This window comes from Miscanthus floridulus, chromosome 8, assembly GCF_019320115.1.
Source record: "Miscanthus floridulus cultivar M001 chromosome 8, ASM1932011v1, whole genome shotgun sequence".
NCBI classification, from domain to species: Eukaryota; Viridiplantae; Streptophyta; class Magnoliopsida; order Poales; family Poaceae; genus Miscanthus; species Miscanthus floridulus.
Window position 1 is genome coordinate 750,777 of NC_089587.1, and position 144,179 is coordinate 894,955.

The 144,179-nt window shown below is 45.7% G+C and overlaps 3 protein-coding genes, 1 long non-coding RNA gene, 1 other non-coding gene and 4 pseudogenes across 17 annotated transcripts; 7 read left to right on the forward strand and 2 right to left on the reverse strand.

Annotated features, from left to right (window-relative positions):
* The first annotated feature begins 35,850 nt into the window (after positions 1–35,850).
* On the forward strand, positions 35,851–35,924 carry TRNAV-AAC (transfer RNA valine (anticodon AAC)). Its single transcript has one exon. It is a non-coding gene; the product is annotated as a tRNA-Val (tRNA).
* Positions 35,925–36,771: 847 nt separating this feature from the next.
* LOC136470824 (dehydrogenase/reductase SDR family member FEY-like) lies at positions 36,772–40,666 on the forward strand (annotated as a pseudogene).
* A 507-nt stretch (positions 40,667–41,173) lies between these two features.
* LOC136470825 (transcription factor ILR3-like) lies at positions 41,174–43,860 on the reverse strand (annotated as a pseudogene).
* A 17,886-nt stretch (positions 43,861–61,746) lies between these two features.
* On the forward strand, positions 61,747–65,401 carry LOC136475471 (phytosulfokine receptor 1-like). The gene is made up of 2 exons (XM_066472945.1): positions 61,747–61,983; positions 62,099–65,401. Exon 2 carries the CDS (start codon positions 62,108–62,110, stop codon positions 65,351–65,353), a length of 3,246 nt encoding a protein of 1,081 aa, XP_066329042.1. The 5' UTR covers positions 61,747–61,983; positions 62,099–62,107; the 3' UTR covers positions 65,354–65,401.
* Positions 65,402–70,724: 5,323 nt separating this feature from the next.
* LOC136476469 (HIPL2 protein-like) lies at positions 70,725–73,973 on the reverse strand. The gene is made up of 6 exons (XM_066474324.1): positions 73,827–73,973; positions 72,278–72,826; positions 71,968–72,139; positions 71,766–71,848; positions 71,496–71,662; positions 70,725–71,321 (listed from the first exon to the last, which is right to left on the reverse strand). Exons 1-6 carry the CDS (start codon positions 73,971–73,973, stop codon positions 70,847–70,849), a joined length of 1,593 nt encoding a protein of 530 aa, XP_066330421.1. The 3' UTR covers positions 70,725–70,846.
* Positions 73,974–77,999: 4,026 nt separating this feature from the next.
* On the forward strand, positions 78,000–83,192 carry LOC136475469 (uncharacterized). Of its 13 annotated transcripts, XR_010763184.1 has the most exons (8): positions 78,000–78,775; positions 78,884–79,339; positions 80,104–80,159; positions 80,241–80,392; positions 80,945–81,033; positions 81,311–81,712; positions 81,795–82,157; positions 82,695–83,192. It is a non-coding gene; the product is annotated as an uncharacterized lncRNA (long non-coding RNA). The 13 variants fall into 13 exon arrangements; XR_010763179.1 differs by adding an exon at positions 80,478–80,518 and having other exon boundaries at positions 78,884–80,392; XR_010763182.1 differs by having other exon boundaries at positions 78,884–80,159.
* Positions 83,193–93,715: 10,523 nt separating this feature from the next.
* LOC136476496 (probable carboxylesterase 2) lies at positions 93,716–101,872 on the forward strand (annotated as a pseudogene).
* Positions 101,873–106,114: 4,242 nt separating this feature from the next.
* LOC136476548 (uncharacterized) lies at positions 106,115–111,947 on the forward strand (annotated as a pseudogene).
* Positions 111,948–134,924: 22,977 nt separating this feature from the next.
* On the forward strand, positions 134,925–135,536 carry LOC136476551 (uncharacterized). Its single transcript, XM_066474430.1, has one exon. It carries the CDS (start codon positions 134,925–134,927, stop codon positions 135,534–135,536), a length of 612 nt encoding a protein of 203 aa, XP_066330527.1.
* Positions 135,537–144,179: the final 8,643 nt, after the last annotated feature.

The following is a 144,179-nucleotide window of genomic DNA, read 5'->3' on the forward strand; positions in this document are numbered from 1 at the left end:
CAATTCTGATAGATGCATCCACTAGTGATGGCATGCTCTCAAGCACTGGAGTCTTAGACCAATTGTCATCTAGCAGCAGCGAAACCAGAGAGAAAGCATGAATACGTGTGCGGAAGCTTCCGCTGAATGCACAATTAGTGAGACTTAGGCGTTTGAGGGATTCAGATGAGATCTTGTTGACAACAGTCAAATCACAGTTCTCAATCTCTAGTTGTTCCAGTGCTGGACAGTCAGATAAGATAAGGAAATTTTCCTCAAATGCTACACCAGAAAGCTCTAGCTGCATTAAGTGCCTGGAGACGAGATGCATGTAATTTAGATCAAACCAATTTCCAGATGGCATTACCAACCGGAGGACTCGAGCCTGGCACCGTACAGCATGCCGAAACCAGAGGTTCACACGAACTCCCGGAGCTTCTCCATGTCGTCCTCGTATCCATTGCTAGTGATGCGCAGGCCCGTCGCGAACATCCAGAGCTCCAGCCAGCGCCGGGCGAGCACGCACGACCGCACGGCGTCTCGCGCGGGAAGGAAACCGAGGATGTGTTGAAGGACACCGTCTGGCAAGGACTCTATGCTGTTGTCACTGCTCTCAATTGGCGCTTTCCTGCCCCTTTTCCCTCTTCTCCAAGGAGACATTCTATCGAACAGGCGGCGGGCGTCGTCGCTGTGGGACGAGATATAAAATTAAGGTGGATGGATGGGTATGTCGCCCACATCAAATTAGTCCAAACCTTGTTGACGCCAAAAGCCATCAGGTTGCCGCCCAGCAGGTAGTGGCACATGAGAAACAAAAGTTTCAGGGGCATTCAAGTCATTTGCCACCCACATTTCACACCGTTAGTGACGGAATGGCGTGAGAGAGAAAAGTTTTTCGAGCTTACACTGACGATAGATCGAACTTTTTAAGGACATAGACGATTAGACCGTCTTTTTTAATGGCATACAAGTAAAAGACTCAATAAAGAGCTTGCTGCCTTGATCTTCTCTAGCAAGACGTCAGGCAAGCTTGAGTTGCAGCCTGTCCGTTTGTTCGTTTCAGTCGGGGCTTATTAGTCATGATACAATATTTTTCTTTCACGACAAATCAGCCGTACAAACCAGCACAAGTGGCTTATAGACTAGCCGAACAGGCTATTGGTCTTTTTGTCTCCTTGTTTTAATGAGTCGGAAGCTAGAACCAAAATAATGAATGGTTAAGAGTATATCTAATGTAGAGATAGGAACAGAATAATAGTATTAATTTTCTAGGAAAATATGTATCACGTTAAGGCAAGCGGTAGTCTGAACATTATATAGGTTAAGGGTCTGTTTGTTAGAGCTCCAGCCTATGGAGCAGATTCATTCGGAAAGCGGAAATACTTTTTTTTTTGACTGTTTGGTAAAATAGTTTGGGGCTTAAGCGTTTTTACCTCTATTTTGAGGTGAAATGGTGATTTTGCCCTCATTTTCTTTTAACTTTGTTATTTTACCCCTACGATTCAAAAGAAAGGGGGCTTTATCCCTAGTCTGTGAAGTCCCTCTAAGGATGTTAACTTTTAGACAAAATGATAACTTTAACCATGCGTTTTTACCCCTGTTTTATTTTGATATTTGTGTTTTTACCCCTATTTAGGAAAAAATATCGACAGCATTTTAACTAGCATTCATATAAACAGAATTTAATATCATAAAACAAATTAATATCACACAAAACTAATCTTTAGCTCTCTGAACAAGTCTAGGGCCATGTCTGATAACTCATTATGCACAAGTGCTGCAATTTCATATGGAAGCATCTCTGACTAGACTACACTAGAGCATCATCGATCACTGACTAACCGTGGTTTTTGAACTAGCTCGTTGTGTTTGAATTTGAATCCTCTTCTACACAGTGTTCACCACAACCACTGTCAGTGCAACACTGGACGTACTGGAGTTCAGAAGAGGGGGAATCCACCCTGGCCTGACCGATGCACAGGTTGATCAACCATGCCTCACCTCGTCCGGCTCCTCAGCTCGATCAAGATTCAAACACCAGCCGAACCTCATGAATTTATCATCCCGCACATGGTTTGGCGTACATGCATGTGATCGATCGAATCACCGAGGCAAAGCACAAGAGCAAGCTCAAGCGAGCTCGCCATGGCCAGCCCGCCGTGCGCGTGAGCCATGGCTTGCAGGCTGGAGTGCCACTCCGCCAACGCCCAGGCCAACAGCCCAACACCCAACAGGATCGGAGGCGGGCGAGGGAGACCTTGCTTGGGGCACGGAATGGGGGTGGCGGCGGCGCGCCATTCTAGCTAGGACCAACGGGGTCGGAGGCGGGCGCCCTATTTTCTCGCGGTTTGTTTCAGTTCAGACTTCAGACATGCACATGGAGTCGGGCGCGGAACCCGTGTAGTATTTGCTGAAAATTAATCGCGGCAAAAACAAGCGAAATCGATCGATCGGACTCCACGCACGAAATGAATCGAAATCTGATGGAAGACAAGCTGCAGCAGTTAATGTATGCATGATGTTGTGATCCATTGTGCCATATAAAACTATGTAGGCATTTGAAATTATATCTAAATGGAACGTAGTCACTTTGGTACGTCAGCTTGTAGCTGATGATCATGATCTTGCGGAGCGGCACGATGGAGAAGAGCCCCACGAAGCTGACGAGGAAGAGGAAGGCGATGATCCGACAGAGGGACGGCTCCTCGACGTTGATGCTCGTCTTGGCCTCGTCGACGGCGATCTTCTTGCTCATGCCGAGAATGTAGGTGCCGAACCCGCCTGAGAAGGCGATGTTGGAGCAGGAGATGACGCATGTCTGCACCACCGTGTTCTCCTGCCGGCTGAAGGGTTTCGGGAACACGCCGCACCGCTCCAGCGCGGAGGTCCACGTCTTCATGAGGAAGAAGGCGAGGAGGCCCGCCGACATGTTGAGCGACGGCACGATCCCGGAGGTGAGGTTGAGCTTCATCACGATGAAGCTCAGGAACAGGCCCAGCGCCGAGCTCAACACCACGGACCGCACCGTGATCTGCTCCGACCACGCCGGCAGTCGCTCCTCCTCGAACGCCTTCTCCGTCGACAGCGCCTCACGCGCCGACGCCTCCGACCCCTCCATTATTATCGACCGATCGTGTTTGTATTGCAGCTGGCTCCTCTAGCTGCTACGGCAATGGTGACGCCGTGGCGGCAGTGGCGAACTTGGGTATTCCTACCTCCACAGCATAAAAAACCCTGAATCCAATGGTTTAAAATATAATTTATAGTAGTACGTTACCGATGATTAAAGTCGCAAAATACTCAAATAACAAATTGTTCAGCTAGCCAACTCTAAGATTTTGGGCTAAATTGAGTGAAAATGCTGCAAAAATGTTGTATTATACATATACACTACCGGAAACAGGCCCGTTGCCAAGAGCCAGCGTCTTTGCCGAGAGCTAAATGTCGGGCTCTCGGCAAAGAAAGGTTTGCCGAGAGTCGGCCCTCGGCAACGGTAGGCTGTCGGCAATACTATATTTGCCGAGGGCCAGGCCGTCGGCAAAGAATTCCTCTCGGCAACCGGGTCCTTTGCCGAGGGTCCGGCCATCGGCAAAGAAAGGCCGTTGGCAAAAGTTTATCTTTGCCGAGGTCCGGCTCTCGGCAAAACATGGCCGTCGGTAAACCTGTGACGGCAGGCAAACGGCCTTCACCTGCCGTCTGTTTTGCTGAGGGTCAGAATTTGGCCCTCGGCAAAGAATTACTTTGCCGAGTGTCGTTTCTGTGCCCTCAGCAATTTTTTTTTTTTTTTTGCTTTTTTGCTTCCAAATTTTTTCCTTGGGTTTACTGTTGTACCTTAAAGTACATATTAAAATTTGGAGCTTTTTTTATTTTATTAGCTATATTTAATAAGTTTATTTCATTTACTTGAATTCTTTCCGGTAATTCAAATTTGAACTGCAGGTGCATCGAATATTGGAATTGAGTGATTCAAAAAATCATATTCATGGTATTGCATGTGGTGTGAGATCGTATCCAGTGACAGATGCCAAATTTGGTGCATCGTTTTCACAGAACACGGCGAGGAACTTGCGTGTAAAGTATTTTTAAATTATATAAAATGGAAACGAAGTCCAAAATTCACGAAACTTGTCGAGGTGTCATTTAATCGCATGTATAGGCTGTGATAAAAAATTGAGTGGGTTTCGAGCAAGTTGCGACGTCCGATGCCTAAAACCCAGACATGCGGAGATGTCTGGGTTTTAGGCATTGGACGTCGTAACTTGCTCGAAACCCACTCAATTTTTTATCACAGCCTATACATGTGATGAAATGACACCTCGACAAGTTTCGTGAATTTCGAACTTCGTTTCCATTTTATACAATTTAAAAATACTTTACACGCAAGTTCCTCGCCGTGTTCCGTGAAAACGATGCGCCAAATTTGGCATCTGTCACTGGATACGGTCTCACACCACATGCAATACCATGAATATGATTTTTTGAATCACTCAATTCCAATATTCGATGCACCTGCAGTTCAAATTTGAATTACCAGGAAGAATTCAAGTAAATGAAATAAACTTATTAAATATAGCTAATAAAATAAAAAAAGCTCCAAATTTTAAATATGTCTTTTAAATATTATTGTTAGCCACCAGAAAAAATTGGGAAAAAAACAATTTTTTTTTGTGTTTGCCGAGAGCCTCAAAGGGCTCTCGGCAAAGAGTTTTTAAAAAAAATAAAAAAACTTTGCCGAGAGCCCGGATCTGGCCCCTCGGCAAAGGCCCAGTCCACATAGACCAGGCTGGAAAACCCTAACGACCCAGTCAGCCCTTCCTCTCGCTCGCGCGCCCCACATCCCCTTCCTCTCGCCGTCGCATCCCGCCGCCGCCGCCAGTCCCCCGCGCCGCCGCAGCCTCTCCCTCGCCCCCGCCCCATCACCGCGCTGCCGTAGCCCGCCCCTGCCCCATCCCCGCGCCGCCGGAGGCGGCCCCCGTCTCATCCCCGCGCCGCCAGAGCAGCAGCCCGGCCCGCCGAGCGCCGTCGTCGTCGGGGCCCGGGCGTCGTCCCCGCCTCGCCCGGTGGTCGGTCACCGCCGCCGCCCCCGGCCACACCCGCCGGTGGCCCACCCTGCGGCGAGCCGCGTCCCCGGCCGGCCCCGTGCGGGCCCCTACCGGCCGTGCAGAGAGCATTTGGAGGAAGGAATGGGAGAAGAGAGGAGAAGGAGAAGGCAGGGGAGAAGGGAGGAGGAGGGGAGAAGAGGGAGGAAAGGATGGAAGTGAGAGGAGAGCAGGGAGAGCAGGGAGTAAGAGGAAGGAGAAAGAGGATGGGAGAAGGGAGGGGGAGGAAGGAGAGGCCGACGACCGTCACGCCCACCGCGTCCGTCGCGTCACGCCGAGCGGTCGTCGCCGTTTTCCCGCGTCTAGCCGAAGACGAGCGTGATCCCGACTCCGCGTCGCCCGACTAACACTGCCCACCCAAGGTAAAGCCCTCTCATGCCTGTTGCTGGCCTTCGTGCCATTTCTAGATTAGGGGCCTTCGTGCCTTTTGGGGATGTGTTTGGCCATCATGCCATATGTCGCTGTGTCGGCCATCGTGCCGAAATTGTGGATGTCGGCCATCGTGCCGTCTTTTTCCTTGCAGGTTTTGGAAGCCTTCCCGTACAGGGGAGGTTCTGCCGAAATTTTGAACTTATAAATTGTGTTTCTTGTTTTTGCATAGAAGAGCCCGACGGAGGGGACTCGGAGTACCCCGAGCGTCTTCCTTCGGGTCTACCTACACCGCGTCACCTCTCCACTCCACCGCCACCCTAGGTATAAGCCCTTTGTCCGTAACCCTAGCTAGATCGCATAAACCAGTTAGGCTTCTCCCGTCCGAAAGAGATACGGTCGTAGGTATGCGGATCTCTACATATCTGCGACTGTATCTGTTTTGGATTGTCCACGTTATTTGGACAGCCCGTGGATGCGTAGATGGTTTAGTTTGTATGGTCCGGTCCGGTCCGAGATGGGGTTTCGGCAGCACCTCCCTGTTGTTCTCCGGATACACACTCTCCCTTCCAGGACATGTATCGAGAGAACAGCGGGGATGTGCTGTCGAAATTCTATCTCGGATTGGAGCGGAGCATGAAAACTAACCTCATCTACGCATCCGCGGGTGGGATTAGGACATATCCCTACCTATTAGATAGTAGGCAAGCGGTGCATATGCTATTGATGGTTATATTACTCTGTTATATATATGGTAGATGATGGATAACCGTGATTGGATGTACACGGGCCGTCGTAGTCAGAATCAGGTCATTCGTGAATGGATACAGAAGACTGAGGATTTCTTGGACAAAGCATTTGGTGTGGGTGCTCAAGCAGCGACAGAGGTGTGGTGTCCCTGCAGCGAATGTGCAAACAGGAATAGGAAAACCAGGAAGGTCATTGAGGAACATCTTTGCAAGTTTGGGTTTACGCCAGACTATACCCGGTGGGTGTGCCATGGTGAAGGCCATCGTATTAGAGATGAGGCATTGAGGCCACGCTTGGAGGAGTTTGATAGTGATGGCGGGGTACCAGACATGATGGATGACTTCCACCAAGCACACTTCGGTGAACGATGTACGGACGAAACTGAGGAGCAGGAGCCAGAGGAAACCGTAAGGGCATTCTATCGCATGATGGAGTCGGCTAAGAGGCCCCTTCATGACAAGACAAATGTTTCTCAACTCGATACCATTGGACGCTTAATGGGGTTAAAGTCCATGCATAACATGAGTCGAGACTGCTTCGATAGTATGCTGGCAGTTTTTGGGACCCTGCTTCCGGCAGATCACGCGCTGCCAAAGAACATGTACGAGTCAGTGAAGCTCCTCAAAGCTCTTAAGATGCCGTATGAGCAGATACACATTTGTGAGAACAGGTGCGTCCTCTTTAGGAAAGAACATGCGGAAGCAAAGTACTGTCCAAAGTGTAAGTCCTCTAGGCATGTGGAGGTAGAATCTAGTGATGGGCAGAAGAAGCAGCTTGAAATCCCCATGAAAGTCCTACAGTACCTTCCATTCATACCGAGACTCCAACGGCTATTCATGAGCGAGGAGTCCGTGAAACAGATGACATGGCACAAAAATGGCATCCGATACAATCCTGACAAGATGGTACATCCATCATATGGTGAAGTATGGCAAACATTTGATGGCATTTATGCTGACAAAGCTCTAGAGGCTCGTAATGTGCGTGTTGCGTTTGCAATAGATGGGTTCAATCCTTTTGGAATGATGGCGGCCCCATACACTTGTTGGCCAATCTTCGTTATCCCCCTCAATCTCCCCCCCCCCCCCCCCCGACGCCCTTCTTCAACGTCAGAACATATTCTTGTCGCTGATAATTCCTGGTCACCCGGGGAAACATATGGGTGTGTTCATGGAGCCTTTGATTGATGAGTTGATCAGTGCATGGGATCACGGGGTACTGACATACGATCGTGCTACAAAGAGGAACTTCACAATGCATGTTTGGTACCACTACTCGATGCATGACTTTCTGGCGTATGGTCTATTCAGCGCCTGGTGTGTCCACGGGAAGTTCCCATGCCCGGTATGCAAGGCAGCTCTGCAGTTCATTAGGTTGAAGAGTGGTGGCAAGTTTTCCTCGTTCGACAAACATCGACAATTCCTCCCTCTTGACCATGCATTTAGACGAGACATTAAAAACTTTACGAAAGGTGTCGTAGTGACAGACCCTGAACCACAGAAGATGACTGGCGCCGAGGTTCTTGCTCAGATAGATGGTCTTGTCGCCAAGGAAGATGGAGTTGGTTTCGTGGGGTATGGTGTTCAACATATGTGGACTCATAAGTCGGGCTTAGAGAGGCTTCCCTATTTTAAGCACCTAGCCCTACCACATAACATCGATGTAATGTACACTGAGAAGAATGTTGCCGAAGCTCTCTGGGCAACACTCATGGACACTGACAAGTCAAAGAACAACCCTAAGGCTAGAGCGGACCTAGCAAGGCTATGCGATAGACCACACCTAGAGATGCGACCACCAAGAGCCGGCAAGACATGGAGAAGGCCTAGGGGCGATTATGTCTTGGAAAAGAAGCACAGGACGATTGTAGTCCAATGGATCAAGGACTTAATGTTTCCTGATGGGTTTGCAGCGAATCTTAAGAGGGGGGCCAACCCATCTACTGGCCGAGTCTTAGGGATGAAGAGTCACGACTTCCACATATGGATTGAGCGCCTTCTTCCGTCGATGGTTCGAGGCTTCGTCCCTGAGCATGTCTAGGTCGTGCTGGCAGAGTTGAGCTATTTCTTCCGCCAGCTTTGTGCCAAGGAGTTATCTCGAAACGTGGTGGCTGATTTGAAAAAAAGAGCCCCTGAGTTGATCTGTAAGTTGGAGAAGATATTTCCACCCGACTTCTTCATGTCGATGCCGCATTTGATTGTGCACCTCCTATACGAGGCACGAATGGGGGTGGTGGTGGTGGCGTGGTGGTGGTGGTGGTGGTGGCGTGGTGGTGGTGGTGGTGGTGGTGGTGGCGGCGTGGTGGTGTGCTTGTTGGTGGTGGTAGTAGTAGTGTGGTGGTGGCGTGATGGTGGTGGTGGTGTGGTCGTGGTAGTGGTGTCGCGTGGTTGGTGGTGGTGTGGTCGTGGTGGTAAAAAGTACATATAGTGCTTGGTTATCTATTTATGTTGTCTAACACGTTCTGCATCTTCTTTGTTTGTGTAGCGTCAGTCGGCGGCGTCGAACGACCCTAACCTTCTCCTCGTCAACTCCCTAGGATCGCACGCGGCGCCTTCTCTGCCCAGACCGTCGCCGTGACCAGTTTGGCGCCTCCTATGCCTCTTGTTTATGTTGCTTGTCGAACTTTACACTTGTGGTTGTCTATGTGTCGAGATTTGTTTGTGACTTTGAACTTCGAGACTTCTATGTGATGTGGATGTGAATTATGTGATGTGGATGTGGTTATTGATATGTGGATGTGCTTATTGTGATGTGGATGTCATATATATATTTATTTGTTGACTGGAAATACAAAAAACAAAAAAAAAATTAAAACTGGCTGTGGCTTTGCCGAGGGCTATGGTCATACCCTCGGCAAAGCTGGGAATTCTGGAACACACAGAATCCCAGCTTTGCCGAGCGCATGACCATAGCGCTCGGCAAAGAGGAAGCCTTTGCCGAGAGTTGAGCCATAGCTCTCGGCAAAAAAATGTTTAAAAAAATTGTCAATATTCTTTGCCGAGAGCTCTTCTGACAGACGCTCGGTAAAGTTTTTTTGAAAAAAAAATTCAGAAATTATTTGCCGAGAGCTTGCTAAGGCTCTCGGCAAAGATCAACTTTACCGTGACCTCTCGCCGTCACGGCGAAAATTTTTGCCGACGGCCGGCTAACCCTCGGCAAATCCTTTGCCGAGAGCCCGAGATACGGCTCTCGGCAAAGTAGCCTTTGCCATGAGGTACTATGCCGACCGGCCTTTGCCGAGAGCAACTCTTAACAAAGCCTTTGCCGAGGGTAAAGACTTCTTTGTCGGGCGTATCCGGCCCTCGACAAAGAACCTCGTTCCAGTTGTGATGTACATATGAGGATATACCCATTCCCTTAATCCGCCCAAGCGTGGCGGTGGCGGGCAATGCAACGGATCGATCGATTCCCCTGGTCGCTGGTCGGTGCCTTGGACGATGAGACACGTACACCTACCACCGGCCGGACGGACCGGACGATCCAAGAAAGCGGAGGAGAAGAGAATGCATGCAAAGCAAAGGAGCGCTAGCTAGCTAGCTAGACAGGTGGGTGATATGCAATTAGCTAGTGGCCGTAAAGAAATGTGCTCTCCTTTTTCATTCCCCAGCTGATAACAAAGTAGGAGTAACATAAATAATTGTTGGGATATATAATAATGCTGGAAAAAAAATCTTTTTTTGCAGGCTAAATTATCGGGAACAGTAACATAAATCTTTCATTCCCCTCATCTTACTCCATCTGGAATTCTGGATTGTTTTTCCTATTAATTTTGTTTTTGTGATCAAGAGTTTCTTGTGGTCAGTATTTTCCAAGGGCGAGTAAACGGGTGGTCGTCATGCAATCTCGTGCACTGCATGCGTATGGTAGCGGGGTTTTACTAATTTTGGCAGGGGTCATGGCTCATGCCTATTCTGCTTATTATAACAAACAGAAAACCAGTAGATATAACTAGGATCATGTAACTGGGTAAAAATAAACCATGATAATTCGAGCTTCAACGTGTAGTATACTATTATATTAACAAAAGAAACTATACTTTAAGTGTGATATTCGCAACATTCTATCTATATGCTATAGCCAATCATTAGTGAGCGATTAATGCAGTTCATATCGTAACAATCTTGTTCATTACGACTACCTATTTTATCACGTCTTATGATCTTGTCCGTGAACCATTAAGATACTCTTGTAGTCTTGTGAGAATTGAAATTCTCCTAGGATTCCCATCATAAGACAATAGCTGGATCACAAAGTCCATTGGGGACAGTGCGCCTACTTGTCTCAAGCCTCTAGCACGTGTAATATTTGCGAACACAAGGTTGAAATGTGCCTGTTTGATTTGTGATGAGTGATTGTCAACGCGATTCATGTCTTGGGTTAAGTTTGTGAATTAACCATGGCGTCAGTTGGGTTGTGCGACATGTCTCGTGACTTGTGGTGCGCAGGTGTAGAGCTCGGAGGCGGTGGTCGACGGCGAGGTGAAGGTCAAGTAGAGATGTGCCGTGCCGATGGACTGGGAGTGGTGAAGGACGAACGTAAGGCTTGAACCAAGGGACCAGCAGGCCGGGCGACCAGCCGCGGTGGCTGACACTTGAGGACATCGACAAGTGCAAGTGTACATGGGAGTGACCGTGTTGACCGAGTCAAGACGGTGGTCGAGCAAGTCGAGCGGAGGCTCTGGAAGACTTGGTGGCCGGGCGGTCACGGCGGTGGCACGCGTCGAGTGGCGGGGGACGCGTATGGAGCACGCTACTCACGAGCGGTTTGATGGGTTGAGCCTCAAAATCACCGTGTGGACGGTTTTCGGATTTGTGCCTCAAAATCCGGGTGCGGTTCCGGCGAGAATCGGAGGCGGCACGTGGTGTCATCGAGGATTTCGCGTCGAGGCGAAGCTATCTCATGAAGGACGCGTGGCCGTCGGATGCTTTTATCTCGGGTTGGACCATGACGCCCTCGGGGTCCATGGTTCGGCTCAAAATATCTATGGGCATTTTTGGATTGTGTAATAGCCTTGGTAAATAAGTGATGGTTGCCCCAAACCAGTCTGACCTCTCCAGCTTTTTATTTTTTCACAGAACTCTCTCTAGGTTGTGCTTTAGAGGTCTTCAGATGATTCATCTCGTGTTCATGTAATCTGAGTTTGTGAACCTTGCCGAGTTGTGATCAAATTCAGTTATGTACAAGATAAATGCTAACTTCTGATGGAGCGAAGCGAGGCCCGTCGCCGGGAGGCTTAGGCCAAAGCGAAGCCCCCCGCGGTACGGATCGTCGCCTATTAGGGTTTTTCCATCTCTATATATACTTCATGTAAGCCGTCGTCTTGGGATAAGAAAAGTTGTAAATCACCGACGTTTGTAACCTCACCCGATATAGTGAAGATTTGTTGGCTGGTGTCCGTGGTTTTTCTCTTCTTCCTTAGGAGGGTTTTCCACGTTAAAATCTCATGTTCCTTATGTTTGATCTACTGTTCTTCGTCGTTTATATTACCTATCGTTTCTAACAAACCTGTGATTTGTGTGGGAATGGAGGCCCGAATCCTCGTCTGTGTCCTCCGGGATTACTTGTGTCACTGATTTTTGGGCTACCGAGTTCTTCGTTTTTCCTCATTTTCGTTCTTTGCTACAATCCGAATTTTTTGGAATTTGGATCAATCCCAGGTGATGATTTCTTGGAGATTGGTTTTTTCGTAGTTGAATTTCATCTGTCCAAATTTTGGGAACGAATCGCTTTGATTGGATCGAGTTTTTGTCGATTTTGTGGCCGGGTCCTTTTCTGTTCGTTCGCCTCTGCTCTCTGTGTTTGTCGAGCGTCCCTGGGCGAGCGTGTGCAGACCCGCCCTGCTGCCTGGTCCGTCTCCTGTCTGCTTGCGTTCACCCAGGCCGTGAGTAGCTTTGCACGTTCCTGTGCGTGCTTCCTTTCTGGAGCAGGTCGGAGAGTAGCCTCTCGTCGCTGTGCATGTACTGTCCGTGCTTGATTTTGGTTGGTCAAAAGCTTTCTTGATGCATCCGTGAAATACCAAATCAATCATTGGCTATATATTTACTGAGAGTGTTATATTACTTCATTTTGATTAGAGTAGTATGCATGGTTGAGAGCTTATCGCCATCTGTACCTCTCTCTCTCTCTGGTGTGTGCGTAGCAGCAGCGACGCTGCTCGGCCAAGCCTGCTGATCTGCCAGGCCATCCAGGCAAATCGGCCAAGTTTTTTGTGCAGCAGCAGCAGCATCTCCTTCCTGTGTTGTGCGTTGCCTTGTGAAGACTGATTTTCTGATTGCAGCTCTTGGAATTTCCAGTCCAGCAAGCTATTTCGTTCGTATCTTCCGCGTTTGAGCTCCGATTCTCGTTCCGTCTTTTGCGTTGGCTTTCTACCGTTCCAAGAAACTTATCTAGATACTCTCGTCACCAGTTAGCTTGGGTATTTTCATTTCAAGAACCTTTGTCGTGTCTTGTTCTTGGTGGTGAATTTGGGACGGTGGCCGAATATTCTTGTAGGCTCCCATTCACCTGCCGTCTGGTCGCCGTTTTCGGTTCTTCAATATTCTTGTAGTTGTGTTTCCATTGACGATGACTTGTGCAAAGGAGGTAGCGAGGAGGGCAGTCCAGCCTCTCCATCTTTGACCGAACCCCAACTGAGGGCATGTTTGGTTAGCACCACCTAAAGTTTAGTCAGCTAAATCTAGTCCTATTTAGTTACTTTTCATCCAAACATTATGACTAAATGGGCTTTAGCCAACTAGTCACCAAATTATCGCTAGAACGACCATTCTAAAGGGGACTAAACCTCACCTTTTAGTCACTTTGAAGCCAAACACTTTAGTCTATTTTAATTACTCAAACCAAACACCTAGTAACTAAAGTTTAGTCCCTAGTTTAGAAGGAGGAACCAAACAGGACATGAGTCAAAGACCTTGGAGTAGGTAGGTCCAATTTAATGAGTCAAATGCCTTTGAGATGTCAAGCCCGATGAATAAGGTTGGGGTGCTTTTTTTTTGTAGATGTCGGATTACATGCTGCACATATAGGAAGTTGTGTCATGTATACTCTATCATTTTGGAAGCGTACGTCAGCCATCTTTGGAGTTAGGACAGTATTTGCCTCATTTAACAAGTGAAGCTTAGCTGTTCTCCCATTGAAGAAACCATATACAAGGCATCAGTTAGATCTTTTTTTCAGCATTGTGCTGGACCATTGGGGTTACAAGAGTCGAAGTGGTGTTTGACGGATGTAGACCAAAAACTTTCTTGCAGATACTATTCGGGGGAACGCGTTGGCTCTGGCAATTAGCACAGTTACAGCGCCATGAGGACAAGCGAGAGGTGCTCCTACAGGCGTGTCGTCTACTAGAGGAGGTTCTTTGTGTCGTTTGGATGGTTATCTACTTGTCGGATTGGTCTTCATTAGTTAAGCTTTGGTTATCTTTTAAATTAAGTCTAGAAGTGTTTGGGCTTCGACCTTCGGTTCTAGTAGTTTGTAATAAGTGTTATGATTGTGCCCTGTGTAGATGGAGGCGGATGTTTATCCATTATTATCTAAGAAAAGGTTAGATCTTTTTTTAATGATCGACCAGCACACTTTATCTGTAAAAAGAACGCCGATGAACCCGCGTGCGGCCCTGGTGCATTTTTGTACCGGCAACCCTTTAATCACCTGATCTACCTCCGGTTCAGTGAACGGGTTATCAAGGTCACTCAAATCCAATTACATCGCTGTTATTTAATACTGCAGGTTCCAATTTGATGTTACGTCTCTGGCCTCAGAGTCCCGAAAGATCTTTTGGAAATGATCATGTGCAACCTGCAGCTTGTCCTTTTGTGTGATTGCTATTTAAATTATAATTCATTCTGAATTTTCTAGTATGTATTTAGATATTGTCTCTGGAACATAGCAAGAGATACGAAAGCCACAGAACGACCTACGATTTGGGATGGAGTGATGTGGAGATCGAGGAAGAAGGAGACAAGTAGCAATCGGATTGATAGGAGTTGAGAATTTCCGTTACAATCATTCGTGCCTCAGTACGTCTCCCCTACTCTCTGTTTGCCGTAAGTACAAACTAACAATGCCACTTTAACGACGATTTGGGCCTTCTCTCTCGTACGGGCCGCGCAGCCTGTCCAGCGGCTTCTCCTCCTCCTTCAGCCTGACGGTGCACAGTACTGATGGCAAGTGAGTAATTTGCAATCATGTGATGATAGCAGTATACTACGTATTAGATTCCGCTCTCTCTTATTTTTAAGCGGTCGACAGAACTTGGAAGATAAGTATTTGCATGTCAGCAGATTTGGTTGGGGTCTGCCGTCTCTCTCTCTCTCTCTCTCTCTCTCTGTGTATATATAATATATATAAATCGGAGTAAATATGTTGGATTTTATTTATTCAATTGTTGGTTGGACAATTGGTCCTGCTACTCCTGCGTTCCTTTCTTGCGTGTGGGGTAAGCAGAGCCCCGCCAGCTTTTTTGGTGCCTTGCTTGCTTGCTTGATGATTCGCATCCACCACGTCGACACGCACGCACGCGAGTACTCTCACTTCGTCACAGCCGTTTCAACTGCTCAGGCAGGGATGAAAACGGATCGTATACGGACGGATATTACCGATATTACATTTGTTTTTATATTTCTGTCCGGATTCGGATTCGAATACGGATAGTGTCAACTATGTCGGATAGGATACGATTGGATATCGACATCATAAATATGCGATTTGAGTATTCAGATACGGATACGGTATCGGATATTGGATATCCGGACTCGGATATAGACAGATCTCAACCCCTCTAAACGGATTCGGTTTCGAATACGGTCGGAAAATATCCGTACCGTTTTCATCCCTAGCTGCAGGTACCGCCCCCGGACTTGATTGGGAACAGGCAGCACGAAGGACTTTGAAGATTTGCTAGAAAAAGGGTGAACGGACGCTGCACCGGACTCTAATATCCAGCGTTCGGTCAGTTCACAGGAGGTGAACTGCTGCCGAGAAGGTGTGACTGGACGCTGAAACAGTGCTTTCCTAGTGTCCAGTCAGATGGCGGTCCAGCGTCCGGTCGATCGAAGACGAAGGAGACAACTTGCACCGAACTCTGGCTGCGTCCGGTCAGGGTTCACCGGACGTGTCCGGTTGTGATTCCAAGGGTTTTGGACCAATCTAAAATCGATCGGACGCTAGGTGGCAGTGTCCGGTCGCTGCCACTGGAGCGTCTAGTCAGTAGAAATCGTGCGGCATCCAGATTCTTCTATGTTTCCTTATCTTTTCCACCGGGGGACTCCTTATAACCGCCCTAGTCGTTGTATCTGCCCGCATTGAGCCCTAGCCACTGCCTCCTGAGCCGCCACTATCAAGTAGGTTCAGCAGCTCAGATTTGTGGACCTTGAGCAGTGGTTCCCGTCGAGGCGGGATGAGCGTGCTTCAGAGGGTTTCTACACACATCTGAAGGAAGATTTTTATAATGCATATCTTAACAGTGGGGTAGTATTCAGATCTCAGAGAGTGTGCAACATTGAGACCATTATAGCAGCAGCTAGAGAGCATATTCGCCCTACCTAGCTTACCTGCTAGGGCTGATAGATTTACTTCGACGGATAGGCTTATATGTTTCATCTTGGGTCTGTTAGTTCTATGCTACACTCTAGATTGACCCGCAACACAGATTTATACACTTTGCATTCAGAGGCAGAGATTATAGGCTGATGAGCACTAGGGTTAGAGAGATACACAGGCTTTAGGAGCAACCCATCTGGCTACATGAGGTTTGCTATAGATAGACAACGTCTCCTAGACGCCCTCACGACGGTCTTGTGCCCCCTATAGATCTAGTCCGCCATTGTTTTACAGAGCCATTCGGTGAGGGGTCAAGCAGGACACCTAGTGATCTCACTCCTATAGCTAGAATGTTGAATGCCATTATGAGGAGGACACTGCTTCCGAGGATGGGGTATTGTGAGGGCTTGACTCGCATACAGTTATGGTTACTGAACTCTCTGATGCAGTAGACAGTGTTTAACATTTGGGATCTCCTTCTATCAGAGATGTAGGATACTATTATAGAGGGGTTCAGGGGTCATAGGCAGCTATCATATGCTCACTGGATTACATTCTTGATCCACAGGACAGTTACTGTGAGGCCACCTGAGATGCTGGTAGAGTATAGTGGTGCTACTACAGAGTTTCCTGCATACAACATGACTCAGATGATCCATCATAGTGCAGTGAGGACACCCAGCCAGCCGAGCCGACATCTAGAGGTGCTAGAGACTGCAGTTCAGTAGGATGAGACCATCAGGAGCATAGCAGCTATAGAGGAGGAGCAGCTTGATGCTCAGTAGGAGGGGATTGTCGCGAGTGACCCCAGTGACAGCTCAGATGATGACTACCAGCCTATTCCTCAGATGCCTCCACGTCAACATGACCATGAGGCCAGTAGTTCCAATTTAGCTCCACCTGCACTGCAGATAGACCCAGCTCTACTTGCCATCCTTGAGCGGATGAGGCAGGATCAGACTCACCAGGCATAGGAGACCACTGCTACTTTTGCACAGTTTCAGACTAGGTAGGATGAGTTCCAGCGACAGCAGCAGGTGATCCAGTAGTAGCAGCAGGCTATATAGCAGTAGCAGTAGGCCATGCATCAGCAGCAGCTTCTCATGCAGCAGCAGCTACTTGGGTTTATGTAGCATGTTGTGACAGCTATTGGGGCTTCACCTCCATAGCATGGTCAGCCTACCACCACTTCTATGACTCTAGCTTTATAGCCTAGTGGGCTTCAGAGTTAGGGACAGCCACCAGCATAGTTTGCTTCACCTACAGAGTAGGTGTCCCAGTGGTTTGCCTCACCAGTGCTAGCCCCGTAGTTCACACCTCTTCAGATAGACTTCACACCGGCTCAGACTTCCTCGCTGCTAGTGCCAGATACCTCAGTCTCTAGGAGCCTTGGAGCCACTTTTAGTGAGTTGACAGGGCAGCCTACTCCACCATATTTACATGTCCTAGGTCCTTCTATAGTTGCACCTATCACCAGAACTACAGAGACACTCCCTTCTTCTGTTGCATCATCAGAGCCACCTGCTTCAGTGATACCTGCACAAACTATGGCCGCTCCATTCCCTGATCTGACCTAGACCGCTTCAGCATCGCTTCCAGCTATATAGGGTCAGACAGCTTAGAGCTTAGGGTCAGATGATGATGGCACACAGTTCTAGCTCGCTCCTCATACCTCAGCGCCCAACTCACCTGTTGCAGCCCCACCGACTGACCCTTAGGTTTTGGTGTTTGACGCCAAAGGGGGAGAGGGATCGAGTATGTCAGACTAAGGGGGAGCTTAGTATTCTATTTTATTTGGTTTTTATGTGTGATACACTATTATGCATTCGTGTGTTTACTTTTATGCATCAAACTATATTTATGTGATAGTGATATCTACGTGATAGTGATATGTGACATGTGTGCTCTCTACTTTGAATCTTGTATATGTCATATCACTTGTGTTATGCTTATTTGCTTTGCTTCCGCGTTTTACTCCGATGCAAATGAGCTTTATTACTTGTACTCATGCTTATTTCATATCTTTTGAGTACATCATGTTGGCTTGGGTCATATAAGCTTACCTAACTCTTTTGTTCTTATTGTCAAAAGCTTATATGAACCAAGTATGTTAAAAACCTCAACTCTTTCACATACTCGAGGTGGTATTGTCATCAATCACTAAAAAGGGGGAGATTGAAAGCATCTAGGCCCCTAGTTGGGTTTCGGTGATTAATGACAATACGTGATTACTATGACTAACATGTGTTTTGCAGAGGCAATTAAGTTAGGTCATGGTAATGGAGATCGATTGGGCTATCATGGTGGTCATGCCCCTATGATGGAAATCATTTTGGTTTTTAAAGGATGAACGACAAGGTTAAGGATGGACTAGTTCTAAGTGTCGATTGGAGTGGAAGAGACACTTAGAGTAGTTTAGGACTTTATTTTTCCTTTGGCCGTACTATTAAGGGGGGTATGGATGGGTAGCTTGACCTAGGTGAGTCTAGTGAGTTAGTGTTGACACAAAATGTGACACACTGTGCCTCACACACAGCAAGCCAGAAAGCGTGGCTTCAATCGGGTTCTCGGGTGCTTCGTGATCCAGAAGCGTGCCAGTCAGTTTGACCTGAAAACTAACAAGGGATAAAATAATTAAATGCCAAACTGGAACATGTCGGGTGAGACCAGACAGTTCCACATATATGGCCCTAAAGCCACTTACAACGACATACGGCTATAGAGAGCTGTCTGCCAACAAGTTTATAAACCATTCAGCTAATCGTAAGATGAATGCACGTAAAGACCTGATTGCCGAATGCATGTGCATGGGAAGACATGTTTGAAACAAGTGAAATTAATTATGAGTTAATGCATAACCAAGCTCAGCAATACAGCCGAATTGGGGTCCATGAAGAAGGAACGTGCAAATAAAAACGATTAAACTAATCTAAAACCTGCATCTGCCGTACGATACCTGGTTTTGTTAAAGCTTAAACGTGATTAACATGCATGAACCCGCGACATGTGATAATCTAGATTAAAATAACTCAGCCATTATGAGCATGTTATCTATTTGCAAAGGTAGTATGAAAAGCAATGATCGTCGAAGCACGAATAAAACCATAAGAGAGAGCCGAACAATATCAATCTAGATTGGGCAGAAGTGTGTTACAAATATATAAAATATTTAAAACATGCAACACTGGATAACTTAATGAATCTATTTAGATTTGCCATATCTAATAGAGCCGATAACTATCTTGCTTTCACTAAGCATATTGAGCAAACGCCTGCCGCACGGTATCTACTCATAAACAAAGCATAAGCAAAGACTTCTTGATTGTCAAGCAAAGATCCGCCGCACGACCATTGAAAACAAACAAGACTACTTGCATCACGTTTAAATCCACCGCATGATACTAAACATGATAACAAGGTTGTCGAAACTTACGGAGGTCGACGGATCGATGACTCCTCTCGAAGAACTCGACGACATGACAAAAGGACTCGAAAGTTAGCACGGGGCCGGTTGTATTGATTTGGTTGTGAACCCCTATTACAATGGTCGAGGGTCAATATTTATACCCTAGACAAAACATGAGTCCTAGAAGACTACGATTTTACAAAGGAACTTTTAAACAAACTTGGAAACTTACGATTCCTTACCCTAAACTCTCAGAGTCCTTTATTATTACAACTTTCATCTTTTCGATCAGCCTCGCCTGCCATCTTCTGCTTTCCCGAATGGAGTCACCGCCTTCTGGAGTAACCGACCGCACAAGCATTTAGCCGACCGCTTGTTTTGTTTGCCGAATACCCTTCTTCCCTGCATGCGGGTCCACCTGTCATCCTCCAGAATCGACCAAAATCCAGTGTTAACACATGCCCCCTCAATTTCGGGATAAAAGTTGTTTTATTCTAAAATTGACCACAAGCTCCTTCTTCCTCCTAGGTCAGCACCGTTCAACACCGTAGCCGCTGCCCAAAAATTCAAGCTTTCAGCGCAACCTCGGACCTACTTCGAATCTTCAATGGCGACCCAGGATGAAATCCCAGAGGTAAACTTTACTTATATTCGGCAATTTTCATTTGATCCTCCCGTTCCTCTTTTGGCTTATTCCTCTTTGATTTCAATCACCTTCTAAAGGAATACAAGAACCAGATTTTGATCCCCTATGCTGCCAACCTCGACTCCTATTTCCTCGGCCCAATGGGAAATCCTGACCCTTCTGAAATTATCGAGAAGGAAACCCAAAGAATCCCTTTCAAATCTGGGATCATCTCGCCAAACCGATGGCCAAACACGTTCAAGAATTGGCCATTTCCCCCAATCGTCGGATGGCGGAATTGGTACAGGAGAATGCTGGAGAAAAGCAGCAGCCACTGGGAAAGTCAAGACATCAGTCATTGTCTGGAATTATCCTTAGCAGAAACACCCAGAAATGATTCCCTTTTGATAGCAGCTTCCCATTTTTGGTCTGACACTATTAATGCCTTCATCTTTGGTCATGGTATGATGACCATCACTCTAGCCGACGTGTTCATGATGACTGGCTTGAACGTGTCACTGCCAGTATACCCCTATAAGTACAAGAGCAAAAGTAATCAAAGAGCCGTTAGCTCTGGATGTGGATGGGTCAAACACATCCAGAACTACATGAATGCATCTGGCACCGTCTCTGACAAAGAGTTGAAAGCCTTCATGAATATGTGGCTATGCAGATTCATCTTCTAGTGGAAAATCCAATGAACCAACCCTGAATCACATGGTGATGGCTGAAGACTTAGCTGCAGGCACTCAGATCCCACTAGGCAAATATCTCTTAGGGTCTGTTTATCATATGATGCATCAGATTACTCTTCAGATGCGCCAAGGTGGAGAAATCTCTTGTGTGAATGGTCCCTGGTGGCTAATTCAAATGTGGCTCCAGCTATATATGCATCAGATAACCTCTGTGAGCCTCTTCAATCTAAGTTTTCCTTCAGTTAACTATGCTGAAGGCAGTACAGCAAAGGTTAAGGCTTGTCAGACTTATGGGGAAGCAGCATCATCTATAAGCATTGACATAGACATCGGTCATTTCTTCAAGCTATTTTTCAAAGGATTCGGCAATGTGCTCTGGTTTCCTTACAGAGAAAATGAAAATTTGACTTTGCCCTGCAAGTTTAGCTATGAAATTGGTTGTTCAGGTCAAGAATCCACGGAGATTTTCAACTCCTTTATCAAACCTTGCACTCTGCCAGCCGAATTTCATCATGGGAGGTTAGTGCAATCCACCTATGAATTCTACTATCCAAATATGGTGGCCAGACAATTAGGATGTGGCCAACTGCCTCCAAGATTCCTCTTCTCAACAATCATAAAGTCAAGGGAAGTAATAACAGAAAGAATGGAAGCCAAGAAAATCTTTGAATTAGGATGGGAATTGCCAACATACGAACCATCTCCATTTGGGCTAATAGATGTTGCTCATCCCTTCTTTGTCTCTTGGTGGCAAGAATGGCATGCTCATATCTTCAATATATCAGTTCATTCTTTATGCAAAAACTTGCAACCCGATTTTGCTTCTGATAGTGAGGTAATTTCATTATGCTCATCATTTCTTGCTCTTGAATCCACTTCTTATTTTAACATCTGGTTATGCACAGGATCTTGAGTTTACTCCCCCAGCCAAAGCAATCCAGTACTATTCGGCTGGTCCCAAGCCTGCTCTGGGGTTTGATGCTCCAAACTTAAAGGAATTCATGAAAACTCCTGCAACTTTGGATTCAGTACCTTTAAAGGCACTCATGAGAACTCCTGCTACTTCAGCTGCTGCATCTTCAAGAGGAAAAAGCAAAAGGAAAACACCTGAAAGTTTTCTCTTACCCAAGAAACCAAGGACCAAGAAAGCCAAATTATCTCTTAAGGTATGAACCTTTTATTCTCTATCAGATTACCAACCTCACTTAGCAGTAAACCTGACCACCTCTACATTCATTACTTCCATTGCAGCCACAAGTCAAAATTCCCACACTAGGCAATACCTCAGCACCTGTAGAACCAACCCCTGAAGTTTCTACTGAAGATGAAGAAATCCATGATAGCGAAACTTCAGAGACTCATGAAGCTGAAGGTTCAAAGGCTCATAAATCTGATGAGACTATAGGTAACATTGTTCAACCAATTCTCTTTTTCTCCTTTCTTTTTTTTCTTAATAACATCTATCTCTTATGCTCATTATCATTTACTTTATTGAGAATAGATGAAATCTTAGATGAACTGGCAAGGGAAACTTCTCCTGATCAAGCTCCAAACCCGTCCCTTCTGAACCTCCAGCCAAGTTCTCCAGCAAGCCAGGGTATAACCCATCCTGATGATCAATCAGCTCAGCAGGTAATGCCTTGTCTTATACTATATTTTAGCAAAATTACCCAATCGGCTAACACCTCCTTTCTTCTCTTTTCTTTAGAAGAACATCACTAAACCGACCACCAGTTACTCCTTCTCTATTGAGGACTACATCATTGAGAAAGGTGAAGAGATCACTTCTCATCAAACCTTATCGCTGGAAAATCAGGCTCGGCTAAAAGAGGTGATCATTCTGCTGAACAAGGATACCATTAGTCTGGTTCAGGATGCAGACCAGATAAAAGACCTCCTTGAACTCATTGATCAAGATATCCCCTCTGCTCTCAAGGCCCCCCTAGAATCTGCAGCCCATCTTGATGACCACTTTGCTATGGTGAGAAGGGCAACCAAGAACATATCTTCGAGGGCTGCTCTGCAGAAGGATAGATCTTTGAAAAAGCTAGGAGATTAAAGATCTTCACTCTCATATCCAGACTACAAGAAATTCCTTGACAACCTTGGAGCCTGAACTGAAAGCCATGGAGGATGAAAAAAGCAGACTAGAAGCTCAACTAGCCGAACTGAATGCCAAAATTCAGTCTCACAGGGCCCATATAGCTAATTTGCCGAAGGACATAGAAGCAGCTTCACTAAAGATAACTTCGACCATCAAAGAAGACCAGCAAATCAAAACCAAGTTATCCAGCATCCAGAGTTCTGAAGATGAAGATCAAAAAGTGCTAGATAATGTTAGCCGAATCAGGACTGAAGCCATAGAGGCAATCAATCATCTTCTGAACAAGTAGACATTGGGTTTGTAATAAACTTAAGTGTGATATCCTCTTTCCCTTGATCAACCAACTTTATGTTTACTTATTTTTATTCATTCGAAAAAAGCAATCGGCCATTTTCCCTTAAATTACTCGATTAGAATGTAGCCGATTGTCTCCATTCTTCCAATAGCCGAACGAATCCTAATTTAAATGTTGTGAGGGTATAGCCGAACAATACTGGCTCCAACAAATCAGGGAGACAGTCGAGCGACGTCCGATTTAACCCATGCCTGGCCCAGCCCAGTAGCGGCCCAGCTGAAAGGGAAAAACCCTACTCCACCGTTCGGCATTCTCGCCCCACGACTCCGTAGAATTCGCCACGACTCTTCGCTCCGGCTTATAAATAGACCCTTCCATTAGCCTTCATCGCTATCTTCGCTTTAGCGTTCTCACATCCGTCTCCTCCACTTCCTTCGTTCGATTCATTCCAGAAGAAAACCCTAACCTCCACCAAAGCAAATGGCGAACAGTGGCGACCGTGGCAAGCGTCCTGCCGACGGGGAGGCTGAAGGAAGCAGAGCATCGCGCTGCCGGCGTCGTGGGTACGATTCGGCTTTTTGCCCCCTTGCAATTTTCTTGTTCATCTCTTAGTTTCGATTTTTTTCTTCCTCATTCATCAGGATAAGGGTTATCAGCTCCAGCCAATATCATCTCCTTCCTCCGGCAACAGCAGCTCAACCGGGAACTCCATCATCCGGCTCTTCCAGCTCTTCAAGCTCCTATCATTCCAATCCTTGGGGCCCGGCGGAACCAGCAGATGCACACCATCCGTACTCTCACGAGGAGGCGCTCAAGTTTCGCCAGGAGAGGGACGAAGCCCGGGAGGAGCTAGGCGACGTCTCCAAGAAATTCGGCATCGATCAAGCCGAATGGGAGGACCAGCGGAAGCAACTCTGCGACGCCATCACCGGTTTGATATCTTCATTTGGTTTTATCATTCTGGCTTCCCTTGCTTGCTGACCCATTTTTTTTCTTTTCTGCCCAGCTCTTTCTGCGGAGAATGACCGCTTGAAGGCGGCGGCGAACAAGATTGCCGACAAGGTGAATGCCCAGGGGGAGACATCCGAGGCACGCCTTGATGCTGTGGACGGCCGTATTGATCAGGCCGTCATCCAAGGTGTGCACCTTGGCGCTTCTCTCGGGCTGGCGGCAATGACCTCCCGAACCAACGAGGACTACTCCTTCCAGCCAGTTGGCTTCGCTGGAGGACGCCCGGACGAGATCGACGACATCGATGAGCGTCTGGAGGCCTACGATGATCATGCCGCTGCCCTTGCCGAATCCACAAACCCCCAGTCCGTCCTCAACAAGTTATTTGAGGAGTAGTTTGTATTAGGATGGACTTCTATAAATAATCTCGTCTTTTGGAAGAATACTTATTTCTTTGATTCTTTTCGGTAAAATTCTGCCTGCGACTGTCAGAAAAATGCTGAAAACAACCCAGGTCTTGCATAAACATTCTTGTGCTAGAGGCGATGCAAACTGCATCGGCTATTTTGTGCTAAAGGCGATATGAACAATATCGGCTATTCTCAGTCTTATATCTGATTTTTAGGCTAAAGGCGATTTTCTCTTTATCGGCTTTTCTGATCTACATTCATGAACCAACCTCAACACTGGGGTAATATTTCTTAAGAAATCTTCCATTGATAGCTCTGGTAAACTCCTCTCCAAATAAAGTCCTCAATATGTATGCATTGCCAGGTACACATTCTACTATTCGGAAAGGACCTTCCCAATTTGGAGACCATTTGCCGAACGCCCTATCCTTTGTTCCAACTGGCAATATAGTTTTCCAAACCAAGTCTCCTTCTACGAACTGCTTCAGCCTAACCCTTTTGTTATAATACTTGGCGACGCGTATTTTATTTTTCTCAATATTTTCCAATGCCTTGAGACGAATCAAATGTAAATCTTCCAATTCATCTATCATCAGATTCTTATAATCTTCTTCTGCCAATTCTTTCTGTAACACAACTCGCCTTGAACCCTGACCGTAATTCCCATGGTAATACAGCATGATGCCCATAAACCAGTTCATAGGGAGACGTTTGAGTGGACCCATGACAAGCCATTCGGTAAGCCCACAATGCTTCATTAAGAACCAAGTGCCATCTCCTTGGTTTTTCATCAATCTTCTTCTGGATGATTTTAATCATAATCTTATTTGATGCTTCTGCCTGACCATTAGCTTGTGCATAATAAGGAGAAGAATTATACAACTTAATCCCCATATCCTTTGGCAAAGTCACAGAATTCTGAAGAAGTAAACTGAGTTCCTTGATCAGTCGTTATAGTTTGAGGAATCCCGAATCTGTGAATTATATGTTCCTTAACAAAACTGATCATATTCTCTGACGTTACCTTCTTCAAAGGGATAGCTTCAACCCACTTGGTGAAATAATCCATGGCCAAGAGTACAAATTTGTGTCCCTTACTAGAAGGAGGATTGATCTGACCAATTAAATCTACACCCCATCCTCTGAACGGCCAAGGTTTGATTATGGGATTCATAGCAGATGCTGGAACTTTTTGAATATTGCCGAATTTTTGACAATTGTGACACCCTTTGTAATATTCAAAACAATCCTCCAACATAGTCGGCCAAAAATAACCAGTTCTCCTAATTATCCACTTCATCCGATAAGCTGACTGGTGTGCACCACACAATCCTTCGTGAACCTCATACATCACTTTCTTGGCCTCTTCTTGACTTAAACATTTTAGCAATACTCCATCGACGGACTTGTAATATAACTGATCATCAAGGAACACAAATTTGAGAGCTTTGTACCTGAGTTTTCGGGAAACCTTTTGAGATGGACCTTTCAGATAATTGGTAATTTCGTATCTCCAATCACCATCTACTTGATCAGTATTTAAAACACCTTCTTCTATAGCAAAAACCTCCCGACTCTCTCGATATCCAGAAGCAGCTTGAGCTAACTTATTTGCTTCTTCATTGCACTCCCTAGGGATATGATGCAAGGTTACTACCAGAAAACTCTTCAAAAGTTCTCTACACTCTTCATAATATTCTCTTAACACATTGTTCTTGCATTCATACTGACCACTCAGTTGATTAATCACCAACTCAGAATCCCCAAAGATTTCAACAGCAACGGCCTTTACTTCTATAAGAAGCTGAAGCCCTCTAAGCAACGCTTCATACTCTGCCTGATTATTAGTAACATGAAATTCAATAGGAACCGCATACTCAAAAGTTTTTCCTTGTGGGGAAATCAAGAGAATACCAGCACCACCACCTTTGTTACAAGATGATCCATCGAAGAACAAGGCCCAAGGCACAATGCTCATTGCCTCAACAGAAAGATCCCGATGTTGGGTAATAAAATCGGCAATAATTTGACCCTTTACCGCCTTTGCCGATCCATACCTTAAATTAAATTCTGACAATGCTAAAATCCATTTGCCAATTCTTCCATTCAAAATCGGCATTGATAGCATATGTTTGATTACATCAAAACTAGAAACTACCACGCATTCGGCATTCAACAAATAGTGCCGAAATTTGGTACATGAGTAATACACACACAAGCAAAGTTTTTCTGTAGCCGAATACCTTGTCTCCGGGTCTAGCAGCTTTCGGCTAAGATAAGCTATGACTCTTTCTTTTCCTTCAAATTCTTGCATAAGGGCCGATCCTATTGTTAGGCTACCGGCCGCCACATACAACTTAAAAGGCTTGTCAAGTTGCGGAGGTACCAGCACAGGTGGTGCTTTCATATATTGCTTGATCTCATCAAAAGCCTTTTGTTGTATGTCACCCCATACAAATTTTTGATCTTTCTTGAGCTTTAATAAAGGAGAAAAGGGTAAAACTCTCTCTGATAGATTGGATATGAATCTTCTTACAAAGTTGATTTTGCCTAACAATGATTGTAATTCTGTGAGATTGGTTGGTAGGCACAACTTTGTCTATTGCTTCCATGCTCTTTTTCCCAACTTCAATTCCTCCTTTATGAACTAAAAATCCCAAAAACTCACCGGCTGAAACTCCAAAGGCACATTTGTTTGGATTCATCTTCAAGCCATGCTTCCTTGTGCACTCTAGAGTCTTTCTTAAATCAGCTAAATGTCCTTCATGATTTCTAGACTTGACCACTACATCATCGATGTAGATCTCTATAATCTTGCCGATCAGCTCGTGAAAAATATAATTCATAGCTCTTTGATAAGTTGCACCTGGCATTCTTTAACCCAAATGTCATGACTATCCATTCAAACAAACTAATATGACCAGGACATCTGAAAGCTGTTTTTGAAATATCCTCCATTGCCATAAAAATTTGATTATAGCCAGCATTACCATCCATAAAACTAATGACTTCATAACCTGCTGCTGCATCTACCAGTAAATCGGCAACTAGCATTGGGTAACCATCCATGGGAGTAGCCTTATTAAGATTTCTGAAATCTATGCAAACTCTCATTTTTCCATTTTTCTTGTATACCGGTACTATATTTGAAATCCACACTTTTCCAGAGAAACAATCGACGCCCTCATATTCCCAGTAGGTAGATTCTGTGGCAGCAACACTTACCGAATCATCAGCATGTACAACTTCAACGTCATCTCCAATCCATTGAATGAGAATTTGATGCATGGTTGAAGAAATGCAGCAATTAGCATGGATCCAATCTCTGCCCAAGAGTAGGCTATATGCCCCCTTGCCATCAATGACAAAAAAGGTAGTAATCAGAGTTTTCGACCCAATAGTCAGCTCAACATGGATAGCACCTCAGGTATCAGAAGGATTGCCAGCAAAGTCCCTAAGCACCATGTCAGTTTTCAACAATTCTTCATTAGTCATCCCAAGCTTTCTGAAGGTAGTATAAGGCATGATATTGATAGCAGCCCCTCCATCAACAAACATCTTGGTTAAAGGCTTGCCATTGATATATCCTTTTAAATAGAGTGGTCTCAAGTGACGATTCTTGACTGGTTTGTCAAAAACAGCCTGCCGTGTTAATACAAGCTAAGCCATCAAATCCTGACATTCACTTTCATCAAAATCAGAGTACACCTCTTCTTGGACATCTTGGCTTTCAGGAGCTATAAACTCTGATGGGAGGAAAAAAGCCATACAAGCATCAGCCGAAGGACCACATCCATCAGGCTTCTTCTTAGGACGCCATATTTGCTTTGTCTCAGTAACTTCCTGTTCCAACTCCCTATTCCTCAACCGTTGAACTCTTCTTTTCTGACTTTTCTTCAGGCCTGGAGGACACCACTGTTCTTTTTGCCATATGTATCTATAGGAATCAGCTTCTTCGTCATGCACCCTATCATGAATCCAACCTTGACCTACAAATCTTTTCCTTTGCTGATTCTCAAAATCATCTATTTTTAAGCGCCGATCATCTTCAGGAACCTTCGTTCCAAGTCTTTCATAGACAGGACGGCGGTTGACTCGAGATTGCCTATACTCGGAGTACTGAGCACTACACTTCGGACAATTATTTCTTGCAGGCAACCTCAAGCCTTCATTCCAACAATGCCTAAAGAACGAACAACCCCAATGAGACTGCTCCTGTTCTGTCATGTATTCTTCTTGCTCCCTTCGGTATACCTCTTCCTCATACCTCCGGCATTCTTCCATAAACCATTGCTTCTTATAGTATTCCTTCTCTTGCTCTCTCTGCCACTTGTTTAGCAAAATACGTGATGTAACTCTGGGTTTGGAAGTTTGACCTTTCTCGGTTTGGCTATTCTGAAACCGAACTCGTTGCTGCAGCTCTCTACTAGTGACTTGCCGATCCGGGTCAACAGCACCACTTTCCTTTGCTCTATCAGAGGTCAACACCTTTACCTTGCCTTTACCTTTGAGATCATTGGCAGATACCATATTCACAGAGAAAGAAATCATATTTTGTGGAAAAGGCTGATCATCAATTTTCATCTTGCCATCAAACTTCAAATGTCCCTCTTGGATAGCTTTCTGGATTCGTATTCTGAACACTCGGCAATCATTGATAGAGTGAGAATTAGTGTTATGGAAGCCATAATACTTTTTGTCTTTCACTCCTTCAAGCCGTAGCATAGGATGTCCTTCTGGCAGCTTGATGCGTCCTTCCTTTATCAACAATGCAAAAAGCATGTCTACCTTAGTAACATCAAAATCATAGGTTCCTTTTTGTTGTTTCAACCAGCGTTGACTAACTTGAGTGGGTTCCTTTGCCCAATTCAACTCAGCTGCAGCTATCTCATCTTCATCAATATACTCAGTCGCTTCCTCCATAAAACCTTGATACACCTCATTAGTGGCATTGTTCTTCTGAAAGCGATTATCTCTCCTGAATCCTTGGGCCTGATTACTCATAGCTGCTAAACGCTGCGCAAGTTGGCCAAGATCATCAAACTCCATGCCGAACAACTTCTCCCTGATATTCGGCAACATTCCTGCTATAGCTATTCCAGGTAGTTGATCATCTGGTAAATTCAGAGAATAACACATATTCTTGGTCTCCCTAAATCTGCGAAGATATTCCAATGGTGTCTCATTTGTTCTCATCCTCAGACTCATGAGATCAACCAACTTTCTCATTAGTACCCGTGTAGAAATATGAATGAAATTTCTGCTCTAGTTCTACCCACATACCGATGGAATGAGCTGGTAAAGACGTGAACCACGTGAAAGCTGGTCCTGTAAGAGACAAAGGAAAATATCGAATCCTCCAAGCTTCATCTGAAGCAGCTTCTCCAAGCTGCATTAAGTACCGACTGACGTGCTCTATGGTACTAGTATCATCTTGACCAGAAAACTTGGTCAAATCTATTGGAGGCTTCACCCTTGGAGGTAATGCCACTCTATTGTACCATTCTGGATAAGGAGACTTGTATGAATAGGATTGATTTTTTGGCTTCAAGCCAAACTGATTCTGCATCATATCAGCCGTCCTATGCATCAAAACATCAATGCCTGAATCCTGATTTCCTTGTACTTGCACTCCAGAAGGCAATCCTGAAACACTCCTATACCCTGGATTTGGCACAGCATTGATAGCACTATAATCAGTAAATTCTTGATACCCATCTCCATACATATTCTTCTACAATCTGTTTGATGCTGGAGAAACTCTATAAGCTGAAGGTGGCACTTCTCCTGTGGTACCAAATGTCACCTGGCCATAGGTGGGATGTGATTGCTTTTCAGTGTGAGTCAATCCACCTATATTTGAAGGCGACGCTACTTCTTTTCCAATAGGCTTCTCTTGATGCTTTGGAATATTGAAAAGCGTCGGTCCACTGAGTGGTCCAACATTTTCCTCGAAGTATTTATCAACCATTGGACCAAAAGTACTGATCATGATTGCCCGAAAGGTATTCAGAAAAGCTGTGTGATGGTTTGTCATGGTTTCTCCTATAGCTTTATAGACCAGGGCTGCCATCTTCTGAGCATCCTCCTCTTCAGTGTAATCAGTTTGATGCGGAAGAAGAACCCTTGGCATTGACTGCTTTTGAAACACTTTATTGCTCTTGTTTTTGGAAAAAGACATCAAACACTTCCGTTGGTATTGCTCACATGCTTGTAGCACTAAATTCCTGTAATTATCTGGCAATTCTGCCATGCTCACATCCAGAACATGATCATTGTTGATCTCAGACGTCATCTTGAACTAACAAATTGTCCCACCGAGCATGCCAAAAAGTGTGTTGACACAAAATGTGACACATTGTGCCTCACACACAGCAAGCCGGAAAGCGTGGCTTCAATCGGGTTCCCGGGTGCTTCGTGATCCGGAAGCGTACCAGTCAGTTTGACCTGAAAAACTAACAAGGGATAAAACAATTAAATGCCAAACCGGAACATGTCGGGTGAGACCAGACAGTTCCACATATACGGCCCTGAAGCCACTTACAACGACATACGGCTATAGAGAGCTGTCTGCCAACAAGTTTATAAACCATTCAGCTAATCGTAAGATGAATGCACGTAAAGACCTGATTGCCGAATGCATGTGCATGAGAAGACATGTTTGAAACAAGTGAAATTAATTATGAGTTAATGCATAACCAAGCTCAGCAATCCAGCCAAATTGGGGTCCATGAAGAAGGAACGTGCAAATAAAAACGATTAAACTAATCTAAAATCTGCATCTGCCGCACGACACCTGGTTTCGTTAAAGCTTAAACGTGATTAACATGCATGAACCCGCGACATGTGACAATCTAGATTAAAATAACTCAGCCATTATGAGCATGTTATCTATTTGCAAAGGTAGTATGAAAAGCAATGATCGTCGAAGCACGAATAAAACCATAAGAGAGAGCCGAACAATATCAATCTAGATTGGGCAGAAGTGTGTTACAAATATATAAAATATTTAAAACATGCAACACTGGATAACTTAATGAATCTATTTAGATTTGCCATATCTAATAGAGCCGATAACTATCTTGCTTTCACTAAGCATATTGAGCAAACGCCTGCCGCACGGTATCTACTCATAAACAAAGCATAAGCAAAGACTTCTTGATTGTCAAGCAAAGATCCGCCGCACGACCATTGAAAACAAACAAGACTACTTGCATCACGTTTAAATCCACCGCATGATACTAAACATGATAACAAGGTTGTCAGAACTTACGGAGGTCGACGGATCGATGACTCCTCTCGAAGAACTCGACGACACGACAAAAGGACTCGAAAGTTGGCACATGGCCGGTTGTATTGATTTGGTTGTGAACCCTTATTACAATGGTCGAGGGTCAATATTTATACCCTAGACAAAATACGAGTCCTAGAAGACTACGATTTTACAAAGGAACTTTTAAACAAACTTAGAAACTTACGATTCCTTACCCTAAACTCTCAGAGTCCTTTATTATTACAACTTTCATCTTTTCGATCGGCCTCGCCTGTCATCTTCTGCTTTCCCGAATGGAGTCACCGCCTTCTGGAGTAACCGACCGCACAAGCATTTAGCCGACCACTTGTTTTGTTTGCCGAATACCCGTCTTCCCGCATGCGGGTCCACCTGTCATCCTCCAGAATCGACCAAAATCCAGTGTTAACAGTTAGGTGTGGTGCACACTTGCTAAATCTAGCACTAGGTAGCTCCTAAGAAGCCCTTACATCCATTGGAACAAACTTCATTCACATATGATCGAGAGTTGGAAGTGAATGGTGAGTCAAATACTGACCGGATGCTGGCTCCGGGGTGACCGGACACTGGCGCAGAGTCCGGTCAGTTCATTTGATCAAGGCGAAATCGTCTGGTGCGACCGGACGCTGAGAGGTGAAGTGACCGGATGCTGAGTCTTAGCGTCCGGTCGACTCTAGTAAGGTTCCAAAGAGGGAAAATCATGACCGGACGTGTCCAGTGTCCGGTCACATCTTAAACACTGGAGTTCGGGGAGAACTGACTGGAGCATCCGGTCAACTTGACCGGAGCGTTCGGTCACCCTGCAGAAGCACATAATGGTTTCTTTTACAGCCATGGTTATAAATACTTCCTCCATTCGTGTGTGGGGGTACTTTTGCTCATTTCAATAGCTGAGAAACACCTTTGTGAGTACAAAGAAAAGCAAGGTCCTAGTGAGGTGATTGAGATTTGAGAATCTCAAAGAGAGTCCTCATTAGTGAGATCAAGAGTAGCAAAGTGTGCATCCACCCTTCTTATTAGGCTTGTCGTGATCAAGTGAGAGTTCGTGCTTGTTACTCTTGGTGATCGCCATCACCTAGACGGCTTGGTGGTGATTGGGAGCTTGGTGATCATCCGGCGGAGCTTGTGGATAACCCAACTCAAGTTGTGAGCGGTTGTGGGTGATTCACCGCGACGGAGTGTCGAAGAATCAACCCGTAGAGAGCATTTGATCCTTGCGCGGATCAAGGGGGAGCTACACCGTTGCGCGGGTGCTCCAACGAGGACTAGTGGGGAGTGGCGACTCTCCGATACCTCGGTAAAACATCGTCGCGTTCCTCCTTCTCACTTTACTTTGAGCATTTACTTTGAGCAATTCAATTCTTGTCATTTACATTCATAGAATTGTCATGCTAGAGTAGGATTGGAACTTAGGTTGCTAAACTTTTGTGCGGTAGATCAATAGTAACACTTTCTAGGCACAAGGGTTAATTGGGCTAATCATAGAACTTAATTATTGCAAAAAAATTTATAATTAGTTCAATTCACCCCCTGCTCTTGAGCATCTTGATCCTTTCAGTTGTCAAATCATTTTCCGTGATTCACTTAGCGGTTTCATTAGGTACATTAGGCCTGTCGACTGTCGCGCATGCATGGGGGATGGGGCTAGGGGCTACTGTCAGGAATTGCTTCATTACCTTTTTTTGCTGTAGCACTCCAGGCTAAAATTGATGGCCACTTCTTTTCTTACACTTAGCCGATTTATTAGTGGCTGAAAATCTGTCATTTTTTTATTTCACCTTTACCTTGTTTATTCATCTCATGCATGCTTGTTTTTTTTACTTTCGCATTCTTTCTTTCCTCAATTTGTTAGACTAATTCGAGGTGATGCTAATGTTGAATTCATTCTTTATTAAATGTTTTTCAGGTTTGTTACAACTGAGCTGGCAACGGATATTGTTATCACTGTAGGGGATGTCAAGTTCTATCTTCACAAGGTACTACACCACCAGCCTAATCTTCCATTTGAACATGCTTATAGTGTCTGTCTTAGCACACCAAAACTAAGATTCAAACCTTCAGCCTGTAATTTCTTTTCTTGAAATCTGTTGGAAGAAATATTTTACACATAGGTGTTCTTGACACATGCTTCATTAGAATCATTGACGGTTGATCCATGTACCGATGTTTTGCTTGTGACTGATCAGAGATGTCTTGATTTTTAAAATTCAAAACACACATAGTTTCCTCTTTTGTCCAAGAGCTCCCGCCTACAAACACTGGTGGTGTCAACAAGCGAAGAGAGCAACGGCGAAGTGGACATCTCCGACATCTTCGGTGGGCCAGCGGCATTCGAGATCTGCGCCAAGTTCTGCTATGGCATGGTGGTCACCCTCAACGCCTACAACGTGGTGGCCACCCGGTGCGTGGCGGAGTACCTGGAGATGTTCGAGACGGTGGACAAGGGGAACCTCGTCTACAAGATCGACGTGTTCCTATCGGCGAGCATCTTCCAGACCTAGAAGGACTCCATCATCGTGCTGCAGTCCACGAAGTCACTTCACCGATGGACAGAGAGAGCATTTAATAATTAGACTACCACATAAAAATCATTGAGTATTGTCATTGTCTTTCACATAAATGTGTATTGTCATTGTGTTTCAGTACAATCGCAAAAGAAGACAAGTCATGATGAAGTTGTGCATGAAAAATATATGTTCTAGTCAAATTTGAATTGTAAATTTAATTTTTTCGGAAAAATATACTGTAGGGGCAGTTCTAGACTGAACCGCCCCTACAAACAGGTATTATAGGGTCGGCTGGTACTACGACCGCCCCTACAAATCGATTTATAAGGGCGGCTGAACACCAGCCGTCTCTACAAATCAATTTGTAGGGGCGGTCTGGAAACCGCCCCTACAAATGCATGATTTGTAGAGACGGTATGGTAGAGGCGGCTGGCCGAGCCACCTCTACAAACCATCGCCAACCGCCCCTACAAATGCTTATTGTAGTAGTGCTTCAAGATCAAGCCAAATAGTTGCCAATCTGAATTTACCTAGCTTTCGTATATAGAAAAGCTTAATTTCTTGTATACAAGAAATTGCATTTCATCCAAATAGATTCTATAAATCCTGGGAAGGACCCCCCCCCCCCCCCCAAAAAAAAACACTATCCAAGCTCATCCATGGTCTCAACTGTTGGGGGTTTTGTGGGTTGTGTCATTGGGTTTCATCGCCGTACACTTTGTCGAGCCGCGGCATGTGGGCGTGCCGGGTCATAGACATTTCTTCGTCGTCCAGATTATAGCGCATGCAGTGGCGCATTTAGGATGAAAAGTTTACGGAGGTCGAAGTTGCCAAGTTTATCGTCGTCTTCAATCTCCAACCTCTTCTCTTCAAAGCAGCCATGGTAAAAAAAATTCTTGAAGGGACCCTAGGAGGCTCCATAGGATCAGTGGTGATAGGGGGGCTTGAGCCCCCCTCCCCTGCCTCACCCCACTGTTAGATCTGCCCCTGAGCGCGTGCAGGGAGATGATGTCGGACCCGATGAGGCCACCAAGTTGCCTTCTCCGTGGAGTTATTAGTCGAAAGACTTGTCGTATATATGAATTTGTACACCTAAACGAGACCTGCCTTGATCGAGGGTCACGTACTCATGAATTTGGAATGTCGCTATCCCGTACGTTATTGCAACCTACGTTGACCATTCTTTTAAATTAGCTAGACATCAGTCTTAGTGGATAGTTTCATTCCATGGCGTTGTTTTTCAAGACAGCCATGTCATATAGAATAAAAATAAAACTCAGAGAATTTAGTCTAATTCATCCGTAATTCTAGCATCAATGTGTGAACTATTCATAATAGTTTATTCATTCATATAAAGAATTTAGTCTAATTTCTAATCCATCTGCAATACCCACAGCAACACGCGGGGTATGCTTCTAGTTTGATGCATTGCTAAGAACCTTAATGTGTTATCATGATACTTTTTAATCTTATATGTTTTCTAGAAGTGTTACTAGTATTCGTGGTCACGATAGCACAAAAATATTTAGGCTAACACATACTATCCATTAGGTCAGGGGTGCCATAACATTACATTACGGTATAAATATAATAGATCAACCTACGTATAACCTCTAAAATGGACCCTGTGTATACGTAGGTTATATCCATTAGGTCATGGCTGCGGAAACAATTTTTAGGACCGTCGGTCCATCAGCGAGGAGGATGGCGAATAATTCGTGGAATGCCGTACGCTGCATGCCACAGCGCAGTAGCAACGAGGGTATCTAAAGTTTGGCAGGGGTTCTTAGTAAAAATAAACTAAATATATTTGCATAAGATGCCAGGCAAAAGGTTTCGTGGTGTAGTTGGTTATCACGTCAGTCTAACACACTGAAGGTCTCCGGTTCGAACCCGGGCGAAGCCAATTTTTTTTTTTCCCGTTTTCGCCTTTTGTTTCCCTATATCAGAATAATAACGTCGGGTTCTAGTCCTTCTTCCTTAGCAAAAAGTAGCAACTTGTGTCTTGACGGAGATTGAAATGGGAAGAAAACAACTTTCGTTGGGTTTCGCAGGGACTATCATCTGTCCCCGTTCGGCCGTTCATGTGTATCCGTCCAGCGAAGCGTTTTCACTCTTTGTAGCTGTAGCTACGCAATCTGGTGTTATTGGTATATTATTGTCTATATAATATCTGAATGATATATTTACACCGATCTATTATTTTCATATATAAATAGTGTGCTAGACATATGAAGATTTATTGATAATTTAATATCTTTTGGTTTGATGATGATGAGTTGATGGCCATGTAGATTTACAGGGACGGGGAATCCTTGCGGGGGATTGATTAACTTCTCGATCGGGATGGATGGGATGGGTTACATTCGCGAGGAAGGGGACATGAAAATTTCTTCTCCGCCTCATTGACATCTTTAATACGGTCACCACAGTCTCACAGGACATTACATGCTTTAGATCGTTATTAGTTGGAGGCTTGGAACAGACTATGACATGCATATATAATTGGAAGCCTGGAACACATCATATCATATCGCTATCAGGCAGCAGGAGCACGGACGCCGATAAGACTGGTGCTGCTCCGCCCTTGCTAACCGTTGAACCAAATGTCATGGCCTTTTTTGGTAATATAAAATGAATTCATTCGTTACCGATATAAACCATCCGTAATCAAGCAGATTCATCACGGAGGAGACAAACGGTGTGAGACTATAAAATAATTTATTTATTTATGAATCCTCCATGGACGACACGACGAAGGTCCGACACAAAGGCTCAGCTGGAGAGCCCTGTCGCATCCGCACGCAGCGCAGATCGCCATCTCGACCCAAACCCCCACGCTGGCTGCTGCACTGAGCAGTAACCACCAGTCCTGCCTCCTGCTCCTGCCCTGCCGTCCAGTCCACCGTCGACGCCAGCCACGCCTCGCCTCTCAAAGATTCGATTCCCTCCTCCCTAGTCCGTCCCACTCCCACATGGCCGGCGAACTGCGCCACCGCCGCGTGCCGTCGGAGGACGGGGACGGGGACGAGGGCGTCGTCGCCTCCTCTCAAAGATTCGATTCCGCCGATGGCAGCGGCAAGGCCGGCACTTCTTCGTCCGGCGGCGCCGGCGGCGAGGGGGCGGAGCCGCTGAGGGAGAAACGGGACGCGCTGGGGTGGCTGGAGTGGGGCCGCGGCTGGATAGCCGTCGTGGGGGAGTTCCTCTTCCAGCGCATCGCCGCCAGCCACCTTGCCAACCCGCTCGAGCTGCCCCCGCTCGACGGCGTCTCCATCGTCGTCACCGGCGCCACCAGCGGCATCGGGCTAGAGATCGCAAGGTGCCTGCTTTCGCCCCTCCTTCTTCGTCCCCTTGTTTTCTTCTGCCCCACATCACAAGATGTCATGGATGGATCTTTTAGCCGGCCGTTGCGATTCGCCTGCTCCACGATAGTTAGCTGCAGCTTTTTCATGTACTTGGATTCGAACGATTGATGATAATTTATTCCAGAGCAGATCGGTTTAGTGTCTGGGTACTGTGATTAGTGTTGCTGACTTATCTGTGTCGTTTGCTTAACCGAGTTTTCAGTTTCTCTCCTTGTAATTTGTACTATAAACAGAGAGAGAGAGAGAGAGAGAGAGAGAGAGAGAGAGAGAGAGAGCAAAAGGTGAAACATAGTAAACCTGAACAATTTTTATTACTTAATCTTGTTCATGTATATGGAGCAACTACTTAACCAATTATGTATACTAGTATGGTATAAGTATTTGGTGTTGTTAATCACTTAATCTTCTATGATAAAGCAAATGCTTCACCAACTAACTGCTGAGTGCTGACTGCTGGACACTCAAATCTTCATCCCCGTGTAGTACACCTTAACATGCCCTGTGCTGCTGATCCGAAATCTTGTTTTTGTGAATCCCATCATTAAAAAATAAAACATGTCAAACTGCTCTACAAAATCTCTCTATTTACTCCATTTTATATCGGAGCACCTAAATGACTAAGTCTTTGTGTTATTATCACTGTAAAATAAAAGGTCTTCTTGTTGTCTTCAATTTTTCTTCAACCTGTGGGGATATTTTATTGGAGTTCATGCTTGCACAAAGCATGGTACAAAACTATAAATCTGCAAGCATCTTGTTCCCAAATTGGAATTGGTGGTACTAACTGGATCCTTTTACCTTAATGTACAAAACAGGCAACTCGCTCTTGCTGGGGCACATGTTGTGATGGCTGTTAGGAGACCCAAGGTGGCGCAAGAGTTGATTCACAAGTGGCAGAATGAAAATTCAGAAACAGGAAGACCACTAAATGCCGAGGTAATTCTGAAGATACTTGCTGTGAGGTCCTGGATGATGAATGAGGCTGTTTGAACTTGATGAAATTTTGTATGGCGTGACCTGGTTGTTGTCTGCAGACATATTACTGTTCTTTTCCGATCTGATGCAATTAAACATAAGTATGAGCTTCTGCTATTTGTTTAGAATGACTTCCTTATGAATATTAAGCAATATTTATGTACTTAACTTACTACATATATTACCTATGTGTATGTTCACCACACTTGCCACCTATAATCAGTCACCAGAGACACATATCATGATTGGTAGAGATGAAAGGCCCAGTTACAACTTACAAGTCATAACTTCAGAATCATAAATTTGGTTTAGTTGTCTGCTATTTTACATTATTTACACCTTGCTCTTTAAGGTGATGGAACTTGACCTGCTCTCCCTCGACTCAGGTCGTAAAATTTGCTGATGCTTGGAATGCTCGTATGGCACCCCTACACGTGTTGATCAACAATGCTGGCATCTTCGCTATAGGAGGTCTGCAAGATTATTTATTGACACAATCGCTTGGGATTTTGACATACTAAATCTCAGGTTTCAATTAAGCATGTATTTTAAATTGTAGCAGAGATATCAACCTTTTCCATTCTATGTAGAACCCCAGCGTTTTTCAAAGGATGGACATGAAGAACACATGCAAGTGAACCATCTTGCACCTGCAGTTACTGGCGATGCTGCTTATACCTTCCCTTCTCCGAGGTTCTCCCAGCAGAATTGTTAACGTTAATTCGATTGTGAGTTTTCTTGTCTCACCATTAGTGGTATTGGAGGCACAGTTTTGTACCATGAATGCAAATACTTTGAATTCTAATTTAAATTTAGAATCAATGAAGTTGCAACTCTACAATTCTTTTGTGGCTACATTAGCATTATCTGACCTGTGTGTGTTTCCAATTGCAGATGCACACTATAGGTTTTGTTGATGCTGAAGATATGAACTTGAGAAAACATAAATATAAAAGTTGGTTGGGATATTCAAATAGCAAGTTGGCACAGGTAACTTTTTGTTAAAGACTGCTGACAAAAGTTGCTCCCTTTAAAATGCTAGTTCCCTTTTTGTACCTTTGAATGAACTGCTTATTTTTCTGTCCATCAGAATAGAAGTGTGTACCTTTAATCTAGTAGATCTGAATTCTTCTTGTTTCACTCTCAGGTAAAATTCAGTAGCATGCTTCATAAGAAAATTCCTGCAGAAGCTGGGATCAGTGTAGTTTGCGCTTCTCCTGGAATTGTCGACACGAATGTTGTGAGTTCCATTTCCATTTCATTTGTGGCACGATCATTTGTGCTGTTTCAAGGAGGTGGATTTATTATATAACATAACATGTATGCCTACCTAACATTCACATTTTGAGAAACATAGAGGTTTGGATAGTCATCACTTATGATTAGTTGAACGCAATGATAGAAAAGAAAGCTCAAATTAAAAGGTGCATATATTGTTAGATGATTGATTCACATGTATCGTAAGTTCTACCACTCCCTAACAAAGTAATATTTATCACTCATCCTGATGGCCACAATTTAGCAACCTATTCTTCTTTCTGTCTTTATTCACTATATATAAATGTTAGCTCAACACTTGTTACATGACGCAGGCAAGAGACCTTCCTAAGATTGTTGTAGCTGCATATCATTTGATTCCCTACTTCATATTTGATGCTCAAGAAGGTGAAGTTACTGAACTTCTGCTGTCGCCTCCTGTCAATCAACAGCTTGCACATCTTCTGATATACACAAACATTCTGTTTTGGATCCCATTCAGGTTGTAGGAGTGCATTGTTTCGCAGCATCTGATCCCCAAGTTCCAGAATACTGCGAGATGCTGAAGTCGGAAGACTGGCCAGTTTGTGCTTGCATTAACTATGACTGTAATCCGATGAATGCATCTGAAGAAGCGCACAATCTTGAAACCTCACAGCTGATCTGGGAGAAGACGCTAGAGATGATTGGCCTTCCGCCAGATGCCCTGGAGAAGCTCATCGCCGGAGAAACAGTTCAGTGTCATTATGGACAACAGGAGACAGAATAGGATATCGCACAGATCCAAACCATACCACTTTTTAGTTAAGGGTTTAGAGGTGGTTTGTTCCAGCCTTTAATTAGAGCACCCATGTTATATCATTTTGATCCTGAATTTGCAGGGGAAAGCACAGGGGAAGGAAGACAAAGAATTTGTTAACAGCTACCAATCTTTGCTCTTTTTTTTTGGTGTGCAAATTGACGATGTAAAAGAGTTGTAGAAACAAATCTCCCCTATTATTTGATTATTACAGATCAATGATATACTCGAGACAGAATTTTAAGAGATACCTACCCTGGGTCCTTTTTCCCTTCTACGAAGCTTTTTTCTGGTGTGCCCAAGTGCAACATATTTTCATTGGTTGACGGACTTGATTTCTAGTACTGCTGACAAAATTCATGGAACACCGCAAGTGCATAAGCTGGCGGTATAGAGATGATTTAAAAGATTTAGTCATCAAATTCATTTCCTGCTATGCATGTGCTCACAAGCTAAGGCGAAATATTGGACACCAAGAACAGGATCGGCCTCCACAGGTCACGCTCACAAATGGGACAAGGGCACAAGGCAGCAAAGGATATTTGCCAACTAGAGGGTTAAGATCCATATATTAATTACAGGCATCACCCTTCAATAGAACAAAGTAAGTTGATAACGACTGCTGGAAACAACTGTTACAGCATAAACATGACGCGAGTTGCGAACTTGATTCCTCTCCAGGGACCTAACTGACACTCTGAATTTTCCGCCCAATGCATGAAATGGCACGATGCGTCAGCATTCCAAGGATAGCTGCCCCTAAGCATTTGGCGGCCAGAGCTTTGGATCTTGAGTTGTGTCCACGATGGTTGGAGGCAACCACTGCCACATTGCCATCCCAGGGAACTGGTGCAGGGATTGGAGCACTTTTGTTTGCTAGGAGCTTGCTGTGGCGGCACAAATGGAGTAAAAGCAGCAGGGATGGTATGAAGCTGGATGCGGGAGATGGGGAACATATCCTGTAGGAGCTACACTCATAGCTTTGACTTGCTGCTCCAGCCTATCCTTTTCTACCTTCAGTCTCACTTTCTCTTCACGGAGCTCATTCTTCTCCTCCTGAAACAATAATAGAGCATTTCCTTAATTAAAACATACAGATTTGGATCAGACAGTAGGCTTCTTACAGATGCGTGGGACGGTGGGAGGTCACACTGGCCATCTCTAAACTTGCATATTTAAAAATGGCAAATCTAGTCTAGAAACTCAAATTGGACCAAGCAATCGGCTGCAGACACATAGGGCATGATTCTGAGTTCAGTACAATCTAGGTTTGCCTGCTTGGACCCTGGTGCAGAAGCAGAAGACCAAAAATACCATGCATTTCAAGAAACAACAAAACCTAGAAGACATTGAGAAGCATGTGGAGGGCATCAAAGATTCTGAAATCCAGTAGAAAGATTTCTAAGAGGATAGGCTGTATGAGGAAGATACCTTCAGGTCCTTGATATTCTCCCGCAGCTTCTCATTTGATTCTTTAAGCTTTTCTGCCTCACCTCTAAGTTGTGCCACCATACGGGCTGCATCACTCAAGATGTTTGCTTTATCCAACTTTGCTTGTTTACCAGGATTCATAACTGAACTTAATTCCAGGAACCTACAATTCAAAATAACATATGAGAACTAAGATATGTGCAAGTGCATTCACCATATTGAGCAATGGTTTGAGAGGTATAGTATATTTGCAGTACCTGTCATTCAGCTTATCCCTCCTCATTTTCTCACGACAAGCTTTGGATTTTGGACCAGATGAAGATGGCTCATCTCTACCCCTGCAGAGACCGAAGTATTTATATTATAGAGCAAAACATAAGGAAATATCATGTACAACAGTACAAGTTGAATGCTATGTTCATAGTGTTAGTGATTCCATTGGCAAGCATAAGAAAATGAAACACAAAAGATCACATGGGAATTAAAATTTGATGGAAGATAATTCACAGCAATATGCTACACAGTCACTATTATTGGATTGCATTTGCACACTAAATGTATTACAATCTTGTTGGCATCTCAGAACCTTTAAAGCCTAAGGTTTCCTGTTTGGTGCTTGAAACCCATGAAAAGGAAGGACAAGATGCCCAAATAGACACACATAATGGATAGGAACTTGACAGACTAACAGAGTTCATCTACATGCACATACTTCACAATCAGAATGAAGAGTAAAGACAATAAGCAATACCTTTTCCCCAAATTAGATTGCTCAAATCCACAAGCATCTCCATCGACATCCTCAATCCCACGTCTGCTACAGTTGCGAAGTAAGTACCAAATACGTCAACAGGAAATACACAGAGAGGAAATGCACGTGCAGAGTAGCTGCTCAAGTATCTGATAAACCATCGTGCTGCTTGTATTTCAGTCAAACATACCTCCAGAGGTACCGGTGCGTAGTGGAATCCTAAGCCAGGATAGTAATGTGAAGAGAGGCAGAGGAAGACCGAAGTTGACTTAGGTAGGAGGCAATAAAAGGAGACTTGAAAGGATGGAATATACCCAAAGACTTAGCCTTAGATAGGAGTGCTTGGAAAACAGCTATTCACGTGCCTGAACCTTGATTGCTTCTGCTGGGTTTCAACTCTAGCCTACCCCAACTTGTTTGGGACTTAAAGGCTTTGTTGTTGTTGTTGTATAGGAAGCAAGGGTAACATCTAGGATCATGATAATGCAAATCACTACAATATGTTATATAACGCATGATGAGCTGCGAAAAAGGCTATTCCAGCTAGCACACAAACTTCAATTGCTTGGAGATACTTGTACATGATAACAGCAGCAGTAGTCATATATAACAAGTGTTCGTTAACCAGTAATGTTGCATATCACCATTCACAGGTATCAGTTGCCCACCTATGAACCAACTAGCGCTACAAAGCTCTGAACCTCAGATGCACATATCAAATCCAATCTACTCGGGAACAAGGGAAAAGTGAAATTTCCCTAACTCCATAAACCGAGAACGTAGATTAGGTAACAGAATTGCAGACTGAAAACTGCCAGATGCATAAGCCTTCCTCCTTTCCTTTCGAAAAAAAAAAACAAAAGATAATATGCGCATGCTGTTTCAAATAGCACATAGTTTTTAGAAGTTATACATCAGCCAAATCAAGTAATTTGTCTACCACCGCCCACAATTTTTTAACCAAAGAAAAAAATAGCAATCAGGCAGCGACAACGACCTCGGGAGTATAAAATCCATGCACCGCGCCATAAACCGAAACGCAATCTACATATACACTACGAGAAAGGGCTGTTCCGGTTGGCATCGCCTTACCCTCCGTCGCAGAATATGGCGAGATCCCCGTCGTCGCCGGCGCCGCCGAGGAGGAAGTCCTCCACGGGGTCTCCGCCTACGGCGCAGTCCATCGTCGCGGTCGCGGTCGCGGCGGCCGGGGGATTCCGCGGTCGGGGCGAGGCTAGGCTAGGCTAGGGTTCCGCGGGGGTCAGGCGGGCGGGCGAGAGCGAGACGAGAGGTCGAGAACGAGCCGGGACCGGGAGAGCGCTTTTGCAGAATGCACCCTGGATGCGACCCCAGTTGTTAACAAGGTCCTCGCGGAGGCGCGGGAGAGGGGCCCGTTTGGAATTTCGGGAGACGCGAGGGGCCTTGATGCGGTGAAGTTGGTGGAGGGCTGGTTGGTGGTGGCTTGGCAAGAGTTTGGAATGGAGGGGGAAAAGGGATATGATGGCCATGTGAAGAACAAGATGGATGGATGGTCTGTGTTTCGCCGCCATGTGGTCCTGCTCGTCGTTTTGTGTGCTTCGTGTATTATATGCCGTCACCGTGTGTAATTTAAGGTCTGTTCGGATACGAGAGTTAATTGCTAGGTAATTAAAATAAACTAAATTAGCTTTGGTATATCCAGATAGAAGGGCTAATAAATGGAGTACTTTTGAGTCAAGCTATTAACCAGTTGTTAGCCAACTAACTAGCTAACCTTAGTTAATTTGAGCTAATTGTAGCCCACATAGTAACTAGTCCTAGCCAATCCAAACAGCCCCTTAATGTGATTCGTGTATTGAGGACATGTTTGTTTCAAGCGATGACCTATCGGTACTGAACATGTATCTAGGGTATCTCATCCCATCGCAAAATTATGTGAAAGAAAGGTAAATACTATCCTGGGTATTAGCAAATGTACCTCTTTTATGTCTTATGCTATACTTGTTTGGTTCTAAATTATAAGATGTTTTGGCTTTTCTGTATACATAGTTTCTACCATGCACTTAGATATACACTATGTCTGGATATATATAGTAAAAGTAATGTATTTAGAAAAGCTAACCCATCTTATAATTTAAAATAGAGAGAGTACATAAGACACGATATAAGACATCGTGAATATTGAGAATAGGGAAGTTTATATCATAGGCAAGACTCTCACGCTCGTCGTGTGGGAGAAACGTGGATTTTGAGTGAAGATGGTAGGGTGGACCACAGATATGAGAGGCACAGAGGATGCACAAAGACATGGCCCCTCCGTGTGGCGACCAAACGGCGAGCGCGTGGAGTCAACACTGGACTTGACAGTGATGGGCCAGTAGTGGATGAAGTATATATTCGGTGGTGGGCTACTCCTACCTGACGGATCGGATTCCCTTCACCAACTTGGTTGGGCTGTTTTCCGGAGCCCACTATCTTCAGTTGTTTTGGCTGTCACCTGTCCAAATCAGGTGTGACCGTGACATGCAAACCACCTGATGCCTTTATTCTACTCTCCCTCCTTTTTTAACCTTTACAAGAGAGAACAAATGCCTTGCGACTAGATGAGACCTGAGACTACCAGGGAGGAAGCAGGAGCTGACATTTCTCACACTGATCAGACATTTCCATTGAATTTCCCTCTAGATTCCATTGTTTTTTTCTGGGCCCACAAAGAGCACAAGCACAAAGCATTGGTGAACATTAACCAAATTTCCTTATAAAAAAGTTGTAACAAATTTGAGTGATTTATGGTTTTAGTTTGCACTACAAGTGCTTCTTAGACCTTCAGCTTACAAGATACGCAGCTCTCCCGCGCGTTCGAGAAAAGGACCTTCAGCTTACATATCCTATGCCATCCTCAGTTCAGCAGGCAGTGGGGCCAACACTGCGTAGAGCTATGATTATTCGGCTGTAAAAAGGAGGGCAACTTCCTGGCTTTGGACTTTCGGTCCAAAATTCCATATATGTTTTTGCAGCTCCACTTCTTCTTGATGCCTGTCAACACACACAGAGACACACAGATGGATGGAGGATGCTGCTCCAGCTCCACTCACCCTGAAGAAAATTGCAATCGGTCCAAGTGTTGCCTGCAGATTCCCTTCTTCTGCATGCCTCTGCTTTATACCCCTCCCACACACACGCGCAGAGCAATGTTCCATGGATGGATGGAATTGATGCATGGATTCCCCTCCTTTTTATCACCCAACTACAAGAGTGCAACGAGGGGTTGCAAACACCTGGAAATGTGCCGGGCAATCTGCCAATTGCTGGGTATTATTACTCATCACTAAGCTAGATGCATGATCCACTACCGCCACCTAATTGCGTCTCATCAACTCATCAAAAAAAAAGTTACTGCTTTTTTATCTGAATTAATTAAAAAAGGGGCCTAATTCAGGACTAATGAAGAGATAATTGTCTAATCTTCTAGACTAGTGGTTTTTTCCTCAAACATTTTTCCTTGACTGTACTAAGCTTCTGAATTTCTTGTTGTACAGTACAGTAGAAGCCTGCCGTGGGGAAAAGACCAAATGGATACAGAAAAATATAGACAAGCTTTTTTATTAAAAAACATACATGAGAAGAATTCTAGCTTAGATGCATATATTTCAGAGAAGCAACTGAGAATATTTGGACAAAATCCAGGGATTTTACCTTTCGGCAAAATGAGATAATAAAAAAACTAGGCTTGGACAGGAGATTGTGAAGTGACCAAGAAGATCTACAACATCCTCTGATATCTCCTGCTTCTCAAGCCCTAACAACAAGTGGCTTCCACCACCTCCACTGCCAACATATTTTATGCCTGCACAAAATGGTTGACATGCTGTGAGCCGTTGCTTCTGATCCAGTGCTCATCATGAGATTAAAGAAAGCTAATCCCTGGGTGCAAAGCAAAAGACACCACACCACAGTTATATTACATGAAACACTTCACGAACTTCACACGAAAAAACGAAATGGTGTGATTGTTAAAATAGATTTGAAAAAGCCTATGATAAAGTAAAATGGAGTTTTCTACAGCAAACATTAAGGATGAAGGGATTTTCACAAAAGTGGTGTGAATGGGTGCAGAGTTTTACACAAGGAGGCAATGTAAATATTAAGGTTAATGACCAACTCGGATCTTACTTCCAGACAAAAAAAGGTTTAAGGCAAGGTGACCCCATGTCACCCATACTATTTAACATAGTGGTTGATATGTTGGCCATACTAATTGCCAGAGCAAAGGAAGCAGGGCAGATAGAAGGGGTTATTCCCCATCTAATTCAGGATGGCTTATCCATTCTTCAATATGCGGATGACACAGTGATCTTCATGAGCCATGATGTTAAAAAGCAGTTAATATGAAACTACTGCTAAGTACTTTTGAGCAACTATCTGGCCTAAAGATAAATTTCCACAAAAGCGAAGTCTTTTGTTGTGGACAAGCTAAAGATCATGAAGAGTTTTATTCGCAGCTGTTTGGATGTGCCAGTGGTAAATACACATTTCGCTACCTGGGTTTACCTATGCATTTTAGGAAACTATATAATAAAGACTGGAAGTGTATTGAAGAGAGAATCGAAAAAAGACTTAGTGGGTGGAAAGGGAAACTACTTACGGTCGGTGGTCGTTTGGTACTCATAAACTCGGTGCTATCTAGTTTACCGATGTTCATGATGTCATTTTTCGAACTGCCGAAAGGGGTGGTGGAAAAAATTGATTGTTTTAGGTCTCGCTTTTACTGGCAAATTGACCAACACAAAAGAAAATACAGGTTAGCAAGTGGGAAGTTATGTGTCAGCCTAAGGACAAGGGAGGTCTAGGGATACATAATTTAGAGATTCAAAATAAATGTTTGCTCAGTAAGTGGTTGTTTAAGTTATTAAATGAGGATGGGCTGTGGCAAGAATTATTAAGAAATAAGTACATTAAAAATAAGACTATTGGAAGCTGTGAAAAGAAACCAACGGACTCGCATTTCTGGAAAAGCCTTATGAATATTAAAAATAACTTCATAGAGTTAGGACATTTTAATGTCAAAGATGGGACACAAACTAGATTTTGGGTTGATACTTGGCTGGGCAACAAACCTCTCAAAGATAGATTTCCTACGTTGTTTAATATTGTAAGAAGAAAACAAGACACTATAGCTACAGTCTTGAGTTCCCCAGTACTAAATATCTCATTTCGGAGACATTTGGTGGGTGCGAACTTAACAAATTGGCATCGAATTGTAGCTTCTTTACAACAGATAAACTTACTACAGGAAAGAAATGTGTTTGTATGGGATTTAAACGCCTCTGGGGCTTTTACAGTCAAGTCTATGTATGCTGTATTAATTAACAATGGGGTGAGAGTGTCGCAAGATATTTGGCAAACGAAGCTGCCAATGAAAATAAAAGTTTTCATGTGGTATCTAAAAAGATGAGTGATTCTAACCAAAGACAACTTGGCTAGGAGAAATTGGAATGGAGACAAAAGTTATTGTTTCTGCCATGTTTCAGAGACAATTCACCATCTCTTTTTTTATTGCTTTTATGCTAAATTTTTGTGGCGCTCTATACATATACTTTTTGGGATATCACCTCCCACAAATATAGATGTTTTGTTCTATCATTGGTCTAAATTGGGAAACAAAAAGTACAATATATTGTTATTAACAGCAGCTTCCGCACTTCTTTGGGCAATCTGGATAACAAGGAATGAGGTGGTTTTTGACAAATGCAAACCAAAATCTCTTTTGCAGGTACTATTCCGAGGAACGCACTGGCTTCGTCATTGGACAAACTTACAGCGGCATGAAGATCTTAAAGATCAAATGATCTCTGTGGCACAACACCTAGAGACGTCGGCTTTAGATTTCTTTGGATCCAATGGTTGGCTTTCACAAAGGCATGTTGGTTTGGTTTAATCAAAAACTTTTTACCTATTCCGTTAGTCGTGTGTGTGGTTGTAAGTTTTACTTCAGCCGAACTTTGTGCTCAGGTTTGGAGTCTGTAATAATTTGTCTGATTCTATATTTGGATAGATGAAGCCGGATATTTTATCCTTTATCTAAAAAACCTCCTAATGAGCCCAAAAAGAAAACACCACCACAGAGATGGACTCGATATTTTTAAACACACGCCCGCACAAAAGAACTCCATATGTACCTCATCCCTACATGGCAACAGTGATGTGGCTGACCCTGAAAATCATGCTGTTTTTTAACCATATCCTAGCAAAAAAACAACTCTTTGGTGCCTTGCACTACCGTCTGGTATGGTGATGACAACTTTTGCAGATTCATGGATGGTCATTCATAAAATTATTAGAAAGGTCACTGGAGATCATTTGTCCAGTGGAAAATAAAGGCGCAGATGTGCCTTAAGGTTAACAATTAGTGCAGCCATCTTGGGGCTAAATAGTGATAAGTAACCGCCATTTCGCTGCTGTGAGTTTGTCAGCTGCAAAGCTTGCCTTTTTAAAAACAAAAGGAAAATCAGAGTAGCCATGAAGCATGCCTTTTGGCCTTGTGATCCAAGAACACTGAAACAGCTGTCCTGAAACTGACTTGTGTGCAGCAATGGAACAAACTAGGTGGTTGCTCATACATTTAACATTTGTTGCTGGTAAAGTAGTAACTATTGAAGTGTAGTTGAAATGCTGCTCAGCTCATGGATTTTGTTAGTCTACCAATAAAATTTGGCTTTAAACTACTATATTTGCATATTGCCATATTCTTTATTCATATGTTTTTGAGTTGACAGTCCATCCCATGGTGACGTTTTTACCTGACCTTTTTCGGTATAAACATAAAACATGGGAAGTATTCATGGATAAGAGTTTGCACTGCGATTTCACATTGCTGGAATGGCACATTTCATTCCTCCCATTAAAAAGTAAACTAATGCTGGTCAATCATGAATCATGCAGCGCAAGTAACGTGTATTGATTCCCGACTCATGACTTTGAAGTTTTAATCATGTTTTGTTTATCATTTGAATCGTACTGGAGCAACTTCTAGTAGCAACAAAAAAGTCCACTGCGATAGTGTTTGAAGTTTGAACTGCAAGCAAACCCTCTTGCTTGCTGCAACCTTGGCCTTATTTTTTTTCCAAAGCATGTGGTTTGTGTTAGATTGATCTCTTCCAATTTGCCCAACAGCTAATTGGCCCCTTAGATCCGTGCCATGATCGGGGGCGCCCAACCGCTCCACGGTTGGTGGGCCACCATCGCACAACGCCATAAAAAGGGAGGTGGGGGCCAGGGCACACGGCACGAGATTCACTTGAGCTGCCACACGCCCCACCTACAGTCTCTAAACCCTAACCGATCTAAGAGGGGGTGCTGCCAGCGACGGGAAGACCGTCACCGACCACCACCGCCTCTGCACCGTCGCCACCGCGACAACGCCTTCACCGCCGGGCTTCACCGCGCCACCGACGAGCAACCTCGTGGTCAGCTCGTCTTCTACGAAGGCGGGCGATGGTTTGCACCTCCGCAACCCCTCTCTCTCTCCCCCCTTTTCTCTCTGTTTCTCGTTTTAGTTTATGTTCTAGGGTTTACACTTCATCAAATATCAGTAGGTGTACTAGATCTATGGCTAGTGATCCTATCAATGGTATCAGTTGCCTAACTAGGCCTAGATCTAGCTTATCGGGGTAGAAAACCGAGTAGCAGCAATTAGAAGGAGGTGAGAGATCCGATTCGGATCTAAGCAAAGTGTTCGATCTGAACCCTAAACCCTAATCGGGTGAAGAAAAGGGGAAAGAAAGGGTCTCGATTTCGAAAAAGAACAGTAGCCAACCCTAACCCTAATCCTAGAAACGGATCGAACAAAGGAGAGGAGGACCTACACGGACTCTTCGTCGCGCGTCACCACCGCCGTCGCGTGGGTTGTATCCTGCCGTTGCGCAGGAAGGAACTCCACCGCCGCCTCGTCGGCGTGCGGGGAGAAGCCGAGCTGCGCTCGCGCGCCTTGCGTGCGAGCCTGGCCGAGGGCACTGTCACAGGACTGCTCGACGGCGGCGCGCTCACCCACTGGGGAGCACGCGCTCCAACGATGGGACCTGCGGCGGCGCCGGTCAGATCTAGGGTTTAGGGAAAGTCTCCACCACAGCGCATGTAGGGCGCAAAGAGCACCACCGTGGTGCTGCTCAACGGCGCCGCGAGTGGATCCAGCCGCACGCGTGCACCGAAGGGCGCCACGGCGGTGCCACCACGCTTTCTCTCTTGGGTCATCGTGGTTTGGAGTGACAGTGGGAGAGAGAGCCAACGCCACGGCAAAGAAAGAGAATTGAATGAGAAGAATGACCTAGGGTTCGGGCGCGCGGCCATCGTCGTCGTTTTTATATCCGCCGAGAACGACGGACAACCGTCTGATCGCGATGAACGGCTGAGAGCCATCGGGGCAGATATAGCCCAGACGGGGAAGGAGAATCCCGGCCCAGGCCTAGGTTGCGGCCTGGGCACGAGGGAGCGGGCACGCACGCGCTCTGTTGGGCCGCTGCTGGGCCGCGAGCGCGGGCGCGCGGGCGGAATTTCGCTATTGGGCCGAGCACTGTTTCAACGGGCTGGGCTAAATGAACAGTGTAAACTGAGTTATTTGTTTTATTTATTATTTTCAGAAGCAAATTTTGATCTTTTTTTGTCCAGTTTCAATCTCTGTCAAAATTTGAACCAACGGGACAAATTTTTCAGAGAGTAGATTAGTACAGTAAAATGCTTCTGAAAAGTAGATAAATAATTTTTTCATATTTTTGCTACAATGTTAAAGTTTATTATCTTCTAATTAAATTCGAACCAACGGGGGAATTTAATTTGAAGAGCAGTCATTTTTAGTCAGTAAATTATAATATTGTTATTTTTCTAACCAACATTGATAATAGCAATATTATAATGTTTATTCATAAGTTTTTCCATGCATTAATTATATTTTTGCCCAACGGTGATGTAGAATTAGTGTATAAGAAAGTTGTATGTTTTAATTTTGACCAGCGTTAAATTAAGGCATGCAATTATTATGACATATTTTTTCACTATCTCTGACGGTGTTTTTCAGGACTCAACCCAATGGCATTTATCTTGCACATACCGCCTCTTGAAAGGAGCAACTATAGGGTATGGCGAGAGAAGTATGAACTAGCACTTGCGCTGTCTGAAAATGACCTAGCGCTTACCTCCCCGTGTCCTACTGAGCCAGTGGATCCGATGAGGAAAGAAAATGAGTCTGATGCTGATTTCACTGCTCGGCAGCGAGATCATGCAGAAGTGCGGATGAAATATGATCTCGAACGCAAGAAATGAGATATTTCAAACAATAAATGCTTGATGGTGGCTAAGTCCACTATTTCATATGCGATAAGAGGGTCTATCCCATATTGTGATACCACCACAGAGTATCTTAAAAAGGTGGAGAGTCAGTTCACTGGCTCAGTGTTCGCCTAAATGGTCGATTAAACGGCCACTAAACGGTAAACGATAATAAACCGTTTGTTTAGGAGGTAAACAGAAATTAAACGTTTGACCATTTAAACGGTCAAAAAATAAAAAAACGGTCTAAACGGAACGGAGATAAACAATATTAAACGGGCTAAACGGCTGTTTAAATGGCTGTTTAGGCGAACACGAGGTAAATCTAGTTCAGTTTTGTATGGATAAATTTGTATACTTAAGTCTATTATATTTATAAATGTGTACACTTGATATGTTATATGCATAAATATCTATATTTGGTTCTTTTCACATGCATAAATATATATACATACCAAAATAATTGATTTTTACTCAGATAAATATGTATAAATGCTAGAATACTTACTTTTACATGCACATATATAATTATATGTATTGTTTTTTAAAAAGTACAAAATCGTTTAGATCGTTTAACTTCGTTTAAACACCGTATAAACAGCCTAAACGTTAAAGGAAGGGCGACCGTGTAAAGACCGTTTACCATTTAGGAAAACATTGCTGGCTCTTCAAAGGCTTATGCCAGTACTTTGATCAAGATATTGTTCAATGAGAAATACACTGGTGGCGGTATCAGAGAGCACATACTGAAGATGAGCAACACAGCTTCGAAGCTGAAGCCAATGGATTTGGGGCTCAAGGATGAGTTCCTTATTCATTTGGTTTTTGCTTCCTTGCCCAAAGAATATAAATTTTTGTTGTGAACTACAACATGCAGCCCGATAAATAGGATATAGAGAAGCTCATTGCAATGTGTGTTCAAGAAGATGAGAGGCTAAAAAGCTCATAGGGTGACTCTGCTAACCTTATGAAGACAACAAAAAGAAGAATTTCAATAAAAAAGTCAAACCTCAAGGGAAAGCCTCTTAGAATGACCACCATCAGAAGAACAACAACGCTCAAGTTGAAAAGGATCAGTGTAAATGGTGCAAGAAGTATGGACATTACTAGAGGGATTGTTCAGACTTCCTGAAGAGACTTCTAAAGAGAGGTGAGGATTTCATTACATTCATAGATGAATCCTTGTATTTAAGTTATGTAAAATCTACTTGGTGATTGATTCGGGTGCAACTATTTATTTTGCAAATTCATTACAGGGATTCCATACGAGGAGGACCCTACAAAGAGGAGAAAGAAGAATCAAAGTAGCAAATGGAGTTGAAACTGAAGTTGAAGCCATTGGAGATCTCTCTCTAGAATTAGTTGATGGTTTTGTACTTAAGCTTTTAGATGTTCTATATGTACCCTCTTTGCGAAGAAACTTAATAAGTGTTTCACGTTTAGATGATTATGGATATGATTGCCATTTTGATAATGACAAATGTCGGATTGTGATTAATAATAAGTGTGTTGGTCTTGTCTTTCGACAAGACAAGCTTTATTTATTATCACTTTCTAAGAATGTGAATGATGTAAGGACTGAGAATGAAAATGCCTCTTCATCTATGAATGCAACAAATAAGCGGAAGAGAGTGCATGATGTATCTTCAAAATTATGGCACTATCGTTTAGGCCATATTTTGAGGGGGAGAATAGAGCGATTGATTAAGAAATCAATTCTTCCACCTTTTGAATTTTTAGATTTAGAGCAATGCATTGATTGCATAAAAGGAAAGTACGTTAAGAAAATAAAGAAAGATACCAAATGAAGCGCAGGAATGTTAGAAATAGTTCACATAAACATCTGTGGTCATTTTCCTATGAAGAGTATGGATGGTTATGATTCATTTATAACATTCACAGATGACTATTCTCGTTTTGGCTATATTTATCCAATTAAGAAAAGATCAGAAGCATTGGATAAATTTAAGATATTTAAGACTGAAGTAAAAAATCAGCACAACTTAAAGATTAAGGTAGTAAGATCCGACCGTGGGAGAGAGTACTACGATCGACACACCCCATATGACCAAGTTCCTAGACCTTTTGCAAGGTTCTTACAAGAAATGGCATAGTTGCCAGTATTCTACACCGGACGAGCCTCAGCAGAATGGAGTAGCTGAAAGACACAACCGTACCTTAATGGATATGGTGAGAAACATGATAAGTTACTCTACCCTACCGATAAGTTTGTGGATGAAGGTGTTAAAAACTGCCATTCATATACTTAATCGAGTGCCAAGCAAATCGGTGCCCAAAACACCGTATGAGTTGTGGATAGGAAAGGAACCCTCACTTAACTATTTACGAGTGTGGGGTTGTCCAACTGAGGCAAAAGTTTTTAACCCAAACATAGGGAAGCTAGACTCTAAGACAGTCAGTTGTTATTTCATTGGCTATCTTTAAAAGTCAAAATGTTATCGCTTCTATTGTTCTGTCAGACAAACGAAGTTTATAGAAACAAGACATAATGTGTTCTTGGAGGATGATATGATCAAGGGGAGCATGGTAGCGCGAGAAATTAGTTTTAAAGAGAAGTGGGTATATGTGCCCACTCCTATGGTTCAGGAGCCATTCTTCATGCTACATATTGTTGTTGTACCAAACTACCAATAGTGCAAGACACTATAGTAATAGCACCTATTGTTAGTTCTCCTGTGGTAACAATAAATGAGCATGAGGAACCTGTCCTTCAGGATCCCTAGAACCCGTTGTCACACATGAGGGAGAGCAACAACAGCCTCTTATAGAACAAGCATCATCTAACGAGGCCCCTAGAAGGTCTCAAAGAGTCAGGAGATCAGCCATCCTAATGACTATGAAGTTTATGAATGTGAGGAATTTCAAATGAAGGGTGATCCTATCTCATTTGAAGAAGCCATGAGAAGTGCTCACTCATCCAAGTGGTTTGAAGTCATGAAAGATGAAATGAAATCAATGAAAACCAATGGTGTTTGGAACTTAGAAACAATTCCTAAAGAAGCCAAGACAGTTGGCTGTAAATGGGTCTACAAAACTAAATATGACTCCAAAAGGAATATAGAAAGGTTTAAAGCGCGACTTGTGACGAAAGGTTTCACGCAAAGAGAAGACATATATTACAATGAGACATTTTCTCCAGTCTCATGTAAGGATTCTTTTAGAATCATAATGGCGCTTGTAGCATATTACGATTTAGAATTACATCAGATGGATGTAAAGACGACGTTCCTAAATGGGGATCTAGAGGAAAATATTTACATAGCACAACCAAAAGGTTTTGTTGTGGAAGAAAAAGAACGTATGGGATGCCGACTGAAGAAATCCATTTACGGATTAAAACAAGCTTCAAGACAGTGGTATTTGAAGTTTGATAGTACAATAAGAAAGTTTAGGTTTTAAGAAAATATAGAGGACAATTGTGTTTATGCAAAGTTCAAGAATGGGAAATACATTTTCCTAGTCTTGTATGTGGATGACATCTTGCTCTCTAGCAGTGATGTTAATCTACTACTAGAAACAAAGAAGTTCTTATCCTCGAAGTTTGATATGAAGGATCTCGGTGAAGCTTCATTTGTCCTAGGAATAGAGATTCACCGAGATAGAGAAAAGGGGGTTTTAGGATTATCACAAAAAGCCTACTTAGAAAAAGTTCTAAAGAAATACAGTATGTAAAATTATAAGTCTTCACCTGCTCCCATAGTCAAGGGCGATAGATATGGGGAATTTCAATGTCCTAGGAACCAATATGAGATCGATCAAATGAAAGCGGTTCCATATAGTTCAGCTGTCAGAAATTTACAGTATGCTCAAGTGTGTACTCGCCCTGACTTAGCATTTGTTACCGAGTTACTTAAAAGATACCAGAGTAATTCAGGAATAGAACACTAGAAATTAGTAAAGAAAGTTTTATGTTACCTGCAAGGTACGAAATGCTAATGTACACAAGATCTAATTCCCTACACATAGAGGGGTATACGGATTCTGATTATGCGGGAGATGACAGAAAGTTCACACAGGAGGAGCTATATCGTGGAAAAGCTCAAAGCAAATCATCACTACATCGTCCATAATGTATGCCGAGTTTGTATCATGTTATGAGGCCACAGAGCAGGTGAATTGGCTGAAGAAATTCATGCCCGGATTGAAAGTGGTAGACGACATACATAAACCACTTAAGTTATACTTTGATAATAATCCAGCAGTATGTTATGTTCACAACAATAAGTCAAATAGTGCTGCCAAACACATTGACATAAAGTATTATGTTGTGAAAGATAAAGTCAGGGATCATATAATTAGTCTTGAGCATATAAGAACAGAAAAGATGCTCACGGATCCGCTTACAAAAGGCTTACCACCCAACGTGCTCAGAGAACACTTAGCCGGCATGGGTTTAAGGGAAAGCCTTTGATTCCTAGACAACAAGGGCCTAGTTGAGAATCTGTTTTAAAACAGAGAGGTGCATTGTAGCTGTTTAATCTAATGGCAACTGGCCGTGATGATGACACACGCTCTATGCACTGATCTGTGATGGAATGGGAATAAGATAAAGTAAGTAAGTTAAGTTTAAGTCATAAGGTGAGATCAAAGGGGAGAATGTTAGATTGATTTCTTCCAATGGGCCCTTGGATCCGTGCCCTGATCGGGAGCGCCCAACCGCTCCATGGTTGGTGGGCCCCCATCGCACAGCACCATAAAAAGGGAGGTGGGGTCCGAGGCACACGGCACGAGGTTCACCTGAGCCGCCAGACGCACCACCAATAGTCCCTAAACCCTAACCGATCTAAGAGGGGGTGCTTCCAGCGACGGGAAGACCGCCACTGGCCACCGCCGCCTCTGCACTATTGCCACCATGACAGCACCTTCACCGTCGGGTTTCACCGTGCCACCGACGAGCAACCTCATGGCCAGCTCGTCTTCTATGAAGGCGGCCGATGGTTTGCACCTCCGCAACTCCTCTCTCTCCCTCTTTCTCACTGTTTCTCGTTTTAGTTTATGTTCTAGGGTTTACACTTCATCAAATGTCAGTAGGTGTGCTAGATCTATGGCTAGTGATCCTGTCAATTCTATCATTTTGGACTTTTGAATTCTGACCATTAACCATTCCGAATTATTGTTAATAATGTCATGTCATGTCAAAGAGGTTTCTACTCTACCAGTGAACTAGAAAATATGAAATTTAGGAAACAGATTAAAATGAAAGTAGTTGTTGTAGTTGACATTGCTGCTTTTCTTAAAAAGATTGGAACATGATTACTTATGAATCGCCCAATGCAAAAATATATACTAAAAAAAATGGTTACCAACTCCGTACAGTTCATTGCACCTACTACGCCTGCATGCATGCTCCATGCTTATTCAGTGGTCAATCATATCCTAAACTATTCTTAGGTTTCGCCTGGACCAGAAACTTTTTGCTTGAATCACAGACAATTTGGCCGACATGGAAATGCGCTAGATTGCAGATAAACTTTTTTTTGGGAGAAAGATTGCAGATAAACTTGCACCATGATCATGCCATCTGACTTTTCTTGCAGATATGTGAGGAAAATCATATGCATGCAGCAGAGACAAAGGCGCGCGCATGGTCCTTGCGCTGCTGCCTCGGCTGTCTGCTACCACGCGCTGGCGCGTGGTTCACATCACCGCGGCTGACGCGCTGCGTCCGGGACGTAGCCTATGCCCTGCCCTACACTGGCCGGATGTGCGTGGGCCGCGCTGCATGCACGCGTCGCGCCGTTGTGGGCCGAGCCGCGCAAGTTGGGCCACGAGTTAGAAATTGGTTTCTTCAATTTCCAATAAAGTAGAAATACTTATTTAATTTAGTTATGAGCTGAACTTTGATAAATTATAGTAAATTCTGTAGATGTCTAAAAATAGTGAAACCAAGTTCGTTAGGTTCGCAAAATTACCATCTACCTGTTAGTGCAGTTAGATTACAGTTAGCCATGACAATGGTAGGTTCATAAATTCAAACTAGATGGCTTAGTATTATGTAGATTAATAATTATATGAATTTTTGTGGTAGATTGGGGATGGATATAGCTATAAAAATTTTACAGTAGCCTCGCTAGGTTATTATGTACTTGCTATAAATTTTGTAGCCTTAGAATGTGTTGTGAAATATAATAGCTATTACCCTTGTTTTATCGTATATAGCGTAGATCAGCGTTAGGAGTAAGAATACATGTAGTTGTTATAATATTGTATGCCATACGTCAAATTGGTTATCGGCAACGATAGATAGATTAATATTGTGGTCAGTAGCACTATCTTAGTAGTTAAACAGATGTACCTTTATTTTAAGAGTTGTTGTTGCTATATTACTAAGTATTGCATCATCATTTCATGCATGTAGATCATGAGTTGGTAGATTTTGTGCCCGTCGACGAGCAGGTGTACGACGAGGTGATTGAGGAGTACGAGGAGGAGGTCCTCGTGCAGGAGGGAGCCCCAGAGCCTATTGGTGCTGACCTTACTGACCTGTCGCCTGCCCAAGGCAAGCCCTGGTGCATAACCCCTATTTTAATTATCACTGAATATATATATGTGATGTGCATTTAAGTTACAGGCATTTTATGGAAACTACATGCATAAATATATCTACCCATGAGTCCTACTAGTACAGGGCGAGTAGCTGCTATGCTCAGGATATCGGTAGCGTGAGTAACCTGCCGTTACTCGCAAATAGGTGATAAAATATGGTCACTCATGATAAAATGGTGGAAAGGAAAATGGTGACCGGGCAAAGATATGGCTTGGGTACTGGTGGGTGTAAGGGGTTGTGTTCTGCGGCCAACAGGGCATGACTTGGTTACACTTTTTTCATGTCCATGTCGATTAAGGACCGGTCGTTACAATGGACGCTAGGCAAGTCACAGATCTATTATCCCCAGCGCATACTTGGGTATGGGCGCATGGAAGACTTGTTGCTCTCTTGCCGTGGATCCGGCTCTTTTCGGACCGACTGATGGGAGGCAGAGATGGTGGAGGTCCTTACACCACACTGAGTCCGGGACTCAGGAGTGGGGGCTTGGAGTCCAAGTTTGGACGGAGACCTGGACACCCGGGACAGGAGAGTGATGGGTTAGTCCTGCTTGTGCCTGGGGTACAAGCGGAGCGTGTGTTTTTGGGGCACCCAGCTGGGCACATTGGTTCGCGAATCGCCGCTGAGTCGGTACGACTTGTCTTAACTCTAGCATCGTAGTAAGAACTGAAAGACGGAAGATGATGAAATGAAACTGATTGCTCAACTCTTGCTTGAAAGTAGAACAGAAGCTTATATAGATTGGATAGATAATAACTTAATGCGGCCAATAATAATAACCTAAATAAGGATTCACTATTAATATTGCTTTCTGCTAAAATAAACCAGCAAACCATAAAGCTTCTCATATTCCTTGGAGTCGGTAAATTATTCCCACTAGTTGGATAAGTCTTGCGAGTACATTGTGTACTCAGGGTTTATTTACCCCTGTTGCAGGTGATGCTTGAGAAATACCTTTGTGTGGAGGATTCTTCTGGTGGGCTCAGACGGATCCTCGTTCTTATCGCTAGATGTTTATCTTAAATTCTATTGTTTATCATTTTTGCACTCTGACATTTGGTATTGTAATAATGTATTTTTTAAGAAACTCTGATGTATGAAATGGACAAGTATTGTAACTCGTTCTCATTATTGGATCCTTGGGGAAAACGTGGATCTTTCGGGTTCTCCCTTGGGGTGTTCCCGATGGATACCGCCCGCTGTAGCGTGCTTTCGGGGTGTTTAGTGTTTGGTGGAAGACGAGCACCTCCGTAAGCGTGTTATTTTGGGTGGATCTACCATAGCTGGCTAGATCCACCGGCGCACCGCAGGTGGCCTGATGGCGACCGGAGGGGCCGGCCTGCGCCCCTACTGTTATGGCGGCTGACCTGCCAGATCCGGGCCTCTACGGGCTGGTGGCGACATGGCCTCCATGGCGGTGGCGGCTCTAGGCTGGTGGCTTGGGCCCCACCTTGGTCGTCGAGCTCCCGGTGCTCTCGGCTCCACGCCAGTTGTGCTGGTGCCACTGCAGCCCCCCTATACGTCTGATGTCGAGTAGTTTCTGGGTGAAAACCCTGCTCAACTTCTTGCTATGGGCCGGCGGCTATGGCGTGGTCTGTGCCATGTTTCTTCTTGGGGGGGCGTCGAAGTTTCTACTTGTCGCGAGCCTTTGGGGCAGGTTATAGGACGAAAGTCCTCGTGCGCTTCTTCCAACATTGATGGTGTCTGCGGATGTCATTCCCTTCTTGAAGGCCTTATTGGAGCACACCTGTTGCCGCCCCGCTGCTCTCGCCGAAGTGTCTTGTGTTGTGCGTGCGTATGCTTCATCTTGCTCTCCACATTGGTCTGTTCAACCCCGTGTTTGGCGTTGCCGCGGTCGTTTGGTGGTTCGCAGCGGATGCTTGGCCGCTTTCTTTGACGGATGCTTTGCCGTCGTTGCTGCTTTGACGGATACTTTGCCGCTGTTGTCGCTTGGGTCTCCTCACTTGGGCAGAAGCTTTGCTACTGGGTGCGTGATGACCCCCTTTCTGGCGGATTACTGGCGAATCCTGTGTAACCTTAAACTCTACTTCTTCTTAATGAAAAACGGGTGAATGGCCTGATCGTGAAAAAAAAAGATAAAGGCTGCTAACTAACCTTGTGCAATGTGAGGATGCATGCATGTCAGTGTCGTCTACTCGTCTCTGCCACTTGTTCTCTGCAAAAGGTTTTGCCAGTTGCGCCGGCAAGCTCTCCAAAATTGCACACACAAAAAAGAGTGAATTAAAAAAAAAATCCAAGTTGACCTTCGCAATCAGACAAAAATGCTAAGACAAAAACGCAGAGCATCCTGTAATTGGTTGGTCTGGTCCTCTCAAATCTCAACATTTCGAACATCGATGAAATTTGCCGACAGTTTCCTAGCGCAGCCGTCAGTTTCTTTCCTGTTATTACTTTTCGTTGCATGTGTCCTGTGCTCCATCATTATTCTTTCGCTCGTGGCTACAACAAACTCCACTGTCAAAGGATGTCTTGGCTGGTGACTAGCTGAGACAGTTGGCGTGTACACATCTACTAATCTATAGACTAGATCAGAGGTGAAACTGGTTTGCATTGCTAGACGCACTACTACAACATGCAAACATCTAGCATCCATCTCATTGGCCAATAATTATGATTGAACTATATATGAGTATAGAGAATTAATTAGTACAATCCAAGATTTTACCAATCATTTTTCATTTTTTCTCTAATTAATTACTAGTGGACAGAAGTTTGGTGCTAAACTAGTAACCATGGCTAGTAACAACAATAATCTCGTTAGGCGGCAGCCGGGATGCGCGGTAAGACTTGCTGACCGTTCTGGTCCAGCAGCCCTGTCCTGTCCTGTCCATCTCATCTCACTCAGCGTTGACTTTGTCAAACCCCCGGTCAGAGCCCTCCGTTTCGTGATCGACGGCCGCCGCGCACGCGCCTGCTGCAGGTCACACCGCCACGTGTCCAGCTCGAACAGCCGTTGACCTCCATTAATCACTGGCAGGATTTAAGGTATAGTCAATGCTAAGAACCAAGAGATACAGTTACATGGAACGATCAGTTCAGTCAGTCAGCTGGAGAAGATGACGATGATGGCACACGCACACCGAAAGATCAATCTGAAGGTGACATTTTTTTTTGTGTCTGCGGCGTCCAGATGCATCCAACAAATTGAGCCAAACCAAAGCAAGCACTCTGCACTCAACAACAAATATATATATTTATGGTACACTAACAAGAAATACTAAGAAACTTTCGAGATGGGTCTCAAATCATGACAGGTACTACTACCTACTTTATAAATCACTAACCTGAAGAATTAGGACAGGTCAGGTCAGGGATGTAAGCTAAGCAGCAGTATTAAACTTGAGCTGCAGAGTCAAACCCAGAGTGCCTTCTCTCCTTTTTCCTTCTCACACTCCCTTTCTCTCCCCTCGTCGCACTTCTCTTCTTCCTGCAAGGGAACAAGAAGAGAAAGGCAGCAAGCAAGACTGAAGAAGGACGATCTGACCATGATCCCAAGATGTGAGAGAATTCATGGCGCTTGCTTCTCGTCACCATTAGTTAACTAGCTACTAGCTCCGGGCGGCTGATCATCGCTGACCACCACCCTTGTCGACGTTGTCGTGTGGCAAGGCAGGCCGGCGACATGGGGAGCAGAGCAGCGGCGATGCTGCTAGCGGCGCTGTGCGCGACCGTGCTGAGCGGCGGCGCCGCGCAGACGCAGCCGTGCGCCGCGGCCGACCTTGCCGCGCTGCGCGGGTTCTCGGCGGGCCTCGACGCCGGGGTCGACGGCTGGCCGACCGCCGCCAACGCGTCCGACACCGCGTGCTGCGACTGGCCCGGAGTGACGTGCGGCGAGTCGGCGGTGGACGGCACGGCGGTCGTGGCCGTCGTCGGGCTGGCGCTGCCCAACCGGACGCTGCGTGGGCAGGTGTCCGCGTCGCTCACCGGCCTCACCGAGCTCCGGGTGCTCAACCTCTCCGGCAATGCGCTCCGCGGCGCGCTGCCCGCGGGGCTGCTCCGGCTCCGGAGCCTCGAGGTGCTCGACGTCAGCGCCAACGCGCTCGCCGGCGCCCTGCTGGCGGCTGGCGGTCCGATCGACCTCGCGGCGGCGCGCGTGTTCAACGTCTCGTACAACGCGTTCAACGGCACCCACCCCGTGCTCCCCGGCGCGCGCAACCTGACGGCGTACGACGTGTCGGGCAACGGCTTCGCGGGCGCCGTCGACGCCGCCGCGCTGTGCGCCGCATCTCCGGCGCTGCGCGTCCTGCGGCTCTCCATGAACAGGCTCCCCGGCGCGTTCCCTGCCGGGTTCGGGCAATGCCGGTCGCTCGTCGAGCTCTCCCTCGACGGAAACGGCATCGACGGCGCGCTCCCGGACGATCTCTTCGGCGTCACGTCGCTGCAGTTCCTTAGCCTCCACACCAACTCTATCTCCGGCGGCCTGTCGCCTCGCCTGCGTAACCTCAGCAGCCTCATCCGGCTCGACTTCTCCTTCAACGCCTTGTCCGGGCCGCTACCCGACGTGTTCGACGCGCTCGCCGGCCTCCAGGAGCTCTCGGCGCCCAGCAACCGGCTCTCTGGCGAGCTCCCAGCCACGCTCTCGCGGTGCCGCCGGCTCCGAGTGCTCAACCTCCGGAACAACTCGTTTGTCGGGGACATCGGCCTCGACTTCCGCGCGCTCAGGAACCTGGTGTACCTTGACCTCGGCGCCAACGGCTTCACGGGGCCCATCCCGGCGAGCCTTCCCGAGTGCAGGGGCATGGCCGCGCTCAACCTCGGTCGGAACAAGCTCACCGGCGAGATACCGGCGTCGTTCGCCAACTTCTCCTCGCTGTCCTTCCTCTCGCTCACCGGCAACAGCTTCTCCAACGTCTCGTCGGCGCTGCGGACGCTGCAGAGCCTCCCCAACCTGACCAGCCTGGTGCTCACCAGGAACTTCCACGGCGGCGAGGAGATGCCGTCGGACGACGCCGGCATCGCGGGTTTCCCCAGCATCCAGATTCTGGTCATCGCTAACTGCGAGCTGCACGGGGCGATACCGTCGTGGATAGCCGGCCTCCGGAAGCTCAGAGTGCTGGACCTGTCGTGGAACCTGCTCGCCGGCCCAGTGCAGCCATGGCTGGGGCAATTCGACCGCCTCTTCTACCTCGACATATCGAACAACTCCCTGCAGGGGGAGATACCGGGTAGCTTGACGCGGATGCCGGGGCTGATCTCCGGCGGCGCTCATGGCAGCGGCGGCGACGACGAGGCGCAGGTGTATGACTTCCCGTTCTTCATGCGCTGGAACACGTCGGTGCAGGGTCGGCAGTACAACCAGGTGGACAGCTTCCCGCCTTCGCTGGTCCTTGGACACAACAACCTCACCGGCGGCGTGCCGGCCGCGCTGGGGGCGTTGACCAGGGTGCACATCGTTGACCTGAGCTGGAACAGGCTGTCGGGGCCCATCCCACCGGACCTGTCGGGGATGACGAGCCTCGAGTCGCTGGACCTGTCCAACAACGCGCTCTCCGGCGCGATCCCGGCGTCGCTGACGCAGCTCAGCTTCCTCTCCCACTTCGACGTCTCGTACAACAACCTCTCTGGCGAGGTCCCCGTGGGCGGGCAGTTCTCCACGTTCTCGCGCGGGGATTTCCAGGGGAACCCGCTGCTGTGCGGCATCCACGTGGCGCGGTGCGCGTGGAAGGACGAGCCGCCGCGTGCGGCGGACGGCGGCGGGGGCGGCAAGCAGGAGCGGAGCGCCAGCGCTGGCGTCGTGGCGGCGATCAGCGTCGCCACGGCGCTGCTCGTCGCCGTAGCCGTGGCCGTGACGTGGCGCGTGTGGTCGAAGTGGCAGGAAGACAACGCCAGGGTGGCGGCGGACGACGACGACAGCGGCAGCCTCGAGTCCGCGGCCAAGTCCACGCTGGTGCTGCTCTTCCCCGCCGGCGAAGAGGAAGACAGCGGCGAGCGCACGATGACGCTGGAGGACGTGATGAAGGCGACGCGCAACTTCGACGCGTCCCGTATCGTCGGGTGCGGCGGCTTCGGGATGGTGTACCGCGCGACGCTGGCCGACGGGAGCGAGGTGGCGGTGAAGCGGCTGTCCGGCGACTTCTGGCAGATGAAGCGCGAGTTCCGCGCTGAGGTGGAGACGCTGTCGCGCGTCCGGCACCGGAACCTGGTGCCGTTGCAGGGCTACTGCCGCGCCGGCAAGGACCGGCTGCTCATCTACCCGTACATGGAGAACGGCAGCCTGGACCACTGGCTCCACGAGCGGGGCGGCGCGCTGGCGTGGCCGGCGCGGCTCGGCATCGCGCGCGGCGCGGCGCGCGGGCTGGCGCACCTGCACGCCTCGTCGGAGCCGCGCGTCCTGCACCGGGACATCAAGTCGAGCAACATCCTCCTGGACGCGCGGCTGGAGCCCCGGCTGGCGGACTTCGGGCTGGCCAGGCTGGTGCTCCCGACGGACACGCACGTGACGACGGACCTGGTGGGCACGCTGGGGTACATCCCGCCGGAGTACGGCAGCTCGTCGGTGGCCACCTACCGCGGGGACGTGTACAGCCTCGGCGTGGTGCTGCTGGAACTCGTCACGGGGCGGCGGCCGGTGGACATGGCGCGGCCCGTGGGCGGCGGCCGGGGCGTGACGTCGTGGGCGGTAAGGATGCGGCGCGAGGCCAGGGGCGACGAGGTGATCGACACCAGCGTCGGCGTCGGCGAGAGGAGGCACCGAGAGGAGGCGGCGAGGGTGCTGGACGTGGCGTGCGCCTGCGTCAGCGACAACCCCAAGTCGCGGCCCACGGCGCAGCAGGTGGTGGAGTGGCTCGACGCCATCGCCGCCTCTGCCTCGCCGGTGCGGCGGACGACTGACGCAGAGCACGCCGTGAATAGTTGTAACTGGAGATGAATGGATAATGTAAAATGAAAATTGGAGATGTGCTCTTGTAAAACTAAAGTTTTGGAGTAGTGCATTGATCAATTAACCGTATATATAATCATACATACACAGAATAACTGCTGATACTGTAACAAATCAGAACATATTCTGCGTCTCCGGTCCTTTGGTTGAAAGAAATTGTTACTGTATGATCATTCATTCGCCATACAGTAAAGATACATATTTATTACTGACAGTGTGCTCATTCATAGAGCTTGGTGCAAATATAAATACGTATATGTCAAATTTTTCTGTAAGACACTGTTTGTGGCTCTCGAGGGTTCTCATTCCTCCCACTTACTTTGGTGTTACTGCACCAAGAAGCTATTTTTGGTGCCTGGGTTGAAAAATAACCTAAGGAAGAAGAGAAGCCGGCGAAGATACTCTACCAACTCTGTCTTCACTGTAACAGTGGCGGATAAGAGCGGCTGGAGCTACGCCAAACGACCCCTAAACTAGGCTACACGGATTAACAAACATTGCCTCTCAGTTCCACGCTTTTGTGGCCTACATTTGTAAAGGAATTATCAATAAGGAATCAAAAGAGTTATACAAGAAAGATTTCAAATTACCAAAGCTATGTTTTCACCACGAACAAAAAATGTCCTCGGGACATATGCCCCCCCATATGCACCCAAATTGGATGCACATGAGGGCATATGAGGAGAGAGCGCCCGGCTGCTAGCTTGCTGCTCAGGGATGAGGTTAGCGGAGGGCGGCTCAATTGTTTATGACCGGTGACTTTTATATACTAATAAAACGTACTTTTGTAATCCGTCTTCTCTGTAGCGGTCGCGAAATCTACAGCGAACAGCGGCACAACGCACACACAAAAGTCACCACTAGCACGGTTGGACACACTGACGCTGCGCTGACAGACTAGGATAGGTGAAAAAATCTGCTACAGTGAGAAGTGTTTAAGCAGTACATAACATAGTGCATAAACAAATCGTGCGACAATTGCCCCACTTGACCATTATATGTGCATCTTACCGATCGACCCTCTAAATGACTCCACAAGTGTGTCAAAACTTAATAGGGACATATGTCCCCAAGTTTGATTGAACACCGGTTGGTTCGTGAGGAATCTGAAGGTGGGTAAACTTTGTGAACATTAACTACTTTGTGTCATGGCACACGAGAAATTCTCCTGGCATATAGCATCTCCGGGAGACATTCTAAATTCCACGCTCCATATCTTCATTTGGCTAGCCACTCCATAAATATTTTCTCTATATAATTTCAACACACTCCAACAGGTTAGCCATATCTCATAGTCCATATTCTCTATTGATCTATATTTTATATCAGTATTAAAATTAGTATGGGTTTACATATTTTTTTCAAGATTTTTGAGAATTAAATCAATACTCTTAAGTTCAGATATTTTACAAAAATAGTCAATTTTGAAGAATTTAAATTTAAATTTCTAAGAGACTTTGAGTTAAATGCAACTAAAATGTGTTCTCTGTTATTTATTCTATTGGCAAAAAATAGACATTAAGTTTGGAGCTTGATATAATCACCTTTTAAATTTATGAGAGGCAAAAGGAATGGAATTTTAGAGCAATACAAACATGGTACTAGCTGTCAGTGTTACGTATGCTAATATAGCGAGCCACACTGGCTAGCCAAATTCGGCTTCCAACCCTCACGGGATAGCGTGTCAAATAACTAAAAAAGAAATAGTAAGTTGAATACCAACTCTCTTGGAGATGCTCTTGGTGCCGAAGACACGCAACTTTTCTCTCTCTCTTTGTCAAGCTAACACAAACACATACACCCCGCAGAATTATGTAACTACTCGTGACTTACGTAACTATACTATACGGTAATTAGCGCACCACCAGCATCAGGTAGACTATATTCTTGACCTCTTCCTGATACTGTTCCAAGTTTGGTGCGCATCCGCGCCTCCATTCGGTCATCCGCGCATCTGTTCCTAGTTGACCGACACAAGTGAAGCGGCCCAGGAATTGAGATGAGGGCCAAGCTATTCACTTGGACGGCGGCGGCGGGGGTCTGGGACAGCTGCCCATAAGGTGTATGATGTGGCGTTCATCCCTAATTAACAATAGTGCATAGAAGATGCAATTTGCATCTTCGCTAGACTGACGATAGACAAGACTAGCAGCAAATGCATTTTATTGTTTTCACCGAAACGAGGGAAGGAAGAAGAAGGTGTATAGTGTGTCCGTCTAAAGTTATCTACTCGCTCCGTCTATAAAAAAAATGCAATTCTCGTATTTGGAGAAACCAAATGTTTCTATCAAATTTATAAGAAAAATACTAACATTTACGAAACAAAATAAATATTATAGATTAATTATGAAATATACTTTCACAATAAAAAGATTTAGAGACATAAATATGAATACTATTTACTGTAAACTTGATCAAACTTAAATTACTTGATACTATAGTTGCATTATTTTATGATTGGAGGGAGTACTATATTACTATGGAATAAAAAAGTATGTGTGAATGGCTTTTTTTCTTCAGGAAAAAACTGAAACAATACAAGCAAATCACAAATCCTAACAGCGAGGGCTATAGTTCGATGACAGAAGATATGGTGCATGCAGTTCTAGACGACGATCTACGACACACTTTGATCCGGTGTTGCCGAAGCAGCGACGTGTGCCCCACGACCGGATGTAGCCACACAGTTGCCATAGTGCTTAGCTCAGGGCGCCGGGGGATGCTCACATTTATGGTCGCCCACAGGACCAGACTAAGGGGGTATTTGGTTACACCTCCTAAACTTTAGTCGCTGTCCCATCGGATGTTTGGACACATGTATGAAGTATTAAATATAGAGTATTTATGAAACTAAATGCACAGATTGAAACTAATTTATGAGACGAATCTATTAAGCCTAATTAGTCCATGATTTGACAATGTTGTGCTACAGTAAATATGTGCTACTGGCGGATTAATTAGGCTTAGTGAATTCATCTCGCGGATTACTTACGGATTCTGTAATTTGTTTTTTTATTAATATCCTAACATCTCATGCGACACCCCCATGTGACACCTCCTAAAATTTAGTCACTGGATCCAAACGTCCCCTAACAGCAGAATTGCGATGGATGCTAGACCGCCTTCCAGCCAATCATGCTGCCCGTATGTAAGGTTGAACATAAGGACGGAGCAAGAGGGCCATGCGCCCCCCTGACCCACCCAGCACTTTCTCGCTCAAAACTTGACCATCCGCAACGAGCTCCGCGGTCAGCGCCGTCAGTTGGGTGGCGTGTGACAGGGGGCACGTCGTCAAGGAGACCGCGGACAACGTCAAGTACATGGAGTTCAACAACAGACGGCCCGACACAGACACCACCCACCGTGTCAACAAGGGCATCCAAGTCTTCCACGACTCCGCCGTCGCCGCCCAGGTAGCCAAGTACACCGCCATCGATAACTTCATTGGGCCTGTTCGCTTGTCTGAATTCTGGAGGAATCTGGATGGTTTGGAGGAATGCTGGAGGAATTTGTGAGAGAAAACACTGTTCCAGATGAAAAAATAAGCGGATCAAGCCGGGTTTAAGGGCACGCGAAACCTTGGGTATTCTACTGGTGCTTTAGTGTTCCAAGAGTTGCTCTTGAGGTCACTTGCCGTGGTCAACTAAGGCTCTTACAGTATTTAACAGGGGAGCTATCGGTGGTCGTTTTTTGTTTTGTTTGTGTGTTGCATTTTTGTGTGTGTGGTCATTCCACGAGGTAGTTGCAGGCGATGGTAGTGAGTTAGGGCATGCATGGTTTTGGGCAAACTTGTTCTTGCCTCACCTGGCACAAGCAACGTGTCAGGCCCGGAGAGCCAATTTAGCCTAGGATTTTATTATATGGCTACCGTATAAAATTGTTCATATGGAATCCTATAAAAAAACATTTATTTATGAATTTGGTAAATGATTCTAAAAGTTACAATTTAATTCACTATGCAGGCGCTAGATAATATAATATGTCTTGAACTTACCAGATTACAATATAAATAGTTTAAATCCAATACTGGTAGTTTAAAACATAGATATAAAAGAGACTTACAGTAATACTCATAGGACTTGTTTTGGTGAACCATGAAAAACAATATCTAATCTAAATATCATGTGAATAATGTCTCTGATACATAGATAATTATTGCTAAGTAATTATGCAACCAAGCTTTTTTTAGAAAAAAAAAATTAGATGATTCAGCGGCGCCGCGACAATTACAACCTGTAGTGGTTCGAGAATTTCGGATTGAGCTGCCATATTCATATCAATGGTGTGAAGTTGATTTTTGTACGTCGTTCTGGTTGATTCCTAGGCCGTCGAATCGAGCACCAAGATTTGGCCCGCTAAAAGCTTTGGTAGGGCATAGCTGGGGCCTGGAACAACTCAAAGGCATCCACGATTTTTGACGTGGGCCAAGCTTTGGCTGGGCAGCATCCAAATTAAACGCACCCATAACTAATTTTTCTGTGGGGATCAAGTCCCGTTGCTAATCTCTAGCTGCCAGTGCCGAACAATCGTTGTATCCAAATGCACCGAGAATTGGAATATAATGCAGAAAGCGTAGGTTATATGCACATTTTTAGTTTACGCTGAGTTATCATGCATGCGGACCACAAAACAATATATGTTTCGTTCTCAAATATCTAGTAGCCTAGTACATTATATATATCATCAAAAGCACACCATAGACAGGTATATATATGAAACAGCGAGGTAGAGTTTTCCATCGGAGATCAGCAGCGGCGAAGGGAGCGTCCCATCGTCGCCGCTTGCTTTTTCGTCTATGAGAAGGCTGGGGGAAAAAGTCTGCAAGGAGGGCGTACCTCTTGATTTATCGCTGCAGGGTGTTGCTAAGAGGTGCTCACACCTTGTTTGCTTATAAACCGTGTTGATACTGATACCGAGAGAAAGCGACGGCCAAAAAGCCCAATTGATCGCAAGCCCTATCTCTGATCTCCGCGCCACCGTTGCCGTCCGATCTTTACCATGTGGTCAGGTTAACGTGGAGTCACAGGATGTCGTAAGTTTCCATCAGAGAATAGCGGCGACGAAGGGAACCATCTTCGCCACATGCTTTGCTCTGGCGGATTTGAGACCGGAATCATCATTTCGTACACGGTACGCCACCATAACAAAAACTAGTACCAATAGCAGCAGTAAGCAGTACTTCCTTCATTCCAAATTATAAGACGATGTTCAAGATACATTGTCTTTTGGATCTATTTTTTTAAACGGACTGAGCAGAAGAGTTGCCGATTATATTGTATTTTATTAATAAAGAAAGAGACCCAAATCGGACAAACAACGATCCACAAAGGAGGTTACAAAATAAAACAACACCGACTACAATAGTTTGAACAACTCTGCCAACAGCAAACAACACGTATCACCAACACAACCACAACAACCGAAAAGAAGATAACGTCTAATAATAAAGAAAAACCAAAAAAAGAAACCTCCTTTGGGGATCTATCCTTCTGTACTAATAACGGCGAGTTGGATTTTATTTTCGCCGTTGTGGATGTTCACGTTGGTGGCGTTGATCGTGATGTCAGTCGTCCTATTGAAGCAGCTGCATGTCCTGTACCTATACGCCCCGTAACCACCACCAAGAATCGCTATCAGGCTTCCTATCACACCAAAGATCCACTTGAGAAGGCTCTTAGTAGATGTGGATGTGGGGGCTCTGGTGTGGGTGTCGTCGACGTCGCAGAGGCCGGGCCACACAACCATGTAGACACCGTCTGTTGCGAGCAGGAGGGCATTCTTGTCTGCATCTTCCGCAAAGGAGGTAACGCTGCCGCCAGCAAAGTCGCCGCCGCGGCAGCGAGATGTAGCGGTAGCAGGTGCGGCGCACGCGACCCGGAGGTTCCGAGTGGTGGTGTAGTTGCTCGCCGGCGATGCCACCGTCCACCAGAATTCTGAGCCTTCCATGTAGATATAGCTGTATATAGAGAGAGTACAAACATGCCGATGCCGCACACAGGTAAGAAAAGACCGAGGATGCATGATGAATGAACCGGTGCTCTTTTCGGCTGATACATAAGCCGGCTGAAGCTATTTTGTTGTGAGAGAAAAATACTGTAGATTCTAGCTGATAAGCCGGCAGGGACAATACCTTCCGATGAGGGTGTTGTCCGCGTAACCTCGGTAAAGCAGGCCGCCTACTAGGGATGGCGGCGTTCCTAGCGTGGGCTGTTGGTGGGCCACGATGAGCGAGGCACTTGGCGGCGTGGCAGAGGGGGATGGGCCATCTGAGGTGAGGTATACAACCTCTTGCTCTTCCTGCACGTTATGAGTTCCGTTGGTAAATGCATTGGACTCACTACAAGGCCCACAACATAGGACAATAGCACTTGCAGCAGCAGCAGAAAAAAGCTAGAATAACCTCAATGATTGCGCAGTAGAGGTCGTGAGGCTTGTCGGCATCGAACGCACATCGCCTCGGGACACCTAAGACCGATGCGTATACTTGGACCTCCATGGGACCGATTCCTGGCGCAAATTATGTTAAGATTTGAAGGTGATTGGTTTTTGCGATGAGATGATGAGAAATGAAGAAAAAAAACAAGTAAATCGTACATACATACCCGACGGCATGCCTCCAACGCGAAAGCGCAAGATTTTTGCTTGCAGCTGTCCATCGCTCTGGGCCGGGCCAGTGACGAGGTAAAGGAAAGAGTCAGCGTTGTTGGGCCGAAATAGGATCTGGCCACCGTAGTAGTCGAGGAGAAAGCCTACTGATGAAGAGCGGGGCTCCGCCTCGCCTTGATCAGGCAAGGGCAAGGCCATCGAGAACACCCTTGTACTCCTAGCCTGGGCCCGGTTCCTGTTGGCCTATAATAACGAAGGGTAGAAATCAGAGGATGTACATGTACAGATGTACTCGTACGTACGAGCTGCTGAAAAAGTGAAAACAGACGATGTATGTACTGAACTGAAACTGACCTCGTGCCCGCTCCAGGATGCTGTCGGCAATTGGTCGACGATGAGGAAGGCGCCGCCGTCGTCTGTGGCAACGGTCGTGTAGTAGGAGACGAACAATCTGCCGCTGGAATGGACAGCGACCCCAGCGAGGCCCCGGCCGCGCGCGGCGGCGTCCTGGCTGACGCGGGTGCCGAGGTCGACCACCGGCTTGTCGCCCACGTGGAGGACGGAGCCGCCGGTGGGGTCCACCACGTCCACCGTAGCCAACCATATCTGCCCGTTTCTTCGCCAACAGAGGAGTCGGCCAGATCCGTCATGAAGCGGCACCACACCATCGTACGCCCGCGTGGAAGCCTTGTGCACGCACAGCGTGCTGCTGCTGCCGCCTCCGTCAGTGCTGCCTAGGTCGTCGTCGTGACGGGTAGTGGAGATGGACGACGGCGGGGCCGCGGCGCCGGCGCAACGGAGAGGAAGCGCGGAGGGCGGGTCGTCGTCGGCCGGAGCAGTGGCGGTCACGCACACCTGCACGAGACGAACAGCAGAGTGTATTATGAGCAGTGGCGAGATTAGGATCAAATTCTAATAGCGGAAAGGCAAACGATACACCATAGTCTATATGACAATGTAGGTACGTGTCATATAGAAAAATAGCTCACAAGAAAGGTTTTTAAATCGAGAAGTTCTTTAATCATATAATAATATAATATGATACAGTAGCTACCGGGGAGAGAAATACGATACTAATGTCCTGGTCCTCTTCATCTTGTATTTTGTAACAACCAATTTTGTAACCATCGATTATAAGAAATCTGTAATTTTATCTTTTAATTGGAGTCAAAACTGCACAGAGGGTTAAAATTGGAAACTCTCGGGCCAGACTTCAACTCTCGAAGTGGAATAATTGCTGGGCTGTGGGGCTAACAAATTACATAGCTATCCCCGGGCTAGTTGGACCACGACGGCCCTAGGTCTGAGCTCGCCCCTGATTATCAGAATCCGCACGCCACCGGCCCACCCGCGGCAGTGGCCACTGCACGAGCAAGTTGCTAGCGCGCTATGGTGCTACCATAGTCCACATGCCGCTTGCTACAGTAACAATATACCCTACTAGTTCACCGACATTTTCTTTCGTAGATAAAAAAAAAAAAAAACATCTCCCGCTGAGAAGTCCCCCTCCATCCACCCAGAAAAATGTACCACTGCGCTTTTAAAATGAATTGTCCAGATTTACGCCCTGTTCGCTTGGCTTATAAGCCGTACGAACGGTATTTTTCTCTCACAACAAATCAGCCAATAGTACTTTTCAGCCATGGCTTATCACACAAACGAACAGGGCATTACCTGTGAACATTCTATCTCCTTACTCACTCAAATCCAACGACCCACATCAAATGTGTCAACCTCCTAATCCTCCCCCGCGCAGGAGAACCCAGCCGGGCGTCGGAACACTCTCTCGGTGGCCACAGTTCGATCCCTCATTCCCTCTACTCTTTTTTTAGCGCTCGAGCGACCGTAGTCTGACTTCCGCTCGGCGCGCCTCTCCTCCTGTGCCCCTCCCACTGCCTCCGTCGCCGCCGCTCTCCTGTGCCCCCTGCCTCCACCCGTAGCCGAAACTCTGCGCAAGATCCGTTGCAGCCTCCGCACGTCCCCTCCTCCAACGCCGCTCCATTCGTGCCCCTTATCCCACAACGACCGGGTGAGGTGCAGGCCTGGTCGGGGAGCAGGAGCTCGGCATGGGCGCATGGCCCTCAGTGGATCCGGAGGAGGAGGAGGAGGAGCACGGCGACGGGGACAGGATGCACGTGTTCGGCGGCCGGTGGAGTCAGGCGTCGGCCGAGCGAGGCGGGGAGCCATAGCGCCATGGGAGGGGCGGCGCAGCCACCACACGTGCATCGTCCAGCTCTGCTCCTGCCTGTACGCACTGCTCCCTTCCTCCGATCCAACCCTGTACGCACTCATCCCTTTTTATTTCCAATCAGTTCTTGATTTCTAATCGGGTCTAATTGGTTGCGAACAATGGCGGAGTTTCGTTTCTTGCCGCATCATAGATAAATTTTCTTACAACATGTTCCTGCATCTGGCACACGTTTACTTAAGTGTGATGGTTCCCTTAAGTGATTCTGCCCTCCTCCTATTGCTTAGAACTCATTCATATTTAAAATTGATTTATCGTTGCAGATATCCAAATGAGATTGCGATCCACAACGGTAGGAAAGAGTTTCCACCGGTTCCTATAGTACCTATACTGCACGCCACCCCCTTCTCCTCACCCATCACCCCCTCAATAATGTGAAACTCATGGGAAATAAAAATGTTTCTAATTCAGTTTACTGGGGTCCTAATTTATATTTTCTTTTCGTCTGTATAAACTTTACAAAGTTGTGGTATACTGTATACACTCCTCTCCATGTGTTCTTAATTCAGTCGACAAGTCATTACTGGAGTCCTAATTTTTTATATATTTTCTTTTCGTTTTACAAAATTGTGGTATACTGTATACACTACTCTATATGTGTTCTTAATGATTAAGGTGCAGACCACATTTGGCTTTTCAGGATAACGAAACACATCCACTAAAGAAGGGTCAAGAGGACTGGCAGAGGGCATATGAGAGAATATAGACTCCTAACTCAACCAAAAGCTAATGAGGTTAGTGAGGACAGAGCCACCCTTTATTCTAAAAACACACATACTTATGCTTGTTTCATTTGTATTTTTTGGGTCAACAGATTGCTCAAATAGGACATAATGAATACTTATGCTCATTTTATTTGTGTTTTTGGGTCAACAGATTGCGCAAATAGGACACAATGAATATGCTATAGGATAGAGAGGATATGGCCAGTGCTACTTACAAAAAATTATAGGCATTGTTAGTATTTTGTTGTCAAATCAAAACTAAGTTCACAGTTCATCGTTTCACTGACTTTATGGTCTTTTACTTTGCTACAGGTAGAACAGTGCCTTGCTGTTCATTGGTCAACAAGCGGCTTTCATTTGTATTTGTAAATGATATAGAGCAGGTGATGAGTGATCAACAATACTAAATTGGATCTTAATGCCAATGATCTGTAAAGATGCTTTTAACCTCATATTTATTATGACCTCTCATTTGAATACTCTTAAATAAAAGTGAGCGCAAGTAACCTGAGTCGGTGGTTTACTTGGTTCCAGGTTAGTCGCTTATTACCTTCCCTGCATTCCCATTTACTTATTTGGTCTTTGAATCATTCATCAATCTATGAAACTATAATGAAACAGTAGTAGCAGTAGCAGCAGTTCATAAACTTTATATACTCAATATCCTATTTTCTGAGTTCCTTGGTACTTCCGGTGCCTGCCTGAGATGATTTTTGAATATGCACTTTTAAAAACGCCTATTTTTCTGCGCCGGTCATGTCAATAAGATTTGTAATGTGTTGCTGCAGGTGGAGCTATTCAAATTTCTGTAAATAATGTCATTGATGAGGTAAGCATGCTATTTTTCATTTGCTTGTCATCTGTTTAATTGTCTGTTTTTGATGGATTGTTGACTGGAAATTTAGGATTAATGTCAGCTACCTGGTGCTGAGTGCTTTTGCTATAGGTGGTCGATGCTGGTGTACTGGAATGCCATGCTCCATTTAATAAACTGATTTAGTTGTGGTTTCCATCTGTTGTTAGATTTTCGAACTCATTATTTCTTTGCAGATCACTTTAGCATTTAGGCTGAGGCGATATAGATGTTTTATGATTATATGATTTATATAAGATAGACTATTAGGTTGTTGCTTTCAGAAGGACAAAATATTCAGGATGATGCAAGTTTGTCAATTGCTTTCAGGCATGTCCTTTGAGGTGTTAGTTGCCATTATAACTTTCTTAACTTTTTTTTTCTTTTGCCGTGTGCAAGACAAAAGTTGCCTGGCAATTCTATCCAAATTACTACTTCCAAGGTGCTAATTGCCATCATAAAAATTGTGGTTTTCTCAAACCTCCCTGCAGGTTTCAAGGGCTAATTCCTGCAGCACATGAACATTGGTGGAACATTTATCATAGATGAATCCTTGTATTCAGTTTGCACAAATCTGAAGGTGTGCCTCTTTTTTCTCCCTGAATCTCAAGTACTTCAGTTGCAAATAGCTGCACAAATCTGAAGGTGTGCCTCTTTATATTTTACTTCATATGGTGTTTGGCATTTTGGCATAGCTTAAAACTATGACCTCTGGTATTCTCAGTAAGGATCACCCCTGCATTCTAAAAGCTTTTGCTGTTCATATCAAGATGTAGTTCTTTTTTTATAAATATTTCCTTTTCCGGACTTCCAAGAACTTAGGATTAGCCTTAAGGACTAATATTAAGATGTGTCGCTTAGCTTAAACAATTTTGAGGTAATTGCCTTGAAGCATTCATGATTTGTCATTTATGTTCTATGGTAAATTTCTCTTTCAAATATCTTTGAATATGTTCACATTAACTTTAAGATGCTACTGATTATGGTGAGAAAAAAGTAAGTGGAGGAGAAGAATACAAATAATGGCTTATCAGCAAATTGGGGAACTTGAACGTAAGAAGCTACTTAAATATTTCCCTGCAGGCTTCAAGGGCTATTTCTTCATATTGGGGAAATTGAAAGTAAGAATCAAGGAGGTCAAGACGGTAGTCAATTAGTATAGTTGCATGAATGACTCAATTAGCAACAAATAGTACTTTTGTATGATGTAGTTTCCAAAAGCTGGGCGGCGAGTACCTTTGTATGAGTGTTTTCTGGATTACATACATGATCATATACAATTACGTGCAACTTAAACTGTATGAAAAAATATCGTCGTTTGGTTATTTTTATGTGCATCCCTAAAATAAAACCGTAGCGTTAGCACGGACACTGTACTGGTAATTATTTAATTTGTACGGCCGGCGAGAGGATGAGTTGTGTGACTACTGGATGAAGTGCACGGTACTACGCGTGGACTACATCTACTGCACCATCTTATCTTATAATCAATAAACAGGCTGGTGTTTCTAAAAAAACTAAAATTTAATTTGAATTTAAGTAAACTGATCGAAACTTTTTTGAGATGAATCGGTATGACATGGGGCTACTTTTGTGCAGGGTGCATTTACATTTAAATGTGAGCCTCACATTGAAAACTAGACCCTAAAAATAAAAACATCGTATTTATACCTTAAAATTTTCGCAAAATTGATTGATATTTAGCTGAAGATGAATCATTATAACAAGAGGCAACTTTGCTCGTAAAATTGACTAAAATTAGTTGAAGATGACTCATTATAACAGGCAGCAACTTTTTTGTAGATTAATGTTGCTATGTATATAGGTGGGTCCCGCATCAAAAGATGGAACCTAAAGCTAACATATCGTGTTCACAGCTTAAAATTTTCGTGAAATGGACTGAAATTAATTGGAGATGACTCATTGTAGCACGGGAAACATTGTGCAGATTATTGTAGTAAAATCAACATGTGAGTGCCACATACTTTGTATTATCTAATTGAGGCAAAGGATTATAATCCACTCTTGTACCCTCTCGGCCTCTCCTTCTCGATCTCTATCTCTTCTATATCTATATCTATAAAATCTTTATATATACATATAATTATATGTATTATATTATATTATATTATTTATTATTTATTTTGAGTATTTATATGGTACCTCAGTATCAAATAGCTATTCAGTGCCCAGGTCCTGTTAGCCAGGCAAACAGGCCTCCGTTCGGGCTTGAGGCTCACAGGCCAGGCTTCGGCCAGCGGCATCTCAGCTCGAGAGCTACCCCCACCACCCACGTTTTTTACCACGTTCGCTCGATCCGCTCCTTCCCTCACCCCCGCCGGCGCCGCCCGTCCGCTCCCTCGCCCTACAACCGCTGCTGCGCCGATGCCTAGCGCCCCGCCGTTCTCGGCCGGCGTGCCCCAGCGCCCCTCCCCGCCGTGCCGTGACTGAGATCGTGGATGCGACTGCAACCGTACCCGCTCCTCCGACCAGCCGCTACCATCGCCTAATCCCATTCGCCCGACGAGGATGGCCGCGCGACCACGGGCGACGGGGACGGCGGCCAGCAGATCTCAACCCTCGTCCCGGCCCCTCGCGCGCGGAGCTCAAGATGGTGAGTTGGTGACCACGGCACAGACCCGTGCCCTTCCCATCGCGCACGTTGAACCCCGTTGAGGAGCAGAGAGGCGGCCCCGCGTCAGATCCGTTCCGCCTTGCGATGCGTGATGGCGTGGCCGGAGCTTCGCGGCGTCGGCCTCATCCTCGCATCTCTCCTCCGTACGTGGCCTCTGGAGTGGATCTCTCTCTGCACCACGGTAAGCAGCTGGCCCGTCCTCTTCGCTGAACTTCAGAATGGGTTGGATCTTGGCCCTAGATCTCAGGGATTGCAGTTTCCTCTGCCTCATCTGGATCCGGAGGTGGACACAGGCATGTTTGATCCGGAGAATAACCGAGGCAGATCGTTAATCAAGCCCAAGGTAACTTCTCTTCAGCCCCTCGTTTTTTTTATCTGCCAATTGATAATTTGCTGTTCGTTTCTAGAGAAATGGCCGATACTTTGTTGCATGCAATTTCTGTCCCTATAGATGGATCGACATGAGGAGGGTTGGTGCAAGATCAATGGGGCAGTGAGAGCTGGGAGCAAAGCTGCTGGCAGTAGTGCTCTGCTTGCAGGAGTGAGGATGTGGCGTCTGGATCCATGGAGGAACAATTGACGGCAACATCCAACATCAGCATGATGGGTGCTATTATGCTGAATTGGTTTTCGGCGGAGGAGCGAATGAGGCAAGGAAGTGGAGTGGAGGGCACGCGGCAGCCCTCCCTCGACCACAAATTGGCCACGCAAGCAGGCGACATGGTATAGTGGAGAAGCCGAGAATGCAGGGTGGACGTTAGTGATATAACAGAGAAGGAATCGATTTTCTCAAGGAGAATCCACTGTGCGACTTCCTACTGAGAAGCATTAAACATTTAAGATTTGGCTGCTGTTCTGGTCCATCTAAAGTGGTTTTGGATTGGAATGGCCAATTTTTTTTATTCAGGTATTTGATTTATTCCTACTGCAGCTATACCTGCTTGTGATTACAATGTGATCTATACGTTTTGTTTTGCTAATTTTCCTTCCCCAAGTTACTTCTTGTAAATGATAGGTTTCGTTTCCTACAAATGTTAGATTAGTACCTAGACACGAATTATTCTTGAAAGTATTCGCAGTTTTTACTCATCCACACAGGTTTCATATGTTTTCTCTGTTCCTGTACCCTCCATTCTACTATCTTTGTTCAATTCAATTGTCATTTTCTTTTAGGTCAAAGACTTATTTTCCCAGTGCAATAAACTTGTTCAGAGCACAAATTGCAATACGATTAAAAAATATTTAATTGTTCACCCAAACTTAATTCTTCTTTCAAATTGCAGACCCTTTTGATTTCTCCTGACTAAATTGTTTCAAGCTCATTTTAGTTTTCTACTCTAATCGATCTCTTTCTATTGAATGTTTTGTAAATTAAATAGTCACGGATGCGGCAATACTTGCTAGCTCTATGTTGTTTATGTGATTTCATACTTATGTGTTTTTCAATATAAAGATATGTGTCTATGGCAGCCTTGAAATTAATCTGTCAGCTCTTGAATGTTGGTAAATGCAATAATAACTAACTTATGTTACTGTGCAATGCGAAGTCGTAAATGTTATTGGCTTATTTGGAACATTGCCTATATACTAGCCAGACCATGTATTATGATAGTTTATATAAAATTAACTGCTTGTGGATTATATTCAATTTGGTAATGATGACTTATGCAGGCTTCAGTTTGCATCTGTGGTATTAGTACACAAGCAATCATTGATTCTTCCAGCGGGTAGTACCTAGCACGTTTATAGAATTGCTTCGGCTTTCATTTCTTATTTTCCTATCCTAATTTTTCTCCTTTGAAGGGCAGGCCTGGTGCAAGCGGTAGAGTCTTACCGCCTGTGACCAGAAGGTCCCGGCCGGGTTCAAGTCGCGGTCTCCTCGCATTGCACAGGCGAGGGTAAGGCTTGCCACTGACACCCTTCCCCAGACCCCGCACTGAGCGGGAGCTCTCTGCACTGGGTACGCTCTTCTTCTAATTTTTCTCCTTTGATTTGTTTATTTCCACAATAATTTATGTGTCCTGATAGGAAACCATTTGTCTTAGGTTCTTCAATAAGCAGCAGCATGTGACTGCTCAACTAGAAGGTCCTATATGCCTCTGCTGTGCAATTAACATATACTCTGTTGCGATAGTTTTGGCACTTTAGTATTATTCATTACCAATCTTTTGACCAATTATTAAGCATTTTAGCATGACTATTTCCACATTTTTTAAAAAGAGGCCATGCTATTTACAAGAAAGAAAAAAGAAAAGAGAAATCAGGATCACAAACTACTGTAAAGACTATAACCAGTTATTACTTGATGGGAAGTAGCTCTTCTTTTGCTCGATGCATAAGCATCGCAAATTAAGACTTGAACTTTATCATCACTGCTTCTAGAGTTAAGTCAAATTGATTGAAGATCCAGCTATCCAATCATCCAATGTGGCAGAAACTTCATTTATTCAGATTATGTGTTTTTAATCTGTCAATCAAATTGACTCTTGTGATGGTTTGGGTTTTTTTGTAGTGATGGAGCTGATGGCTATGATCACTCAGGTGTTGAATGAGAAGGGATGGTCAGTTGAGACATCACTTGTCCATGTCTGTGTGCTCCTGGTAATTTTGTCTTCCTGTTGTGTTGCCCTCAATCAACTCTGCCTTCCTCTGTGCTGCAGCATGCTTTGATTTTTTTTTTCTGTTCTGAATGTGCCATGCTGGTTTCGATTATGTAAGGGAGGAATCAAATTAGTTAGATTGATTATGAGATAGTGTCTGTGAGTCGGTATGACGGGAGAGACACATAGGACACCCTATTTTTCCTTTTGTTCCCATCCAAATAGCGTTGTCCTATTTATTTTATATTATATTTACTATACAACTCAAACATTTACAGACCAAACGTCCACAGACCACAGGCGTGCGATAGCTCGCTTGCTCGCCCACCCGTCCCTTCACACGCTCCCCCGCGAGTGCATGGATCCGGTGTTGCGAGATCCCGCCTCCAATCGCTCTCTCCCCCTCGCGAGATCGCTCTCCAGTCTCCCTCGTGCCCCTGAACGCGCCGCCTCCTCTCCCTCGCTCGGGGCAGGAAGATAACCCAGGCCCTCGGATCCGGAGTTGTACGTGCTGCTGGGTGTGCAGGATGACCCGGAGGTGCTCATCGACGGAGTCGCCATGGCTGGCCTAGTCGGCGTGCTCCGCCGGCTCGGGGATCTGACAGATTGGCGTTGCTTGAATGCTTGCTATCCTATTTTGTGTTAAAGCTTGTTCTGCTCGTTCTGCACGTAGCCGAATGGTGACCCTCTTTTTTTGTTTTTGTTTGAGGGCCTCAGTTGGATGAGGAATTCACCTTTTTTTGTTTGACTTTTTTTTAGCAGTCACTCGATGTTGGACTTTTTAGAGATGATTTTCAGGGAGTGCCATTTGGATTTCTGCACAAACTGGGACTGCGAATCTAATCTGCATCCACTTCAACCTTAACTATAGATTGATGATCAAAATAGCTCGCTTCATATTACTGTAAATATCTTGTTTAACTGGCAAACATTCTTTCATTTTGCTTTTCTGAATTTGTGACAGGGGGAAGAAGAATGTTGAAGCAGCCGAATGCTCTGCATGCTTTTATGAATTATCACCAGCTATGCCTACCTCGCATGAACCCCAGAGGACCCCAATGACAGATCCTCCCCAGCCCCATCCCATGAAACACCGAGCAGTATATCCCCATTCAGTTGGATCAGGTAAACCCGGTGATCATATTTTATAGTTTGATTTGTCAACTTGCTGCTAAGTATCCCTCCTTCATCAATATATATAGCATAGAATACTAAAGCTGTCCCCTGCTTTGACTTTATGTATGTTTCAAAACGTATACAATACTTAAGAGGGGTGCTGAGATGGGTGAACGTGGAAATTGCATTGTCTGGTGTCTTTGTTACACGCATTGAGGTGTTTCGAAAGAATTTGTGAGATTGTTTCCCACTTATTCCTATCTCTCTGCTTTTTTTATATGATTATGGATGCCAGTCAGTGCAATTGGGAAATAACCGGTTTGTAATGCATAGATCTAAGTTTCAACCTTCCACAACTCCGCTTATGGATTCTTAAAATGGTGTGGTTCGTGTGAATATATTTTGGCATTTCAGATGATCAACATTAAGTCAGTGCAATAGGCATGTGTATCTTCTTAGAGCTTTGTTTTTGTTGATCTGTGAGAAATTGAAAATATTTGGAAGGAATCGACCAAGATTGATTTGATTGCCATGTGTGCCTTTCAGGTTTGGTGAAATGCTCATGGTTTCCACGACAAGATCTGGAGAATTCAATTTCTGCAGTGTAAAGAAGTTATGGTTTAGCTTATATCTGCTAGGTGAGCAGTTGGTTGATCAATTTTATGAGGTTCTTGACAGTGGGATGGAAGGTGACCAGCTTAGCGCTGAGGCAATAGAACATGATTATGTCTTCAGTTATAGCAGCATAGCAGTGATCTTGAGGTTTGGCATGGCATATATAAATGCTATTGGGTAATTAACCATGTGTCAATTTTCATGAGTTTTGCGTTTGCAGGTTAGCTTAAAATAATTGAATTTTTGGATGTGTAGAAATTATCGTTTTACAAGAACAGGATTGGATATGCATTTTTCCTGGTAGAATCTTAGATGCAGTTAGAGGATTGGGATATCCTGCTATAGGACAATCTTTTCTAAATTTAAGGCAGTTCGTGACTAGCTACGGTCGCAACAAGAAATTAAAATAAACAGAGGTCTGTTATGGTTTCTGCCTGAAGCAAGTATGGAATGCAGTCTACAATTTTTTTTTGTTGCTATAATATGGAATTAGTTGTCAGTTAGTCTAATATGGCATAGTTTTGTCTTGCTGATATTTGACGCTTAAAATTTTTTGTTTTTGGTTATTTACAACACGTTTAAACTTGAGTTATCGTGGAATTGTTTTTTCCCATTGCAACGCAAAACAAATGGTCCTACTTGAATTATCAAGAATTTTTTTTTTCCGTTGTAACGCACTTGATCCTGGTTGGATAAAAAAAAAATTACCCACACCCGGGCAACGGTACCCGCCAGTCCCCAGCGGCGAAGCGCAGCAGCAAGACAGAAGGAACACACCCGTGTACAGGTACCCGCCAGAAAGGAGAGGTGGAACCATGACGGACTTACCGCACAGATGTAGGCCTTCAGCTCGGATCTGCAGGCAGCGTCCTCGTAACCGTGGGCTTTCACCTCGGCAAGGAATGCCTCCCACAGCTTCAGGTCGTCTTCGGCACTGCAGCTGCAAGACCCACAGAAGGGCGTCGTCGTTCCTACAACAAATTAATTAAAGCACATACAAAGATTGTTCAGCAGCAGTAAACGGCGGATCGGATTGATATGCAAAGATGATAGATGATGCATGTTATGTTAATTACCTGCACACGAAGCAGCAGCAGGAGGTGAACACGACGCATGAAGAGACAAGCAGGCGAGGGAGAGGAAGAGGACGATCCGCATCATCATCATGGAGTCGGCGATGCAGTACCCAGTAGCCTAACAGAGTGGAAGCAGTAGCTAACTAGCTACTGCTGTTCAGTAGTAGGGGTGCCGTCATAGCTCGGGGACGGGGGGGGGGGGGGGGGGGGGGGGGGGGGGGCTCGGGGACGGGGGGGGGGGGGGGGGGGGGGGGGGGGGGGGGGGTGGGGGGGCGTGAGATAGGGTACAGGAGGGGCGGGAATCGACAGACCAGTACCAGGGGGAGGAGATATGTCGACCGTGAGGGATTTTTTTGTTTGGGTAGTGGCACGAAGCAGCGTACGTATGTGACCACCTGCCTCGCGCGCGTTTTTGAAGTTCCAGTAATCCTCGTTCCTTTTATAGCGAATTTCTCGCTACCGCCGGTCGTCGGCTAGCTCCTGGTGGCGAAGAAATTACAGCCACCGCAACGCGATTACGACACGAAAATCTTCGAGTAGCGACCGGTACCACTTTCACCCCTATCGGCCTTCCAGCAGTCCCGTGCCGCGTGCGTGAGATTGATTTGCGCAAATCGATTGACCAGCGCCGTCAGCTGGGTGGCGTTCTGTTTGATTCCTGGGCCGTCGAATCGAGCACCAAGATTTGGCCCGCTAAAAGCTTTGGTAGGACATAGCTGGGGCCTGCAACAACTCAAAGGCACCCACGATTTTTGACGTGGGCCAAGCTTCGGCAGGGCAGCGTCCAAATTAAACACAAGTAACTAATTTTCATGTGAGGATCAAGTCCCGTTGCTAATCTCTAGCTGCCAGTGCCGAACAATCGTTGCATCCAAATGCACCGGGAATTGAAATATAATAATGCAGAAAGCGCAGGTTATATGCATATTTTTAGTTTACGCTGAGTTATCATGCATGCGGACCACAAAACAATATATGTTTCCTTCTCAAATATCTAGCAGCCTAGTACATTATATATATCATCAAAAGCACACCATAGACAAGTATATATATATATATATATATATATATATATATATATATATATATATATATATATATATTGTTCTGCAGCTGGTCATAGAATAACTTATTCTATGACCACTTTGAGTTACAATAGTTACTATTCTAATTTACGAGATTACAGTAACTCCTTACTAAGTGATTTACTATAACATTATGGTAAATATCACCGTGAGTTGTAGTAACACGAGTATCGTAAATGCATATTCATGCTATCGTAAATTGGTACAAACATTATCGTAAATCAAGGTGGCCATAGAATAAGTTATTCTATGGCCAGCTCCAGAATAGCCTGTAGCTGGCTATAAAATAACTTATTCTATAGCCACTTTGAGTTACGATAATTACTATGTTAATTTACGATATTATAGTAATTCCTTACTAAGTGGTTTACTATAACGTTATGGTAAACGGACTGGGCAGTAAGCAGTACTTCCTCCATTCCAAATTATAAGACGATGTTCAAGATACATTGTCTTTTGGATCTATTTTTTTAAACGGACTGGGCAGAAGAGTTGTCGATTATATTATATTTTGTTAATAAAGAAAGAGACTCAAATCGGACAAACAACGATCCACAAAGGAGGTTACAAAATAAAACAACACTGACTACAGTAGTTTGAACAACTCTGCCAACAGCAAACAACATGTATCACCAACACAACCACAACAACTGAAAAGAAGATAACATCTAATAATAAAGAAAAACAAAAAAAAGAAACCTCCTTTGGGGGATCTATCCTTCTGTACTAATAACGGCGAGTTGGATTTTATTTTCGCCGTTGTGGATGTTCACGTTGGTGGCGTTGACCGTGATGTCCGTCGTCCTGTTGAATCAGCTGCATGTCCTGTACCTGTACGCCCCGTAACCACCACCAAGAATCGCTATCAGGTTTCCTATCACACCAAAGATCCACTTGAGAAGGCTCTTAGTAGATGTGGATGTGGGGGCTCTGGTGTGGGTGTCGTCGGCGTCGCAGAGGCTAGGCCGCACAACCATGTAGACACCGTCTGTTGCGAGCAGGAGGGCATTCTTGTCTGCATCTTCCGCAAAGGAGGTAACGCTGCCTCCAGCAAAGTCGCCGCTGCGGCAGCGAAATGTAGCGGTAGCAGGTGCGGCGCACGTGACCCGGAGGTTCCGAGTGGTGGTGTAGTTGCTCGCCGGCGACGCCACCATCCACCAGAATTCTGAGCCTTCCATGTAGATATAGCTGTATATAGAGAGAGTACAAACATGCCGATGCCGCACACAGGTAAGAAAAAGACCGAGGATGCATGATGAATGAACCGGTGCTCTGTTCGGCTGATACATAAGCCGGCTGAAGCTATTTTATTGTGAGAGAAAAATACTGTAGATTCTAGCTGATAAGCCGGCAGGGACAATACCTTCCGATGAGGGTGTTGTCCGCGTAACCTCGGTAAAGCAGGCCGCCTACTAGGGATGGCGGCGTTCCTGGCCGTTGGTGGGCCACGATGAGCGAGGCACTTGGCGGCGTGGCAGAGGGGGATGGGCCGTCTGAGGTGAGGTATACAACCTCTTGCTCTTCCTACACGTTTAAAAACTAACACTTTTGGCCACGCTTATTGCCTTAGCGCGGCCAAATGCCTGTGCCGCGCCATGCATGATGGCGCGGCAGCGGACTGACGTGATGACGACCGGAATCGCGACCGTTGATGTGGTAGGGCTCTACCGCGCCACGACGCATGGCCTGGTAGGGCCAAATAAATATCGCGAGCGAGCCCGCCCGCCTGCCCGCACGTCGCTTGCCCGCCACCGCCGCCGTGCAGCGCCCCACCGCCAGCGGCCCGCACGTGCCCCTCCGCCAGCGGCCCGCACGCACCCCGCCGCTAGCGCACCCGGCCGCGCCCGCCCGCCCACGCCGCGCCCACCCACTCCGGCCACGCCACGAACGCCGGCGCGTCAAGGCCGCCCGCTCCTATCAAGGTACCTCCCTCTCGATTTCATGTTATTTTGATTATTATTGATTTAGGATAATTAGTGATTTAGGATAGTTAGTAATTTAGGATAGTTAGGATTTTATGATTGTTATTGATTTATGATAGTTAGTGATTTAGGATAATTAGTGATTTATGATAGTTAGGTTAGTGAATTTGTTTGTGATTTACGTAGGTAGTTTTTAGGTTTGAGGTTGAGTGTTCTAGTATAGTTAGGATTTTGGGTTCAGGGATTGATTAGGTATTTATTATTTAGTTTATAGTTAGTTATTTAGTTAGGGATTTTGGGTATAGATACTAGTTTTCAAACGTCGGTACTTACTAGTGCGTGATATGTTGATTTTGATGACTTGATAAAGTTTCATCAAATGCTTATATTCCTAGTGAAGTTGTTTATGTTACTAGTGCGTGATATGTCTGTTATTGTTACTTTGAATATATACATGTGCTTTCATATTGTGTTCGTATTGCATAATAAGTAGTTCAAAATTTACAATGCTACATAATGTTAATTTGAATTTTGTTAAATTGAATACTCTAACGCTTTGTTTATCAATTTGTAATAGGATGACCCCTCCCACGCAGCACCCGTTGTACCTCATTCTTGAGGTGGAGTACGACGAACAGCACCGAGCACACATCTTGAGTGATAACGACGCAGAGGTGGCATTGCCTACTTTGAGGCCTCGCACGCACACTAGGGCGCACCAGTGGGACGAGCGTTACGCGTCGTACATATGGCGTGCCAGCTTCCTCGAGCTTGTACGTGTTGTCAACCACGGTCTTCCGCCTCTTGACCCAGCACTACTTACTGCAGCTGTAGATAGGTGCGAGTGCCTTCTTTGTACGTAAACTTTCTTGTAACAAATTTTTGAGGCAACTCACAGTTGTTCTATTCTTATAACAGGTGGAGGCCTGAGACACACACGTTCCACCTACCTTGTGGCGAGATGACCTTTACCATGTAGGATGTGAAGGCTATTTTTGGCCTTTGGTTGGGGGGACTTCCAGTGATCGGGATAGTTGACAACGATCACTGGAGTGAGCTGGTGACTCAGTTTACTGGCTTTCTTCCATCGGACGACGAGGCTTCCAAGAAAAATAAGTGAGAAATTCAAGTCTATTTAATACTTGTATTGCTTTCCTGTAGCCATCGGGTCTCATTTTATTTGGTCAATTTCAGGAAAAGTTCCGGTGTTTCGTCGTCCTGGATCACAGAGCACTTTGATTACTTGGACCCACAGGCTGAGGAGGCTCCGATCGATAGGTTCGCTCGAGTGTGGCTCTGACACTTTCTTGGTGCTTTCCTCTTCCCAGACGCCTTGGGCAACACCATCAGCTGGATCTTCCTTGACATACTACGCCAGCCGTGGGAGAACATAGCGGCGTATAGCTAGGACAGCGCAGTCCTAGCATGGACGTATCGACAGTTATACGTTGCATGCCGTCGCACCTTAGAGTATGCGAACCTTGGGGGGTGCTCCTACCTACTCCAGGTTCGGTGTTGGGAACGATGGCCCGTTGGGAGGCCACTTAATACTGGTTTACTGGTAAGTACTTCAGTTCACTATATTCTTTGAGGCAGTTACATATGATGAGATTATTAATGGATAATTCATTATCGTGTTCAATGCAGCAATGGAACGGGCATGACACACTCCCTATAGCTCTGTATATCTAGATGGAAGCAGAGTTAGTTAGAGGGAATGCGAGGCGCAGGTATAGGGAGTACACGGACGGTCTCCATGTCCTGACACATCACCAAGTTACGCTTTCTTTACTATCATACATGTGTCTTGTTTGATGTACACTATATCACAACCTAACTCAATTATGAAATGTTCTGGTGCATTGGTGTCCTTAGGATGCTCTGGAGCTCCAGTACTATCTCAGTCTTATCACTAGGGACGAGTCAGACGAGTATCGCTACACCACCACATCATAGCGCTGGGAAGGACCCTGCAACCGAGGACGACGAGGACGACGATGACCCCCTAGGCTTTTGCAGATAGCATGACCAGTGGGACGATTGGCCACAAGATGAGATCGGCATGTCTCAGCTAGGTGGTGCCCCGCTTGGTACCCAAGGAGCCTCACAGGTACTAACAAAGGTAGTTTCTTTAAATACGTATGCTCCATGAACTAACGATCATAAAGAATTATAAGTAATCGTGCGTATCATATACTTGCAGGGTACGAGCCGTACGCACCAGCGACGCGACCATACTGACTTTGGTTACACTTCCAATGTGTTGCCAACAAATCCGAAGAGACAGAAGCGTCCGATGGATCCTTACACTCCTAGGTCTTAGTTTATTAGGTCAAACGAATATTGGCGTCCGAAACTTGCAGGGTTATTTGGTTATGTTATGTCGAACTTATGTCAAACCAATGAAAATATTATGTGGCAGCTTGTCAACTTACGCACAGACTTTATTTATTTGCTTCATATTCGTTTCAATGCGTCGCGGCAGCACTGCCGGCGAGATTAAGTAGCAACTAGTTCGGGAACCGGTAGTCCCGGCGTATCTCGACGCCGGTGGCCGGCGTCTTGCATGAGGGGTCGAGGAAGCCAGGGTCCATGGTCGCGTCGCTGCCGATCCTACAATATGGGGCCAAAAAGCCAAAGAAATAAGTTCCCTTAAAAAATATTCGTTTCAATCCGATCCAATTTTTCGTAATCAATTAGTTAACATGGTGGTTAACCGTATTATGAAAGACGGAAAAAAATCATTGGCTTATCAAATTCTCTATTCGGCCGTGAAAAAATTTAACAAAAGACAGAAACAAATCCACTATTGATTTTACGTCAAGCAATACTTAGAATAACTCCCACTATCGGCGCGACGCGTTCCGATTAAGCCGTCCAGGTACCGCCGGGTGGGCGGCGGCCAGGCGTGGGTAGGCAGCCTTGCTGCTCGGGCAGGCGAGACTGGTCGCGGGATTTTATTCGGCTCTGCCGCGCCACAGATCAAAGCGCGGCACTGCCGCGCCAAGGTCGATGGCGCGGCAGGCCCTGCCACGTCATCAGTTAGCGATTCCGGTCGCCGCCACGTCAGCCCGCTGCCGCGCCACCATGCATGGCGCGGCACAGGCATTTGGCCACGCCATGGCAATAGGCACGTCCAAAAGTGTTAGTTAAAAAAAAACAGACAGTGTTAGATTTAAAATTAGTTTTCAAAAAGTGTTAAAATTAAAAAAAAAGTTCCACAGCAGGCATGCCGTCGGGTATGCATGTACGATTTACTTGTTTGTTTTTTCATTTCTCATCATCTCATCACAAATACAAATCACCTTCAAATCTCAACATAATTTGCGTCAGGAATCCGTTCCATGGAGGTCCAAGTATATGCATCGATCTTAGGCTTCCCGAGGCGATGCGTGTTCGATGCCGACAAGCCTCATGACCTCTACTGCGCAATCGTTGAGGTTATTCTGTTTTTTTAAAAGGAAATCTACAGTATTTCGCTGTTGCTGCAAGTGCTGTTTTTGTGTGTGTGTGTGTTGTTAGCGTTGTGGTGAGTCCAATGCATTTACCAACGGAACTCGTAACGTGCAGGAAGAGCAAGAGGTTGTATACCTCACCTCAGACAGTCCATCCCCCTCTGCCACGCTGCCAAGCGCCTCGCTTGTCATGGCCCACCAATGGCCCACGCCAGGAACGCAGCCATCCCTAGTAGGAGGCCTGCTTTACCAGGGTTACGCGGACAACACCCTCACCGAAAGGTATTGTAATGCCTTGACTTCCACTTGGTTTCGTTCATTCATTCATTTCCCTCCCTCACGGGTTCAGTCATCATGCATCCTTGTGTTTCACTACTCACTATATATACAGCTATATCTACATGGAAGGCTCAGAATTCTGGTGGATGGTGGCGTCGTCGGTGCGCAACTACACCACCACTCGGAACCTTCGGGTCACGTGCGCCGCACCTACCGCTACATCTCCTTGCCACGGCGGCGACTTTGCTAGCGGTAGCGTTACCTCCTTTGCCGAAGGTGCAAACAAGAATGCACTCCTGCTCGCAACAGACGGTGTCTACATGGTTGTGCGGCCCAGCCTCTGCGACGCCGACGAAACCCACACCGGAGCCCCCACACCCACATCTACTAAGAGCCTTCTCAAGTGGATCTTTAGTGTGATAGGAAGCCTGATTGTGACTCTTGGTTGTGGTTATGGGGCGTACAGGTATAGGACATGCAGCTGCTTCAACAGGACGACTGACATCAGGGTCAACGCCCCCAACGTGAACATCCACAACGGCGAAAAAAATCCAACTCACTGTTATTAGTACAGAAAGATAGATCCCCGAAGGAGGTTTCTTTTTGTTTTTTCTTTATCATTAGACGTTATCTTCTTTTCAATTACTGTGGTTGTGTTGGTCATACGTGTTGTATGCTGTTGGCAGAGTTGTTCAAACTATTGTAGTCATTGTTGTTTCATTTTGTAACCTCCTTTGTGGATCGATGTTTGTCCGATTTGAGTCTTTTCTTTATTAATAAAATATAATCGGCAGCTCTTGTGCCTATTCCGTTAAAAAAATAGATCCAAAAGACAATGTATCTAGAACATCGTCTTGTAATTTGGAACAGAGGAAGTACTGCTTCTGCTATTGGTACTAGTTTTTGTTATGGTGGTGTACCATGTACATACCTCTTTTTGTTTCATATATGTACATGTCTATGGTGTGCCTTTGATGATATATACAATGTACTAGGCTACTAGATATTTGAGAACAGAACATATATTGTTTTGTGGTCCGCATGCATGATAACTCAGCGTAAACTAAAAATATGCATATAACCTGTGCTTTCTGCATTATTATATTCCAATTCCCAGTGCATTTGGATGCAACGATTGTTCGGCACTGGCAGCTAGAGATTAGCAACAAGACTTGATCCCCACAGGAAAATTAGTTACTTGCGTTTAATTTGGACGCTGCCCTGCCAAAGCTTGGCCCACGTCAAAAACCATGGGTGCCTTTGAGGTGTTCCAGGCCCACCTATGCCCTACCAAAGCTTTTAGCGGGCCATATCTTGGTGCTCGACTCGACGGCCTAGGAATCAACCAGGATGACATACAAAAATCAACTGCACACCATTGAAATGAATATGGCAGCTCAATCGGAAATTCTCGAACCACTACAGGTTGTAATTGTCGCGGTGCCGCTGAATCATCTATTTTTTTCTAAAAAAAGCTTTGTTGCATAATTACTTAGCATAAAATAAGTTGCCAACTGGAGGACAAGTTATTATATAACCCAATCTGCAACCCCTAATTCTAATACTTGCTGCAATCTCTAATCCTAATACTTGTTGTGACCCCTAATCCCAACCTAATCTGCCTTGTATGTGTATGTGCTTTTATTTTGTGGCAACTTATGTGTGCAATGACTACCCTTTTAGCCAACTTATGTATTATAGGTGAGGCAACTAATATGTATGATTTCGGAAGGCATTCGAACAAGTGTGACCGAAAACTGAAACCATCGAAACGTTAAAAACTTCTGGACGGACAAGGGCGCCACTACGTTCCTTGCCCGAATGACGGGAGTTTGGTTCCGCCTCGCCCGAGAGCTTAGGGATTGACTCCGCCTTGCCCGACCCCTGAGGGAGAGGCTCGGTCTCGCCTAACCCCCGCGGGATGGACTTCGCGTTGCTCGACCCCCGAGGGATAGACTCCGCTTCACCCGACCCCTGAGGACAGGGCTCGGCCTCACCCAAGGGATAAGGGCCAGCTCTGCCTCGCCCGAGAGCTTAGGGATTGACTCTGCCTCGCCCGACCCCCAAGGGACGAGCTCGGTCTCGCCCAAGGGACACCCACAGCAATGCTCCCTGCTCCGACCCCATGACTCCGACCCCACGACCGAGGCTCGCGGGAAGCCTGCTCACCGCTCTTCTCCAACTGGCGCACTGAGGGTCGACTGGAGCCATCCGACCGGGGGCTCCCCGTTCGGAGGGAACCAAAAGACGTGCGGAGAAAGGTAAGGCATGGCTCATAAGTCAAAACCACTGTACCAGAGTCCATACCCTGCGCGGGGCAGTACTCTGTCGCCATCCTGACATTCTACAGTGGCATCGATAGTATTGTAGGCGCTTATCATCCTTTCGCACCCACCGGAATGGACAACAAGGCTAGGTTGCGTACGCATCCGAGCCCTCTCACTTGTAAAGCCGTCCCCTTCATCTATAAAAGGGGATGTCCTTCCTTCAACGAACGGACTGACTCTTGACAAACAACACACATCACACACAGTCAAGCTGCTATCAGGCTCTTGACATCCTTTCAACCTTTCCATCAGAGACTTGGGACCAGTCCCTCTCTCGAACGTTTGTACCCCCTACTACGAACCATTTTTGGTGCTAATAACACAAGCAGCAACAGACTGGACGTAGGGACATTCAGCCCGAACCAGTATAAATCTTGTGTCCATTAGCGCACCATCCAAGCCTAACACGCATAACTATAAATTTACTTGCCTGTGCTTATTCGAAACACCAACAGTTGGCGTGCCAGGTAGGGGCCTTTGCGCGTTCCAAATCAGGCCTCGAATGGCTAACCACGCAATCAACTAGGTCCCAGGTGCACACGTGCGTTTCGGTGACTTGGATTTCATCGTCACACTGGGTGGAGAGCTGGCACTGACCCATGCGGCCGTCCAGTCTCTCCCTCCCGTCAACTTCAGCTACTGGAGGCTTGAGGGCCAGCCTGGCATCTCCCTTGGGCTCCAGTCGTCTAGGGAGGCCCCGTGCCACATTACCCTCTCTCCGGAATGCTCCACATGGCGCGCTTCGACGGCGTTGCCGTTCGGCCTCCGCAATGCTGCGGCAACCGCTGGCCACCATCTGGCACTACGCATGGTTCAGCCGCCTACGTATAGCGAGTTTGTGGGGGCAATTAAACATGATATGGAGACTCTCCACAGGCTCCTCACGGAGGAGCCTGGATCGTCCTCTAGCTTTGACTCCAGCAGGGGGAGCCACCACCCTTCCAGGGAATGCTTCATGGCGCAAACCCCCAAGGGGCACGTCGAAAGTGTCTCCGGGGAAGAGGCCACCCTGACAAGCAACCCTGGCGGCAGGTCTAGGGAGGAGACGACGGCCCCATCTCGCCTAAGGATGGAGCAGCTGAGGGCCCGCAAGCTGGAGATCGATGAGGCCGGGCAAGGGCTTGTCCGGGAGTACGCGGACATCAATCATGAGATTGAACGCCACGTAGACGGGGGGGCGTGCGCGCGCCACGGCCCAGACTACACACCAGAGGATCCTCACCGACAACAGGACCCTCCCTCACTTCGCTCGGGCAAGTCAAAACATCGCCGCTGCGACAGCCTTGCTGCACGACCTTCCAGAGGCCGCGACGTCCGAGGATCATCGGGCCCACCGAGTGATTCGCATGTTGCTCGAGCGCGCGGCGGCGCAGCAGGCCAAAAGCTCGTTGTCTTGGTGACATGAGCCCGACGCCAGCCAACGCACGCCCTCGGTATGCCCCACTAAGGACGCGTCCATTCACCAAACACCGCCAGGCGGCAGGCAGCACTCTGCTATCTCGGTACATCAACGTCTCGGCCACAACCGCGACGTGCGCAGCACCATCGACGCCCGCAGGAGCACCCACGGCGACAGAAGGGAAGGAGCCCGCCACGGCTATCATCCCCGATGCGGCGGACGCTACGACAGCGGCGAGGACCGGAGCCCGAGCCCTAGCCTGCCAGGACCTTAGGCCTTCGGCCGACACATCCTCAACGCTGCTTTCCCACCAAGGTACCGACCGCCCACCAATATCCCTAAATATTCTGGAGAAACAAACCTCGGGCTTTGGCTCGAAGACTATCGGCTTGCCTGTCAAGTCGATGGTGCGAGTGATGACAATTTCATTATTCGCAATCTCTCGCTATTCTTGGCCGATTCGACACGAGCGTGGTTGGAGCACCTACCGTCCAACGCCATTTAAAGTTGGACGGATCTCATGGAGATCTTTGTGGGGAACTTCCAGGGCATGTACAAACGCCCTGGAAACCCATGGGACCTCAAGAACTACCGCCAGAAGGCCGATGAAACCCTCCGCGGGAACATCCGGCGCTTCTCTCGGTAGTGCAACAAGCTCCCTAATGTCGCCGACGCCGACATGATAGGAGCTTTCCTGTCTGGGACAACCTATGAGTCTTTGGTACACAAGCTAGGGCGAAGGAGCCCGTAGACTACCAAGGAGCTCCTAGACATCACCACCAGCCATGCCTCGGGAGAGGAGGCGGTCGGAGCCATCTTCGACCGCCCCGACGGCAAGGCGAGGCGCGACGAGGACGCTGGCGAAGGCGCTTCCAACCATCCCGCCAAAAGAAAGAATAAGAAGCAACGACGCGACAACTTGCTCGTGGCCACTGCCGATCGCAAAGGTGGCCGAAAGCCCACGGAGGGCACTCCGAACCACTTTGAAAAAATGCTAGAGGGGCCATGCCCAAACCATGCTTTCCCAGCCAAGCATCTATACAAGGATTGCGGCCTCATGCGCAAATACTTATTCGAGGGCCTCAACAAAGGGGAGCAGGGGAAGGAACCTTTCCCTACCACAGACGACGTAGAGGAGAAGGACGAATCACCATGAGGTACATGGTTCGACTCCATTTCCCCTCATCAAATAATATCGTAGAATACGAAGCGCTCATCAACGGCCTATGAATCGCCATCGAGCTGGGCATCCGATGCCTCGACATCAGGGGTGACTCCCAGCTGGTCGTCGATCAGGTTATGAAGGAGTCAAACTGCCATGACACCAAGATGGTAGCATATTGCCAAGAAGTTCGATGACTGGAGGACAGATTTGATGGCCTCAAGCTCAATCACACCCCAAGATGCCTCAACGAAGCAGCCGATGCACTCGCGAAAGCAGCGTCTGGCCGAGAGCCAGTCCCAGCAGGTGTCTTCGCCAGCGATCAACACAAGCCCTCGGTGCGCTACATGGGGTCGAAACAGGCTGACGATGGACCGTCTAATCCGACCCCAGGGGCCGATCCGCCGACTGCTCCGCTCGATCCCGAAGTCATGGAGCTTGAAGAGGGTCCAGCAGCAGAGTCCAACCCTACCAACGACTAGAGAACACTCTACCTCGACTACCTCCTCCACGACACACTACCGGCAGACAAGACGGAAGCCCGACGGCTCGCACGTCGCGCCAAGTCCTTTGTTCTTGTAGAAGGCGAACTCTACAAACGGAGTCACACCGGGATCCTACAGCTCTGTATCCCTAGCGAACAGGGAAAACTTCTGCTAAGCGATATCCACAGTGGGGTCTATGGTCACCATGCCACGCCAAGGACATTGGTTGGAAACGCATTCCAACAGGGCTTCTACTGGCCCACCGTAGTAGCCAACGCCGAGCAAATTTTACGCACCTACGAAGGGTGTCAGTACTACGCTCGGTAGACCCACCTCTCCGACCAGAGCACTCGCTTTAGGCACCAACTGTCTCCAAGCAATCTCTCCAATTGGAAGGCTTGGCCCAAAACATTGCTTCATGCTCCGACCCCGTGACTCCGACCCTGCGACCAGGGCTCGCGAGAAGCCTGCTCACCACTCTTCTCTGACCGGCGCACTAAGGGCCGACTAGAGCCATCCGACCGCCATTCAGAAGGAACCAGAAGACGTGCATTGAAAGGCAAGGGGCCGCTAGAAACTCCCATACGGCATCAAGAAGTATTTGCAGTGACATCGACAATACAAGTACAATCTCTGCTTAGTTTTACTACATGTACTACTGCGGCCGCCGCACCACGCTCTCCATCGGCAACATCCCACCATGCCGTGGGATCTTCGAAGGCACCGTCATCTGCAACGTCGAGCACCGCTGCCGATGAATATGGTGCCCCTCCGCCAGGGCAGTTCAGGGACTACGCCATCATCATCAGCTCCAACCCCGACAACGGCGTTGGGACAGGAGGCGCTTCCCACCGAAGGAAGGCCGCAACGAATGATGGCAAGGTCGATGATGCTCGGCGCCCTCTAGTGCCCCTCCTCCATCGAGTGGCGGTGGTGCGCCCACAGCAAGGGCGGCTCGCACCATCTCATCTACGTGGGACGACCTCTAGCTCGACATCGGCTCCTGGATTCACAAGCAGACCTATGAGTTGTTCTCTCCCTCGCATCACCCTCTCTTACTCAGGAACCGCCGCATTCGGTGGAAAGGAAGGAGAAGTGGTGGCGGCTCAGGGGCTGGCTAGGAACGGGGTGAGAACTCCTCTCCCCCTTCCTATTTAAAGAAGGGGCACAGTAGCGGAGGAAAGGCGAAAAAAATCTGAGGGGACGCGCTCTGGTCGATGGGACGCCGCCTGGCAGGCCCGTGGAACAACCCAACAATGGAACCTCCCTCTAGGGGGAGTCCAACGGGCCTCCTAGGTCGATCAGGTGGCCCAGGCAAAACAACGAACGAACGACCAATTGAAAGATAAGTACCCCTGTTTATTTACTTTGAGTATTAAATTCTTTACTGGGCCTCTGACCCCAGCAACGGCAGGGGCACGGACATCGCTCGGGGGCTACCAAGGGCGCATGTTTGTTTAAACACCCTCTTAGCCCGACCCATCCTTATGTTTGGGAAACCAAAAGCACAGCGTGTGGGAATACAACGATGAGTACAACTGGACGAACCACCAGACCCTATGCCCCGATGGCTACGGTGTTAATCGCGTTCACAATTCCTCACACTACCAACCTTAGCTCCCGCCTTCCCGAAAGGAGTTTGGAGGGGTCCACCTGCAGAGCCCCCCTTCGCGGGGGAAGCTGGCAGATCGCTTAAAAATCAATCGCAAAAACAAAAGTAGCAATACTTATGCAGGTTACGCCAGCCTCATCAACGTCGGACCCAAACCTGGCTCAGACACGTCTGGTAGGAGCTTCCCACGGCTCATACCACCAAGGTAACGTTACCGACCCCCGCTTTCGTTTCGATTAAACTATATGTTAAATTCATACATCCAAAAGTTGCATATGCAAATTCTTGCATCCCAACGCTTCGTGTCGCGTCATGAAGCGGTAGCCGCTTCATTCAATATGAGCGACGCTTGACTGGGGTTCGAAGGCCAGCCCGCAAAGGGCTCGAGGCCGCCTCGTGTCAAACAGAGCCAGGGGAGAAAAACTGAAATGAGCCCCAGCGGCCTTGCCCGACCCCGTTCAGAAGCGAACAGGGACATCTCCACCTTTCTCGTTCGATTCTAACCTCGAGCTAGACCCATAGAATCTCCGTCAAGGAGAGGCCAACGGGCCACCTGAGCCCAACAAATGGCTCGGGCATCTGCCGAGAGGCGAGTTTAGAAGTAGTGGAATGCCACATGAGGGCTCTGCCGACCCCGTCAGCGAATGATGGATCCGGATTCCACACGAACATACCCGTTAGCGAGCTCATTAAGCGCGACACTCGAGCCGTCGAGGCAAGTGTCGTCAACTCAGCCCCTCCGGTCATGGAAACCGAGGATGGGGTAGCGCGCGAAAACACGGCCGACCCTTAGCAGACCCTAAAAAGGGCTCGGGGGCTCGAGCCACTCAATCCAAGATCGAGAGACCGAGGTTCGATGGCTGACCAGCGAAGGGTCCAGGGCTGCCTCGCATCAAACAAGAGCTAGGGGAGAAAACATAGATGAGCCTCAACGGCCTTTACCCGACCCGCATTAGGCTGAGTAGGGTCGTCTCAACCTTTTTGTTCAATCTAGCCTCTAGCCGAGCCCATAGAAACCCCATTGAGGGGGAATCTGTTGGAAGGCGGGCAAAGGAGTAACGGAATGCCCCCCGAGGGCTTCACCGACCCTGTCGCGAAGCAAACAGGACCGGATTCCGTTCGAACATCCCCGTTAGCAAGCTCATAACGCACGGTCACACAGCAATCATCAAAGTCTAAAGGTAAGGGGTACGAGTAAATACAAACATAAGTTCGCCTCCCTCGCTCCGGTCTCCAGTAACATCCGACCCCAGCAACCCACTCGGGGGCTGATAAAGGTATGGGAACCTCCTTTCTTTTCTTTTTGAGAAAATATTACATTTGACCTCCTCTTCGCATCAAGACCAGGGGCAAGGTTCGGTGGAATAGACTGGTAAGACCGCAAAAGGCCCACGCCTAGATAGCTACGGTAATTTTGCTCACCAGCACAATCAAGTTTCCCCTAAAAAAACCTCGGGCCCTATGGTCTTAACAAACGGAAGGGTCGATTGTATAAATCTTTTTCATCGCAAAAAGAGAAGGTAAGATCAAAACAAACAAAACGATACTTACGCAACCATTTCCAGGACACAAAAGCACTGACACTTGTTCAAACCAATTCCACTAACTACTTCCACGAAGGGAGAACCTCTTCTTTCAGCTTGTCCACCAGGTTGATCTCCTAAGCATAATGGGAATGGGCGACAGTGAAGGCCTAGGTGATCCTGAGGCAAAAGGCGCTCTCCTCAAGCTGGCCCATGCGTGCCGTGATACTAGCAGCATGGACCGCGAGGGAACTAGCCCCCCTCCTCTTGTGTCACCCGCAGGTCATCATAGACCGCTAGTACAGTGGAAGACAGGCGATCATACTCATCACCTTCGACTTGAAGCCCTCATGCCTCGGTGAGATCGACGCGCAGACCAGCAGAAACTTCCTCGGCATCCAGCCGTCGGGCCACCTCGACTCCAAGATTCGCCTGGCGTGCCTCGGCCTCCCAACACGCTTCATCGCGCTCTCGGATGGCCCGATCCACCACCACGGCATCCTGGTTCGCCTTCTCCTACAACATCGTGGACCTCTCCTCAGCCTTTAGCTTGAGGTCCCGCTCCGTCTGTAGCTCCGCCAGGAGCTCGCCAGCCCTAAATAAAATTCCCGCAAACGGAATACCATGTTTCCCTTGAAAATATCCAGTTGACAAAAAACCAAGTCTTACAGCCTTACCCGCAGAGGGTCCGATACTACCCCCCGAGCGACTCTACTCGAATCACCCGGGGGCTCAGGGGCTACACCCTCTGGCGAATTGACTCCAACGAAATCGAATACATCCCCCGAGCGACTCTACCCGACTCACCCAGGGGCTCGGGGGCTACTATCGGGGACCTAATACAGGGGTACCCATGGAGGTGGAACTAATAACCATCGAACGTCAAAAACTTCTGGACGGACAAGGGCGCCGCTACGTTCCTTGCCTGAATGATGGGAGTTTGGTTCCGCCTCGCCCGAGAGCTTAGGGATTGACTCCGCCTCGCCCGACCCTCGAGGGATGGGCTCGGTCTCGCCTGACCCTCGTGGGATGGACTCCGTGTCGCCCGACCCCCGAGGGATAGACTTCGCTTCGCCTGACCCCCGAGGACAGGGCTTAGCCTCGCCCAAGGGATAAGGGCGAGCTCCACCTCTCCCGAGAGCTTAGGGATTGACTCCACCTCGCCCGACCCCCAAGGGATGAGCTCGGTCTCGCCCGAGGGACACCCACAGCAATGCTCCCTACTCCAACCCCGCGACTCCGACCCCACGACCGGGGCTCGCGGGAAGCCTGTTCACCGCTCTTCTCTGGCCGGCGCACTAAGGGTCGACTGGAGCCATCCGACCGGGGGCTCCCCGTTCGGAGGGAACCAGAAGACGTGCGGAGAAAGGCAAGGCATGGCTCGTAAGTCAAAACCATTGTACCAGAGTCCATACCCTACGCGGGGCAGTACTCTGTAGCCATCCTGACATTCTACAGTGGCATCGATAGTATTGTAGGCGCTTATCATCCTTTCGCACCCACCGGAATGGACAACAAGGCTTGGTAGACGTGAACAACAAGGCTAGGTAGCGTACGCATCTAAGCCCTCTCACTTGTAAAGTCGTCCCCTTCATCTATAAAAGGGGACGTGCTTCCTTCAACGAACGGACTGACTCTTGACGAACAACACACATCACACACAGTCAAGCTGCTATCAGGCTCTTGACATCCTTTCGACCTTTCCATCAGAGACTTGGGACCAGTCCCTCTCTCGAACGTTTGTACCCCCTACTATGAACCATTTTTGGTGCTAATAACATGAGCAGCAACAGACTAGACGTAGGGACATTCAGCCCGAACCAGTATAAATCTTATGTCCATTAGCGCACCATCCGAGCCTAATGCGCATAACTATAAATTTACTTGCCGGTGCTTATTCGAAACACCGACACAAGGAAACCTCACGCAAAGGCCTCGCTATCTCGGGAAGGAAACATCGTGCCTCGCCATCTTGGGAAGGAAATCTCGTAGCCCCCCCATCCTCTGACTCATCCATCTCGCACGACAGTCATCGCCATCGCGTGGCCTCCCTCATTCTCGCTCATCGGGCAGGCACCTGGTGATGGTGTTCTACCATGGCGGCGCATTTGTGATCGAGTCGGTGTTCACGCCGCTGTACCACGCGTACCTGAATGGGGTGGCGGCGAAGGCGCACGTGGTGGTGGTGTCCGTGGAGTACCGCCTGGCGCTGGGGCACCAAAAGCCGATGGCGTACGACGACTCATGGCAGGCGCTCAACTGGGTGGCCCAGAAAGCCGTGTCAGGGCTGGAGCCGTGGCTATGGGACCAGGCCAAGCTGTCCTGGCTCTTCGTCATCGGGGACAGTGCTGGCGCCAACATCGCGCACAAATGGCCATGCACGCGGGGGTTCCTGTTCCTAGACCCTTACTTCTGGGGGAAGTAGCAATGGCTGGGGAGACGATGGACCCGGCGAGGCGGCACCAGTACGAGGCGACGTGGTCCTTCATCTGCGGTGAGTGGTACGACATCGATGACCTACGGGTGGACCCGCTGTCGATGCCGGCATCGCAGTGGCGGAAGCTGGCAAGCTCGCGTGTGGCGATCACGTCATCAGGTCTGGATGACTTCCGGCCACGCGGCTTAGCGTACGCGGCGGCGGCGCTCAACGGCAACATGTGGGACGGGGAGATCGAGCAATACGAGACTCCCGGCGAGCGGCACGTCTACTTCCTGGATAGGCCCAAGGACCCCAACTCCATCAAGGAGCTAGCCTTCGTCACCGGCTTCCTCACCTGGGAGTAGAGTAGGTAGCCATCACGACGAGGGCCAATCGTGAGGATTGTTGGTTGCGGTACATGATTAATTAATAGAGATTATTATTATTGCTAGCACCGTAGCATGTTCTTTTTGTTTTGTGTGTTTGGATCTTGATAGGGTTCTCGAGAGGTGATGATGATTTGGTTGATGGTGAGCACATGAATCTAGGGATGGTAGCTCACCACACTTCTGACATCGTGAGGAAAGCTGCCTGCTGAGTGCAGCGTGTGATGCTGTTGTATGTTCGCTTCAGTTTCTACCGGCGAGCTGATGTAGGTGGAGCTGGTCCACCTGGCGGCCTCGGGAGGAGAAGGGTTTGTGGTGCGCGTGCTCAACGATTGCGGGGAGATGTGGGAGGCCACAGAAGACATCAGTGACGCCGTCGTGCTCGTGGCCGCGTCCACCTGGTTGTGTCCCGTGATGAGGCCCAACACCGTGTACTATGCTATGACGCGGGTGTGGGCATACAACCTCACGGGCGCATCGAGGTCATGGAGGTGCTCCTGACCACACCAATAGGTACAGGGCGCCGTGCTTCTTGTTAGCACTGGTGTACTCGCAGCGGTGCCCCTAACGGCCGTGAGTCGTGAAGTCGTGATGCAACCAAATCCATTTGCTTGTTGCATTGGAATGCTTAGTTTGTGTCGGGTGCTCTATCAGTATGGGTTTCAGTGGTGCAGACGTACTGTACATCGTCACCATAATATTGAGTGGTTTTTTAGTGGTGCATTCTTTATTTCAGGATTTGGATTCATCAAGACAAACTGGACAGATATTGAAACAACAAACAATTTGGGTCTTGTAGTCATTCACGAATTCGCAAACCTGGTAAGTTCACTTGCATCTCAGAGTAACTTCATTTTTAGGTCTTCCTAGATCTACCACTGCTCCTGTCCGACAAATTCAATTTTACAGTTTTGTTACTTGAAGTTATTCCTTTCAGTCTTGCATGCATGTTTCAATCTACCACTATATGTTGGTCATCAATCTGTAATATACTTGCTTGCATCACCGTGCGTTGGACATCTACACTATTTTTCACCATGAGATAGTAGTAGAAAATTGAGCAGTAGCAGTTGAAATCTTTGTCAGCAGATGGTAATTCAATATCATGTTGTGGTCTGATATATAGTAAAAAATTGAGCAGAAGCAGTTGAAGTCATCGAAACTCTGAAAACTCCTTTTATATAATTGTAGACTTTATTAATATCTAATTTTCATTATGGTTTTAGTCATCTAATCATGACACTATGGAATACTAAGTAAAATTAGCCAACCAATAGTACACATAGAGCAACAAGTTCGCCTCGTAGAACTATTGAGAGACTACATTCTTAACTGTACAATATATTTCATGAAGACTTATATAATATTGATATTGATGTTATCAACATCATGATAGTATATCTTTTAGATAACAGACACACGCTCCCGTTGCAACTCACGGGCATTTACCTATATTTCATAAAATGCCTCTACAAATTAAGTTATTTTATATTGATTATATTCTATACACTAAAATGATATATTGTTCGATCTTCTGATCTTTTGTTGTTCGTTCAACACTCCATATTTTATAGATTTGGTCAAGTGCCATCCAAATTTAAGTAAAATTTCACAAGAGACTTGAATTAAGGTTATTGAAGTCTGCATGCCTGGTTGAATGATTTACAAATTCTTGATGCAGAGCTAACAACTAAAGCAACAAATTCTTGTGCCGAGCTAACCATAAAAGCAAAGAGCAAGCAGAGATAAGGGTTAAAGCAAGTAATTCCTGTGCCGAGCAAACCATTAAATTAAGCAGCAAGCTTGTGCTTCAACAAGTTCCAATGCAGAGCTAACCGAGTTCTCCGGTGTTGAATCAGTGTTTTCCAATCCTTTGTATATCATAAGTAGTCTGTATTATCTCTTGGTTCAGTAATAAATTGCAATAAGTTATCAATATAATTTATTTTGGTTTAGTTAAACTTGTAATGATGATCCATTCTACAACTATTGTCGTGATAAATATATCTATGTTTATTCAGAATGAGCTTTGTTTACTTGTAGTACTAAATAATTTTCTGTCACCTCCGGTGTTTGGAGCTGATACAAGTACGCCATCGACTCTATCTCAACCATAGCAAAGGTGATTCATCTCTTCTCACGCGCTTTGTTTATTTGTAGAATTAAGTCCATTGTACAAGTACAGATACTAAATAATTTTGTGCCAGCTCCAGAGTCTGGACCTGATACAAGTACGCCGACGACTCCATCTCAGCACTAGCAAAGGTGATTCATCTATTCTCATGCCTTATGGTTACTAGCTCGCTACCTGATAATGAACGTAACACTATCTTTAAAATAAGCAAGTGCGATCAAATGTTCATTTTGTAGAAAATAGTGCCTTCAAAACCATATTGAATTATCTGGAAAATAGTGCCTTCAAGTTGTATTATGAACATTCTTCAAAACCACAACGCGAGTGATGATGTATACCACATGTGGCTGTTGGTTGATTGGGAAGGATTTGGCATAGGGAGTTTATCATATAGTCACTATAGATTTATTTTGAGAGTTACTGTCACTGCAGAATTGACCACAGTTACAATTTTGTTAGGAGTTTTGGGTGCAGTCTTACATTGAAGGGGTTCTGAAGGCAAGATTCACCATCAACAGTAATATAGATTCACCTCTATTTTCTAAAGTCCGTGTACATCATATTTTACCTTCAATTTTATCATAGAAAATAGAGGTGAATCTATATTATTGCTCATGGTGAATCTGGCAGGCTCTATCTCTTGCATATATTATTGTACCTTGTAATATTTTTTAAGATAAAACTGAAGGTAAAACATGATGTACATGGAGCTTAGAAAATAGAGGTGAATCTATATTATTGCTGATGGTGAATCTTGCCACAAACGCTCAAGTGGATACCTTATTGCTGATGGTGAATCTTGCCACAGAGTATATGTCTGCGTGGAATAGACCTAAAGACATACATATTTATATGGTGAGTATAACATACTTTGTTTTAAGATTTTATGAGACATTTTCTAAGATACGTAGTATTACCCATGCGACAGGCACTAATATTTACATATATACTTGAACCTATGTACATGATGGTATGGAGATACAACGAAACTTATTCGTGGATTTATTTGCGCACGAAAGAAATGGATATCGGAGATTTCTTCCTGCTAATATAAAACGTTATCTTAGCCGCATCACGAAAAGATCTATATGGTAGAGTTTGTGTGCCTACGACGCCGCGCTCTCCGTGACTGTGTTAATTTTACGAACTTTGCTTTTTTAGATTAAATGCCACTTTAACATTGGAATTTATTTTCAAAGCAATGTTATCTTATCATGTGATCCGTGTATTTTTAGTAAAAAAAATTAGTTGTCTCGTAACAACGTACAGACGTACTACCCAGTAATAATAAAAACTAGAGAACAAAACTGGGCTAGGCCGCGGCAGGGTCGCTCGCGGGGAAGTAATAATAAAAACTAGAGAACAAAACTGGGCCAGGCCGCGGCAGGGTCGCTCGCTCCCCGCGAGCGCGACTCCGCGCGCAATAACATTTGCGAAACGGGAACCGCACATGTTAGCCACCTACGACAGCGATATCACCAACCCCTCACGGCCTCGCCTTCCATTTTTCAAAACAAAAAACCCAGGTCAGGCCCAAAGAAAAAGGTCGCGAAGAACCAAACGCGTAGCAAAGGTCGCGAAGAAAAAGAAGACATCGCCGCCACGAAGCACCAAACCCTCATACGCCGAAGTCATGCGTGAGGGAAAAAAATGGCAGAGTTTGGGGGTGCTAATGGAGGTGATTTTGGTGGTCGAGGAAGAGGACGAGGAGCAGGTTACAATCCAGGCTTTCAACCCGGCTTCGATCCGGGGTTGGCGGGACGAGGTCGAGGACGCAACCAGCCCTACCCGCGTGGTCGCAACCGCGGGTACGGTGCCATGGCGGCTACGGGAATCATAATCCCGTCTTCCATGGCCACAGCTGTGGAGGTGGTCGATTCAGAGAGGGCTATGGCGCGCACTGTGGCCGTGGAAATTGGAACCCTAGATGACAGGGTTATGGACCTAATCACGGAGGTTTCCAGCAGACCGGGGCGCCATCCGGGGCCTACCATGGCTTCCACGCCGGGGCAGCAGGAGCTGCTGTTGGTGCGGGTCATCATCCGACTGGAGGGCCCCCTGGTGGACAGCTGCAGCCGACCGGGGTAATGCCTGGTGGCCAGCCGCAGTCAGCTGGGGTCGTGTCTGGTGGACAGCCAATGATGACTGGAGCTGCAGCGGGAGGGCAAGTGGCCTTCCAACCAGGTGGCACGACTACGGCTGCCCATACACAGCAAATGGTCAGAGCGGCAGGGGATGGCCAGCCGCAGCCGGCCGGCGCACCAGCCGGTGGCCAGCCGCAGCTGGCCGGAGCACCAACAGGCAGCCAACCAATGCCGGCTGGTGCAGGAGCTGGCGGCCATCCTCGACCAACAGGTGCTGCAGCTGGTGGTCACCCTGGTCAGGCGAATGGGGGGCTAGCTGGAGTCCAGGGGGGTGAGGCGCATGGACCTGTGCCTAACCCCGTGATGCAGATCAATGTACAAACTACAACGGGCAAGGCGACGCCGTCTACAATTGACAATCAGCTGGTGAACACTGTCCCACCAATTTTAAATCCTGCTCATGCAATGCTAGATGTGCCAGAGTCATCTCATAAAGGAGGGAACCATAAAAGCAAGGGTAAACCTTATTGTTATCGTTGCCATACTAAAGGTCATACAATGTCCGTTTGTACCACGGTGCTTTGTTGCGATTTATGTTTTGGTGATCATGTCAAGAAAGTTTGTCCAAATTTGAAAAATCTAAACTCTACTGCTATACCTTGCGGTTATGCAGTAGAAGGTTTGGGCTTCTATTTTATACCTGTGGCAGAAAATCCAAAATTAACTTCAGAGGATAAATCAGCTGTGGTACGTGTTTTGGAAGGTTCTCTTACTGTTGATCAATTAGCAGTGGAACTGGACAAACTACTACCTGGAAATAGTTGGGTGATTTCTGAAAAGGGTACTGATGCCTTTATCACTAATTTTCCCACATCTGAAGTGCTTAACCACATGATGAACTGGGGCCCAATGGATACTAAGACCGTGAAAGGAAAGATCCGATTCGAGAAGGGGGTTGAAAATGAGGTATATAAATATGAAATTGATAAAGTGTGGGTGCAATTTAGGGGCCTTCCAAAAGAATTTCGAGAGTTCCCTATTATTTGGGCAATTGGCACAATTTTAGGAGTTCCTCGTGCGGTGGATATGAAATTCACAAAAAAATATGGAAGGACCAGAATGAAAGTAGCAGTGCTGAATCCTGATATTATCCCAAATCTAGTGGATGTTGTCATTGGGGATTTTGTTTATGAGCTACAATTCAGAGTGGAGAAAGACATGTCTGATGGTGAGCCCCAGGTCATAGACATGGACTCTACCACGGACGAGGATGAAGATCCAGAAGGGGATCCGGAGGATATGGATCATGATGCTGACAAAAAGAAACAGGAACCAGAGGGACAAGTACCTAAGAAACAGTCTAATGCATCAGTGCCACCGAGCGGACAGCAGGGGAATAACACTGCCGCAGGTGCGCCTACTGAGCAGCTGGCTGCGCTAATGGCTGATATTAGTACAGAGGCAACCGCTGTCCAGGAGGACTTAGTGGTGATCAAGGAAAATTCAGTTAAGCCTAGGGTGTTGCTCTCCCAGACTGGAATTACTCCAGATGGCTCTGCACAGTGGAAAACTAGTATGCTGAATAAAGGACTGGGTAGTGGGACAGTGTCACCAGTGAGATCTAGCAAGAGGAACGCGTCTACATCAGGAGCAAGATTCTTTGGAGAAAGCTTCGAAATTAAAAGCGCAGAAAAATCTAGAAAACTCTTCACTCAAAGGTAAAGAAATTCAAACCCAGTCTTTTGATTCTTTTGATGATTCTATTATGTTGCAGTCAGCTAGTATATTAGGTGTTTCTTTTAGGGTCCAATGCACAGGAAATTTCAGAATCAATTAAAAATTTAAAAGATCTTGAATCCAGTAGAATAACTTCGAGTAATGTGTTAAATATTCAGAATGATGTCATTGATGATACTTCTACTGTTTGCTCTGTTGAAGAAACCGTGGACTTAGAGATGCTAAATTTAATTTGTGCTGATATTGCTGAAGATCTTTGTGATGGGGGCTGCGACCCTTTGTGTCTGTAGACCCCTGTATCACGATCTAAGAAGGTTAAACCAAAGAGAAACAATAAAAAAATAAAAATTGTTCAAGATGAAAGGAATTTTTTGGAATTGTAACGGGTTCGCAGATTCAAAGAAATACAGATTTCTATCTGACTTGACAAAAGAAAAGGATTTAGATTTTATTGCTTTATCAGAGACTGGGAGGGCCAGTTTCCCGCAAACAACATTGAATAATATCTGCGCTGGTAGAGATTTTCTTTGGCATTGCATGGCTCCGAGAGGTAGATCTGGTGGCATGATTCTTGGGATAAATCCTCAAATTTTTTATATTGGTCAGATAGAAGAGGGTAACTTTTTTATTAGATTTAAATTACGCCATAAAGAAGATGATTTTAAATTTAATTTATTTTTAGTTTATGGCCCAGCACAGCAGGAGTTCAAATCACAATTCTTATCAGAATTGGTTAGAGTATGTTCGAAGGAGACCGTACCTATTATAATGGGTGGTGACTTCAATATTATTCGTAGCCCAACTGAGAAGAATAATAGTAATTACAGTGATAGATGGCCTTTTCTTTTCAATGCGGTTATCGATACTCTAAATTTAAGAGAGTTAGAGCTGACAGGTAGAAAGTTCACCTGGGCAAATAATTTGCAAAATAAAACTTTTGAAAAGTTGGATAGAATTTTAGTTTGTACAGACTTTGAAGCCAAGTATCCACTTACAACTGTTCACGCTTTGAGCAGAGAGATTTCGGATCATACTCCACTGTTATGCAACACAAATACTTCTTCTCTGACTTACCAACAACAATTCAAATTTGAATTGGGGTGGTTGCTTAGAGAAGGGTTTTGTGATATGGTGCGAGCTGTTTGGCTCAATGTGGAGGTCGAAGGTAGTCCCCTTGAGAGGTGGCAAGCAAAGATTAGGAGGCTGCGTCAACATCTCAGAGGGTGGGCGAAAGAATGTAAGTGGTGCTTATAAGAAAGAGAAGAAAGAGCTTCTAGATAAATTAAATGAGTTAGATAAAAAGGCGGAAAACGTTATGCTTGATGGAACAGAATTAAATCTTAAATATGTTTTAAATGAGAGACTTGCTGAATTGCTTAGAGAGGAGGAACTTAAGTGGTACCAAAGAGCCAAAGTAAAGCATCTTATTCAAGGTGATGCCAATACTAAATATTTTCATTTGTTGGCGAATGGTAGACACCGGAAAACTTGGATTTTCCAGCTGGAGGATGGAGATACTATAATAGAGGGTGATGCTCAGCTCAAGCAGCATATTACCAGCTATTATAAAAATCTTTTTGGTCCTCCGGATAGATCTAATGTGGAATTAGATGAGCACCTTGTTCAAGATATTCCACAGGTATCTAATCTGGAAAATGAGTATCTGATAGAGGAGTTCTCTGAATCTGAAGTCAGATCTGCGGTGTTTCAGATGGAACATAATAAGGCGCCGGGACCAGATGGATTCCCATCAGAGTTTTATCAGGTCTTCTGGGATCTATTAAAAGATGATCTCATGGCTCTGTTCATGGAATTCCATGCTGGGAGTTTGCCTCTACACAGCCTTAACTTTGGTAATATAATTTTATTACCAAAAATGAAAGATGCAAAGGTCATTCAACAATATAGACCCATATGTTTGTTAAATGTTTCCTTCAAGATTTTTACCAAAGTGGCAACCAATAGATTAACTACCATCGCCCAGAAGATTATTAGTCCAACTCAAACCGCTTTTCTCTCCGGAAAGAAATATTATGGAAGGAGCAGTAATTCTTCATGAGACAATTCATGAATTACACTCTAAAAAACAGGATGGGATAATATTCAAAATTGACTTTGAAAAAGCTTATGACAAAGTAAAATGGAATTTTTTACAGCAAACTTTAAGGATGAAAGGTTTTTGTGGTAAATGGTGCTCATGGGTGCAGCAGTTCACACAGGGAGGTAATGTTAATATTAAGGTAAATGACCAAATGGGTTCTTACTTCCAAACTAAAAAAGGTTTAAGGCAAGGTGACCCGATGTCGCCAATACTATTTAACATAGTGGCGGACATGCTGGCTATACTAATTGCTAGAGCCAAGGAAGCAGGACAAATTGATGGAGTCATCCCTCATCTTATTCAAGGTGGCTTATCTATCTTACAATATGCGGATGATACAGTGATCTTTTTGAGCCACGATGTAGCGAAGGCAGCTAATATGAAATTAATTTTAAGCACCTTCGAACAATTGTCTGGACTCAAAATTAATTTTCACAAAAGTGAAATTTTTTGTTTCGGCAAGGCTAAAGATTATGAAGCATTTTATTCGCAGTTGTTTGGATGTGTGATAGGCAAATACCCTTTCCGCTACTTGGGTTTGCCTATGCATACTAGGAAATTAAGTAACAAAGATTGGTTAACAATTGAAAAGAGAATTGAGAATAAGCTTAGTGGCTGGAAAGGAAAGATGCTTTCGGTGGGTGGTCGCTTGGTATTAATAAACTCGGTGCTTTCAAGCTTACCGATGTTTATGCTATCTTTTTTCGAGATTCCGAAGGGAGTTTTAGAAAAGATTGACTGCTTTAGGTCAAGATTCTATTGGCAAGGCGACCAACACAAACGTAAGTTTAGATTGGCTAGATGGGAATTTATGTGCCAACCAAAAGTCCAAGGAGGCTTAGGAATACAGAATCTGGATATACAGAATAAGTGTTTGCTGAGCAAATGGCTGTTCAAGTTGCTAAATGAGGAGGGTCTGTGGCAAGAACTGTTGAGAAATAAATATTTAAAAGACAAACCACTTGGGTGTTGCACAAAAAAAACCAACGGATTCTCATTTTTGGAAAGGCCTGATGAAGGTTAAAGATACTTTTTTGAGCCTCGGTACCTTTAAGGTGAAAGACGGATCTCAAACTAGATTTTGGTTTGATACTTGGTTGGGGAACAAACCATTAAAAGATAAATTTCCTGCGTTGTTCAATATTGTGAGAAGGAAACAGGACTCTGTAGCATCAGTACTTGCATCAGCCCCGCTTAATATTTCCTTCCGCCGTAATCTGGTTGGTAGAAATTTGTGGGATTGGCTTAGAATTGTTGCTTCATTACAAGATTTGAACTTACAGGGGGAAAGGGACAAGTTTATCTGGTCTTTGCATTCATCAGGCATTTTTTCTGTAAAATCTATGTATGCTGCGTTAATTAATAACGGGGTCAGGGTGTCCCAAGATTTATGGCAAATTAAAATACCATCAAGAATAAAAATTTTCTTGTGGTACTTAAAGAGAGGTGTTATTTTGACTAAGGACAATCTTGCTAGACGTAACTGGAATGGTGATAAGAGTTGTTGTTTTTGCCATTATCCAGAAACAATTCAACACCTCTTCTTTCAATGCTATCATGCTAGATTCTTATGGCGCGCTGTACATTTAATGTTTGGCTTATCTCCACCTCTTAGTATTGATGATTTATTTGCAAATTGGTCTAAGGGAGGGAGTAAAAGACATAATTCGTTGTTATTAACTACAGCAACAGGCATTATGTTGGACAATATGGATAACAAGAAATGAGGTAGTTTTTGACAAATGTAAACCAAAAACCTTTTTGCAGGTGTTATTCAGGGGAACTTATTGGCTAAGGCAATGGGCCAGACTGCAGCGGCATGACGACACACGACAACAGCTCCTTCTTGCTGGTCAACGTTTGGAGACAGCCGCTCTGCATTTTTTTAGTTCAATGGATGGTTGTCAAATAGGTTTATTGGTCTGTCTTAGTCTGGACTTTCTTTTATGGGTTGTTTTCTTAGTTTGTGGCTGTGAGGTGCCAAGAATTGTCCTTTGAATATTGATTATAAACCAAGATCTTGTAATAATTGGCCTGATTCTACCGCGAGGTAGATGAAGCCGGGTATGAAATATTCCTTTATCTAAAAAAATATATATTTAATTGTATTCATAAAGTTGGTTCTTGATCAAATGAATATTAAATCAAGAATGAGCCAGTTATGTTTTAGACTTGGGCTGCTATAGCGGACTGCCACGTCAAATAACGACAACTATAGCGTTGTTGTGCTTGCCCCGCGGGAGATCATGAAGATCAACTCTAGTAGAAGCAAGGTGCGAAGAGTGCCAAGTGGTTCGTCCGGATCGAGTGCTAGAGCTCACGTTGGGAGCACACCTCGAGGGGTGAGAACAAACCTGCGGGCTTGCCACTAGCAAGAGGATCGGTAACAACCTTGGCTTACCTCAATTGCGTTAACTGGTTGGTCAACCACCGAACCTCAGGATAAAATCACTGTGTCATCATCTTTCTGCTGGTTTGCAATTCTCTAACACTAGCTTGTATTAGTTGTTTGTACTTGTACTAGTGTATAGTTGTTCCTCTAGTGTAGCTAGTTAACTTGTCTAGTGTATTTAGATGCTCTCTTATGTTAGTTAGCTTATATGTAGCTAAGTAGCTTAGCTTAATCTTTGTGGTTAAGTAATTATAGCTCTCTAGTTGTGCTTGTGTAGTGTAACTAGTGAGTAGCGCTAGTAGTGCTTGTGTTTTATGCGCTTTGCTTACTAGTATGTGTAGGAGCTCTCAGTGGGCTTAGTTGACGAGTTGCATAGGTTTATGTGACCTTACCAACTAGACTTATTTAGGTAAGTTTCCTCTAGATCGGCACCTTGATACATCTTGTAGTATCTTTTGTAATATGCTTGTGACAGATAGAGAGTGTAGTCTTGGCTAGACCGATTAACTTATTTTCTTATTTTTCGTTTAGCCGACGTCATTAAGTAACTATTCACTCCCGTCCTCTTCTAGTCCGCCATCCGGACTCTACACTAGTTACCACTCCGTATGGAGTATGTATTAGTTATTCGTCAGGGCACGGTTTTCGTGACGGTCTTCAGACCAAAGTAAGCCTAGTTACTACTCTCATCATTCCAAATTATAAGATATATTATAATTTTTTTAGGTATATAACTTTTGCTACATACTTAGATATACTATATTTAGATAGTACATGATTAAAATAATGTATCTAGAAAGGCCTAAGGGCCTGTTTGGATGATTCGATTTTCAAAAACTGTAGTATCATACAACTATGGTTTTATAAGTCAAAGAGACATAATACCGTGGTTTAGAAAAAAGATGTCATGAGTGGAGTTTTTAAAACTAAAAAAAATCCTACAGTTTAGACAAAATTATGATTTTAGAGACTACGAAATTTATTGCATCCAAACGTCTGGTAACTTTTAAAAATCAAAGTATTTTATAAAACTATAGTATTTCTCCGATACATTAAAAATGTTTGCATCCAAATGAAGCTCGGCAGTTGCTTCTGCGTCTCCCTGCAGGTCTGACACCTCGTTCCCGGCCAACAAATCACACGAAATTCACATCCCATCCATGGACAGGGCAGATGGGACGCAGCGAATCAAAAAAATCTAATAAGATATTATCTATATTTAGATTTCTAATTAAATTTATTAAAAAATATATTTAATGATTAATTAAATAATACTTATTACATCTCATAAATATTAATATTGTTTATACATATTTTTTAAATTAAGAATATTTAACTTCTCAAAAAACGATATTTATATTATTTTTAGGATAGAAAAAGTACTAGTTATAGATGGTGCGTACAAACGCGTTTGGATTGCGTCGCCGCATGCTCTTGCAGTTATCGGAAACTAGAATATCCGAGCACGGTGTTTCGTTTAGGTTGCGACACGAAATTTGCTGGGTCCCTTTGACGAACCGTCTTATATTATAAGTCATTGAAGAGTCAAAAACATCTTAAGTTTGGTCAAAATTAAAGAAAATTATAAAAATTTATGCTATCAAATAGGTATACGATGAAAATATGAATATAAAAGTTTATGGTATCACATAGGTACATGAAAATATAATTAATGAAGAATTTAATTATACTTATTTGGTATCATAATTGTTATTTATTACTTCCTCGGTCCACATAAAGATGCAATTCTCACATCCCGAAGAGTCAAACAATTCAAACTTTAACAAAATTATATATAAAAAGTACCAACACTCAAGAAACAAAATAAGCATAATTAGATTAGTTATAGAATATAATTTTATAATAAATTTATTTAGAAATATAAATGCTAATATTATTTTCTATAAATTTGGTCAAACTTCAACTAGATTGACCGGCATGTTTTCCATAATTGCGTTCTTTTCTGGACATAGGGAGTATATTATATAAATTTGATCAGATTTGAGATGATTTGACTTTGTAAGAAAGTTAAAATGATTTATAATTTAGGATTGAAAGAGTACCCGACAAAAGCAAGTTATTTGTCAGGCACAGTCGTCCGGCAGAAAAATGTAGTACATAGTCATAACTAAAAAGACTAAAGAGCGAATACTTTTTAGTGCGACATTCCAATGTAGGTCCATGATTCTACCTGCTGCGATCCCACACTCCTCGCTCCTACTCCCATCCGTGCGAAAAAAAACTCTCGGTCCTGACAGGTGGGAGGGTGGGAAAAAAATAAAAACTAGGAAAGAGTTCTAGATATAAATGTACAGGAGAGAAAAAATATATATAAATGATTATGATAATTTAGAAATAGTATAAGATTCTTGATGTAAAAACGCCACGCTCCATGCTCGCGTTACCATATCTAAGAAAACGAAAATACATCTGTACGTTGGAAGGCTACGTGATTGACGGGGCGTGATTGACTGGACCATGAAAAAAAGGGAAAGTCACGATTGCCTTGCTCTCGGCTCGATTGCCCACTGTTCCAGCGCGGGCTGTAACAACCTAAAAATCCACACACTAAAAATTCCAACTATAAATTTTTTTCTTCAAAAACTCCATGTAATGAGGAATGATATTTGTAGGAGCTAACCCTAAGTGTTGCATTAGTCGTAATCTAACTAAACCTACATGACTTGCACAAGTATCTCACCTCATCACCTTGAATTTATTTTACCACATAGCATACATCAAGTTGCATTATATTCAACATGGTGATTTGGATTTTATTTGGGTTTATGTATTGATTAATAAAAGCTAACAAATATTTATTTATAAATAAATGTACTAACATGGGATTAATATCCCAACATATACTATGAAAAAATGTTTATCACCATGGGACATTATACCAAAGGAGAAATATGCCACTTTGATTTTATATACATGAAAGAAGTGTAACGTAATACAAAAAGAAATAGAAAAAGAAAAGGAAATAGGAGAGAGGGAAACTGAGCCAGCCCAACCCAACCGGCCCAACAAGCCACCAGACCGGCCCACGATCACGGCCCGCGCAGGGACACGTCATGTGCGCTGTTCTTTTCCCCGCAGCGGATGACAAGTGGGACCGACTTGTCATCCCTTCCACCGGTTCCCCCCCTCGGGCCTCTGTTTCGGTCGCCGGATGGCACAGCGCGCACGCGCAACGCGCACTCCCCCGTCGACCGATTCCACCCCCTGGCCATCCGACGACCTCGCGCACGCCAGCACAGCACTCGTGGGACCCACGAGTCACGCGAATTGTGTGACCCAGCCACGCGCGCCAACGGCCGCGACAGAGCACATGCCACTGCCGCACCCCTGCTCCCCGCCCTGCCTTGGCTGTGAAGGCAAATTGGCGCCTGCCGCTGACCTCTAGAGCTCACCCGAGGATCGACAGCGACCGCTCAAGCGTCCTGCATCCGCCTGATCGCCCCGACGCCTTGATCACCGTCTGCCGCGCACAGTGTTCACCAGCCGCCTATAAAACTACACCTCAGTGCCCTAGGGTTCCCATCAACCCCGCCGCCGCTGGTGGCACTCCAGAACACCACAACAAGAAGGAAGGAAGGGGAGGAACGGAGAAGGAGGAGCGGAACCAGACCTCGTCGGAGCCAGGAGCGCCGCCCCAATCTGCTACGACGACGTAGCTGCTCGGCACGACACTGCATCGCCTCATCACTGCCTCGCCTCGCCACCGCACCGCCATCCTACCGCCACAAACCCTACGGTGAGCCACGTCGTTTGCCGCTCGCCGCACTAGCCGTACTCGCCATGAACGCCACCGTGTTCCCGCACCTAGGGGACGCAGAGGCGGAGCATTTCCGCTCCTGGACACGCTGCACATGCACCGCATGCGCACAAGCCCAAGGCCTGGCCTCACTGACCCCTAGTGGCTCAGGAACACCGACACGACCACCCTGCACGCCATGGCCGCAGACCACCATGGCTTCATTCCGTTCCGACCCCCAGAGGCCCGCATAAGCAGCAACCTCACCCTTTAGAGCTTCGCCTTGCTGTAGGACGCCTCACGCACAAGAAGATGGAGGAATAGGAGCTTCGGTCGCCTCAGTCAACCCCGCCTCGTCAGTGTGCACGCGCTCCAGAGCGTCGCCGTGCCGCAAGAGTCCCCGCCATCTCCGGCCGCCCTGTGACGCGAGGATCGGCCGTAGAGCTTCGCCTTGACCCTGTACACCAAGCCGCCTCGAAGATGGGGCGAGAAACCCTGCCTTGCCCTAGTTCGCGCCATCGTAGCCATGTTGGATCACCGCTGGAGCTCCGCCGCGCACCTCGTCACGGTGCGGACTCCGTTGCGCCCTTGACCATTGTTGATCAAGTCCTTTGGCTCGCCCTAGACCCCGATTTGGGGAATGAAACCTTCCTTGGCTCCAATTGATGCCGTAGCCCCTACACCACCGACCGCCGTCGCTGTTAGGCCTCCACCGGCCGGCTTTGCCCGAGCCCTTGGCGCCACCCCGGACATCCCTGCCCTGGCCGCTGTATCACGTGGAAGCCGTTTGAGCCCCATCGAGCCCTTGCCGAAGCCTCGGTGCACAGCGCCACCGCGGCCATGTCTACCGCGCCGCCATTCCACGCACACCGGCCTCCCGGAGCGATGTGACCCCGCTACGACCCCACTAACATGCTCGTGATGGCCCTGTGATTCCGTAGTCACCCTCGCAGCCCAACCGAGCCACCAGAGCGCGCCGCGTGCGAGCTCACCGCTGGCGAGAGCGCTGCCGTGGGAGAAACAGAGGAGAAAGGGGTAAGGAGAAGAAGCAGCCGTGCTGTGCTCACGTTCCACCGTGAGCTGTGAGAAACAGGGAGAAGATGGACTTGGTCCATGATGAACCACGCTGTGGTCCATAGACCCACTGTGGATAGTCCACCATGGACCATCCTACTGTGCCGAGCCCGTGGACAAAACCCAATGGGTATCCAGCAGCCGACGTGGCGCAACCAGAGATTGACACGTGTTGGGCCAAGCCCGGCCTGAATCCAAGCCCGTATCCAGGCCCATCCTGCCCAGTTTGGACCCGGCCTGGTTGATCGGGCCCACAAGTCAGCGACATAGAGCCGCGGGACCCACTTGTCAGTGGGTGACGTCATGCTGACGTCATGCGGGTCCCACCTGTCAGTGACAAACACAGTTGATGTGACATCATGATGATGTCACGATGACGTCAGCTGCTGACGTCAACAGCTCTGGACCCACCTGTCAGTACCAGAACCGAGACGATGACGTCATGCTAACATCATACTGATGTCAGCATGCCACATGGACCAACAGGAGCGTGACACATGTCAGCACAATATTAATTCAACCTTTTCCCATTTTCAGAAATGATTGAAACTTCGAAAATTCATAACTAATTCATATAACTCAGAAAAATACAAGACCAGGACCAAAATTCATCTAAAATCGAGCTCTACGCAATGAACCCATGTTTGAGTGCATTTGGCTCTTTTGAATTTTCATTGCTTTTTGTGCTATTCTATAGACGTCGCTAATGCGACTATAATGCGATCGTTTGCAGAGTCGGAGGAGAACCAGATGGACGAGGACCGAGGGTACCATGAGGAGTACAGAGACGACTACACTGAAGGTGCCACATCCCACCCAACCTCGTAACACCTATTACGCATAGCTAATATAGAACTGCTATTGCTTTACTTCATTGTTATATTCACACTATGATAGGACTTGCATGGTAGTATGCTTACTTGATAGCCTTTACCTTGACGCAACCTTACCCTAGCTTACCCTGCTATTAGGCTAGACATACGCTTGCTGCTATATTTCATTGCTTATACTTCTACTACGCTTGTACTACATTGATGCATGGTGAAAACTGGTGTTATCTGGACTATGGGGAGAGTGTTGTGTGTGTGACTTGGGTGCGTGGAGGGTAAGGGTTGTGTCGACCAAGTTGGAGTATACGACGAGCCTGGGGCAAGTCTTGCCGTGGGGTGCTACTTGGGCACCCCTAGAAAATGGATACCTGTGGTGGGTAAATGGTATATGAGGTGGCCCTGGGTGTGAACCTGTGATGGGAGGAGCCCGGGGTGGAGGTGCTGTGGTGGCACGGTAAATGAAAACCCTGATGAAGATATTCTGGCTTGGTTATCCCTAAGGACTTACTAGTACTCAGATTCACCGGGAAGCCTTACGTATCACTCACCCTATATGGTGCGGGACGGCCGAACTACTTGGTAGGATATTGCCACTACTGCTAGGTTGATAGCGGACAGTGCGAGGAGGTACGGGGCGTGGAGGATTTCCCCCACACCCTTTCGAGACTTCATGGAGACCTTGTGGACTCGGCTCATGACTCACAGTTTCAGCCACCCCAAACTAGGCTTGGGGTGTACCAGGGCTGAATGGTAGAGTGGCATTATCCTAGGCTAGCAATCGGCCGAAATCAGCCCAGTTGATGACGGTCAGCGAAGAAGGTAGATCTTGTGGTTATGTAAAACCTCTGCAGAGTGTATGGTTGGTCGATCGATACATATGCCGACTTGTCGGCTATGGACCTTTCCTGGGTTTCGCTTAAACTAGATAGTGAGATGAGTCCTTCTCTTCTTCCCCCTGTGAGTGAGTGTCGGTCGTAGCCAAGGGCTACGGGCCATGAGACAGTGCCAAGAGGGAGTTGGCCTATCGACTAAGCGATGTTATGGTGATGATGTGGAGATGGTGGTTTATTGATCCCAGGATCGAAACCTGGCTCTGGACAGAAATGGGGTGGAATGGGTGTGGGAATGGTGTTAAAACTTGACCAACTATTATTATATACTTGATATGCTAAAACATAGGATACCCCAGCCTTATAGGTTCCTTTTGATTATATCCAACTTGCATCCAATTTCCACAAAGCAATGCTCATAGGGTGGGAGTGGCCAGTACAAATCGTACTGATAAATTTTGGCACACAGGTTCTGCTGAGGAGTATAGCTCTGAGGAGTTTGATGGTTGACGGGTTCGTTCCTACGCTCGAGTTTTGACGATCTTATCTCCAAGCTGTTCTAGATGAATGCTACTTTTGATTCCGCCGATGCGGCGATGTAATAATTTATGTAATTCTGCACTTTATGTACTCTGATATTATCATTGTATGGATGTGGTATTGGACTGGAATTTGGGTAATATGATCTACAACAGTCATAATACACTTCGACTCTGTGGATTTCCCTTCATGGAAATCAGGTCGTTTCAGTTGGTATCAGAGCCATACTTGACCCTAGGGCGAAACCCTCAGAAACGGATGATAGAATAGGACGTGAACAGCCCTTCTTTCGGTTATATACCGACCCTGCATTTACTTTTATGCAAGGCTTATCTATTTATTGACCTGCTAACACCTGTTTCCTTAAAACATGCAGATGGCAACGAACGTCGAATGGCCGCCTCTAGGACCGCTACCTCTGGACCACGCCAAGCTTACCTTCGACCTACGTGAGCTCGAGGGTTTTGCACAGACTCTCTGCCGAGTTCTCATCATGGTAGGAGTCCCTGACGAGCTTGTCAAGGTCACCTGCACCGGGATGTCAGCTTAAGAAGGAGGAATCAAAGGACCGATTGTCACCTCAGTCGAGTTCCCAGCTAGCACTACCTTACCTTCTGTCCTAGCTTTCACCGAGTTGACTATAGAGGACACAGTTGAGGAGGGACTGCGAGCTGTCTCACACAAGGCACTTCGCAGAGTGATAAGGGACCACTACGAGCACCTGAAGACGACAGAGTTCTGTCTACTTCCCTAGGCCCTCGACCTCAGCCTTACCCCTAGTGAGTAGAGTTTCACAGCCAGCAGAGTTATCCTTGCCGAGGAGGACAGATGCCTTCGCGTCTCGGCTATCCACCTACTAGAGTAGGACAGGTATGTGACCCAACTTGAGCAGAGGAGATGTTAGGACCAGGCCCTTATGTGGGAGTACCAGGAGCGAGACTCGCAGGGAGCATAGGAGTGAGCTAGTCTGCTTGAGACAGTTGCCAAGCTACAGGACGAGCTCAACCATTGTGAAGAAGTCTACAGAGCTGAGGTCGCTGACTTATAGGACAAAGCCGCCAACCTAGGCAACAGGAACTGCTACCTTGACAGCAAGGTCTTGGAGTTGCAGAGAGAGTTGGATGACAAGAAGGCCAAGTTCAACCGTAGAGGAGACAGAGAGAGGTCCAAGGGGATTGATATGCTAAAAATCCAATCTAAGAACAAGACCATGACTCAGGAGCTAGAGGAGTTTAGGAAGAAGGCCGTTCACAACTAGGGTCACCTGATCGAGGCACTCAGGCAGAACAAGTACCTACAGGACAAGTGTGAGAGGACTTGGTAGGCTTGGCAGAAGTCTGACAAGAAGCACCTCAGGGAGATGAAGGGTATGTGGGATCAGCTACCCAAGGAGATTCATAGCAAGACGAAGCCTAGGATAGAGGAGTTTGAGTTAGCCCCGACTTGCCTCAACCTAGACGCCTACCCTACCCTACCTAGAGCCAAGCCTACTGAGGAGCTCGCCGAGGCCTTGAAGTACGTGTCCTGATCTCACAAGTTTGACGAGGAGATCAAGATCGAGAACAGTTGTATCCTAGCTATGGTGTACGAGTTAGAGTAGATGACCCTGTGTGGTCATGAGTCATGTCAGTGGCTTCCATAAGTTGTACCCCATGATGTACCCCTTATGAGATGTAATATGAGACACTATGCATAGTACGATTCTCGTGAGTCTCCAAGTGTAGCTACTGGAGATGATGCTATGTAATAAAACCCATGTAATGAATGTTTTGGATCTTATTGCATCTTATGGATCTTATTGCTTCTTTGTAATGAGTGTTGGATAGTATAAATGTTTTTCTTTAAATCATCAAAATCATGTAATCATACTGAATTATAAGCACTTATGGCACAAACACTAAAATTCCTATGATCCGTGTTGCAGATGCCGAACCACCGATCTGCTCGCCTAATGAACCATGGATGTGTGCCCACCCCCGAACCAGTCGAGCCAAATGGAGGGTGTGGTGGCAACAACCATGGCCGTGGCCGTGGACGTGGAGGGATACCCTTCAACCTAGAGAATACCCCACCGCCTTGAGGAGAACATTCCGCCACCACCACCACCGAACATAGCAGAGGTGATGGCGCAACAGACCCAGCTTCTTGCAGCTCTTGTAGACGGAGCAAACCATCACCAGGGAGGTCAATAGAATGACTTCCAAAGGAAGCTGGAGGGATTTCTGAAGCTGAGGCCACCTACCTATGATGGCACCGACCCTGACCTGCTTGTAGCCGATGGCTGGCTCAAGGAGGTGGAAAAGATGCTCGACCTCACCACTTTCACCGACGATGAGTGTGTTGGAGCTACCACACACCAGCTCATAGGTGCAGCACGTGCCTGGTGGACAGTTTCAGTGATACCTATGAGGACCCTGCCAACATCTCATGGGATGAGTTCGCCGAAGCATTCACTGAGTATCACATTCCCAAGGGTATCATGGAGGCCAAAGCCGAGGAGTTCCGCAACATCAAGATGGGAAAGGACAGGGTGACTGAGTACACTACTCGTTTCACCAACCTTCTATGCTATGCACCTTCCTATGTTGTGAACTGTGAGAAGGAGAAGCTGTACTATTAGCGCAAGGGACTTAACCTCAAGATGAAGTTTGGCGATATTGAGAGTAGCACGCTGCGTGCTCTGGTGGATCGCTGCATCTAGATCGAGAAGGACCATGCTGAAGCTAGAGAGGAGTACAGGGAGAGGAAGCGTAAGCCTAAGGAGTCCTTCCGTGGCCATGATCGCAAGAGGTTCCACAGAGATGCACCATCCAAGGAATGCTCTCGCCACAATAGGGATGACAACCCTAGATCGAGTAGGGGTGGTGGAGGCTACACCACCAAATACTCCTGCCCTGCTCAGGATCGTTACACCCGGGACCATTATGCTCAGGATCGTTACACTCAGGACCATTCCAACCATCCCCGCTCAGCGAATGAACGCCCAGCATAGAACCGCTCTACACCAAGCACTGGAAACTAGAAGGCACCCACACCAACCCCTACAGGCGGTGTGCCTTTCACTTGCTTCGCTTGTGGCCCACCGGGTCACAAAGACGCTGAGTGCCCTCAGAACTCAGCCGCTCAGAAGTCTCAGTTCAAGGGATCTGCTACTCATGGACATCTCAACCATCTGGATGCTGAGGAAGCACAGGCTGCCCCTAATGTTATGTACGGTATGTTTTTAATTAATGGCAATACTGCATCAGTTCTGTTTGACTCTGGAGCAACTTGTTCTTACATATCATCCAAGTTCGCACAAGAGCATGACCTGCCTGTAACCCCACGTGGAAAGCCTATCATCACCAGCTCACCTTTAGGAGACCTAAAGTGCACCCACATCTATAAGGGAGTGAGTCTTACCATTGAGGGTCTTATCTTTGAAGCCGACCTTACCCTATTACCTTCCACGAGCCTAGATGTCATCTTAGGTATGGATTGACTAACCATTCACCGAGGTATCATATCATGTTCACCTAGATACGTCCAAGTGACCCACCCATCAGGCCAAGTTATTAGATGTGAACCTCAGTCCAGAAAGTCCACTTCTATCCTATGTGCCCTTAAAGCCAGTTTAGAATCACAAAAAGAGGAGAAGACAGCTCATGATGTGCCTGTGGTCAGAGACTATCCCGATGTATTCCCTGAAGAATTACTAGGTATGCCACCGGACCGTGATGTAGAGTTCATCATTGATCTTTTGCCGAGAACAGGACCCATTGCTAAGAGACCCTATCGCATGTCAGTTGACGAACTAGCCGAGCTCAAGAAACAGCTTGATGAGCTCATTTCGAAGGGGTATATCAGACCCAGTGCTTCACCCTGGGGATCCCCTATTCTGTTTGTTAAGAAGAAGGATGGCTCGATGAGAATGTGCATTGATTACCGGAACTTGAACGCAGTCACCATCAAGAACAAGTACCCTCTGCCAAGAATTGATGATCTGCTTGACCAACTCAGAGGTGCCAAGTATTTCTCCAAGATTGATCTCAGATCTGGCTATCATCAGATGAAGATTCGAGAGAGTGACATCTCGAAGACAGCTTTTGTGATTAGGTATGGGCAGTTTGAGTTCACTGTGGTGTCCTTTGGACTTACGAATGCTCCTACCTACTTCATGAACATGATGAATAAGGTTTTCATGGATGATCTGGATAAGTTCGTGGTAGTATTCATTGATGACATCCTTGTTTATTCACCCACCACTGAAGAACATGAACATCATCTGAGAACTGTGCTTCAGAAATTAGCCCAACATCAGCTCTACGCAAAGTTTAGCAAATGCGAGTTTTGGCTACAAAAAGTTGCCTTCCTAGGCCATGTACTAGCAGCTGAAGGTGTTGCAGTTGACCCAGCTAAGATTGAAGTTGTGAAAGAATGGGATCAACCTCGTAACATGACTAAAGTCAGAAGTTTCTTGGGATTGGCTGGATATTACCGCCGATTCATCAAGAACTTTTCCAAGATTGCCTGTCCATTGACAAACCTTCTGAAGAAGACTAAGGAGTTTGAATGGATGCCCGAGTGCGAGCAAAGCTTCCAGGAATTGAAATAGAAGCTTACCACAACTCCTGTGCTAGCATTGCTTGATATCAGTAAAGATTTCGTGATCTATTGTGATGCATCCCGTCAAGGACTTGGCTGTGTATTGATGCAAGGTGGAAGAGTGATAACTTATGCTTCTCAATAGTTGAAAGAACACGAGAACCGTTACCCTACTCATGATCTTGAGTTAGCAGCAGTTGTGCATGCTTTGAAGATCTGGAGGCACTACTTGATAGGCAACAAGTGTGATATCTACACCGATTATAAGAGCTTGAAGTACTTTTTCACTCAGGAAGATCTGAATATGAGGCAACGCTGATGGCTAGAATTAATCAAGGACTATGACCTGGAAATTTACTATCATCCGGGAAAAGCTAATGTAGCCGCAGATGCTCTCAGTCGCAAGAGTTACTGTCACACTTTGATCACTGAATCCGTACCACCTGAGCTCAAGGAAGAGATTGATGATTTCCAACTTGAGATGCTACCGCATGGCTTGTTGAATGAGCTCCGCATATAGTATGATCTCACAGATCGCATTCATCAAGCTTAGAAAAATTGTGAAGAGATCGAATATCTTCGTGGTCTAATAAAACTAGGCTATAAGACCAACCACCATGAAGATGAACAAGGAACCATCTGGTTCAAGGATAGAATCTATGTCCCTTCCGATCCAGCACTATGAGAGGAAGTTCTATCAGAAGCTCATGATTCTAAGTACTGTATTCACCCTAGAGGTTCAAAGATGTATCAAGACTTGAAGAAACACTTTTGGTGGAAAGGCATGAAGACAGACATTGCGGGACATGTGGCATGATGTGACACCTGTAATAGAGTCAAGGCTGAACATCAAAAGCCTACAGGAATGCTGAAGCCCCTTGACGTTCCTGAGTGGAAATGGGAGAGCATATCCATGGATTTCATAGTTGGATTGCCCCGTTCACAGAAAGGCAATTATTCCATTTGGGTGATTGTTGATCGTTTGACCAAGGTTGCTCACTTTGTACCTATTAAGACCAAGACCGATGCCAAAAAGTTAGCAGATCTATATGTTGAGCATATCCTCATACTGCATGGAGCTCCCTCTAGTATTATATCTGATCGTGGTCCTCAGTTTATGTCCTGATTCTAGGAAGCCCTGCACAAGTCCATTGGAACCAAACTTGATTTCAGTACCTGCTTATCACCCATAGACAGATGGACAGACTGAATGAGTGAATCAGATCTTAGAAGACATGCTTCGCGCTAGTGTACTAAATTATGGCTCTGATTGGGAGAAATACCTACCCTATGCAGAGTTCTCTTACAACAACAGCTACCAAGCCAGTATCAAGATGTCGTCGTTCGAAGCTCTGTATGGCAGACCTTGTAAGACACCTTTGATGTGGTCTCAACCAGGGGAAAGATCGTTCTTTGACTCTGCTAAGATTCAAGATGCCGAAGAAGGAGTTGCTCAAGTAAAGGAGAATTTGAGAATTGCTCAAAGTCGATACAAGAGCTATGCTGACAAAAGAAGAAGAGAACTTGAGTTCAATGTGGGAGACTTTGTCTATCTCAAGGTATCCCCGCTATGTGGAACTGTCAGATTCCACGTGAAAGGAAAGCTTGCCCCTAGATTTGTTGGGCCATACAAGATCCGCAAGAGGATTGGAAAACTCGCTTACAAACTTGAGCTACCTGAGGAATTGGCGGGTGTACATCCCATATTCCATGTCTCACAGCTACGCAAGTGTTTGAGAGTGCCCGATGAAGTGATCCCGACTGATACACTTGACATTCAGAACACTCTCGAGTATAAAGAGCATCCTATCAGAATTCTAGGTAGAGATACCAAAGAGATCCGAAGCAAAACTATTCCTATGTGTAAGATCCAATGGAGCAATCACACTGAGAGAGAAGCAACATGGGAGAAAGAGTCTGACCTCTGGCTACAATATCCTTATCTCTTCAAAGGGTACGTTACGCTTTAATCTCGGGAACAAGATTCTGTTAAGGGGGTAGGACTGTAACAACCCAAAAATCCACACACCAAAAATCTCAACTACAAAATTTTTTCTTCAAAAACCCCATGTGATGAGGACTGACATTTGTAGGAGCTAACCCTAAGTGTTGCATTAGTCATAATCTAACTAAACCTACATGACTTGCACAAGTATCTCACCTCATCACCTTGAATTTATTTTACCACATAGCATACATCAAGTTGCATTATATTCAACATGGTGATTTGGATTTTATTTGGGTTTATGTGTTGATTAATAAAAGCTAACAAATATTTGTTTATAAATAAATGTACTAACAAGGGATTAATATCCCAACATATACTATGACCAATGTTTATCACCATGGGACATTATACCAAAGGAGAAATATGCCACTTTGATTTATATACATGAAAGAAGTGTAACATAATACAAAAAGAAATAGAAAAAGAAAAGGAAATAGGAGAGAGGGAAATTGAGCCAGCCCAACCCAACCGGCCCAACAAGCCACCAGACCGGCCCACGATCACAGGCCCGTGCAGGGACATGTCATGTGCGCTGTTCCTTTCCCTGCAGCGGATGACAAGTGGGACCGACTTGTCATCCCTTCCACCGGTTCCCCCCCCTCAGGCCCCTGTTTCGGCCGCCGGACGGCACAGCGCGCGCGCAACGCGCACTCCCCCATCGACCGATTCCACCCCCTGGCCATCCGACGACCTCGCGCATGCCAGCACAGCACTCATGGGACCCACGAGTCACATGAATTGCATGACCCAGCCACGGCGCCAACGGCCGCGACAGAGCACATGCCGCTGCCTGCACCCCTGCTCCCCGCCCTGCCTTGGCCGTGAAGGCAAATTGGCGCCTACCACTGACCTCTAGAGCCCACCCAAGGATCGACAGCGACCGCTCAAGCGTCCTGCATCCGCCTGATCGCCCCGATGCCTTGATCACCGTCTGCCGCTGCACAGTGTTCACCAGCCAGCCTATAAAACTACACCTCGGTGCCCTAGGGTTCCCATCAACCCGCCGCCGCTGGTGGCACTCCAGAACACCACACCAAGAACGATAGAAGGGTGGAGGAAACAAGAAGGAAGGAAGGAGGGAGGAACGGAGAAGGAGGAGTGGAACCGGACCTGCCGGAGCCAGGAGCGCCGCCCCCAATCAGCTACAGCGACTGTAGCCTACTCGGCACTGGCACTGCATCGCCTCATCACGGCCTCGCCTCGCCACCACACCGCCATCCTATCGCCATGAACCCTACGGTGAGCCACGTCGTTCGCCGCTCACCACGCTAGTCGTACTCGCCATGAACGCCACCGCGTTCCCGCACCTAGGGGACACAGAGGCGGAGCATTCCCGCTCCTGGACATGATGCACACGCACCGCACGAGCACAAGCCCAAGGCCTGGCCTCACCGACCCCTAGTGGCTTGGGAACACCGGCACGACCACCCTGCATGCCATGGCCGCAGACCACCATGGCTTCGTTCCGTTCCAACCCCCAGAGGCCCGCATAAGCAGCAACCTCACCCTTTAGAGCTTCGCCTTGCTGTAGGACGCCTCGCGCATAAGAAGATGGAGGAATAGGAGCTCTGGATGCCTTAGTCAACCCCGCCTCGCCGGCGCGGACACGCTCTAGAGCGCCGCCGTGCCGCGAGAGTCCCCGATTTAGGGAAGGAACCCTTCCTTGGCTCCAATTGATGCCATAGCCCCTGCACCACCGATCGCCGTCGCTGCTAGGCCTCCACCAGCCAGCTTTGCCCGAGCCCTTGGCGCCACCCCGGACATCCCTGCCCTGGCTGCTATATCACGTGGAAGCCGTTTGAGCCCCATCGAGCCCTTGCCAAAGCCTCGGTGCACAACGCTGCCGTGGCCGTGTCTACCATGCCACTGTTGCACGACACCAGCCTCCCAGAGCGATGTGACCCCGCTGCGACCCCGCTAACACGCTCGCGATGGCCCCACGATTCCATAGTCACCCTTGCAGCCCAACCGAGCCACCGGAGCGCGCCGCATGCGAGCTCGCCGCCGGCGAGAGCGCTGCCACAGGAGAAACAGAGGAGAAAGGGGTAAGGAGAAGAAGCAGCCACGCTATGCGCACGTTCCACCGTGAGCCATGAGAAACAGGGAGAAGATGGACTTGGTCCACGATGAACCACGTTGTGGTCCATAGACCCACTGTGGATAGTCCACCATGGACCATCCTACTGTGCCGAGCCCATGGACAAAACCCAATGGGTATCCAGCAGCCAACGTGGTGCAACCAGAGATTGACATGTGTTGGGCCAAGCCCGGCCCGAATCCAAGCCCATATCCAGGCCCAACCGACCTAGTTTAGACCCGGCCTGGTTGACTGTTGACCGGTCAACGTTGACCATTGACCGGGCCCACAAGTCAGCGACACAGAGCCGCTGGACCCACTTGGCAGTGGGTGACGTCATGCTAACGTCATGATGACGTCATGCGGGTCCCACCTGTCAGTGACAAACACAGCCGAGGTGCTGTCACGATGACGTCAGCTGCTCTGGACCCACCTGTCAGTACCAGAACCAAGACGATGACGTCATGCTGATGTCATACTAATGTCAGCATGCCACGTGGACCAACAGGAGCATGACACGTGTCAGCACGATATTAATTCAGCCTTTTCCCATTTTCAGAAATGATTGAAACTTCGGAAATTCATAACTAATTCATACGAACTCAGAAAAATACGAGGACCAAAATTCATCTAAAATCGAGCTCTACGCAATGAACCCATGTTTGAGTGCATTTGGCTCTTTTGAATTTTCATTGCTTTTTGTGCTATTCTATAGACGTCGCTAACGCGACTATAATGCGATCGTTTACAGACTCGGAGGAGAACCAGATGGACAAGGACCGAGAGTACCGTGAGGAGTACAGAGACGACTACACTGAAGGTGCCACATCCCACCCAACCTCGTAACACCTATTACGCATAGCTAATATAGAACTGCTATTGCTTTACTTCATTGTTATATTCACACTATGATAGGACTTGCATGGTAGTATGCTTACTTGATGGCCTTTACCTTGACGCAACCTTACCCCAGCTTACCCTGCTATTAGGCTAGACACACGCTTGATGCTATATTTCATTGCTTATACTTCTACTACGCTTGTACTACATTGATGCATGGTGGAAACTGGTGTTATCTGGACTATGGGGAGAGTGTTGTGTGTGTGACTTGGGTGCGTGGAGGGTAAGGATTGTGTCGACCAAGTTGGAGTATACGACGAGCCTAGGGCAAGTCTTGCCGTGGGGTGCTACTTGGGCACCCCTGGAAAATGGATACCTGTGGTGGGTAAATGGTATATGAGGTAGCCCTGGGTGTAACCTGTGATGGGAGGAGCCCGGGGTGGAGGTGCTGTGGTGGCACGGTAAATAAAAACCCTGATGAAGACATTCTGGCTTGGTCATCCCTAAGGACTTACTAGTACCCATATTCATCGGGAAGCCTTACGTACCACTCGCCCTATATGGTGCGGGACGGCCGGACTACTTGGTAGGATATTGCCACTACTGCTAGGTTGATAGCGGACAGTGCGAGGAGGTACAGGGCGCGGAGGATTTCCCCCACACCCTTCTGAGACTTCATGGAGACCTTGTGGACTCGGCTCATGACTCACAGTTTCAGCCACCCCAGACTAGGCTTGGGGTGTACCAGGGCTGAATGGTAGAGTGGCGTTATCCTAGGCTAGCAAGCGGCCAGAATCAGCCCAGTTGACGACGGCCAGCGAAGAAGGCAGATCTTGTGGTTATGTAAAACCTCTGCAGAGTGTATGGTTGGTCGATCGATACATATGCCGACTTATCGGCTATGGACCTTTCCTGGGTTTCGCTTAAACTAGATAGTGAGATCAGTCCTCTTCTTCCCCCTGTGAGTGAGTATCGGTCGTAGCCAAGGGCTACGGGCCATGAGACAGTGGCAAGAGGGAGTTGGCCTGTCGACTGAGCGATGGTATGGTGATGATGTGGAGATAGTGGTATATCGATCCTAGGATCGAAACCTGGCTCTGGATAGAAATGGGGTGGAATGGGTGTGGGAATGGTGTTAAAACTTGACCAACTATTATTATATACTTGATATGCTAAAATATAGGAAACCCCAGCCTTATAGGTTCCTTTTGATTATATCCAACTTGCATCCAATTTCCACAAAGCAATGCTCATAGGGTGGGAGTGGCCAGTACAAATCGTACTGATAAATTTTGGCACACAGGTTCTGCTGAGGAGTATAGCTCTGAGGAGTTTGACGGTTGAGGGGTTCGTTCCTACGCTCGAGTTTTGGCGATCTTATCTCCAAGCTGTTCTGGATGAATGCTACTTTTGATTCCGTCGATGCGGCGATGTAATAATTTATGTAATTCCGCACTTTATGTACTCTGATATTATCGTTGTATGGATGTGGTATTCGACTGGAATTTGGGTAATATGATCTACAACGGTCATAATACACTTCGACTCTGTGGATTTCCCTTCGCGGAAATCAGGTCGTTTCACGGGCCAGTCACGTTGATCTTCCGCTTTGCGCCGCCGCCACCGCTGATACAAGCCAGGCACGCAGAATCAGGACGCCGCTCCGACGTCTGTTGCAACAGATCGTCGATGTCGCCACCTGCAGTCCGCGAAGCCTGCAACAGATCGACGATCGTGGCGCACCCCACACCCACTGTACAGTCGAGCAGCAACAGATCGACGATCCTCGCCGCCTCTACTTCCTCCTTGCCACGGTGCCTGTCCAGGTTTTCCCGCTCTCCCTACTGTTTATAATCCTCAAGGGCCTACTGTTCATGATCCGGCACGCACAGGGAAGTGTGGCCAATAGTTGAACTGAAAGTTACAATAAAATGTATAAGTAATTAGCTCTAAGCAAGACCAAATGTGTTCTTTAAACCACAATCCAATCCAATTAACTGAGTCTATAAAAACCAGTGCATCTCAAAAACAACTCTCTCATCTCTGGATTTGACATTTTGAGTCGACTACTTTCTCATGCTTTGTCAGTCACTTAGAAGAGTCAGGCTATATATTGTTTAAAAAATAGTGCCCTCAAGCTTGTGATTATCATAAGTTGTTCCAAAGAACATAATAAGAATGCATAGATGTAGAATTGGTAAGCTTTCAGTCCTGTAAACAAACATTTGCTACTGGAAATTAAAATCCACCAATTGTAAAGCTATTCAATTTTAGAATACTATCGTAGAAATTAATGTATTTGAGTACTGGCCGTAAAATCGTAGAAAGAATAATAAAATTTGAACAAATATATTGAATAGAGCTAGCTAATTGGATTGCAAGTGAATTCCTGTATATTGAACCGAGGTGTCATGCAAGATAATCATATATATACTGAGTCTAATTTATAGGAGAGCATACCTTTCATAGCTCCAAGAATGTCTTGGATGTTGCAATAAGAGGAAACAGGAATTTCCATCAGGTTCAGAATTTAGCAGATCCAAAAATGAATCTCATACTCGTAGCATCAGCAGGTGGCTTTGTCCATCCAACATAATTCACAATAGTGAGGCTTGCAAGTTGTAAACAACCATATCTAAGGAAAAACGAAAATACATCTGTACTTTTAGACAAATAAATATTACGAAGATGTATTTAGTAAAACAGTTCAGCTATTATGGCATTTTAAAATTGCAGGAGTATCTTGTGTTATTCTTGGCCTTTTCTCTCTCATATGGAATTCACCGTTACAAAACAATATATATGAGGGGACTATTAAGCTTTATATGACAAAAAGATACATAACAGTTCTCTCCTTGATAACTTTGGGCATTCATCAAATTGCACTTTATCTGTTCTGCTTCTGTGTGCCACAAACAGAAATGACATGTGAATTTAGTTTACACTCTGGAAAACTGTCTGCAGATTCACAATAGCTTCCAAAGATGTATGCTCTAATGACTCATTAGCTAATCTAGAAAAAACAATAGAATCTCAAACACAGTTAGACAGATCTATAAATTCTTCAATTTGGCACAAATGGAGCACGACCAAAATAAATCAAAGGGAAGGAGAACATTTCATTGTAAGGTAAAAAACAAACTAAGAATTGTCAACTATTTTATGCATAATGTACCTAGAGTATTTAATTTTACAGTACCATATGGGTATTCTCAATAGTGCAGTTCCTAATTTGGTCAGTAAATTAGTATTGACACTCATTTGATAATATATTGTTTAGGGAAAAAGTAGAAACAAGATTTTTTGCTGGAATCAGATCAAATCGAATTGAACAGGTATTTTCGGAGCTTACCCCTTGATTACCGTGGATGGTGCAGTTCTAGACCGTGAGTTTGCAGGCTGCCATGCGCGTGCTCGCAGCCATCGTTGTCTCCTTGGTAGCCACGAACAGACGAACTACCCCCGTCTCGGACAGCCTGGTACTGGTAGCTGCCGCCAATACCATAACTTCTGGATAGCCGCCACAACCTCGGCAGCAGCTTGTGCCTTGGATGCCGCAGCAGCCCGCCATGGACTACAGGAATCAAGGTCTAAAGGAGGACGACGCGAATCTCCTGCTCGGTGGAGAATGTGATGAAGTCGAGGTCGTATCTATGCTGCCCCTGCCGCCGGTGCCCGTTCTGCAGCCCTGCTTGCCTCCGCGACGATGAAGACGCACGGATCCGAGCGCACTCCTGGGTGGGGCGGGGCGGCAGCAGCGGGGGCAAGTCAAAGTAGTTAGGTTTTGGTGAATCGATGAAATATAAATGGTAATCTAGTTTATCTAAGTGATCATGAGATCAGTAGCACATTTCAAGTGGTGGTGCAAGTTGTGAAGATCATGATGATGGTATAACCATGGTGATGATCAAGTGCTTGGACTTGGAAAAGAAGAAAAAGAAAAATAAAAAGCTCAAGGCAAAGGTGAAACTTGGAAGGAGCTTTTCGTTTGAATGATCAAGACACATAGCGAGTGTGATCACATTTAAGATAGATAGTCATACTATTAACATGAGTGAAACTCGTATCAAAATACGGTTATCAAAGTGCCACTAGATGCTCTAACTCATTGTATATGCATTTAGAATCTAGTGGAGTGCTAACACCCTTGAAAATATTTATGAAAATATGCCAACACACATGCACAAGATGATACGCTTGGTGGTTAGCATATTTGACCAAGGGTTGAGAAGTTGGTGAAGTGAAGGAGATGAATGCCACTATTTTTCAGTGACCGGACGTTGGTCACGAAGTCACCAGACGCTGGGCTGCGCGTCCGATCAGTAGAAGCAGATGCAGTGCAACTAAGGGTATTGCACCGGACGCTGAGGAGTAGCACCGGACGCGCTTGGGGTGCGTTCGGTCAGTGCTGACGAACGCTGACGTAAGGTGTTGCACGAGGCGTGTGAGCACCGGACGCTGGCCTGCGTCCAGTCTAGAAAAATCGTTTCTGGAACCTTACTGGAAACGACCGAACTCTGACACATGGTGTGTTCGGTGGAGTGAACAGGCGCATTCGATCGATGAACAGTGAGTGCACGTGTTTGAGTCATTATGCGCCAACGGATAGTTTCAAACGGCTACGACACGTGGCATTCGGGGGCTGACCGGACGCTGAGGACCGAACGCGTCCGGTGCACCTTAGAGCGCAGTTAGCCCAGTGAAGAGATATAACGGCTCTATTCGTGGGGGTTGTCTATTTAAGTCCCATGGCCAGCTCTTGCTCACTCTCTTGGCCATTTTTATTGACATAGCAACCTAGTGAGCACAACTAAAGCTCTTCCACTAATCTCCATCATTGATTCATCATCTTTGTGAGATTGGGAGTGAATCCAAGTGCATTCTTTGAGTGATTACATCTAGAGGTACTTGGTGATTGTGTTTCGCTGCGGATTTCTCTTGTTACTCTTGGTGGTTACCACCACCTAGACAACTTAGAACAGCAAGGATCGTCGAGTGGAGGTTAGTGATTGTCTCTGGCTCCGATCGTAGTGATTGTGAGGAGTTCTTGACCTTTTCCCGACGAAGAGCCAAAAGGTACTCTAATGGATTGCTCATGGCTTGTGTGATCCTCATCTTATGTTGGTTGTGCGGCACCCTATTGAGGGTTTAGCGTGTGATGCTAATTAGCTCGTGAACCTCCAAGTGAGTGTATCGCCACAACGGGAACTAGCTTGCCGGCAAGCAAGTGAACCTCGGGATAAATCATTGTGTCTTGATTGTCTCTTGGTATTAATTGGAATTCACATATTGATCACTTGTCACAGCAGTATACCTCCCTACCACTCTCTTGTACATCATTTGATAGTTACTTGTATGGAGCTTGTGGTAGCTAAGTTTTGATAATGTTGTACTTGGTAGTACAACTCTTGCTAAATTGATCACCTAGGCGTATATTAGTGACATAGCCTTGTTGTGTTACATTAGAGATCATAGTAAATAGATTTGGGTAGGTGGCTTACAACCTCAAATATAGTGCAAACGCAAAATTCACTTTGCCATCTTATTGGCTAACAATTTATCTTATTGTTATTGTAGAAATTTTTATTAGGCTATTCACCCCCTAGTCATTTAGGATCTTTCAAGTGGTATCAGAGTCGTGGTCACCATGATTTGAGGCTTAACAATCTTCGGTGTAAAAATGGCTCAAATCAACAACACCAAGAAGGAACCCTAATTTGATAGCTCCAACTATCTCTATTGGAAGGCTAAGATGACAATGTATATCAAGTCAATCAATAGGAATGTTTGGAAAGTGGTGGAGACCAAGATTGAGATAGAGGATCCGGAGAATCCCACCGCGGCTAAAGAAGTGCTTCTCCAAAACAATATTATTGGTCTTAGTGCCATTTATGAGGTTCTTGATGAGAGAACATTTGAGCAAATAAAAAATATTGAGATGACCCATGAAGCTTAGAAGAAATTAGAAAAATCATTTGAGGGCACTCAAGCCATAAAGGGTGCCAAGGCATATATCCTCAAGGAAAAGTTTGCTAGTTTTAAGATGAAAGATGATGAAAGTGTGCCGGAGATGTTCCATAGGCTTCAAGTGCTTGTCAATGGTTTCAAAGCACTTGAAGAGAAGGTAGAGGACAAGAACTTCTCCCACAAGTTCTTGAGATGCTTGCCCACAAGGTTTGGTATGTTGGTCACCTTATTAGTGAGGAGTGGTTTGGACACCATAGCACCAAACCAAGTGTTGGGAGATGTGATGACCGATGACACCTATAAAGATGATGACGAGAAGGAAGAAAAGAAGAAAGAAGAGAAGAAGGATGACAAGAAGAAGAGTGTGGCATTCAAGGCCACATCATCCAAGGACAAGGCCAAGCAAGAGACATCAAGTGAAGATGATAGTTCATGGGATGATGATAATGATAAGAAGATGGCTCTCTTTGTCAAGAGATTTGACAAGTTCATGGTGAAGAAGGGCTACCATTCTAGAAAGAAGAAGTCCTCATCCAAGAGCAAGAAAAGGGTCAAGAAGATGCTTCAAGTGTGGGAGCAAAGATCATCTTGTTGCTCAATGCCATTGAATAGCAATAATGATGATGATAATAACAAGAAGAACAAGAAGAAGGACAAGAAAAAAAGAAGGACAAGAAGGACAAGATGACCTTCAAGAAGAAGAAGAAGGGTGATTCATATGTGGTCACTTGGGATAGTGATGCTTCCTCAAGTGATGATGATGATAGTGATGATGACAAGACCACCAAGAAGAAGGCTCTTGCTAGCATTGCCATCAATGAGAAGCCTTCACTCTTCGACACTCCATCATGCTTCATGGCTAAGACCACCAAGGTATAAACTTGTGATGATGAGAGTGATGAGGAACAAGATAATGAAAATGAAAAAGAAAGTGATAGTGATGATGATGAACCAACTAAGGATGAATTACTTGACATGCTAGATGATGCTAAAGAACACTTTGACATTAAGAGAAGGGAATGCAAAAGCTTGCACAAGGAACTAAAAGCCCTTAAGCAAGCCTTTGATGAGCTCAATGTATCTCATGAGAGTCTAAAGGAAGACCATGAGGATCTTGGCAAGGCTCACAAAAAGCTTGAAAAGCTCATTCCTCTCTCCTTAATGAGCAAAATAATAAGAAGCATGTTGTAACATGTATGTAGGCTTAACATGTGATATAATTGATGAATCATTACATAAGCCTATCATTGTTGGTTCCACTAACTCTTCTTGTAGTACATCTACTTCCACCTCATCTATTAGTGATGGTCTCACTTGTGATGCCTCACTAATGGTTGAGAATGAAACTCTCAAAAAGGAGGTAAAAGAGCTCAATCACACCTTGGCTAATGCCTATGATGGTGAGGACCACTTGCTTATGTGCTTGGATAGCCAAAGAGCTTCTCTCTACAAAGTGGGATTGGGCTATATCCCTAATAAAGGCAAAGCGGTCTTTGCTCCTCACAAGATATGTTTTATGAAGAACAATGGTCGATTTTGCACTAGTTGCAAGTAATTTGGTCATGAAGAGTATAAGTGCATGAAAAAGAAATCTCAAGCCAATGTATCCTCAATCAAGCTTGATTCTTTCTATGTGCTTACTAAGAATACAAATGGTGTGAAAGCTAAGTTCATTGGTGCACCATAAATGGGCTCAAAAAAGAAAGCTATTTGAATGCCAAAGTGCTTAGTAACTAACCTTCAAGGACCCAAGCAAGTTTGGGTACCTAAAAAGAATTGATCTTCTCTTATAGGTCAATTATAAAGCCAGAGGAAGGCATTGGGTTCTTGATAGTGGATGTACTCAACACATGGCCGGTGATGCAAGAATGTTCAACTCAATCAACACCAATGGCAATGATGGTTATGATAGTATCACATTTGGTAACAATGGCAAAGGCAAGGTCAAAGGGCTTGGTAAGATTATAATATCCAATGACATGAGCATATCCAATGTGTTGCTAGTTGAGAGCTTGAATTTTAATTTGCTATCCGTGGCTCAATTATGTGATCTTAGATTCAAATGCATATTCGGGGTAGATGATGTAGAGATCGTAAGTATAGATGGCTCTAACTTGATCTTCAAAGGCTTTAGATATGAGAATCTATACTTAGTTGATTTCAATGCTAGTAAAGCTCAATTGTCAACATGTTTAATCACTAAGTCAAGTATGGGTTAGTTATGGCATAGAAGGCTTGGTCATGTTGTAATAAAACAATTGAATAGATTGGTTAAGCATGACTTGATTAGAGGCTTGAAAGATGTTGTGTTTGAGAAGGATAAACTTTGTAGCGCTTGTCAAGCCGGTAAATAAGTTAGAAACACCCATCCTAAGAAAAGCATGATGAGCACTAGTAAAGCATTTGAGTTATTGCACATGGATTTGTTTAGGCCAACACAATACACTAGCATTGGTGGAAACAAATATGGCTTTGTGATAGTGGATGACTATACTAGATACACTTGGGCATTCTTTTTAGTAGACAAAAGTGATGTGTTTGCAACATTCAAAATATTTGTCAAGGGCATACACAATGAGTTTGAAATAACTATCAAGAAAGTTAGAAGTGACAGTGGTAGTGAGTTCAAGAACACTAGAATTGATGAGTTGTATGATGAATTTGGAATTCGACATCAATTCTTGGCCAAGTACACTCTATAATCAAATGACCTTGTTGAAAGGAAGAATAGAACACTCATTGATATGGCAAGGTCTATGCTTTGTGAGTATAATGTGAGTCAATCTTTTTGGGTCAAAGCTATCAACACGGCTTGCTATTGTAGCAACCGTTTGTATTGTCACCGATTAAAAGAGAAGACACCCTATGGGCTCTTGAATGGTAGAAAGCCCAACATTGCATATTTTTGGGTCTTTGATTGCAAATGTTATATCTTGAAGAAAGGCACTAGATTGGGTAAGTTTGACAAGAAATGTGATGAATGATTCTTGCTTGGATACTCAACCACTAGCAAAGCATATAGAGTTTGGAATTTGGCAAGTGGTACTCTTGAAGAAGTACATGACGTTGAATTTGATAAAACCAAGGGTTCATAAGATGAGAATGAGAACTCGGAAGATGTTAGAGTCATTCAACTTTCAAATGGAAGAACATGGATATTAGTGAATTGAGGCCTAGGCAAGTGAATGATGATGAAGATGATTAAGTACAAGTGCTCCCTAATTCAAATGTGCAAGATGATACAAATCAAGCTAGTACAAGTGGCTCTCATGACAATAAACAAGATCAAGTGGCTAGTACATCCTCTCAACCCAATGATCAAGCAAGTGGAAGCAATCAAGTTTCAATCATCCAACCAACTAATATTGCAAGAGATCATCATTTGGACACTATAATTGGAGATATTTCTAGAGGTGTACAAACTAGATCAAGAGTGGTATCATTTTGTGAGCATTTCTCATTTGTGTCATCCATTGAACCAAAGAAGATAGATGAAGCATTAAAGGATGTTGATTGGGTGAATGCTATGCATGAGGAATTGAACAACTTCATAAGAAATCAAGTATGGGAATTAGTGGAAAGACCAAAGGGACACAATGTGATTGAAACCAAATGGGTCTATAGAAACAAGTAAGATCAAGATGGGATAGTAGTAAGGAACAAAAACAAGATTGGTAGCATAAGGCTATACTCAAGTTGAAGGTCTTGACTTTGGAGAAACATATGCCCCGGTTGCTAGATTAGAAGCAATAAGAATCTTGTTAGCTTATGCTTGTGCCCACAACATCAAGCTCTATCAAATGGATGTCAAGAGTGTATTTCTCAATGGCTATATCAATGAAGAAGTATATGTTGAGCAACCTCCCGGTTTTGAAGATGACAAGAAACCCAACCATGTGTACAAGTTGAACAAAGCATTATATGGATTGAAACAAGCACCTAGAGCATGGTATGAGAGGTTGAGGGACTTCCTACTCTCAAAGGGATTCATGATGGGCAAGATTGACACCACTCTTTTTACTAAAAAGATTGGAAAGGACTTATTTGTGTTACAAATCTATGTTGATGATATCATATTTGGATCAACCAATCAAAACTTTTATAAAGAGTTTGGAAAGATGATGGCAAATAAATTTGAGATATCCATGATTGAAGAGTTGAGTTACTTCTTTGGTCTTTAAATTAAGCTAATTGGTTACTCTGACTCGGATTATGCGGGATACAAGGTTGAAAGGAAGAGCACCTCGGGCACATGTCAATTGTTGGGAAGATCACTTGTTTCATGGTCATCAAAGAAGCAAAATAGTGTTGCACTATCAACCACCGAAGCCAAATACATATCGGCCGATAGTTGTTGTGCATAAATACTTTTGATGAAGGCCACCTTGAATGAATTTGAAATCAAGTTCAAGAAAGTGCCATTGCTATGTGACAATGAGAGTGCAATCAAGCTAACCAACAATCCAGTTCAACATGCAAGAACAAAGCATATTGATGTCCGCCATCATTTCATAAGAGATCACCAATAAAAAGAGGATATTTACATTGAGAGTGTAGGCACCGAAGATCAACTTGCCGATATATTCATCAAACCATTGGATGAGAAAAGGTTTTGTAAGCTAAGGAATGAGTTGAACATATTAGATTTCTCAAATATGTGTTGATGCACTCCCCACTCATATGACATGCCTCTCCATCGAGCAAAGTAAGGTAAAATTATTTGACATGTCATTCATCCATTTCTAAGGACTTTGAAAGGATCAAGATGCCCAAGAGGGGGGTAGAATTGGGCTTTTCTAAAATTTCTTGCAATAATTAAGTCCTACAATTAGCCCACTTCATCCCTAGTGCTTAAGTGTGTGTTCTAGTTTTTCTACCACGCAAAAGTTTAGCAACCTAGGTTCCAATCCTACTCTAGTATGGCAATTCTAGGAATGTAATGACATGAAATGAATTGCTCAAAGGTAAATATTCAAAGTAAAGAGAGGGAAAGGAACACGGTGATATTTTCCTAAGGTATCGGAGAGTCGTCACTCCCCACTAGTCCTTGTTGGAGCACCCGCGCAAGGGTGTTGCTCCCCCTTGATCCGCGCAAGGATCAAGTGCTCTCTATGGGCTGATTCTTTGACATTCCGTCATGGTGAATCGCCCACAACCGCTCAAAACATGACTTGGGTCATCCACAAGCTCTGTCGGATGATCACCAAGCTTCCAATCACCACTGAGTCATCTAGGTGATGGCGATCACCAAGAGTAACAAGCATAAACTCTCACTTGACCCACACAAGGCTAATGAGAAGGGTGGACGCACACTTGCTACTCCCTATGCACTAATGAGGTCCTTAATCTTGGATTATCAAATCTCAAAGACCTCACTAGGCTCTTGCACTTCCTTGCACTCTAAAAGTGTTTCTCAACTGAACAAATGAACAAGAGACCTCCCATGGACGAGTGGAGTAAGTATTTATACCCCCTCATTCAAAACATAACGTTTGGAGGCTGAGTCATCACTCTACGGGCTGACCAGACATTCTGGTCAGGGTGACCGGACGCTCTAGTCAGTTGTACCCGCCACTATGTCAGAGAGAGCCATTAAGCTCTGACTGGACTCTGACCAGCATCCAGTCAGCACCCACCAGACGCGTCCAGTCAAGAAAAAAACTCTCTAGAACCTCTCTGGAGTCGACTAGACATAGGCACCCCAGTGTCCGGTCCTCCTCCACTCAGCGTCCGGTCAGTACCAGACGGCTGTAGTTGATCAAATGAACTGACCGAACTCACCCTCCAGCGTCCGGTCACAACCAGACCAGCATCCGGTCAGTCATTTGACCCTCCATTCACTTCTAACTCAAAATCCTATGTGAATGAAGTTGACTCCAATTGATCTTAGGGCTATTCCTAACCTACCTAGTGCTAAGTTTGATAAGTGTGCACCACACCTAACCCACTAGACTCACCTAGGTCAAGCTACTAGTCCATACTCTCCTTAATAGTATGGTCAAAGGAAAAATAAAGTCCTAAACTACTCTAAGTGTCTATTCAACTCCAAATGACACTTAGAACTAGCCGTCCTTAACCTTGTCGTCCATCCTTTGAAAACCAAAATGAATTCCATCGACGGGGCATGAAAACCATAATTGCACAATTAATTGTCATTACCATGACCTAACTTAAATTATCTCTGCAAAACACACGTTAGTTATAGTAATCTCGTGTCGTCATTAATCACCAAAACCCAACTAGGGGCCTAGATGCTTTCAGACTTGTTAGTGCATCTAGTCATTCATCCCATTTTAATAGGCTATTCACACTCATCCATGAAAATCAAATGAATTTGATGCTTGTATGGTACCACTATTGCTTCTATACTTGTTTTGACCTAGTGGTAGAATATGACATATTTGTGGGCTTGTAAACCTAGTGTTTAATCTAGAAAATGAGCTAAAAGTGTTTAACTCAACATGGTACAAGATAACCCTTGAAATGAGGAGTGAAGAAGCTTGTCCTTGGATCAAACCGAGTTAAATGACTTTGGCAAGTATTCTAGATTGAACCAAATTTGGGACAATGATCTTCACCTTTCCCTCTAACCATGTAGTATCTTCACCCCATTGATTGACATTAATAATCTTAACCTATCTACATTTGAACCTCTGTGGTCATTGATGACAAAGGGAGAGAGAAACAAAGATATAAGTAATAGGAGAGATATCCTTAGGAGGAGAAGTAGTGTACCAAGATAGTGAAAAGACAATAAGGGAGAAGTAGTGTACCAAGATAGTGAAAAGACAACAAAGGGGGAGATTTGACATAGGGGGAGAGATATGAACAAGTAAGGGGATCAATTAAAAATTTGAGCACACAAGTAGGGGGAGCAAGCTCATAAACTTGATTGATGCATTTGAATGTGCATTTCATAAGGTTGCTTGCATAGCACAAGTTTTAAAAATCTCAATATTCATGCTTGTGTGGTGTATGCTAGTTGTAGGTTTGAATGATGAGATGAAAAACTAACATGTATAGGTTGTGTAACTAGACTTATGCTTATATTATGAAGACTAGACCCTTGCTTCTAATGATTGATCTCATGGGGTATTCTAGTCTTTGTGTATGTTTAGTTACTAATGGTGCTAAGGATGGTATATTGGTGCACTCCGATTGGTCTCACGCTTCAAAGGTCCATCTTTTATACCTTAGCATCATTTGGTAGACATTGTCTTCTATATTTACTATCTAAGCATATGTGCAAGCTTCAATCTAAACTCTTAGCACATATGTAGGGGGAGCAATTGCTACGAATTGGAGTTCATGAAACTTGTCCATATTCGTTTACACATAGTAAATATACTTGGGCAAGCAACATGAATTCAAATGAATTTCAATTCTTATCTTTGTGTAAGTGTTGTCATCAATTACCAAAAAGGGGGATTGAAAGCTCTAGTTTGGTTTTAGTGAATTGATGAAACCCTAAGTGCTAACCTAGTTTATCTAAGTGATCATGAGATAGGTAGAATATTCCAAGTGGTGGTGCAAGTTGTGAAGATCATGATGATGGTATAACCATGGTGATGATCAAGTGCTTGGACTTGGAAAAGAAGAAAGAGAAAAACAAAAAGCTCAAGGCAAAGGTAAAACTTGATATGAGCTTTTTGTTTTAGTGATCAAGACACTTAGCGAGTGTGATCATATTTAGGATAGATAGTCGTACTATTAAGAGGAGTGAAACTCGTATCAAAATATGGTTATCAAAGTGCCACTAGATGCTCTAACTCATTGCATATGCATTTAGAATCTAGTGGAGTGCTAACACCCTTGAAAATATTTGTGAAAATATGCCTATACACATGCACAAGGTGATACACTTGGTGGTTGGCACATTTGACCAAGGGTTGAGAAGTTGGTGAAGTGAAGGAGATGAATGTCACTGTTTTTCAGTGACCGGACGTTGGTCACAAAGTCACCGGACGCTGGGCTGCACGTCCGGTCAGTAGAAGCAGAGGCAGTGCAACTAAGGGTATTGCATTGGACGCTGAGAAGGAGTAGCACCGGACGCGCTGGGGGTGCGTCCGGTTAGTACTGACGAACGCTGATGCAAGGTGTTGCATGAGGCGTGTGAGCACCGGACGCTGGCCTGCGTCCGGTCAAGGGGGACCGGACGCGTCCGGTCGAGAAAAATCATTTCTGGAACCTTACTGGAAACGATCGGACTTTGGCACGTGGTGTGTCCAGTGGAGTGAACAGGTGCGTCCAGTTGATGAATAGTGAGCGCATGTGTTTGAGTCATTACACGCCAACAGATAGTTTGAAATGGCTACGACACGTGGCATTCGGGTGCCGACCGGACGCTGAGGACTGGACATGTCCGGTGCACCTTAGAGCGTATTCGGTCATCGTGCAATCAGCCCAGTGATGGGGTATAACGACTCTATTCATGGGGGCTATCTATTTAAGCCCCATGGCCGGCTCTTACTCACTCTCTTGGCCATTTTTATTGACATAGCAACCTAGTGAGCATAGCCAAAGCCCTCCCACTCATCTCCATCATTGATTCATCATCTTTGTGAGATTGGAAGTGAATCCAAGTGCATTGCTTGAGTGATTGCATCTAGAGGCACTTGGTGATTGTGTTTCACTGTGGATTTCTCTTGTTACTCTTCATGGTTGCCACCACCTAGATGGCTTGGAGAAGCAAGGATCGTTGAGTGGAGGTTGGTGATTGTCTCCGGCTCTGATCATGGTAATTGTGAGGGGTTCTTGACTTTTTCCCGGCGGAGAACCAAAAGGTACTCTAGTGGATTGCTCGTGGCTTGTGTGATCCTTATCTTGTGTTGGTTGTGCGGCACCCTATTGAGGGCTTGGCGTGTGATGACAATTAGCTCGTGAACCTCCAAGTGAGTGTATCGCCACAACGGGATAAATTATTGTGTCTTGATTGTCTCTTGGTATTCATTGAAATTGATATATTGATCACTTGCCATGGCGGTATACCTTCCTACCACTCTCTTGTACATCATTTGATATTTACTTGTATAGAGCTTGTGGTAGCTAAGTTTTGATAGTGTTGTACTTGGTAGTATAACTCTTGCTAGATTGATCACCTAGATGTATATTAGTGACATAGCCTTGTTGTGTTACATTAGAGATCATAGTAAATAGATTTGGGTAGGTGGCTTGCAACCCCAAATATAGTGCTAACGTAAAATTCGCTTCGCCATCTTATTGACTAACAAATTATCTTAGTGTTGTTGTAGAAATTTTTATTAGGCCATTCACCCCCTAGCCATTTAGGACCTTTCAAGGGCAACTTCGCGCTGGCCGGCCGCGCCGTGGA

Coding starts and splice junctions, on each gene's coding strand:
- LOC136475471 (XM_066472945.1), top strand. CDS start 62,108: ATGGGGAGCAGAGCAGCGGCGATGCTGCTAGCGGCGCTGTGCGCGACC.
- LOC136476469 (XM_066474324.1), bottom strand. CDS start 73,973: ATGGAGCGGCGTTGGAGGAGGGGACGTGCGGAGGCTGCAACGGATCTT. Junction 72,140..72,277: donor CTGTTTTCACTTTTTCAGCA/GCTCGTACGTAC, acceptor GATCAAGGCGAG/GCGGAGCCCCGCTCTTCATC. Junction 71,849..71,967: donor CGTTGGAGGCATGCCGTCGG/GTATGTATGTAC, acceptor TGGAGGTCCAAG/TATACGCATCGGTCTTAGGT.
- LOC136476551 (XM_066474430.1), top strand. CDS start 134,925: ATGAAAGATGATGAAAGTGTGCCGGAGATGTTCCATAGGCTTCAAGTG.